This window comes from Chinchilla lanigera, unplaced genomic scaffold (genome assembly GCF_000276665.1).
Source record: "Chinchilla lanigera isolate Chin_1 unplaced genomic scaffold, ChiLan1.0 scaffold00093, whole genome shotgun sequence".
In the NCBI taxonomy this organism is placed as follows: Eukaryota; Metazoa; Chordata; class Mammalia; order Rodentia; family Chinchillidae; genus Chinchilla; species Chinchilla lanigera.
Window position 1 is genome coordinate 634,582 of NW_004955494.1, and position 135,596 is coordinate 770,177.

At 44.0% G+C, this 135,596-nt stretch overlaps 3 protein-coding genes across 7 annotated transcripts; 2 read left to right on the forward strand and 1 right to left on the reverse strand.

The window, feature by feature from the left end:
• Positions 1 to 33,606: 33,606 nt before the first annotated feature.
• Positions 33,607 to 53,455, forward strand: Kel (Kell blood group, metallo-endopeptidase). 4 transcript variants are annotated; one of them, XR_264099.2, is made up of 19 exons: positions 33,607 to 33,909; positions 34,217 to 34,290; positions 34,553 to 34,682; positions 34,963 to 35,139; positions 36,496 to 36,620; positions 36,931 to 37,077; positions 40,239 to 40,301; positions 40,387 to 40,575; positions 40,805 to 40,953; positions 42,025 to 42,154; positions 49,375 to 49,485; positions 50,582 to 50,680; positions 50,891 to 50,968; positions 51,067 to 51,167; positions 51,323 to 51,433; positions 51,559 to 51,601; positions 51,837 to 52,006; positions 52,359 to 52,454; positions 53,166 to 53,250. XR_264099.2 is itself a non-coding variant. In XM_005405376.2 (19 exons), exons 2-19 carry the CDS (start codon positions 34,270 to 34,272, stop codon positions 53,325 to 53,327), a joined length of 2,127 nt encoding a protein of 708 aa, XP_005405433.1. In that variant the 5' UTR covers positions 33,610 to 33,909; positions 34,217 to 34,269; the 3' UTR covers positions 53,328 to 53,455. The 4 variants fall into 4 exon arrangements, 3 of the variants coding, with proteins under 3 accessions (XP_005405433.1, XP_005405435.1, XP_005405434.1); XM_005405376.2 differs by having other exon boundaries at positions 33,610 to 33,909; positions 51,559 to 51,626; positions 53,166 to 53,455; XM_005405377.1 differs by lacking the exon at positions 33,607 to 33,909 and adding an exon at positions 34,022 to 34,112 and having other exon boundaries at positions 51,559 to 51,626; positions 53,166 to 53,455.
• Positions 53,456 to 53,630: 175 nt separating this feature from the next.
• On the reverse strand, positions 53,631 to 55,053 carry LOC102030644 (chromosome unknown open reading frame, human C7orf34). The gene is made up of 2 exons (XM_005405379.1): positions 54,702 to 55,053; positions 53,631 to 54,188 (listed from the first exon to the last, which is right to left on the reverse strand). Exons 1-2 carry the CDS (start codon positions 54,928 to 54,930, stop codon positions 54,010 to 54,012), a joined length of 408 nt encoding a protein of 135 aa, XP_005405436.1. The 5' UTR covers positions 54,931 to 55,053; the 3' UTR covers positions 53,631 to 54,009.
• A 4,019-nt stretch (positions 55,054 to 59,072) lies between these two features.
• LOC102003250 (transient receptor potential cation channel subfamily V member 5) lies at positions 59,073 to 86,690 on the forward strand. 2 transcript variants are annotated; one of them, XM_005405380.1, is made up of 15 exons: positions 59,073 to 59,185; positions 61,654 to 61,751; positions 61,918 to 62,040; positions 62,457 to 62,594; positions 62,883 to 62,981; positions 63,115 to 63,287; positions 63,648 to 63,794; positions 65,082 to 65,294; positions 72,653 to 72,739; positions 72,835 to 72,911; positions 73,140 to 73,305; positions 73,502 to 73,568; positions 75,305 to 75,573; positions 82,466 to 82,572; positions 83,203 to 86,690. In XM_005405380.1, the coding sequence occupies exons 1-15, from the start codon at positions 59,073 to 59,075 to the stop codon at positions 83,498 to 83,500; spliced, it is 2,175 nt and encodes a 724-aa protein (XP_005405437.1). In that variant the 3' UTR covers positions 83,501 to 86,690. The 2 variants fall into 2 exon arrangements, with proteins under 2 accessions (XP_005405437.1, XP_013360365.1); XM_013504911.1 differs by lacking the exons at positions 59,073 to 59,185; positions 61,654 to 61,751 and having other exon boundaries at positions 61,984 to 62,040; positions 62,462 to 62,594.
• The last annotated feature ends 48,906 nt before the right edge of the window (positions 86,691 to 135,596 follow it).

Below are 135,596 nucleotides of genomic sequence, written 5' to 3' on the forward strand. Positions count from 1 at the left end.
GAGAGAGAGAGAGAGAGAGAGAGAGAGAGAGAGAGAGAAAGAGAGAGAGAAACAAGTCTCTTTTAGCCCTTTTATTTTATCCAGGGATGTGCAAATTCAATCAGTGGACTGATGCAGCAGTCACCCATTCTTAATCCCAACACCCTTAATCCTAGAATTGAACCATGGATCAATCACAAACTTTAGATTCAGCTACCTCTGAAAAATCCCCATCTGAAAGTGCATGAGGCTTTGGGGACCCCCAGACATGAACCCTAACACATGCATACTTATGACCTGGTGCCATGCAGCGAGCTGCTGCTCTCAGCCCCTGCGAGAGGAAGCTGAATGGCGGACGCCCTACGGTGGGCTGCAGTGTCAATGTTATTTAGACATTGTGCTTCATGGTTTTGTGCCCCTCATGTCTACAAAACATCCATCCCTGTACGTGCTGGGTATGATAAAAAAACTGCAGTGAACATTGAAATTTTAGAAGTTGATTGCAGTAAAATAAATATTGCCATTCATTCCCACTTAAAATACTCTGCATCCCTTAAAACACCCTTATCCCATTGTTCTGAAGCAGACAGAGGTCCTTTTACGTGAGTGTCTTTACTTGTCCGATCATGGCTGTTTTGATGACCTGAACTGCTGCAAGATGTCCACTTTTAATGGTCATTTGGACTTTGGGGAGAACCATGAGTCACACAGTGCTACAGCTAATGAATGAGGTGAGTGAGGACACAATGTAGTGCTTTTATGAAGCTACATTTCCACTGGATGACACACAGCAGAAGTATTCAGCACATTTTTGATCACATCTCATTAAAACTCTCACAAAAGAGAATTTCCAGAACTGCTTCAAAAAGTGGGAAGAACAGCTGGGATGAGGGAAAGAAAAGAAGGAAGGGAAAAATATATATATATATATATATACAAGATAACTAAGATAATTATGCTACTAATTTCTGTTAGTTCCTTGAGAAGAAAGGTTTGTGCTTACATTGTTTGATCAATTTTGTGTGCCTATATCTTATAATCTGAGCAACTGCTTTGAAGATAACAGTATGCAATATATTAACCTTTGCTACTTTCCTACTATCTTGTTTTGAACTTCTGTATCATTGTTTTTATTGTTTTTATCTCTTTAAAATAAAAAAAAATTAAAAATGGCAAGAATGATGGAGTTTGCTTGAAGTGAGGGGAGTACTTTGAGGAGGGTTAATGGCAACATGTCTTTTATTGTAGTAAATTTTACAAAATGATTTAATCCCTTACCGTGTATTTTGATTGCACCACATACATAAGATATTCAATACTGGCTTATAAAATAGGTGTTGTGTTAGATGATTTTGCTTAACTATAGGCCAGTGTAAGTGTTATGGCCACGTTTAAGGTACTTGAGGATAAGCTAGGATGCTTAATACGTCAGGCACATTAAATGCATTTTTATATGACACTATTTTCAGTTTAGGATGGGCTGACGGGACAGACCCATCATAGTGTCCAGGAATATTCATAATTGTGCTTTTTCTTTTTTTCTTTTTTTTTTTTTTTGATACCGGGAATGGAACTCAGGACCTCATACTTGCCAGGTAGGCACTGTGCTTCTGAGCTGTATTCCCAGCCCCAGTATCCATAACTGCTATGAGAAAGGTCAGCTCCAGTTAGAACAGAGCTATAGAAGACTTGAGGAGGCTCAGGGCAGAATCACAGAGCCAAGCCAGGGAGTGAGGAGCAGGTGCTGAGGTGGGAGAGGAGAGAGAGTTCATCATACGAAATGCAGGAGGACCACCTTGGCTGGTTGGTCATAGGACAGAAATCTGGGGTCCAGTAGGAAAGGATGGGAGGGTACCACACACCACAGATATGGCAAAGCTGCTTCCGAGTGACACTTAGCGTATGATGCTCGAGATATTGCATACACCACTTCTAATACAGTGACCATGCTAAGGACAGGTCACTGTCTCCACTTTGCAGGAGAGGCGAGTGAGGCCCACAGAGGTTAAGAAACAGCTTGGAAGTGATAGGTGTTGACTTTCAACTTGGGTCTGGCTGGTGCTAAAGTGGCATCTTGGTGCTTCCCAACCATGGTAACTGAGAGTTGTCACAAACACGTGTGCACGTCCACGGATGGCCAACACGCAGCTCCGCAACATGGGGCTACTTTTAAATGTAGGTTGTTGACTTTCTGATGTAGAAGACCCACCATCAGAAGTACTGCTGACTTGGTGATTTTGTACTGTATGAATTTCCTCACTGAAGGAGAAATAAAGCAATCCATGCAATCACTTTTATGTCCAGCTGTGAGTCTCAGAATTTGTGGGCATTGGAAAGAAAGCCCTGACTGAAGGGGTTTGGTAGCCACCACATTCTGCCTCTCTAAGCCAGCCGCAATCTGCATTGTATCACCCAGGCAGTGTACAATCTGCACGGTGCACTTTTGCCAATGTGTGATCTACAGGTGAACGCATTGCAGAATGGCAAACAGATGAACGGGCTGAGCCCCGACGGATGATCTGGCATGTGTACAATAAGTGTCCCCTTTCTGCGGATGCTGCCAGCTACACTGTTTGAGATAGTTTCTGCTATTAGAATCATTGTCTCACCTTTCCAAGTTAATTGATGTTAATAGACAGTTACTTTTACTGCCTATCATTGATATAAAAAACCAGAGCATGCAAAAACTGATAACCTAGTCTGGGGCATGTACTATCTCGGAAGTGTGTCTCCACTCCCACCTAGTGGTCATCCCTAGTAATGCACTGGGGGTCCCCTAGGAGCGCTGAGGAGGCCCCGCTGGCAGCCATCCCCTACCAGGTAGTGAAGCTTCTGGACTACAGCAGGATCAAGTCCCGTAAATTCATTGTAAATTGAAGAAATCATAACCGGAAAATGCATCAAGCCTACTGACCATCAGAGGATAAAGAGAACTAGAGAAAATGTTTATTTCTGGTACGAGGTAAAGAATAATAATAATTTTAAAAAATAACAAATCTTGGGGACAAATTTTTTCAAACCTTGAGAAAAGGAAACAGGTCTGAAGCAAATCAAATTTCTAAAAAATTGGTCAAGAGAGGTCCGTGAGCAGAGATTGGTTTCCTGGGAGTAATAACAGTCTGATTTCCACAAATAGAAAAGTGCAGTTTAATGCTGAATGGAGCAAACTGAACATTAAGAAAGATAAATAGCGGAACAGGACTCGATATCCTGGTGATTTTCTCAGGAAGAGCTGAGGAGTCTGGGTGACAGTGGGTGAAAAGGTTAGAAATTAAAAGCAGTTGGTGAAAACTACGTTCCTAGGTGCATATTTAGCTATGACAGACATGTTTATTGTCCTTGTGGCATTATAAATGGTGTACATTGATCCATCTTTACTGAAGATTTTCCCACAGTCTAACAATAGCATAGGCAGCCCGAGCCCTAAACAGGTGAGTCACAGGGATTTTACCTGTCTCCTGCTCACCACTACCAACCACATCAGTAGAACATGATCAGCCCTCCATGTCCATAGTCCACACCAATGGCCCAAAATATATGAGTTCAGCCAAACATAGATGGGAAACATCCAAGAAAAAGTTCAAACTGTGTCTGAACACTTAAAGACTTTTTCTTGTTGTTATTCCCTCAACAATCCAGTATAACAACTGCTAACACAGCATTTACATTGTGTAGTTGTCGTAATCTAGAAAGGAGTTACAGGATATGGGATGTTGTGCCTAGGTTATGTGTAAATACTGCAGTACTTCTATAAGGGAGTTGTGAGTGTACAAGTTAGTATGCTTGGGAGCCCTGCAACCAATGCCCATAGGTACTGAGGGATGAGTGTATCCTCCACTAAAAGTAAGGAAAACAGGATTTCAGAGATGCTAGATACCATACTATGCCCAAGATCTTCTAGGTAATAAAGGTCAAGGTGGGATTCTGTTCTTTATATTATATCATATTGCTTTTCTTCAAACCACATCCATTTAAAATCATTTTTAGAGTTTATTAAGAATTGGATTTGTTTAATTATTAATTAATTCATATGGTAAAATGTTCAGAAGTTAGAAAAATCATAAGGCTAGATGAAAGCACTCTCATTTCTATTTCTTACTATCCAGTTCCCTTCCTGGAGGCAGCGGTCTGCTATGAATGTCATGAGGGGGATTAATGGCAACATGTCTTTTATTGTAGTAAATTTTACAAAGTGATTTAGTCACAGTATATTTTGATCACACCACATACAGAAGATATTCAGTACTAGATTGCAAAATAGGTTTTGTGTTAGACAATTTTGCTTAACTGCAGGCCAAAGTGAATATTGCATAGATCTTTCTATAGTACATGATCCACACTTATGATTCAGAAATGGTAATATGGGAATGCATCTCCGACATTGTAAGGAATCTCTTTGCTATAACTGAGGAGAAAGTTCAAAACAAGAAGTTAGTTAAGTAAACCTCAAAATTAAAAAAAGCACTTTACTTTAACAAAATTTTAAATTCAAGTAAAAGCTAAACATAGATGAATTTTCAAAATAAAATTTGCTAATTCATCATTCAGGCATTTGGATAATTTTGAGCTTCTACAAAAGTAAGACTTTAAAATGATTGATTAAATTTTCTCCAATGCTTATATGCATTCCCCAACCCCTATTAGAAATCTCCAGAGGTCTCCCCTCTTTCCTTCTATTAAAAATGTTCTTATTTCCAGATCCTTCTCTTTGTTATTAAACTGACTCTTCACTAAGCAAGTTAATTTGCCTAGAGATGTTCTCATCCAAAGAGTCTCAGCCCACAGTGCCGGTCTGGATTTTGTTTGTAGTCATATTATGGACAAGCTGGATGGTCATTTCTATAAACAAAATGTTTTGAAGTTTAAAAAATGTCCACAAATCCTTTCCTCGCATGCTGTTTTGTCAGCATGAGTCCAGTTTTCACATGTGAAGTGAATCAGCTCCATCTCACTCAGATCCAAGCACATTTTTTGTAAGAGGTCCCATTTTTAGCCAAGTCACAGCTGAGCTTCACTTCAGCTAATTAGTACTTGTTCTTAAATTGGGTAGTTCTAACCCAAGTGAGCTGATGAGATGCAATTTCCTTCCTCTTTTTTTTTTCCTAAAATTAACTGAGTTGTAAAATATGAACGTTCCTTTGTTCTTCCCTTGGTCTACCCCAGGGTTTGGTTCCATCCTAAAGAATTCAGCAGAATCACAATATGTCAACAAATCTCACTGCTTGGATTTAAACAGTAACAGAGTATTTTCTTCTAAAACCTCAGCTTTTTGGTTGCCAAGCAACCATTAATTTATTGTACCTAACTAGTTTTAAAAGTACATGTGACAGTTAATGATAACAATAGGTTTTGCATGCTTCTAAATGTACACAGCCTTGGCCAGATCAGAAGGTATGTGATAGTCTTAGCGTATCAAAAAACAAAGCAAAAGTTGCAAAGAATGCCCCTTGAGATAAGAGGAAACCTGTGTATTTCCTAATTTAAAAAACACAGGGATGTGTGAGGTTACACAGATGGCTAATTTGATGGTTACAAAACTGGATAGATCCCAGGTATTGGAACGTTCTGTCCCTAACAGAAGTGTGACATGATGTAGGAGCGAGACATGAGGGTCCCTTGAAGGATCCATTCATTTCCTTAGGCTGGTTCATTTCAATCCACATTTTATTAAATAAGGACATTTCATGTAAACCAACAAATTGGTCTGTAGCCACATTATTAAATATGCTCAGTTTAGTGGAACAGAAATATAAAATAGTTTTATTTTTTTCTTCAACCGTTGTCTCCAACATGCTCTGTACAATCTCCCTTCCTTTTCCCTATGACACATTTAATGTAGATCCTGTCCATAGGAAAAGGAGATTAGGGAATAGGGCTGGAGTATTTTTTCTTTCCTTGCCTGGAATTCTTCTTCCATTTTTAGCTTCTCATGCCTATTGTGTGGCAGGTCCTATTGGATTCAGTTAATATTTGTCCTATTGGATGCATTGTGGCTCCTTCAGACACCCTTAAGGGATACTGTACTTGCATTTCACCTTGCTCAACAATTACTTTCAGTTCCTGTGCTGGTTGTTCAACTGGGGTCTCCTCATCAGTGCAGGTGGCCCTCTTGGATGAAGGTCTTAAGATGGCACATACCTCTCATGGTATCCACTTAGCCCAGTCTGGTGTATCACAGGCAGGAGTGTAGCCTCCTTGTCATTCTCCCTATTGATGAGGTAATGGTACCCCTGGTCTTTTGACTCTGAAGACTGGAGTTCCTGCTTCCTAGAGCTCTCTCCTCCTGGGCACCAGGCTGGGTCAGTGTGGTTCTGAATCCAACAATTGTTGGGCTAAATAAAAGACCACACTTCTATGGAATATATGACCAACACTGTCTTTTCTTGTCTTGAGTGTGGGGGAGAAGTAGCTATGGAAATCACCTTTTATGAATTTCTTCTCTTTAGCGGATATACATAGACCTTTGTCTTTCAGGCTAGATGGAAGGTGATATGAAAGTTAATGGACACTCAGGCAAACAGAACCTTTGGAAACATCTGTGAGTGCTGTGAAGGAGAGAGGGAAGGTGGAAAGGTTGGTGGAAGATTCTGGGATTGTAGGGGAGTTCTGAGGGAGTTCAACGAGACCATCAAGGTGTTCTTGAAACTCTGTGAGCTGCTCCTTCCACCTACCACTGCCAGGTAGGAAGACCCTGTGGGAAGCATGTGAAGCTGCAGGAAGGATCTGGAGCACAGCAGCTGGCCCTGCCAGTCAACGGCACTCCTTGCCATGAAAAATATGAGAGGTACATTTCAATGGAACTGGTAAACACTGAATGAGTGAATGTGTTCTTCCCTGTGCTTGCTAGCCATCCTTACCTCTCCTTCCTTGCCAGGTTTCCTGAGATGCAATTACACACACTGTTTTACTTCCACAATTTCTATTCATTTCTTTGCTCAGAGCAAGATGGGTCCTCCTCCCACTACAAACTGTCACCTCTCTAACCACCATGATGAGTCCCTTCCCAGTCATCTTATGACGGAGGATAGCATGAGTTTGGAGCTTATAAATAAAGTCAACCACGGAAGACACTTGTGGATGCAAGACGTGTGGGCAGTCAAAAATCTGAGGGAGGGAAAGGGTAATAAAGATTTGAACATTTTATAAAAGAGGGGAGAAGATAGGGTAGAGGAGTTTAAGAACAGTGTGGACTTTTAAAAATAATTTCTGGGATTGGGATGTGGGAAAATCTCTTCAGACTTGCAGCCAGGGAGAGCCTGGGGGTTCCTGGCCATGTGTAAGTTGACGGGGAATAGCAGCCAATCAACTCTACCATCTTTGGGCTGACTTCAGACTTGCAATAGGATAGCAGAAGATATTTGCATCAGTCTTTGCTCCCCCCAGAGGCAATGAGTTGGTGAGGAAGGGAGTTTTTTTCTACTTCCTCTCTCACTGTTTATGCCAGGATTCTGGTACCCCAGAATCTGTGTTCCTCAGGTGCTTTCCTTAGAGTTGGGCAGCTGCCTGTTCTCCTGATGAGAAGATGGATCAAACCACAGGGAAGCATCACAGGTTAAGCATCTCATGAAATGATAGGTCTTCCAGTTCACTTTATATATTTGCATCTGAGTAAAATGGTTAAAATTTTAGGAAGGTAGACAATGTGATTAGAGAAGAGAAAAAAATGCAGTTGCAAGATACTGGAAAGAAGATAAAATTAACCTTGGTTTCCAATAATGTGCCCGTGAATGGGTACAAAATTTATATGTAAAATAAGAACTGTCTTGCATGTAAACAAAACTAATTAGAAAACATAATAGTGGGAAAAGACTTCCTTTACAAAAATAACAGTAAAGAAATGCAACATTTTTGGGAATACATTTAAAAAGAAAAGATTTACATGAAGGAAACTTCAGACTGCTCCTGAGAACCACAAAAGAAGATTGGCACAGATGGAAAGATGGACTAAAAAACAAAGAGGTCACTTCTTCCTTCATTGCAACCAAAAAATCATACAGCAAATATGTTTTTCTGGGTTTTTCTTAGCCTTTTTTATTTTTTATTTTAGAGAGAATAGAAAGTTTTAAAACACATTAAAATGATACAGAATTTCAAAGATGATAGGAAATGAACAATGGTTGTCATACTGCATATTGTTCTCTTCAAAGTAATTGTTTAGATTACCAGATAAAAGCATGCAAAATTGATCAAAAATTAAAAAAATTAAACATTACCTGTTCCTTTCAATAAACCAATAGCAATTAGTAGTACAATTATCTTAGCTATCTTGTGTATATATTTATTTTTTCTCTTCCTTCTTTTTTTTCCTCCTTTCCCTCATCCCAGTTGTTCTTTCCATTTGAGCACTTTCTTTCCCTTTCACAATATCTATTGTGCTTTTTGGTTTTTGTTTACTCTTTCAGATTCTTACACTAGGGAGACAATACGATGTTTACACATGTGGGTCTGATTTATTTCACTTATGAGTATGGTCTCTAGTTGCATCCATTTATCTATAAAAGCCTCGAGTATATGTTTCTATATAGCCAAGTAATACTCCATTGCACAAAAATACCACATCTTTTTTATCCATATGTGCACCCATGTTTATAGCAGCACAATTTGTCATAGCTGAATCTTGGGAGCAGATATTAAAAATATCTATAGTTTTTAAAATTAGATGAAAATTTTATATAGAAAAATAAACAAGCAAAATAGCCCAACTATGCTTACAGAGGAATTCTGTCTGTACAACATATTATATATATGCAATTGAAACACTCATATAGTGTTGCTGGGAAAGGGTAGAAAATTCAGTCAAGGGTGACACAAAGTAGGCGCCGACCTAGAAAAAGTTATGGTAAATCCACTACTGTCTGGGATAAATTTCAGATGGGTCAAAGATTTCAATGTGAAAAATGAAACACAAATTTAACATAAGAAGAGGCCCCACTGTCATAGCACCCTGACTGCGTGATGGAGACAGACTGGCAATCCGGAACACATGACATCGGATTCTTCCTGATTGGTGAGGAAGCAGTGAGAGAGGCACTGAAGACAGCATTCAAAGCAAATGCTGAGGAGCCTCTTCTGGCAGCAGCGCAATGCCCACAGAGGTAATAAGGAAGACGTCAACACTGCTAAGCTTTGAAATGCTCAAGGTGAAGCTGTGTGGACACCTGTTTGGCGGATTAAAACCATCTCACCTCCCGTGAAAATAAGTACCTGTCTTGTTGATACATTGACAATGCTGAAAGTTTGAAATATAGTTCACCCTTTAAAAAAAACAAAAGGATGTACATAGAATGGTGTTACAGTTTGCATCTGGATGTCCCCCCAAAGCCTCATGCAGTCATGGAGCCAGCTGAGTATGGACTGAAACCCCGACAAACTGTGAACTAAATTAACCTTGCCTTCCTTAAATTTGGGTGTTCGGTATTTTGTCTCAGCAAGGAGAGAAAAGTAACAAAGACAAATGGATACAATATTTCTAAGCAAAAAATACAACATAGAAGTAACAAAAGAGTGGTAAATCTGACCTTAATAAGAATGTCTTCAAAAATCACTATGGTTTTACCACATAAAACAAAATGAATATACCAATGAAAAAAAATCTCAGAAATATACTTGCAATCCATATTATAAAAGGTTGATTTGCCTAATGTATAAAGAACTTCTACAAACTAATAATAAAAAATATAATAGCCCAACAGGAAAATGGGCCAAAGCTCAGAATGTATGAGAATGTCTTCATCATTATTTACAAGGAGAATGATACAAATTAAACTACATTGAAATACCATTTTTATGTATTAAACTGGAAAATGTCAACAAGTTTTACAGCACACTGGAAAACAGGTAGTATAAAATGCGATAACCTACATGAAGAGCTATTTCACATCATCTGTCAAACTTGTACAGACTCATACTTTGGCCTATCAATTCCTCCTCTGAGGTGTGTCATTCAGAAATGTTGGTGTAGGGAAAAATGTAGTCATTTACTTTTCAAATGCATCATTGCTTGTACGATCAACAGATTTAAGACAGCTTAACTACTGATCAGTATGGAGAAGTAAAATAAATCAAGGAACATTCATATTGTAGGGAAAAAGAGAAATATATATAAATATATACACATGTATAATCTGAAAGGTGTGGAACATATATTTCAAAAACTATTTGCACAAAAAAGAAAAATATGTTTGTATTCTTTTGCTTTTACATGCTTAAAAGACTTCTCTATAAGAATACAAAAACTTCAAAAAATTGGTTATGCTGGGGGAAAAGAATTAGGTATCTGGTAGACAAATGAAAAGTATTTCAAAGTTTTTTTTAGCTATGTGTCTGTTATGCTTTGATGCTTTAATATTTGAGTCTAATTATATTTTCCTTTGATAGTCTAACACTTAGAAAAGAACACACGAGACTCATATTTAGACAGGGAACAATCAATGCAAAACATGACACACACACACACAAAGAATCCAAAGTTTCTGTTTCTCATTTAATATAAATGTTTCATTACTTACCCTTATAGAACTGACTGAAATAAAACTATCTTCAACCACTTTCACTCTTCATCCGAATTTGTTCAATGTGATAAAAGGTGCAATTGTTAAATCAGAAGAGAGTAACTAGCTTAGGAGGGGTAAAAGCAATTTCATAGAGTGCCTTTCAATCATAATTACTATCTCTCAAAAAATAGATTCCGCCTCTCAAAAAATTTTTATTCTACACTTAAAAGCAAAGCCAATTTAAATGTTTAAAAAATAAAAGGTGAGCAAAATTGCAAAATTTCAAACTAAAAATAATATTCAAAGTAGCAAAAGTAAATTCATAAAGTTTTAAGTATAATAGCGACAAATAATCTAAGGAAAAGACACAATTAAAAACACATTCTATAACTTTCTGGTCAGTCAGACAACATAACTCAAAACATATTAAAGAACACTTATTCAAAATGGGGAAACGTGGGCTGGGGATACACTCAGCGACGCAGCACCTGCCTGGCAAATGCGAGGTCCTGAGTTCAATTCCCGGTACCAATAAAATAAAATGAAATGAGGAAAGGTGGGTGGCCACCTGAAGTCACGTGGCAGAACTACACATGAAAGGGTTGACTGAGGAGCACTGCTGCAGACTTTGAAATCCATCCCCAAGGGAGGCTACACCACCCTTCTGCTGTGCCATGGGATCTAATGCACAATCCATTTCTGGAGACAAGGGGTCCTCTGACTATGATTTCAGCTTGATGCTCCTCATACTTCTCACAAGCCTTCTTATCTTTGTGTGAGACTTGCATCCTTGCTGGAGGACTCGTCCCAGTCTTCTCTGGCTTCTTCCCTATGTTCCTTCCCAGGTATTTCTCTAGTGAACACTTCCATAGTTAATCTGATTTCGACATCCACTTCTCTGAGTGGACTCATACCAAGAGAACGATGAAATAACACATTTGCAGGGATAGATCTGAGCTGCAGCATATTGGAGAATGGAACCTCAGCAAGTTCACATAGACGCAGGCTAGAACCTCGACATTTCTCCCTTCTGGGATCAGAGGAAGGTAGAAGTAGCTTTAACAACATAATGACTCCACGCTCTAATGCAAAGAGTGGATTTCATTTTTGGCAGAGTCAAGCATTCTGAGAAGATCCCAAGTGGTAGAGGGTGTCCAGTGTAGGAAACATCAGCACTAGGAAGTAGCTAGAAATGCATAGTTGTGGGTGATGTAGTTCTTCATCCAGCTGAAGAGAGATCAAGGAGCTGAGTCAAGCTCCTCAAGGGACAGTAATGGTCCAGGTGAAGCTGGACTTAGACCTAGAGAGATTACAACCAGACGTGGAGGCAGAAGTTGTATAATGAGTCAGCCTAGACGACATGGCAAGAAAGCAGCAACTCTGGAGGTTCACGCATCTACCACAACTATCCACTGGGAGCAACAAAACTCATTATGACTCCTTGTACTGTAGTAAGAAGCCTATTGATAGAATTCTTGTTGGTCAGGAAAAAAATGGTGATTCTCAGGAGTGGAAAAGACAGGAATTAATGCTTTAAGATGATGACACTAAGTAATGAAAATATTAAAGACTAGAGAAACCCAACTACTCAAGGAATTTTAACAAATCGTTGTGAAATTAGTAGAGAAAGATTTTAAAAATATATCTATGTATGTTACCCCCCCACACACACACACGAAAGAGCTATTAAAATATCATCCATCCGCATTAGCACGAATTCTGCCCAACACATGCTTTAACCATAACACATTTAATGAGGAAGTAATAGTAAAAATATTGACAAGTTGTTTAATTTCCTGAAATATTAAAAGATACTTTTATAAGTAAAAATTGGCTTAGGAAAGAAATTAGGAATGAAATAAAAATCTAAAGTAATAATAAGTGATATCTCTGCATATCAAAATGGAATGACACCAACACAGTGTTCAGAAGAGAATGTACTCATTTAAAGGTCTTTACTAAGAATGTAAGAAGAACTATTAATGAAAAATCTAATATAAAATTCTGGAACAAAATATTATATTAATCTAAAACAAAATAGAAAAATAATATGCAAGCATAACATAATAGCAGAAAATAAATGACATAAACATATAGAAAACTAAGACCTTTTGATAGAAGACAATTGATAAACCTCTGATAATTATAACTTTAAAAAGAGAATAAGTCAGGGCGGAAGGATATCGCTATGGCTACCTCAATGCGACATCTCTACCCCATCAGTGCACACTTGTGCACACATACAGCAATCCCAACATTCTCCAAGTTAATCTTCTTTCCAAAGTATGGCATATTGGAAATGGCCGGGCTCCAACCTCATCTCTGAGTTATCGGCCTTGAAGTGTTGAAACCCAAAGTTGCAAGTGGTCATTTCCAGCCTCCGCCTCTTTTTTGAGCTCTAGACATTTTATTCAGTTTCCTACTGAGCGTTTCTACTTCAGGGTCTGATAAGGACTCCTGACTCTAAACCTCAGCTACAAAACCAGCCTCTTCCACAGCATCACTCACGACTGGTTCTTCTCTCGGTTTCCTTTCTTTACAAGACCGTACCAACATTCATCCACTGTGCAGGCCCTGAACCTCTGCACTACGCTCGTTGACCACACCCCTACTTCAGCTCCCTTGAATCCATTTACTTAGTCCTAGTGCTGCTACACTTTTGGTGATGTAGACACACACAGGTATATGTATTCCAGCTGCTTTTCAGATTGCTATCACTTTACCCCATATCTTTATCAGTTCTTGTCTCCATCTTGCAATGGTTCCAATAGCCTCCTAGCCAGTCCCACAGCCTCCATTGAGTGCTGCCTCCCCAGCACCTGTGCAGTTCTTTACAAACATCTCATGACTTTCCAGGCTGAGTTCCTCTCTCCGGTTCAAATGCCAGGCTATCTCATCAAAAATGGCACCTTGTTATCACCCTCCCTCCATCTCTCTGTATCCCCTTGCCTACTTTGTTTTTCCTCACTGTAGTCATCAACACCTGGAGTTAATGTACCAATTGGTATAGTAGTGTATTGGCCCCCTCTCCCTAGAGCACTGCACGTATCCTTGCCTTGCTTTGATCTCGGGGCTTTTCTTCATTCAGAAACCTAGGCAAGAGGGTGCAGGAAAGCATAAGAAGAGTGATGCAGCATCTGAGGCTGCATGAGGGCCCCGTAGGTCATAAACAGAGGTAAGTACAACATAGCAAGCACAGTCCTTTCAGTTCATGCTGGGGATTAGAGTCTTACATAGGGCTGGGAGAAGCTGAGAACTGAGACCTTGATGCACACAAGGTCAGGAAGGAGTACCCATCACCTGTAGTGTGAGAATGGGGAGTCTCTTTCTGTCTTGGTGGAAGAACCAGAATGTGGTCTTTATTGCTCTGAGTGAATCTCAAGGTGAGGCTGGAAACTGCCAGCTTTAATCCCCCCTGCTCATAGAGGAGTATCTCAAGTAAAATAAGGAGCTAAAAGGTCATTGCCTGGTTTTCCCATCCTGCCTGCACAGTGTATATGGAAGTGCTTGGAGAGAAGTTATACAATCATGTCAAGAACCCGCAGGCCCTCAAGGACACTGGATGTTCCGAGATTCAACCTAGGGAGATACAGCACCTCTACATGGGCTTCAGCAGGCTCGATGTTAGTGATGTGGGCAGGGTGCACAACCCGTAGCTCCAGACATCTACGGACAAACAGCCTCTGGAACACCCTTGGGAGGAGGGGGTGAACAGAAAGTGTTTCTGACCCTTAAGGTAAGTGGTTAGGCATCTCAGACTCAAGTAACCCACCAGACTTTTAAATATAGACAGTACAATCCCAACAACACTCTTGCATTTCAACACAGCATTGGCATCAAAACTCTGACTGTTGTACTAAAACCAAGCTACATCTGCTGGTTCTATATTTATGGACCACAGGCTTTAAAAATTTCGAGACAGACTGGAGAGCAAAGTAAGAAATTTTCACTTCGACATAGGATTTGCTTGGGTGAGTTCTAGTTCTCTAAAGAAAATTTTCCCTAGTCAGCCACACGAATGTGTCTAGAGGCAAAATGCACATTTCCTTTTGTCCAGTGATGAGTCTGGACAAATCTTGTCTTGTTCAATGAAGTAGTGAAAACTACCTGGACTTGACCTCTGACAATCTGATATGAGGGACTCAGGATGGGAAGAGTACATGGTTTCCTTCTTTTTATTTTAGCTCGTCTATGGATACAGTGTACTTTCAGGTAGGATTGGAACAACTCTAGGGCTGAATGCTTCTCCTTTTTGTTAGTCAGGCCAGGGTGGGAGTAGGGAGGGGGGGGAAAGAGAGCTACTTTTCTCTTCTAACAATGTTAAGTCTTGACTTTCTTTAAACCTGGATCAACATAGGCCATGTGCTCACTTCTGAGCCAATGACCATAGTCAAGGTTGCCAGCGCTGATTGGCTAGCTATGACTGTACCTGAACTAATCATGTGGAATTAATCACACTGTCCTGGGAAACAAAACCCCTCTGGCTGGTTTACAGTAAATGAGGTCTACCCCAGATACGGTGGCAGAGAGAAGCCCACCTAAACTGCATCCTGTGCTCACCAGAGGTATCAGTACAGTGGGCATAACCGAGTTCATCACACATACTGTTAGGTTCTATGTTTCAAATGTTTTTTTTTTCATGTGTTTTAGGGATTTTCAAGGTAGCTATAATAATAAACTGTATTTTATAATAAAAGAAAATATAAAATAAGAAATAAAGAGACTATACAGCAAAGGAAAAGGATAAAACTAGTTAAGAAATGCTAGGCATGTTTATACATGAATCCAGTTGGAAAGAGAACTGAAATGCATGACTTTTTCTTTCAAAATACAGTGCAGCAATATCGAGGTATGAAATAGAGAATGACAAGAACTGAAGAGGAAAATAGATAAATTGTCAAAGAAACAAGCTCCTTTCCAGTACTGACCCTATTCACCAGAATTTTAAAATTCTTGCTAGATCTTCAAAAAGTAAACAGTCTCTTTCTTACAAAGCATCACATTCTATCGTTCTTTCAATGTCCTCCTATGTTTGGAGAATTTCCAGTGTATGCATCCCACTTCTCCAGTGATAGACACCAGACCTTGCTCTCCCAGGATCCTTTGTGGTCAGGTACAGGCTCTCATCTGGGCTTTTCCAATCAGGTGACCTGCCCTGACTCCAATTGCAAAGTGAAAAATCAGAGGAAGAATGTTAAGTGTCAACCATCCTCGTGATTGTTCTCCATCATCTCCACAGGGAGCCTCAGTGTCTGGGCAGTGGTGGCATCACCAAAGTTTTCCAGGGGCACCTTGGTGGGAGCATGGTGGGGTCCTAGCTCTTTGCTATGTAGACTCCAGTTTTGTCTCTCTGCCTTTCCCCTACACGAACTTCCAAACATCGTGCAGGGCGTTTTCTTTCTGAATAGACTATCTAGAATAGAATCCATGTTCAATAACATTTGGTCCATTACATGAGATCTTGCTATACACTTGAAGGTTCTCAGGCAGTTGTAAGGAATAACACAGAGAGACCACATGCCTTTTACCCACTTTCTGTCTTGTAAAACTGAAGTACAACTGCACCATCAAGACACTGACCTTGACATGATCAAGGTACAGAACAGTTCCACCATCTGAAGTATCTTGCAAGTTGCCCTTTCATAGACAAACCCCACTTGTATCCAACCCAATCCCCTCCTTGGCCCCTGGCAGCCACTAATTTGTTGTTCATTTCTATAATTTGTTATATAAATTGAATCAGGTAATATGTCACTTTTTGAGATTGGCTTTTCTCCCCTTTAGTGAAATTCTCTGGAGAGTCATCCAAGTTTTTGTGTATATTGGTAATCCATTCATTTTTATTGTTGAGTAATACTCCATAGTATGGATTTCTAGAGCTCACAGTAATCATTTGTTACTCAGAACACTTGAGCTCTTTCTAATTTGTCTATTGTGAATGAAGGTGTAGAAACATTTGTATGCAGGTCTTGTGTATGAGTTTTATATCTCTAAACTGTACCATTTTACATTCCCACTAACAGTGCATGAATGATCCAGTTTCAGTGCATGCTCTCTAGCATTTTGTTGTCACTGTTTATTGTAGCCATTCTCATATGTATGTGGTGATAACACATGTAACTTTGCACTCCTCTAACAACTCATAATTTATAGCTTTTTCAGCATACTTAATTGCCATGTTTGTACCCTCTGTGGTAAAATAGCTTTGTCTATTGACCGTTTTCTAATTGGAGTATTTGTTGTTCTAATGTTGAGTTTTGAGATTTTCATCTACTCTAGATAGTAGTGTTTTTTCAAATAAGTGTTTTGTAAATATTTCCTCCCAGCCCACCACCTGGCCTTTTATTCACCTCACACGGTTCATTGCAGAGGCAAAAAAGATTTGATAAAATCCAGTCAATCAATTCTTATTTTCATGGATTGTCCAAGTTTAAGACATTTTCTACCTGGTCCTAAGTAGTAAACATTTTCTCTTATGATTTTTTTGTATAAGGTTTGTATTTTTTTTTTTTTTTTTTTTTTTTTTTGGTTTTTCTCCGGTACCGGGAACCGAACTCACGACCTTGCGCTTGCCAGGCAGGCGCTTTGCCGCTGAGCTAAATCCCCAGCCCCTGTATTTTTATGTTTTATATTGAAGTTCTCGATCTATTTGGAGTCTGTTTTTGTGTGGAAGATGTGGATTTAGGTCAATATTTGTTTGTCTACAAATGTCCAATTGTTCTGTCATTATTTATTGAAAAGGCTCTTTCAGTGAATTTTTCTTGAACTTTGTCAGAACTCAGATGGGTATATTTATGTAAATCTATTTATGTCTTTGCTGTTCTATTCTATTTCATTGATCTTTACATCATGACTACTGTAAAGCTTACTTTTTTCTAACTACATAATAACTTCTGGTTACAGCTACACTCGATTCCTCTCACTTTGCTTTTAAAATTATTTGTATGTATTTTTGTTCTTTTGCATTTCCACATAAATTTATTTTAGAATGGCTGTCTACATCCACAAAAACTTATACATGTAGGTATCCTAGTGATTCTGTTTCTCTGAAGAATCCTAGTACATTTCTTTTAGGTTTTGCTGAGATGTTTTGATTGACTGCAGAAAAGCATTTTATTCTTAATTTTAAGTTCAAACATGCTATGGAAGTGTGGGCTACCACTCAGCCCCAACTCCCCTCTTAAATGACTCAAGGTAGCATGTTCTTTGCTACATGTTTCCTGTGCTTAATATTTACTGGAAAGTATATTTTATTTTCTATTGTTAGGCAGCATACTTTCTAAATGTTGTTAGGACTTACTTAGCAGTTATATTTTCCTTCACATACTTTTCAGCTCTTTCTTTTAGTACATGCATTTTTAGGGTGGCTATGTCTGTTTGGTGGATTGATTTATCATTACACAATATAAATTTTTGCTTCTAATAATTTTTTGCTCTGAAATCTATTTTATCTGATACTAGTAAGGCTACTCTTGCTTTCTTTTGGTCAATATATTTATAAATATATGTTTTCTATCATTTCACTTTTCATCTTCCATCATTACATTTGAATCATGTTTCTTATAGACAGTATATAGAAGCCTTTTTTAAAGAAAAGAAAAATAAACAATAAAAACAATCGTATAAAATTTCAAGACATGATGGTAGGAGAGTAGCAATGGTTAGTACATTGTGTATTGTTATCTTCAAAGTAGTTGCTCATATTACAAGATACTGTCATAAAAAATTGATCAGACAATATAGGCATATACCTTTCCATCCAATGAGCTAATAGCTGTTAGTAGTATAACTGTCTTAACTATCTTGTGTGTGTATATATGCATATATATATGTGTGTGTGTATGTTTATCTATTTTTCCTTTTCTTTTCCTTCTTTCCTCCTTTCCCTCATTCCAATTTCTTTTTCCTTTTGAGCACTTTATTCCCATAGAAGTTTTAAATTCATTGCACGACCTGTGTCTTTCACAGGGCTTATTAGATCATTTACATAATATATGACTATTGGTACATTAATACATAACATCTCATTTGTGTTTCTTTCATTTTTCTGTTTTATTTCATGGTTCTCTGTGGGTTAATTTAACGTTTTTAAATCCTATTTTGATTTCTCTGTAGGTGTATGGTATAGTTGGGATAGTTTTGGTGATTTCTGTTATAGTATATACACACAATTAGTGACAACTACTCTATGACCTTCTCTGTCTATAATGGTCTTAACATTCCTATGTATATATTTAGACTCATATCAGTCCTATTCAAACTTATGCTTCATCTATCAAACACAACTTCACAAACTCAAAAAAATTATAGCCTTGTATTTATTTGCATTTTTGCTGTGTTCTGTTTTTTTTTGACATTTAAGTTTCTCTTAAGTTGAAGATCTGTCATGAAAACAACAAGACAGCCAGCTGCAAGAAAATGTAAACTAGGAGGTTTATTGCCTTCAGCGGCCACATACCTGTGTCATGAGTCCAGGAGTCGGCCCCAGCCAGGACGTTTGAGCTTATACACAGGGCTTGGGGTTTAGGAGATGTGGGCAAGGGTGATTGGACAGAAAGGGACAAAGCAAATAGGTGGTAGGTTGAGTTAAGTTCTGTTTTTTTAAGCAAGTTCTGTTTCTACTTTTTTTTTTTTTTTGAAATGGCATCATCTGGTCAAAGGTCAAGTTAAATTTTACTTTTCTAAATTATGTTTTTGTGTCTCACAAATTATATGGCTTGTTTGCCTAGAAGGGTGTGCTGCATTCTCTCTGCACCCTTCTTTCTCTCATTTCTTTCATTTCCACCATTTCTTTCATCATTTCTGTTGGGAGAGCTTCCTTAGCCAGTGCGGTGGATTGACAGTTGGTGGTCAACTTATAACACTCAGCATGGTGCTGGGTGTGGGAGGCCCGCCTATGGATTGATACCAGCAGCATAAGAGGCAGAACTGGAGAAGAAGAAGAAAAGCTGTTGGGAAGCTGTAAGGAGTTGTTGGTTTTCCTGGAAGAGCTTGTCATGCTGGCTTTCCTGATGAACTTGGCTGTCTAATTGTCGAAGGAGCTCAGGACCTTGTTGCTGAGAATGCCTGTGGTTCACTTTAGAGAAGCTCTGGTCCTCACTTTGAGCGTTGCTTCCTGGCTTTGGAGGGGAAGACACTCCGTCTCCTGAGAAGCTTTTCACTTTGGCTTTCCCATTGGGAACTCAGTTGTCCTCTTCGTTAGAGGAGCTTAGGACCTCACTGTTGCTGAAAATAGCTGTGGTACTTTTTGGGGGAGCTCTTACTTAGAGCGTCACTTCCTGGCTCCAGTGCAGATCCCTCAGCCTACTGGCACGGGTCCTTCATCTGCTTGGCACAGACTTTCTAGCTTCCACCACTGACCTTGGGCCTTCCCAGAATAGATCTGTGAAACAGGCCTGCATGAGACATCGTCATGGGCTCTAGGCCTCCAGTTGGACTCATAGGAGGCATTGTTATGGGCACCTGGACTCATGCAGAACATTACTGTGGGATCCAGGCCCTCAGCTGGATTCTTTGGTCTCTAGTGTGTGGACATATTTCCTGCACTCTTTGTATATAATAATCACTCTTTGGGTGATTATTATAAAATAATTCTATCAACTATGTGTCTTGTATTAAATTGTTCTGCCTTGTAAAACCCCAAACAACAGCCAGTCATTTATAGTAGTTCTACTGATGACAAATGCTCTCAGTTTTCTTGTGTCTGAGATTCACAACTTTCCCTTCATTCCTGAAGTATATTTTTTCTGCATATAGTATTCTGGGTGAGAGTTATTTTCTTTCAGCACTAGAAAAGTCTTATGCAACTGTTTTCTATGTTTCATAGTTTCTGATGAAACTTTCACTGTCACCTGAGTTATTTTTCCCTCTTAGACGTAGTTTCTCTTTATTGCTTTTAAGGTCTTTCTTTGTGTCTAGTTTTCAGAAGTTTGACTATGACTCAGTATGGATTTTTTCCTTTTATTTTTCTAGGATTTGCTTAGCTTCTTAATTCTATAGGTGTATAACTCTTGCCAACTTTCAGAAATTGTTATCATTTCTTTCAAGCTGCTTTTTTATTACATTCCCACAGGTCTCTGAGGCTCTGTACAATTTTTTTTTTTTTTTTTGGGTTTTCCTCCGGTACCAGGAACCGAACTCACGACCTTGCGCTTGCCAGGCAGGCACTTTTGCCGCTGAGCTAAATCCCCAGCCCCGGCTCTGTACAATTTTTGTAGTGTATATTCTCTCTGTTGCTCAGAGTAATTTCTGTCGCTTTATCTTCTAGTACATTGCATTTTTTTCTGTTTCCTATTGATTCAATCCATTGAACTTTTAATTTTGGTTATTATTTATTTTTTAGTTTTGCTTTTATACTTTTTAATTTCTAAAATATCAATATGGTTCTTCTTTATATCCTTTTCTTCTTTCTGAGAGTTTCTTTTGAATTTATTTCAGTTTGTCCATAATGAGTCACTTAAGAAATTTTATCATAGCTACTTTAAAGTCTTTGTCAGGTAATTGCAATATTTCTGTCATCTCTGTACTGATATCTATTGATTATTTTGTTTTTTTTTCTTTTAGGTTTCAAATTTTCCAGGTTGTTGATATAATAAGTGATTTTTACTGAAACCTGGACATCTTCATTTTTTGGCTTCTATTGCTGCTTCACTGGAATTATTAGGAGAATCTTAACCCTGCTCTGCACCTGACCTCTAATGTCACTGTGGCTGGAGAGAGGGTTTGCCCTTCTTATTGGTACAGTAAGTCCCTGGCTTATTAACATTCAATTTGCAAACTTTCACAGGTACGAACAGACTTCACATTGTGAACATTCATAGATGAGGGCAAATTGCAAAAGTAGCTCACATATCTGCCTGACCGTGCCACAGTAGTGCTGCTGGGTGCTTTCTGTATAGTGCCATAGTGTGCAGCAGTACAGTGCTCAGTCAGAGCCTAGGGTATCTGGAAGCAAAAGGACAAGCAGTGGTGATGTGGCAGGAACTGCTAATAAGCACAAAGCAATAGCCATGGAAGCAAAAGTGAAGATAATTGAGAGATTGGACCTAGATGAAAAGATGGTAGACATAGCTAGTTCTTATAAAATGAATCAGTCAACCACTGACACAGTTGTAAAGGACAAGGACAAGATCATGGAACATGTGAAGTCTCCTGTGCCAATGAATTCAACAATAATATCCACAGAGCTTGGTAGAGTGATAGAAGAGATGGAGAAACTTCTCAGTGTGTGCACTGACAGCAGAGTCACTCAGCTGAACGCTTGTTCATGAAAAAACTAAAATCTTGTTTGAAGACTTGAAGAAAAAAAACAGGATGCATCTGTTACCGCTGCTACAGATGGTTCAAAAGAGTCAAGGACAGAGCCATTCTTCAACATAAAAGTGGAAAGGCTGTGAATATAGGAACCATAGTTGCTCAAGACTTTCCAGCAACTTAGAGAAATTATTGATGAAAATGCTTATTTACCACAACAGATCTTTTAATGTCAACAAGCAAGACTGTACTGAAAGAGGATGCCGGAACAAAGTTACATTAATAAACAAGGAAAGTTGATGCCAGAGTTTACAGCAGCAAAGGACAGATTTACTCCATTGTTTGGTGGCAGAGCTTCTGGTGATATGAAACTAAAGCCTTTCTTAGTTTCCCATTCAGAGAACCCAAGAGCCCTCAAAAACATAGCCAAGGGCTCTCTACCTGCTGTGTGGAAGAGTAACTCCAAAGGCTGATTTACACAGGCCATTTTTCAGCACTGGTTTTTCCACCACTTTATCCCACAGATAAAAAAAAGTATTGTTTGGAGAAAGATATCCCATTCAATGCTCTTTTGGTGCTTTACAGCGCACTAGGTCACTCTCAGTTCAGGGATGGCTTTCATCTCACATCTAAATAGTGCCTCTGTCACCAAACACTACAGCGTGCATCCAACCTACGGGCCAAGGAGTTACTCTGAGTTTCAAGAAATACTATTTGCATCACAGTTTTTGTCAGTGAAGTCAACTGATGAAACAGGACCAACCTTGTGGCAATTTTGGGAGGACTATAACATCCACAGTGCCATAAAAAAGTGAACTTTGCATGGAGTGAGGTTTTGGCTGCCTCCATGAATGGGGTTTGGAAGAACTTTGCCCACAATTTGTTTATGAAGTTCATGGACTTGAGAAGACGATAGGGAGTCCGAAGGGATCATTAACAACTTAGTGATCCTTAGTCAGAAGCTGGAGCTCGATCTGAAATAGGATGACTTTATTGACCTCCTCGCTGTGCAACATGGAGAGCTTACTAATGAGGACCTGATGGAATTGGAGGCCAAGGGAAACAACCAAGAGAGCCAAGAGGAAGATAGAACTGAGGGAGAAAAGAGCTCACAACACAGGAAAGGGCAAGGGGGTTCTCTTTTTCCTTTTCTTTAATTTTAAGAGCATTAAAAAAAACAATGACAAAATAACAAGGACAAAAACTAAATAGCACAAAACAAAAACAATATAGGATTTCAAGACAAGATGATAGGAATTAACAAGTTGTTATATTACATATTATTATTTTCAATGAAGTTGCTCAGATTACCAGAGGTAAGAATGTAAGATTGATCAAACCATTAAAGAGAATAAAAAGTAATAAAAAAAGAACATTAGAAATGATACAACGCTTCCCTAGACAAGATGGTAGGAATTCACCAGTGGTTGTTATGTTGCATATTGTTGTCTTCACATTAGTTGTTCAGATTACCAGGTATAAGCATGCAACATTGATCAAGAAAAAAAATTGAAGCATCAACTGTTCCCATCAGTAAACCAATAGACATCAGCAGTACACTTACCCTAGCTATGCTTGTATGTACACATATATATATTTTTCCCTTCTATCTCTCTTTTCTCCTTTCCCTCACCCTAGTTGTTCCTTCAGCAAGAGGTTTATCTTTACCTGAAGAGGCACTGTTAGTTATTGAGGCCCCAGACTCCAGTGTGGAACAACACACAAGGGTTTCAGCAGCAATTTAGAATGTCACCCAGTACTACAGTGTCCTCTATGCTGAGAAAAAGAGAGCCGCTTCTCAGACACCACTGGGCCAGTTCTTCAAAAGGGTGGACGGAGCTGTATCCATCAAAAACCCTGTGCCATCAACATCAAGTGTGAGTGAAGCTCCACCTTGCCCTCCATCCCCTGTTGCTGATGATCCTTCAGCTCCATCTCCCAGCTGCTCTCCCTCCTCCAGTTGGGAGAGCTCCGCTCGTCAGTTCACTCCATGCAACCCCCTGTATGCCAGTCATACTGCACTCTACCACCATTGTAAGGAAAAAATAAAAATACTTGGTTTATTTACAGTATTTGTCGGTGAATGTGTGTATATTTTTATGCTTTACATTGTATATTTATGTCAAAGGTGAATAAGACTCACTTTGTTGGACTTATGAACAAATCAGATTTACTAATGTTTTCCCAGAAGAGAACTTGTTGGTAAATGAGGGACTTACTGTAACTGATAGTGCAATTCCTCACACCCCACTAATACTCTTCAGATGGTTGTGGGTTTCTCTACTTTGCACTGGGGATGAGAACCCTTGGCCTCCTATGACTCCCCCCGTGTGGGTGTGATGGGCTGTTCCATTACTGCCTGCTGGCTTTGACAAGGAGTCTAGGCTCCCCATGTGGCCTTTGCTGGCATGGGTAGGAGTGAAGATACAGCTATGTCTGTGCGTGTTGTTCTGTATAAAGTCACGATGGTAAATGTTCATGTCTTGCTAAACTACCCCTTTCCTGGCCCCCTGGCTTGACAGAAAAGTCTTTCCTTGAGAAAGACCACCTCATTGTCTGCTTCCAGTATGCTTCTTGGTGTCTGAATTCTTCAGCTCCATGTCTCAGCTGAAAAAGAATTAACAGAGCACAGAGAAGTCATCAAGGTTTTATTCCTTCAGTCCAGTGTTATTGCCTTCTCTCCATCTTTAAGAATCCAGAGGTTTTAGCTGTACAACTAATTATATATTCTTAAAAATCTTGAGCCATTTTTATTTATTACCATGGGCCATACTCGTAAAAGAAATAACCATCAAGTTCAAACATTTTCTGCATGTGTGGCAGCCTGTGGATATATGCAGTATCATAAGAATATAAAGAACTCAAATCACACTTCAAGTGTTTTTGGAATTTGGCAAAGGAGATATTTTTCCAGGTAAGAAAACTTGACAGTTGTCTATGATTACCATGAAGTGCTGATCCCCCATGTGTCCCTCCTTTTTCTTATTTCTCAGAGTTGATGTCTGTTATGTACAGAAATGTTTGCAGGAATCCTATCATCATCACTGCTGCTGCAGAGCATCATAAAAATAACAATGTCTATCCTGTGGATGCTCTTTCTAAATGATGGAAACATATTTGTCAAGTTTCTGAGGAGCTATGCTTAAGAGAATGTAAAGCTGTCTGCTAGACCTACAGCTATCCTTGGAGACCTGGGCTTGAAGCAGTACTACATGTACCAAAGCTTTACAAATGAGTCAAACACTCTTACAAACATTCCATCTTATCATTTTCCTGTCTGCAGACCAATTTTCTGACCTCTTCTCCCAGGCTGTGTTCCTAGGAGCTATATTTTGTTATAATCAGCTTTCCCTTGCTATAACAAAATTCCTGAGATAATTGCCTTAAAAAGAGGAGTCACAGTTTAAAGATTTCATTCCATGGTCTGTTGGTGCCATTGCTTTAGGCCTGTGGTGAGGAAGGGCATCATAATGACACCACATGGCAGAGTAACTGCTTCACCTCACATCAGCTGAGGAATGGGAGAAAAGGGAAGGAGAGGGCCCGTAGTTCCAATATCCTCTTCCGGGTCATGCCACCATATGATCAGAGGGCTTCCAATTAGGTCCCACCTCTTAAAGGTTCCCCCATCTCCTAATAGTGCCATGAACTGGGGATGAAGGGCTTTAAGGCAAAGGATTTGGGGGACACTTGGCAAAAGTGTAGCAGTTATCTAGGCTGGGATAAGCGATTCGGCCTAGGGTAAGACTGGAGGAGTAGAGATGAAGGCAGGGTGTCTCTCCTCTTTCTGCTTCAGATGACACTTCCTAAGGCAGGTATTTATCCTTGGAGGCTCCAGCTGCCTCTAGCAAGCTCTTTCTTCTAAGGTCCCAGATTGCCGAGCAGATTGAATATGATTGTTTTTCTCCTGCGTGGGCCCAGCTGCTGGGCTCCACTGAAACCCCCTCCTCTTTATTCCTCTCATCGTAACTATTCTAGTATTTTTTGTCATTGATAATTTTGAGGCTGTCTCCTTCCTTCCCAAATTTGCTTCTTTATTCTTCACCACCTGTGTATCCAGTTACATGTGTTAAGTTTTCTCTGAAATACCGGTAGCTATATCTGTGTTCTTGGCAGACTTAAAGAGATTGATCAAAAACATCTAGGTCTCTGAACCAGTAAACCATAAAGTAACTACATATCAGTATAGGATCAATTTGCTCTTTCTAACATTAGGCTATTTATTAAGTACAAGGTTCCCATGTGACCCAACCCCATAAAAAACATGTACATCTTAGTCCATCTATTGGAGTTGTAGAATTGTGCGGTATACAATATGATTATTTGAACCTAACGACCCTGAGTGGATGGGCCAGTGGTGGTGAACCTATGGCCCCCATGCCACAGTGGGCTATTTGTATCATTGCAAGCTCTAAAATGGTCACCATCACTGAGGCAGACATTGTCCAAATCTCAGTTCTATTTGGTAGTAGTATGTGTATATTAGTAGGACCAGAGCAAAGTGAGAGATAGGAAGAAACTACAGTCACCTAATTTAATGAATAGTTCTTCACATGTAAATGTCAGTTGAGATGAAATCCAGAGCTGGCATGATTGCTCTTCTCCAAAGAGTCCAGAGACTTCCAAAAACTGGATTTCTTCTGAAGCAGAAATCCTGACCTAAATGCAGCCATTCTGTTAAATAAAGCTGCAGTCATCCTGTTCTCCACCACTGAACTCCGCTAAATCACGTGGTTTGTCATCAAACTGGAACCTCTGTGAATGTGCTAAGAACAACTTTGCTACAACAACTACGCTCACTGCACAAGATACCCACTGTACCGTAACCTTCAGGAAAAGTTTATCTTGTTCTTGTAACTTCTGTTTACCATACTATGAATAAGACAAGCTCTCTGTAATCACCACCTCAGACTTTGGAGATTATTCTTGTGAGGTCCACTGGTGTCTATAAAATTTCCTTTGTTCTCCTGAGCTCCTGGCTACTGTTGATTCAATTTTTCCTGAAACGCTTCCGGCTCACCAGTATGCTATCCTTCCAATATGTACTTCATTCCCATCATCCATGGATGCCTCCAGGCAGTAGAATAAAAGGAACCAAAAACCAACAACAAAAGAAAAATACTAAACAAACCAAGTAAACACACCATGCACCATGCAGAGGCTATGAGAAGTGCCAGATATCTCTTAAGGAAGACTCCAATAGCCACTATGACACACTGCTTACATTGAGGAGTCGGGGTAGTGGTGTATGTTGTTCTTTGTCTGATCTATGATTATCTATAAGGGAGAGAGAGGGAATCAGTTCTCACAATTTGAGACTCTGGCCTTAAAGCTGTAGAGACTTGTAAGGAAAAAAAAAGAGACTAAATTAGAAATCTAGGAAGATAAGCATTCAGTGCTCGATTTTGTTGAAATAGAGAATTAGTTAAAAATTATTCAGCTATCGTTTATCAGAAATGTAGGGCAGAAAACCAGGTATATGCCTCCCAAGAACAGTTGTCTTTCTCATTATGGTACATTAAACATGAATAAACATGACCACAATTTTTTTATAGTTCCTTCCCTCAAGTGGAGTTCATTTTCAACTCCTTTAACATCAGCTGGTTATAAGACTTGTACTCAGCAACAGACTATGGAAGTAGTGATGTTGTATGACTTCCAAGCCTAGGTCTCCAGAGCCTGGCAGTTTCCATTCTTACACTCTTAGGATCTAGTTGCCATGGAAACTAACCCAGTTAGCCTGCTATAGGGGCTGCATGGGAGGAGGTCCCAGGCACCTGTGGCCAGCAGACGCAGCCAACCATTAAACGTGGGGCCCATCCTGGACTGGGCCACTCTGACCTGGCCTGTCATGCAAAACCAAGCACATAAAATAACAAGCTGAAACTGCACTGAAACTGCTAATCCACAGACTGGAGAATTCTTTATTTGGAGAGGAGGCACTGTTTGGGGAGCTATTATAGACCAATAAAAAACTGATGCACTGTTTTATTATTTGATCAAACTTACATGCCTATATCTGATTATCTGAGTGACCAATCCGGGGATAACAATATGTAATACAACAGCCATTGTTAATTTCCCACCGCCTTATTGAAATTCTGTATCCTTTTTATTGTTTTTGTGCTGTTTTGTTTATGTTTTTGTATTTGTAAATTCTCTTTGTTCTTTTCTCTTTAAAATTAAAATAAATAAATAAATAAATAAAATTTCACTCTTTCCAAAAAAATCCCCTGATGCACTATTCAGTTCCTCAATCATTTTTCTTGTCTTCCTTAAGGCCTTTAGAGAGACAACAAACTTGTCCTGTTTATTTGTTTTCTGTTGTTCAAAAGGGGGAAATTACTGTCATTAATGCTTCATACAAGGCAGAATGCCTACTGAACATTGAACGAAATCAGGCAGTGTTAAATGTTTTATGTTATTTGTGTGAAGAGATTTAACTGATGCAATGCTTAAGTACAATTCTCTCATCTTTCACATACTAAACAAAGGAATGAAGTTCTTTGTCCTTGGTCACACAGGTAATGTGACTGGTATCCTAAGGGCACTCTACTCAGCAGGGTGCACACAGAATTGACTTTATTCTTTCTTGTGGCTATTCCTGCAAAACCTGCTCTATCAGCTTGTTCATCACCTCTGGTAAACCTTTAGGCAAGTCTAGTAGTTTTCCCAGGTACTCTGGGTAATAAGACATCCTCCAGTCATTTATGGGTAATTTTAGACAGCAGTCTAATCTACTCCAAAGCTCTGGGTTATTGTCTCTGAAATGTTTTCTCCTTTTCCAGCTTGCACTTGTCTCAGACTTGCAGACAGAAACGGAGTCATGGTCAGTACCTCCTTTTGTTCCTTACCTCCTTTCTAACTTGAACCAACTTTTTTTATTTCTTCTAAGTTGGAGCTTGGGAGAAAGAAGTATGAGATGGACTAGCTTTTATTTTTAATCTGATTCTGGATCCTACAGAAGAAGAATGATGTCTTAGATTTTGTGTCTCTGCTGGGACACTCAGGGGCTTCAGAGAGTTAATCTTCCTAGCAGTATTTGACTAAAGCCTTCTGAATTGGACCATGTTTCCCTGGCTTGCTGTTCATAATCTTCCTTCTTCTTTTCAACCAGGAGCGTATGTCCAGCCTCATCCTGCAGGGGAGTCTTTCTCCTGTAGGAAGCACCCCAGCGTATGTATTTCAATGCAGGTCATGGCTAGCCATCCTACAAGGACCCCCCAAGAAAACCTGGAAAGTGCACATCTGATGTGGGGTCCCTGCTGTGCCACATAAGCGAGGCTACCTGGCAGTCACAACTTTACAGTTTTCAGAAATGACTCATGTGTTCTTTCCTATATGGGACATGATCCAAATTAATTTCTTGAACTTTCTTATTCAGCTGGAGGTGAGAGGTAAATTGGATTCATGATGAAGGAAAGAAAAACCACAGTATCTCAAAGCTCTTTGAAAAGAAGTCCGACTTCTCCTCTTTCTTCAACCTTTCAGTGACTTCTTAGCCCTTGTATTCCACTGACATGTCAGACAAACTCAGAGCAGAAAAGCCAGGTAGGTTCACCATCTCTGATCTTCACTGCATAAATAGTCTGACATTATAGTGCTGTGCTCAGGAACTCTGAAACAACATAAGTAAACACACACAAGTGATGACAACCATCATTAGTTATTTGCCTATAATATGCAGAACAATGAACAAATCACACATTATTTTTTTATTTGGTCCTTACATCAGTCTTGTCAAAGGAGGTGGAATTGTTTTACAGACAAGACAATTAAGGATACAGACAGATTTTCTATAAGTTCATATGAATATAAACTATTAGTAATCACATTTAAGCCAATTCGGGGCCATCCAGGCCTTAAATTTCTGCTTTTTAAACTAGATTACGCCACATCTATCTGAGAAATCCACTGGACATATTTACTGGGTGTGTCTACTTTATATCAGCTGAAGAATCGCAGAGTCGAGGGTGACAGAAGAGGGCTGGAGGAGGTCACACCTTAGGGAGTATGTGGGCCAGAGATCCGAAGAGGGGAGAGGGCGAGCACATCAGAAGGTCTTTTGAAGAATTCCAGGGAAAGGTAAAATTTAGATAGTAAAGGAGACAGAAAGTCATGGACCAGGATATAACCTTTAAGAGACGTGTGTGTGTGTGTGTGTGTGTGTGTCTTTAGGGAGAGTTAAAGAACTAAATTGCAGGGAAAAAAGAATAAGAAAGAGTAAGCGAAAGAGCTTTCAGGGTTGGTGATTGGTCTATAATTGTTAATTTCATTTAATAATTTTTTTTTAAAAAAATGTAGTTGTGGTAAAATATACGTAGCATAAAATTTACAATTTTAACTTTAAACTGTAAAATTCAGTGGCATTGAATATATTCCCAGTGCTATGCAGCCATCACTACAATCCATCTCCAGAAGTTTCTCCAAACTGCAGTGCTGCCCCAGTAAATACCAAATTCCGTCTCCCCTCCCTTGGCCTGGAAATGACCATTCTACTTTTGACTCTGCATTTCAGTTATATTTGATATTCATTTGCACATATTTAATTGTATAGAAATGTTTAGACCCACCATTTAACTATGTCTGTGTGGTGGGACAATTAGGAGCTTATATTTTTAAAAAATAGTTATGAACAACATTCTAGTTATTATAGCTTTAGGTATGTCTATTGTCAGTTCTTTTTCACTTAGAGTAAAATGCTCCTGTTCTGTGCCAACAAACTCAGTGAGCAGCTAACAAACAGTGGCAGAGATTCAAACTTGAGGGTCAAGGAATCAGATCAAGTATTGTGGGTACTTGGACATACAGGAGACCAGAAACAGCTGATAGTTTTTGCCAAGAAATATGGTTATTTCACCACTGTTTAAATCCCGCATTGCAGTTGAGTGATGAGTCTATAGTAGAACATTAACCTATACACAAGAACTACACATATATCACTAGTGGATCTAACTTGTCATACCTTAAAGAATATGAATTCTTCCCCAGTCAAATATAAATCAAAAGTCGCCTTCAAATGCAAACATATATATTTTGTTCCGACACTCTTGAGCACTAATTTTAGTTAATCTTTACATATCTGTTGATTAGAACTCTTTGTAGCAATGCTAAGAGCACTGAACCCCAACGACAATGGTGGGGGCTGGGGATTTAGCCCAGCAGCAAAGCGCCTGCCTGGCAAGCGCAAGGTCATGAGTTCGGTTCCCGGTACCGGAGAAAAACCAAAAAAAACCAAAAAAACAGCTGTCCAAAGACAATGGTGTTCAAGCACCATCTCCACTCTCACATCCACCACAGCACTCTTCACAATGGTCAGGACAGGGAATCGACATAGGAGTCCACTAACAGATGAACTGGCATAGGAAATCTGGTACTGACACACGATGGAGTACTAGTCAGTCTTTTAAAAGAAGGAAACCCTGTCATTAGGAATGCCACGGATGAATCTGCAGGATATTATGTTAAGTAAAATAAGCCAGGCACAGGAAGACAAACACTGTTGGTCTCAGTAACATGTGGACTGTGAAAAGTTGAGATCACACAAGTGGAGTATAAAATGGCTGTTACCCAAGGATAGGGTTGGGAGCGGCCCGCTGAGGACTTGCTGATCAAAGATACAAAATTTGAGTTAAGAAGAAACAAGTTCAAGAGATTTACTGTGTAACACTGACTACACGTAATAGCAATGTACTATATTCATGAAAATTGCAAAGAGGATAGATTAAGGGTCTTCACTGCAAAAAATATATTAATTAGCTTGAGTTAAACATTTCACATATGTACATATTTTAGAAAACATACTATACACAAGTAATATAAATAAATTTTATTTGCTATTAAAATAAGATAATTTTTACAATTTGTAATGAAACTAAAAGGATTTATGGCTATTAAAATGGATAATAGGCTGGACGTGGTGGTGCCCACCTGTAATTCCAGCATTCAGGAGACTGAAGCAGGAGGGTCATTGTGAGTTCGAGGCCAGCCTGGGCTACAAAGTGCACTCAAGTTCAGCCTGAACTGCATAGTGAGACCCTGTCTCAAAAAGACAAAAAAAAAAAAGATAATAAGATTTTACCTGAGTCTTCCAGGTGAGAAAGACCCAAGGTGCATATTTAAGCCAAAATCCCTATAGTGTCCCCACTCTGTGTAGGAGCTCAGCCTTCAAGTCTGACAGACAGGTAGGCTGAAAAGAAAGGGCAGAGCAAAGAGTCAGAAGAAGAAGTATATTGAAATGATTAGAGTCTTACAAATTTTTATTTTCTGCATACAAGATAAGATGGCATTTTGCCCATGTTGTGAGCAGGTAAGTTATTCAAAAGTCCATAGATGAGGAAGTGCCACACTGTCATAGGGCCTGAGATGTCTTGTGAGGCTGCAAGCCACTTGGAGGATCACATCCATGTAATAGAGTATTATTAGGTACCTTCTTTTCAAAAAGCAATTTTAGTATCCCCACACCCGTGTCCTGTGGTCCGTGTCTTCTTGGCAAAGTCGTTAATACTATTGTGATATCAAGAATTACTGTGGTTCCCTCAGAATCAGGTAAATTACTCATGGTAGACAGTTTCCTAGTTGCTCTCACTGTGATCAAATGATCTTGGAAGTAAATTCCCTCAGGTATACATACACAGCTGGGTGTCACACTATGCAGTTCAATGTCTTTCTTTCTTTTTTTTGTTTGTTGTTGTTGTTGTTTATGAGACAGGGTCTTGCTATGTAGTTTAGACTGACCTTGAACTTGCTATGTAGCCCAGGCTGGCCTCATACTGCAGTGATCCTCCTTCCTCAGCCTCCTTACGGCTGGGATTATAGACCTAGGCTACCACTCTTATCTTATGTAGTTAAATGTCTTGTCCTTCATTATCATACCTTAAGCACCATAGACAGTAAATGATTATGTAGGATATCATAGGATAAAACTGTATGTTTGACAATTTTGAGTATAATGGCCACTAAAACCATCACAGAAAAAGTCGAAGCCATGAAAGAAAAGGCAAGTTAAACAGAGCAAGACTTTGATTATAAAGAAATCCCCCCCAAAGGTATGAAGCTTAATGCCTGGGAGGCTCAATTATGAAGGCATTGTTTTAATTCCTAGTTCTCATAATTATTGATTTTATAACTTTGAATAAACACTGCATTTCCACATAGCACAGCTCTCTCGCTGTAACATAGAGAAAATAATAACTTGCCTCCTTCATACAACTGCTGTGAGGATCAAAGAAAAAAATACGCACCAAGCATTTCATACATTCTTGGCTCATAAGGGCTCATAAGGGCTCAAAAGTTGATGCTGTTGTTATTATTACTATTGATATTTTGATGTTCTTGTGCATTAAGCAAAAGATCTGGGGATTCGAATAGATGGAAGAGAAGAATTAAGGACAGCAGGAAGCAGCGTCTGCAAAGGCACATTTGAGCCCTGGCCTTCGGTGCACCATTCCTCACCACCCAGCTCCAAGTGGCGTCTGCAGGCCTTCCAAGGTTGGGCCTGGCTGGGTGGGGACAGGGAACAGAAGGAGAAGCTGTGCTCTGGAGGCAGCTGTCAGAGCAGAGGTTGTAGGAAGGCAGTCAGATACGAGCAGAGGGGGCATCACTCGAGGAAGGCCGAGCCAGCACAAGCTGTCACTTCTGATAATGGGAGTGGAGCAAGGGTGTGAATGGCCTCAACCAATTAAAAAAAGGCCCTAAGTGGAGAAGGGATACCAACTAACCACAAAGAGGGACTAGGGACTTTCCACTATGGCGGGTAAGATGACATTTGACCTGGGAATGAAAGAAACCATGAGATTTCAGGCAGAGAAGAAAGGAGAGAGGGGGAAGAATATTCTGGAAATAACGGAATTTAGTGAACCAAGTCACAGAGCAGGGTAAGAGGAGCGAACCAAGCTCAAGTCTGCTCACCCAGTGAAGATGACTCCATCTTCTCTCCTGACAAGCTGAGATAAGCAGGAAGGAGAGGCCTGCGTGTCTCCCACAGATAAACGGGCTCCACCCAGCGCCAACAGTGCCTGTTTGGGGACAGAGTGGTAGAGGGACAGAAGTTGCTCCTTCTCCGGGAACACGGAACTGGGCCTGAGGAGAAGGGAAGCCATTTCCTCAATCCCAGTCCTGAGCACCAGCACCTAGAGCAGCACCAGGAAGGCTCCTGGGAGCCCGAGCACAGGACAGACTGATGGTGAGTGCGCGGGAGAAACGGTCTCTGGTGGAGCGGGCTGCCTAGGGTGGGGGAGGGGGTGTGAGAGCCCTGCCCCCACTGGAGGCTTCCAGAACAGACAGGGCCAGGCCAGGACAGGGAAGGAGAGGGAGGGAAGCTGGTTTGACCAGGGGAGAGCTTCATTCTGGGGCCCATCTGGAGACACTGCCTGGACGCAAGCACATGTGAATGTGGGGAGGTGGGCGGGGAGGGGCGTTGGAACGTTCTGTTAGGACCGTCCTTAATGCACCCCCTTCCTAACCAGCTTCTCCTTCTTTTTTCACTTCAGGTTGCGGGGACAAAAGCAGGCAAGAGCCAAGCAGACGGAGTCTGGCCAGTGGAATGGAGCCTCCCTCCCGGCAGGTCAGTGGGCTCCTGTGCAGCCTTGGGCTTCTCCCCTCCAGCTCTGTACAGACACCCTTGCTTTATCCTCACCCAAGGAAGGTGCCTTCTCCTCTCCCAGGGGTCTGAAGGCTGTGCTTCCCAGAGGCTGAGCAGAGTTCCCTCTGTGCAGAGGGGCCCTGGCTCTAACTTATTTGTCCCCTGTCCCCTCCCTGCGTCTCCCCTCTGTCCTTCTCTCCCAACCCTCTCTGTCTGTGTTTCCACCTCCTGGTTGCTCCCACAGAGCTCTCCAGAAGACGGGCTGCCCTCTAAGTGGGCACTGACCAGGCGGGCACTGCTGACTGTCCTGCTTTCTGGCCTGCTCCTTGGTTCCGCTGTGCTTTGGTTCTACATCTTCACGAGCTGCGGACCTCGTAAGCAAGACCCCGGGATACCCCCACCTAGGCTGCCTCTTTTGGTCCTGGTCCCAGGTCCATGCTCCCGAGCTCCTGACCTCTCACTAGCTGCTCACCCTGACCCTTGAATTCCCCAGGGATTCCAACTGCCACCTCCCTGAATCCCGGGCCAAGCCTCTAGCCAGACCTTTTGCCCAAGGGGTCACTCTTTTGTTTCTCACTGGCCATTCCAGTGCCAGCCCCTTGGGGGAGCCCTTGTCCCTTTCGCATTTCACTAGCTGTGCGTTGTTGCCCGCAGCCTCCTGTGAGACACCTGTGTGTTTGGATCTCCTGGACTATTACCTGGCCTCTGGGAACAATAGCACAGCCCCCTGCACCAACTTCTTCAGCTTTGTCTGTGGAGAACCTGGAGAGATCACTAATTCTTTTCAGGCTCTTGAAGATGAAAACAAAAACCTACTGCGGAGACTCCTGGGTAGGAAAGCAGGGGGACAGATTCACTGGGCAAGTAGGTGATGGTCTAGCACCATCATGATGCCCCTACGCTCTGAATAACTAGCAAGCAACTGGTGTGCACCGTCCTCTGTGGACCTGTCTGGGTTGGCTTCTTCGTCAGTTTCCTGTTGCCTCAAAATCTTGCTTTCTTCCATCTCTGCCGGTCTTTGTACACATCTTTTCCTCTTTTAATCTCCATCCTCCTTTCTTTTCCATGTACCCTTGATTCCTCCATTTCCTTCAACATCTCCTTTTCAACAAGTCTCATCTCTGTTGTTTTCTATGAATTTTCAATTTCCATCCTATGCTCGTCTTCCTCCACCTCCTTCTCATCATTGCAGCCTGAACTTTGTTTTCTCCAAACTCTCCTTCTCCAGCTTCCAAATGCGCTCTTCCAGGGCCTCCACATCAGCATCACCTTCTTCTCCCTCCACTTCCCAAGTTCCCTTCATCCCATTGACCTCTTAGTTCCTTCCTGAAACCTTGGGCTGTGGCCAGCAAGTTGACCTGGAGCAAATGGAATCATAGGGATAAGGGATTGGGAACTGTGGTGGGAGAAAACAGGGAAGAGAGTAGGGCGAGGAGGAGCAGAGGTTCATTACTGGTGGTGCATAGAAACAAAGGATATGCCAGAGTAAGACGAGAGCCAAGGTAAATGGAGGTATAGAGTGATTCCACCGATAAAATGTGAGAAGAAGGAACAGCAACTGCTCGAGAAGAACCAAGAGATGGCCTTGAGGTCATGTAAGAGGTTGGATGTGGAAGGAGGATTGAGCGGGTAGTGTTAGACACTAGCAGGTGGATTGTTTAGATGGATGGGTTCAGTGACTGTAGTGTGTTGGTTTGTTTCTTGGGATCAAGTGATAAGAAGAGTTTGAACTAAGTGAATCTTTCATTTGTTCTCATCACTAGACTTCCCCCATGAGTTTTCTTTCCTGAAATCCCTCAAAACCTTCTGATTTCCTAAATTTTTCTAATTGTTTCACTCATCTCTCCCCTGACTTCCATTTATAGCCTTTGTCCTTCACTCATATCTTACTTTTTCCTATCCTTTTCCTTTATTCTGTGACTTTTCATTCTTGATTTTCTGTCCTTGTTTCCTTTGATTTCCTCGTCATCCTGTCTGCACTTCTTTTCTCTGCTTTTACATTTCTATCCTGTCAGTTCATTCCAAATTGAGTAGGCTTCTATTTTCCTCAAGTTGGTTTCTCCTCTGTCTTGCACATTCTTACGGGAAGCTTCCCTTTCTTTCCTACAAGTTCCCTACCCGCTACTTTTCTCTGTTTGTCTCCACACCAGCCTCCACTCCTTTTACTGTGCTATATTTCCTTTCTAGAGGCTCAAAGGTCCTGGCATCCTGGCTCTGGGGAAGAGAAAGCCTTCCAATTCTATAGCTCCTGCATGGACACAGATGCCATTGAAGCTGCAGGAACTGGTCCCCTCAAACAAGTTATTGAGGAGGTGAGGAAATGTTGGGACATCATCTTTTTAGGAGAAGTAACCCATAGGACTGATGTAAGCTTGAAGTTGCTAGGTATTTGTTCTTATACTGTTGACTTGTGTCCTAGGATTCTCTAAGTTCTAGGAGGGAGATGGTAATGGTAATGCCCAGTGGAGCATCATAACCTCCTGGGAAGGTAGAGAAAGAAGAATAGATGTGAAGTCCTAAGTACTAACTCCAAAAATCAGGAGATAGAAGCTGTAAGAGGAAGGAAAGACCCAGATAATGTGGGATAAGTCTCACAGATCCCATGCTCAACCTTCTTCTCAGCTTGGAGGCTGGAACATCTCTGGAAAATGGACTTTCTCTGACTTCAACCAAACTCTGGCACTTCTGATGAGTCAGTATGACTACTTCCCATTCTTCAGAGCCTATTTGAGGACTCATCCTTCCCCTCCGCATGCACCAGTCATCCAGGTGAGAGACCCACTGGCAAAGACATTTGGACCTCGTCCTGCCTCTACCTTAAGGGTGTCTTCTCTTAGAGGAATATAGTACACTGGAGAGATAAGGCACATGGGAAGAAGATGAAGAGCAGTCTTATCTTTAGAGGAAATTATTGCTATGAGATCCAAGGACGTTAAGTAGGGAATGAGAGAAGGAGTGACAGGGCCAGTTCTGGGAAGACTGGAGTAGTTCCAGCCTTCCTTGTGGCTGCTCTGGATTTCTCCCAGACCTCTTAACTAGTTCTCTCATCCTCATGACTGCCCTCTTCTTACTTCCTTTTCATTTTTGCCAGTAATCCCTCTCTAACTCCAGAGTTGTGATGTTCTCTGTTTAAATAGTCTCAAATTTTATGGATCACCAGGTCATCATGCTATGGTCCCCATCTTTTTGGATTTTGTGATCTAATCCCTGTATACTTCTCCAGTCTTATCTCCTTCCTCCTCCCTCACTCTGCTGACTCACACGTCACTCCTAGAATATTCCTCCATTATTCTCACACGCTGTCCTCTTTGCTTACAGCAACCCCTCACACTCAGCCTAGAAAATTCTGACATGTTTTCCATTGTTGCTTAGAGCATCACTTCCAGAAAATCTTCACCTGTCTACAGCTATGAGTAGGTGAAGCCTGTCCATCCTCCCAGTTCCTCTTGTTCTCAGCATTAAGACTATGGGCCTCCTCGGAACAGGCAACTAAAGTCCTTCCTCCTCGGACAGCTGGGGGCCCTCCTCCTCTAGCACCTAGAGATCCTCCTTAGGCAGATATAGGTCTTTCTCCTCAGGCAGCTAGGGGGTCCTTCTCATTAGGAACTTAGAGTCCTCCTCTTCAGGTAGCTGGAGTTCCTCTAGCCTCTAGTATCTTCCTCCCAGGAAGCTAAGTGATTTTCTTCCCCAGGAAGATAAGTGATCTTCTTCCTCAGGTAGCTGCTGTTTCTTCTCCTTAGGCCCCTAGGGTTTGTTGAACAAATAAACAGGTGTTTTTTGAGTAAATAAATAGTGGAACCACCACTCAATGTATGGCTATCCATTTGACCCATATTGTCAAAAATTCCACATTATGAGTGGATAAATATTTAAAAATACCTGGTTATCATCAGTTTGAGACTACTCTGTAAGAGTAGTCTAAAATTCCATTTTAAAGTGTGTTTAGGAGTTTAGTGGATACAGCCTCTGGGTTTGGGTTAACATCTGGGCTGGTTAAGGAAAAGCTCAGAGGGAAGAATGTGGTCTGAGTCTTGAAGCATGGTTGATTTTCTCATTAAAAGCACTTAGGGAGAATTCAGAGCTAAGAGAAGCATTTGTAATGCTATGATTCATCTGTCAGTGATGCAGTAGGAGAAAAAATAAGGCTGGAGCTATGAGGTTAGGCCTGATTAATACTGGCCTGAGAAGCCGGATAGAAATGATAGTTATTGATATACTAAAAATAAAGAGCTACTGAGGCCTTTTAAATATTGTGATCTGGTAGTGTATGCAGCGCTTAGGGCGCGCTCAGCAGCCGGGCAGCCAATCCAAAGATGATGTGGATTCTAGATGAGCATTTTAAGGTCCTAGAATAGAAGCAGAAAGGGGGAGGAAGAGCCAAGTGTGAGGATTTAGGCAACTTCAATCCGGCGGTAGAGGTTCCAGGTGTTTCCAGAGGATGTGGGGACTGAGCATAAATAAAAGAGAAGGAAGATTCCCCAAAGGACTCCATAGCTTTGATTTGGTGTGAAAAACAGACTGGTTATAACCAAGCAGGGTCTGGATGTGCTCTTTGGGAAGCGTATAGACAGTGAGCTGCAGTGTAGGGGCTGGGAAAGAAGGGGAGAAACAGAAGAGTAAGAACAGTCAGGAGGTGGGAATTGGACCAGAATGGGTGGGACTGAAAAGGGAAAGGGAGGAATCTCAAGAGGGAGGGGCCATGTTGCTTCCAGAGATGACCCCGCTTAGAGAGCAAGGAATGAGGAGACACCACTGGAAACCCGGATGTAGTAGAAAAACGATTACAGCAATGGACACAGTGTGCATAGTGTTTAGGGGATGGACATAGATGCCTTTCACTCTCAGAAATTTGGAAACTAAATGTCACAAAAGGATCAAGTGAAGATTTTTTTATTTTATTTTAAAGACAAAAGAACCAAAATATATGATTTTGAGTGGTAAAGGGAAAGCATATAACTCAAGTTTGGAGTGAGATACTGATATTGAGGGAAACAGCTCGGTGACTCAAAGATTTTCAGAATTCAGAGCACACTGGGGCTAGAACCAAGTGAAGTGTGTGGGATTCTTGCCTGGGGAAAAACTGAAGAAGGTCCCCAACACTGAGTATCAGGGTAAATAGTATTTTAATAAATATTCTTAAAAACCAAAGCCAATAAAATTCCAGATGAGCAAATAGCAAATTGTTGTCAATTCTGAATGTTTTGGAAGATAAATTTTTTTCTTCAGAATGTAGAAAAACTATTGTGGACCTTTGAAAAATATACTTATTATTTTTTAAATAGATTAAAAATACACTGTGAGGCAGAGTATGGTGGCTTACTCTGGAGGCTGAGGGAAGAGCATTAGAAGTTTGAGGCCATCAGGAGCAATGTAGTGAAATCTTGTCTCAAAATTAGATAAAAATTGCTGGGGATGGAGCCCAGTGTTAAAGCACTTATCTAGGATGTGTGAGGCCCTGGGTTCAATTCTCAGGGTGAAACTGATGGGGAAAATAATGATAAAGAGACCTTTGATATTTTATTCACCGTGGAATTTTTGTATTAATTTTGATTTTAAATAGTGTATTAAAATATGCATCCTTTTTACAACATACAATTACAACTCTTAATTATTGTACCTGAGATGGAAATTGCACCCTTAGACCCGACCCAAGAATGAGCCATGAGTTCCTCCACGACATCAAACAATACGCTACTCTTGTTCTGAGCACCCCCAAACTGACTGTCAGAACACCGCCCCTTCTCCTTTCCATGACTGGGCCTTTTTCCCTGGCCCCTCGCCAGCAGCCTCTCCCTGCCTTGCTTTGTACCCTTCTCCCTCGCCAGCAGCTCCACTCCCTTCTCCCTAGGCCATCTTCCTTCCCCACCTTCGCTTGACCCCCTCCCCACCTCCCATGCTCCACACTTCTTTCCAGTCTCTCTTGTGTCTAGATAGATCGGCCAGAGTTTGAAGTTCCCGTCAAGCAGGAGCAGGAGCAGAAGATCTATGCCCAGGTAAGATGACGCTTTGACAACACCTTCTGGAACCAGGAGGAAAGCAGAGCATCTGGCTCCTGTGACCAAAATTACCCTCTTCCAGATCATTCGGGAGTACCTGGCTTACCTACAGCAGCTGGGAACATTGCTGGGAGGTGACCCAGGGAAGGTGCAGGAACACGCCTTCCTATCCATCTCCATTACCTCGCGGCTGTTTGAGTATCTGCGGCTCCTGGAGCAGCGGCAGTCACAGGACAAGCTCTTCCATGTTCTCACTATTGAACAACTGCAGGTGCTTGGAGCTCAAGCTCCCAGCCCTGTGGGCAACATATCTCCTGAACTTCTTTTTACCTTACCCCCTTCTTCCTGGACCCTTAAATTCATTCCAGTCCCTACTTTCTCTGGCTCTGGCCCCTTTCCTAACAATCCCTCATCCCATTCTTTCTCAGGCCCAAGAACCTATTCCTTTTCTTTGTCTCTACCTCCCCTTCTCTCTATCAGTTTTGTGTCCTTCTTCTAAGGAAATGGCCCCCGCCATCGACTGGTTGTCCTGCTTGCAAGAGACCTTCAAACCGATGTCCCTGAGCCCCTCCCAGGCCCTTGTGGTCCATGACCTGGACTATTTGAGAAATATGTCACAACTGGTACAAGAAGAGATGCTGAAGCACAGGTTTGCCCCAAGTGACATTGGGTGGCCATGGGATGGAGAGAGACTCTGGGGTTCCATAAGTCTCAGGGACCATGGACACCCTTGGCCAAGGGACCTGGTGCACATGTGTGCAGAGAGGGTGGTTGGTAGGAACAGATGTAGGTAAGACTAGGGAGCTTGGGGAGAGGATAACATCTGACATGAGGAATACAGGGGTGGGACAAGACTGAGGTATACTGGAAGGAGAACATCAGTCTGTAAAGAGATTCTGTGTTGTAGAACGGGCCAGAAAACCCAGTTAGTGAGGTAGCTGAAGGCTGCAGACAAGTCTAAGAGGCCTTTGAGATGAGGAGATGAAAGAGGTGGGGGCAGGGCATGCTCTGATGGAAGACAGCTAGGAAAGGCCATTTTTTGGCTGTGGTGAGGGGTCACTGGACCCCTGTGGGAAAGAATTTCTAAGGTCAGTTCCTCTGTTATCAGGAAGTCAGAGAGAGTGGGACACGCGGAAGTCAGTTTCTGTGGTAGTTCTCTGAGTTCCCTGACGGCTGGGGCACCATCACTTGGAGGCAGTAGCTTCCTGCTTGGTTCTTAGCTTAAGGCCCTTCATCAGAGTAACTGAGTAGCAGCAACATCTGGATGTCCTATGTGAAGGAAGAAGGAACACATCCGTGGGCATGGGCAGGTTGGCATGAGGGCAGTTGGGCAGAGAGCTGCCGACAAGAAAGCGGGGAATCACAGAGCCCAGCTTCGTGCTGCTTAGGGGATACGTCCTCACATGAGCAGAGGCTTCTTGGTTGTGGAAATAGCTTGATCTGTGGTGTTTAATCTGAGTCCAGCATTCTTCTAGCCCAGGTCCTTTTCTCCCTGTGACATGAGAAGGCCACCTCGTCATCCAGCTCCCTCCTCTTGCATTACCCAATCCACACTAAGAAAGGCTCTTCATGATTGTTTGTCATGACAGTAATTCCTTATAGATACAGAAAAGGATTTGCTCCCAGCAATATCATGGTGGTTTACTTGCACAAGAGGAGTCTTTAGGAAGGGCATCCTCAGAAGCCTGGGACTTATGTGGACTGTCTTTTGTCTCCTTAGAGATGTTCTGCAGAGTCACATGATCTTGGGATTGGTGGAGACCCTTACTCCAGCCCTGGACAATAAATTCCGGGAGGCACGCATGGAACTGACCCAGAAATTGCAGAAACTGATGAAGCAACCACTCACGGTGAGAAGAGATATATTTTCAAGATTGCAGCAAATACAGGCGTGCTTCTATCAGGGAACAGGCAGGGAAGTGGAAGCCCCTCTATGCCTAGGCTTTGCATAGTGGCAGGCAGGAGGGGCCACAGAGTTTGACCTAAAAACTGAACTAGTGGATACCAAACCTTTAGAAATGTATCTCCTGGTCACCTCTCTCACTTTTACTATAAACCTGAAACTATCAAGGGATGCTCTTGCTGTCGCATCAGTCTGAAACTATTTGCTCCATGGTTTGAAGACCTGGACCAAGAGTTAAGTGTTCTCTGGATGGGGGATGGATTCTTTTTGTTAGTACATGTTTGCAGTTCATAATGATTACATTCATCGTGGGGAGTTGGTACAAACAGCACATCTTACTACTTTTTTCATCCCCTTCCCCTGCCTTTCCCATGGATATGCCTGTAGTGCTGTAATATGATGTCTTTACCTCTTTTAAGAAGATAGAAGTAGATCTAGAAGATCTAGAAGTAGAATAGTTGGGAATTTCTACTTTTAGTTTTTTTATAAATCTCCATACTGATTTCCATAGTGGTTATACTGTTTTACATTCCAACCGACAATGTAGAAGGGTTCCTTTTTCTCCACAGCTTCACCCACATTTGTTATCAGATTTCTTGGTGATGGCCATTCTCTCTGGAGTGACATGAATCCTCAGTAATGGCCAGTGATGGTGGACATTATTTCATGTATTTGTTGACTAAATTTCTTCTTCTGAGTAGTTTCTATTCATTTCAGTTTCCCAGTTTTTGATTACTTTGTGTGGTGACTAGTTTTTTGAGTTCTTTTTGTATTCTACATATTAACCCTCTGTCCTAACGATAGCTGGCAAAATTTATGTCCTTATCTGTATGGCATCTCCCTACTCTGTTGTTTGCTTCTTTTCCTGGGTAGAAGGTTTTTCATTGGATATTGTCCCATTTGCTGATTCTTGGTACTATGTCTTATGCCATTGGGATTCTGTTCAGAAAGTTCTTGCCTACGCCTATGTCTTCAATAGTTTCACCTATTTTATCTTCCAGCAGATTAAGTGTTTCTGTTTTAACATTTAGATTTTTGATCCAGTTTGATTTAACTGTCGTACATGATGAAAGGTATTTGTCTAGGTTCAATCATTTGCATGTACATAGCCAGTTTCCCCAGTACCGTTTGTTAAAGAGGCTATATTCCCTGCAGTGCATGTTTTTGGCCCTTTTGTCAGAGATCTGATGGCTGAATTGGATTGTTTCTGCCTCCTCTATTCTGTTTCATTGATCCACATGCCTGCTTTTGTATATGTACCACGCCGTTATTATCACTGTATCTTTGTAGTATATCTTGAAATGTGGGATTGTGGTGCCTTCTGCTTTGCTCTTGTTAACCAAGACTGCTTCTGCTTCCCCCGTTACACATGAACCTTAGGATTATTCTATTTCTGAGAGGGATGTGTTGGTATTTCTATTATAATTGCATTAAAATCATTTATCAGTTTGGGGAGTATGGCATGTTGACAATATTCATTCTGCCTATCCAGGAACAGGGGCAGTCTATTTTCTAATGCCCTCTTTGCCTCCTTTTTAAAACTACTGTTGTTTTCATTGTAGAGGTCTTCCTACTTTCTTGGTTAGATGAAGTCAGAGGCACTCAGCTCTTTCTCCTTGGGTTCATTGTTGGTGTGCAAGAATACCATTGGTTTTGTGTATTGATTTTGTACCCTGCTCCAATGCTAAGCTCAGTTATTAACTTTAGGAGTCTTTCAGTGGAATCTTTTGGGTCTCCAATATAGAGGATCATGTCATCAGCAAATAATTTGACTTTTTCCTTTCTTCTACATAATCTTTTATTTCTTTCTCCTTCCTGATTACTGTAATGTTTTAAGTACTGCATTGAACAGGAGCAGTGGTAATGAACATCCTTGTCTTGTTCCTGACTTTAGAGGAAAAGCTTTCAGCTGTTTTTCATTTAATATGATGGTGGTGGTAGTTTTGCCATAAATGATTTTTAGTGGATTGAGATAAGGAGCTTCTATATATATATTTTTATGTATTATATATATATATGAATGGATGTTGGATTTTGTCAAAGATTTCTCTGTGAGAGACAGACATGTTAAAGAGTGATTCCAAGTTTAACATTCAAACGTGCTTTACAAGAAGTTCAACTCTAATCTGATGCAATCAATTGAGTAATATGGGGGTTTCATGGCTCAGATCCTAATATACTGGAGGAAGGGGCTGTGTAGGAAAATCACTTCACAAATCAGAGGCTATTCCACTACCCAACAGGCAGAGATACTGCTTTACTGAGAACCTTGAAGTCGTAGGTCAAGTATATCCAAATATGAGTGGAGATGAGGAATAGTTTGGATACATTCCCAACCTCAGGCAGGGGCAGCCTTAGATTAGTCTTGAAAATCATTTTATAAAATATCAATTTGGGAACCATTTTTCTGCCTCGAAGAAACTTTAAATATCTATGGAATTCTGAGAGGGGAATGTATTCTCAGAGACTGGAATATAGTTATTGCTTATCGAGGGCTCAAAATGTGCTAGATATTTTCCTGAAACAGTTCATCTGCTATTTGGTAAAATCCTGCAAATTCCATGAGGTACCACACATGTGATTTTATCTTTCTTTAAAAGATAAGAAATGAATGTAGAACAATTAAGAATTTTGACCCTGATAATATAGCAGGTAAGTTGTTAGAATAACACTTGAATCCTGGCCATCTGGGTGAAGAGTCTGTGTGTTTATTCACTGTGCTACAGAGGACTCCTCAGGAAGCTCTTAGGGGTACTCAGGAAGCTCTTGCCTAGCCTGTCTCTTGATTCAGATGTAGGAGAACAGAATCTCCTCTTTGTGGGGTTCCTTCAAATGTCCTGGCACCAAACAACTTCCTGTAAATTCCTGCACCATGGCCTGACATCATGTCTTGGAGGATGTTAGATGCCAGTACTGTGATTCATGCTTCAAGAATGTAGAAGGCTTACAGGTACTGAAATCACCATCCTTTCCAATGGGGAGCATAATTGACCTTGGGTGTAAAAACTGAATCAAGCTCTGGCAACAAACAGAGATGTGACCTTGGGAAGGTCACTTTACCTTTCTGCAACAACAACCCAAAATATATAATGGTGGTGTGGCTGATATACAGTGAATTTTTGTCATCAGACCCTGTGTGTAGCATTTAGCATAGATTGTTGTAATCAGTTCTTCCATAAACTCTCTAAAGATTTTATCCCTAGTTTAGCAGATGCAAAAATTAGCACAGAATGGCCAAATAATATCCCCAAGACAAATTGCTCATCTGGGAAGGAATGAACTCTAGGATAGTTCTGTTTTGCTCAGGAGGCCGTGTTCTTAACCACGCATTATAGAGGACTGAGAAATATGTGAGTGCTATAACACTGGGTTAGCGTGCCTTCCTATGAAGGGTAAGAGAGGAAAACTTTTGGCTTGGTGTTTCATACTGTTTGTGTTACCACTACTGGAATTCAGTCTTACAGCCAAGAGCATAGCGATGTTCCTGATGAGTTCTGGTTTAGACATTGCATAATTTTGGGGTCCCCAAGAGAAGGTAGGAAGGGAGGGGTCAAGTATCAGTGGAATCTCTTTGCAGGAGGTAGAATAGCGTTAAAGTCTGGAATAAGGAAGGAGTTTTTGTGTTTCTGTTTTTATTTATTTTTGCTTTTTGGGGGGTGGTAAAGCCAGAGGTCTGATCTCTCCTATTCAATGGGCATTAATCGCCAACTTCTGATCACACTCTCCTGAAGGAATTCTAATTGACAGTGTCACCGAAAGACTGCCAACTCTCATCATCTGACCATCGTTGTCTGTTACTTTTGAACACACAGGCAATGAACCAGGCTGGTAAATCAGGCCTTTCTTTTATGAAACTTCAGAAACCAAGTTTGGGGACATTAAAGTAAGATTTTGCATGTATCCTTGTCCAAAATGAGGTATTTATATTAATCCCCACTCAGCAATTTATTCAGCAAGTTTAAATCTTTGTTCCAACTATCCTTTCTTGTACAATTTGGACGGGGGCATTTGCAATTTTATCTAGACTTCTGCTCCTATGATCCTGAAGTGGAAGGGCCTTGGGTCAGGTAACTGACAACTTATGCAATTGTCCCATTCATCCATTCATTTATGCAGTAAATAGTTTTTGAGCACCTACTACCTGCCAGGACTTCTGTAAGCACTTGGGAGTCTCCAGTGGATAAAATAGGCAAGTAGCCCTGCCTACAGTCATCTGTACTCATTTATACTCCCTCCAGCGCAGGAAGAAAGAAAATTTTAAAGAAAAAACATGTTGAGTGGTGCTAGGGAGTCCAGCAAAGGAAGAAAGGGAAAGCAGGGGTGGAGCCGTTCGAGTCTCAGTGGGAAGCTCTTACTCTGCATCATTCATCCTTGATAACCAATGGTGTTCAGCCAGATGAGAGTCCACTCATATCTGTCTTTCAACCTTGATTTCTCTACCTGGTTCACTAGGACTTAATCTAGGGTTCTACCAGGTGCCTTCCCGAAATTTAGATAACATCGACAGACTGCCATTAGGGTAAGCAGAGTAATGCTAATGGAATTCCAGTGGAATTGAGAATAGACACAGTGCTTTCAAGGTTATTATTTCACCTGATGAGCAAATCTGTGAGGAAGGCATAACAGGCATTTTTCTCCTTTTCACTGCAGTAGTAGCTGCAGCAGAGTGGCATAAGGAAATAACCTTCAAGTGGTAAATGCTGAGTACTTTTCTCAGCTGGAGTATTGGTGGCCCTTGTAGGTCAAAAGGTTATAGATGGGTTTTTTGGTGCTTTTAATTTACAAACTCTGAGTTAATTACCAAAATTCAAATATTAGGAGACGACATGCCCATATCAGAATTTCCAGCCTGTGTATGTGTGTGTGCGTGTGTGTGTGTGTGTGTGTGTGTGTGTGTACATGTGTCTGCATACAGAGTTCTTTCATACTGGGCAGCCTCCACCAGTGACAACTGGTGCTGTACTTAAGTTCGTACCTCAGTTCGGGTGGGTGAGCTATGGAGCTGGCTGTGGCCCTGACGCCCTGGGCTTCTTGTGTTGGATGTTGCTCTCAGTTATGTTCCTGTATCATTTCAGTTTCAGTGTGTGGCTTTTACTCTGTCTTATACCACACTGTGGTGAGCATTTTAACCAGAGGTATTTGTACTCTTTGGGCATTATTTGTCCTCAGGAATCCCACCCTGGCCCTTAAAAATTACACATTACTTTCCAAGTGTTAAAAAAAATTCTTTTAATAATTCATTCTACAGTTTTGCTTAGGCTTTGACATTAATGATTTCTGACTATCCTATCATCTCAAATTCTATTTCACTCCTACCGAAGACTGGCCAAATTTTTGCTTCCAACCAGATTCTTGGATTTTTTTCCTGATTGCTCTCTTTTCCTAAATTATCTTATTCATTGATGTGTGCATTTTTGAACTTAAACCAATGAGTTTCATTGTCTTGCATTTGAAATATTCCATCCATCCCTTGTATTTTGGAAAATTTCCCCCCTCTAGCCCTATTTCTTCTTCTGTGTTTCCAGTCAGCATGGTGTAGTCTGTCATTCCCTGTTACAAGAGATAGTTATGGCAGTCTTCTGTCTGAGAGGTGTCTTTATTTTTGAGCAAAGGTTGTTGGAGAAATGGTCAGGTGCTGGCAAAGGGAATCATGAAGCAAGAACCAGGAGAAGTGAAAGAGCAGACAGATCCACAGATTCAAGATCAAGTGGGCTTTGGCTCATACAAGTTGCTGCTGTCACAGGCAGAGCAATAGTTTAGTGTGGAGCGTTCCTGGAGCCAACCCTGTCTGGAGCAGGAAGGATGCTGAATGCAGCCAGCTGAGCCTGAACGTGACAGAGTCATTGCAGTCAGACCCTGATTTCCTTCCAGTTCTCTTCACACACTGAGGTCGCGTAGCTCCAGCTAGTGCACCACAGAGTCTGAACCTTGCTTGTAGGAAGGGACGTGAGCAGACATTTTGGGCATGGGAAATAGAACACTGAACATAGGCCACCAGGACGGGAGCAATCTTGAAAATGATAAATTCCCCAACAGGTGGACTTAGAAGTTTCCTACTCACTCACCACTGTAATGGCCCATCTTTCAGTTCCCTCTAATGGGACCCCCCATAGCCCAGGTCCAATTTTAAAACAAGCCCAGACATGTTGTCAGAAGTAGTGGCAGCCTTTTTACCTACAAGCAGATCCTTGGGAAGTAAATAAATTAGAGCAATGGGGTCTTTGGCTTCATCTCTAACCCAAATTAGCACAGGAGTTGTTTTTCATGAGTTCCAGCTCAGCCTCCCTCCTCCAGGCCAACTGCCTGAATCCTTTCCCCCAGCTCCTAAATTTGTTTCTGGGTCCCCTCTGTGTCATGTCTGGACTTATTCCTCTGTCAACTCTTTGAAGTCATCCAAGACCACTCCAGAAACCACCTCCAGCCTGTTTTTATTGTCTCTTGTTTTTATTCTTTGCATCCTGCTGCTACAGAAGCACATCAGTGCTTCTCTCAAGCTGCTGTCTAACAGCTCTGCACTTCTGAAGCTAAAGTTCTTCATCTTTTAAATCTATTTGCTTTCCTTGATTTGACTGAAAGTTTTCCAGCTCTCTGGATTATACATTTGGTATTTTTTTGGCCTTGTCTCCTACTAAGCAATATGGCACCAGAAATCCCCTTTTCATCATGATTTTCTTCTCTGGAAGGAAAGACCCTACAATATTATGCACGAACCTGCTGAGGCAGGGCATAGGTGATGGCATTGAAAGGAAGTGATGGTCTTCGATGTCCATTCTGAGCAGGAGTTGTGGGGGTGGAGTCACTGCAGGGCCTGTGTGTGCTGAATGGCTGGGTAATAGACCTGCTATGGAGAGAAGTTTAGTTTCTTGCTTTCTCTTGCCAAGAAACCTTTATTCTTCCAGAGTGATTCTTTCTGGGGGCTTGCCTTCAAATCAGTAGGCAACAAACGGTTGTTTCCCTCAGCCAAGCGCCCACAACTAGTTCTGGAGGACAGAGGTCCCTTCTGCTGAGCAGCAGTGTGTGTCACTGGAGAGGCCAATCAAGGGAGATTAGACAGGAAGTTCAGGAAGTGAAGGCCTTCTGGGGTAAAGGTCTAGACAGGATTGGCCTGGGAAAGTGGTGAAGAAGTGGCCTTGGACAGAGCCACTCAATCGAGCCTTTTCTCTACAGCCAGCCCATCCGCGATGGAAGAAGTGTGTGGAAAACACTGGATCCTTCTTCAAGCCCACCCTGGCAGCCTTGTATGTCAAGCAGGCCTTTGGCCCATGGACACAACGTGCTGTATGAGACCTACCCTGTGCCCGTATCCCTATGCCCTTCCCGCCCTGCTCACCCTGCCCTGCTTGGTGGTTCACATGGATGGAAGTCAGGAGAGACAGGAAGAGACCATGAATCTCTAGGCCTGTTTCATCTCTCAGTGGGCACAGCTCAGTTACGGAACACAAAGTATCCACAACAGGCTGTAATTCGGACAAGTCACCTTGTTCTTTTTTTTTTTTCTCTTGTGTTTCTTCAACCATAAAATGAGAAAATTGTACTTCATGACCCCAAGGCTCCTCCTTGTTTATCTGAAATGTTGAAACAACACCGGATATGACATGACCATAGCATGACATAATCTTAAGGAGGCCAAATCAATAATCCTGAATCCTTACTGCCTGCCTCATGCTGGAGATTCTTGTAAGCACGTCGCAAAAACTGCTCTGGTTCATTTCCATTAGCATCGCTTTAATTCTGTAAGAGACAGAACTGAGGCACAGAGAAGTTAAATGACTTGTTCAAAGTCAGGTAGCCACCAAATAGTAGTCAGGTTTGAACTGAGGCAGTCTAAGGCCAGAGCCCAGCCCTCTGATATTTTCATTCGTTTTGTCCACCAAGAAATGATAGGCATGAGGTGGTGAATGGAAGAGAAGACAGGAACCACACACTCAGAAACTGGGGACACTCCAACTTGTTGGGAAGCCTTAGGAAGTAGGGTGTGAGGACAAGAACCCTGAGCTCAAGGAAGAGAATGATCTGCTTCCTCTGCTTTCTGTGCAGTTTGCCTCTCCCTATGTGTAAGAACTCATCAGACTGAGATCTCCCCATGTTAGGGACCGTCTTTCTGGTCAACCTCAGGATAGAGATTTTCCTCATGCCTTCCCCATACCTGGTGCTGCTACCTTCCAACTTCAGAGATCTTTGGACCCTGAAGGTGGTGGCACCCCGGGAAATAGCCCTTCCCACTGTCTTTCTGAGATCTCCCCCTTCTCTGACAGCTCTTCCTGCTGGGCATGTCTCAGGGCTGAAGTCCCTTTCCAGGGCTAGGTGCTGAAGCAGGGCCGGGGCTGAGGCAGGTCTTGATCCTGTGTTCCCACCCCTGACCCTCACCCCACAGGCCATGCAACTATTCACTGAGATCAAGAATGCTCTCTTCACGCGCCTCGAGAAGCTTCCCTGGATAAGTGAGAAAAGCCGGAAAGAAGTACAGGACAGGGTAAGCTCTGAATGCAGGTCTGGATGGGAACAATTAGATGGTGGAATTGACCATTGGAGCAGAGATAGTGATGGAGAGCCAGACACAAGCACACACAGTAAGTTCAGAAGTCACAGTGTTGCTCAGGCACCCCAGGGGTGATAGCAGCGAAGGCTCTGCAACACACAGAGGGAAATCCAGGTTATCACCATCTTGTGTGTCTTTCCATAGGTCACTCAACTACAGGTGAAAATGGGGCCACTGGACTGGGTCCTGAAGCCAGAGCTGGCCAGGCAGAAGTACCAAGATGTAGGTGACTCCCCTTTCTTAGCTCCCCTTCAGTCCTTCTCTTCAATTCTCTGTTTTCCCTGGGTGATTCTAACCAACATCCTCTGCATCCTCTTTAGATACAACTTGGACCCAACTTCCTGCAGTCTTTCCTGAGCTGTGTCCAATCTCTCCGGGCAAGAAATGTCCAGAGCTTCTTGCAACCTTTGTCCTATCACAGGTAGGAGAGCAGGGGAGACACATATTCCACCTCTAAAATGCCCTAATACCCATAGGAAAGGAAGCTAGGGCAACAATAATAGTTGAGATGGATTGTGTATGCCTTGCAGGGGACAATAAATGATAAGGCCACGTTCATATGTGGTTTTCCTACAGATGGCCAGTGTCCCCCTGGGGAGTCAAAGCTTACTATTCCATACCTGACCATGTGGTGGTCTTCCCAGCTGGACTCCTTCAACCTCCATTCTTCCACCCTGGCTACCCCAGGTATGGACCTTTCTAAAAGAGTGAGCAGAGAATTTCCAAAAGGCTTATGATGGAACTTTTGGTTGGAGAATTGCAGTCAAAATGTTGAAGGATTCTGGGCCTAAGTCAAGCCCTTGTTTTCCTAGAGCTGTGAATTTTGGTGCCGCTGGCAGCATCATGGCCCGTGAGGTGTTGCACATCTTCTACCAGCTCTGTGGGTAACAGGGGCCACTGGGAGGTGGGGCCACAGGGAGCCCAAGAGAAGACCTCAAAGGAGGCCTGGAGGGGAAAGGAAAGTAATTCAAAGGCTCCAGGTGGGACAGTGCTGGACACTTTCAATGTTCCTGGATGCCAAAGCAGTGTACAGTACTTCCAGGTCTCCAGCACACTTTAACACTTGATTCTCTTGCTCCATTTTCAACAGTGCTCCCAGGGGGTTGTCCAGCCTGTGACACACACGCCCTGCAGGAGGCACTCCTGTGTCTGGAGCACCATTATGCTGCCCTCCTGTTGCCCAATAGAACCTCTGTCAATGGCTCCCAAACATCCCTGGAGAATGCTGCAGATGTTGGGGGACTGGCCATCGCATTGCAGGTATGCCAAAGCCACGTCTCTTCTCACCATCAGGCTAGAAGCCTTGTTCCCAAGTGTTCCTCCACCATCCCTCCTGCAAGCACAGTTGCATAGCTCTCTCCCTTTTCACATCCCTATCAAACAGATGGTAGTGTGGGGGATTCTCGCTCCAGTGCCATTGATCCTCCACCTTCTAGGACAGCTCTAGGTCTTCTGGAAAGTGGGCTTGCCTCTGGCCCAGGCCAGTATGTCTGTGCAGAACTGGTGACAAAGGCCATGAACTTGTTTGGGTGGCTGTGCAGAGGACATTTAGACTTCCAAGTGACCATGACCAAGAGTGTGAAGCCTAAAGGCAGCCTCGCATTCTACGCAGGCATACAGCAGGAGGATAGTGGAGTACCGTGGGGAGACCACGCTGCCCAACCAGCACCTCAGCCCCCACCAGCTCTTCTTCCGAAGCTACGCTCAGGTAAGCAGCTGCCCCCTCCTTCCACAGTTTGCTTCTCAGAGAAGAACCCCATGACTAACGCTCAAAGAACTTTCCGCCCGGATACACATTCCCTCCAAATCTCCAGCCCACTAACATAGATATCCTCATTGTGATCTATTTTCAATTTATTTCCCTGAAATCACCCTTCAGATTACTTAAGGTTCTTTAACTAAATTCAACACCTTCACTCAAAAGAAGGAAAAACTGCTTCTAGGTCCCACCATGAAATGAACCCAGCCATTTTTTCTCCCATGCCCCAGAAATCCAGATCCCTTAAAAATAAGCCTTTGTGAGATTGACTGTATATCTCCTTGCTCCTCAGAGACTTTATACTTAGGGCTGGCCCCACCTGGACATTTCCCTTTCTGTACCTGTGGTCCCTCAACACGCATGACACTCAGTTCTTCAACAGACTTGGAGACATTGTTGGAGTGTTCTATCAGACCCACCTCTTTCCCTTACAACTGCTGTTATACAGGAGTCCAGCCCCTCCTCCACACTCCCAATGCTAGATTTTTTTATTAATGCTAGATTAAATGACTGCAAATGACACATGCTGCTTTGCATGGGCCGTGAGCATTCTAGTCATGCTCCCCTTTGTCTGCTCCTCTTGGTGGTCCCCTGTCCCTGTGTGTGACCTATCATCACCTGCTTTGCTCCTTACCCTTCCCTGGCCTCTATTCCTCTCAGATGATGTGTAGAGAGTCCAATCCCCAGGACTCTCGGGACATTCACAGACCCCCGAGCCTGCAAGTCAATGGACCCCTCAGCAGCATCCCAGCCTTTGCCAGATATTTCGGCTGTCCACATGGTACCCTCATGAACCCCTCCAGACGCTGCCAGCTCTGGTAACTCAGCCACCAAAAGATTCCAAAGCAAGTGTATCAACAGCCCCAAATCTCCTCAAGGGCATCAAGGCATCATCTCTTTTCCTTTCAGAAATAAAACCCAGCACTTGGCTTTTGCCATTTCTTGATGAATTTCATCGTATGTTCTGTTCCTAGAAATCAAAAAAGATAAGAAGGAGAAATGCCAAGATGGGTCCCCTGGACACTGGAATAGGGCAGAACCAGGGACGGGTCAGCTGGGCTGTCTGAAGGTCAGTCAGTGGGCCCGGTGCTGTGCAGTTAAACAGAAAAGTTAGAGACACAAAGGTTTGGTTAAGCTTCAGAAAGGTGCTTCCAACTGTTTTATTGTCCATGTTCCTCCCACCAATTTGCTACATTAGACAGAATCAGGGGAAGTACAGGAGGGAGAATGGTATGAAGTCTCTGGACCTGGAACACAAAGCTTCAGGCCTGGGGTGGCATCAGGCAGAAGCCATGGCGGTAAAGCATCTAAAGCTGCACCCTAAGGACAGGTGCCTCTGAAAGAGCAGGGAGCAGTGTGCAGGGAGCAGCGTGGGCATCTTTCTGGGGAGCTGTGGCCTGGAGCCCAGTGGAGAGAGGAGGTCAGTATGCGATCAAGAAGCGAAGGTAAATGTCCAGGTCTTCCTCTTCCAGGATCCAGGCCACCGCCTCGGCCTCAATGTCCCTCATAAAAAAACCACGAGGCTGGCCAGGTTAAAGCAGAGAGCGACATTGAAAAGGTGATCTTGGACAGCTGCTGTCTCCGAGGTGAAGTCCTCCTCTTGCTGGACCATGTCCATCACCTGCTGCCCCTCACCCACCGAAGAGGCCATGAAGTGCTCTTCGTACTCCTCCTGGCCCTGCTCTGGAATAGGAGAGAAGGGCAGAGAAGGGCAGGCCTGACCTGAGCTGCTCCTAACCCGAACCAGAACAGGGAGAAGTCAGGACGTGGGAGGGCCAAGGGCATTCAGCCCACTCGCCACATCCTTGGCTTTGGCCAGAGAGGTGGTGCTCTATCCACAGGTCATTTCTGACCTGGTTCAAGCACAGCCCCGACTCAAACACCCTCCACACACACAGTGTGACCCCATCTTCCAGTGTGGCAGAAACCACAGCCCTCTTCCTGGACACACACGCGTGCTCACCCACACAGAAGCCACACGTGCCTGCAGCTGGCCCGTGCTGTCCCTCAGTGATGAACTCCTGCTCCCGACCTTTTCACATGGCACCTAGTGTCACCCTATGGCTACAGGGACCTGGCGTTGTCTGCCATAGCCCAAACCCACCTGAGAGTCACCCTGCCCCCTCGGCTGCCTAGGGCCTGACTCAAGCAGGTCGAGCCCCTTCCTCCACACTTGCCTGCCACTTCCCCACCTACCCGCAGGGGGCGTCTTCTCTTCCAGGCTGCCCTGCTCTGGGCCTGGGCTGTCCTGCTCTGGGCCTGGGCTGCCCTGCTCTGGGCCTGGGCTGCCCTGCTCTGGGCCTGGGCTGCCCTGCTCTGGGCCTGGGCTGCCCTGCTGAGACTCCTCCGCCCTCACTTGCAGCAGCAGCAGTAGGATGGCAGCCAGGAGTGCTGCCCTGCTGTGCTGGGAGCCCAGGGAAGTCATGGGGCTGCCCACCCACCACGGCCTCTGGCCCCTGCTCCCACTGCCCAGCAGGCTCCTGCCCTCTTTGTGTCCCAGCTCTTATCCCTGCCCAGTGCTGCTTTTTGTCTCTTCTTTTGCATTAGACTTCTGACTTCATGTGCTCTGTGACATCACAGCCACAAGTCTGACCCTCATTCCAGCTGGCTAAAGCATTCCATGGCCAGGCAGAAGGGTGGAGGGGCCAGCAGGGGATGGCAGAGGGTCCTAGGATGGCCAGAGTGGGTCATCTGATGGCACTGTCACAGGTACTCCAGGGCCACCAGTCCTCCAAAGTAACAGCACTCCATACCCATTATACAGATGAGGAAGCTGAGGTTCACAGAAGAGTGACTCTCCCTGAAAGTCACAGCACTGCCCACAGGCACAGCGGGACCTGCAATTTGGACTTTTGTACAAAGAGACGGCAGCTTCCTAGTATTCCGTGCAGCCTTTCTCTAAAGAGAGGGGCTTGCAGGGAGCAATCTCAGACCCAACGCACTGGGCTTGCCTGGTGCTTGGCATGAACCTTGGGTTTGTTGGAAGCAGAGGATGAGGTGGAACTGAGGGAGGTGAGAGAGCTGTGCGTGTGTGCATGAGAGAGACAGAGACACAGCACGGAGGTAGAGACACAGAGACAAGGAGCGAAAGGGGCAGAGAGAGAGAAGGACACACACAGAGACAAAGCCAGGAGACGCATGCGCAGTGAGTGCAGAGACAGAGGGAGGTGGGTGTCCGCCCCCCGGCAGAGGCCATCCTTTCTCCTCACCACCCCTGTTTTTCTCCTTCCCTACCCTCTGCCCTCTGGCACCTCCAGGCTGAAACAGCGCCTTCCCTCGGTTGACACGTTCTGCGCTCAGCCATGAGCGCTGCAGGGTCCCCTCCAAGCTCCCTGGTGGCGGAGCGGCGAGTTAGAGTTTGAGGAGAGGCAGGGAGACGAGGCTCCCAAGCCCTGGGTCTGGGAAAGCCTGCCTCAGCGCCCAGTGTCTGCCTGGGAGAGCGGGGGACCTTTTGGCTTCCAGGCGGCACAGTGTGGAGGACTGTGGGAGGGTGCACAGGGTGACTAACCTTCCCTGGGAAACCAGAGCAAGAGTCCCAGTCTGCTCAAGGTGGAACAACCAGAAAGGAACTGTCACACGCTGCTCGCACCTCTCCTGCTGTCTGTGAAACACACGCATGCATGGCCGAGGGTGTGCAGAAACACACGCTCTCCCTGCAAGAGGGAGCTGCGGAAAGGAAAGTACACAGTGGTAAGGACTCCTTGGAGGGGTGTTACCCACACTCACAAACATGCCTGCAGTACAGCAGGCACCACCCTGTGTGTACTTCTGCTGATCAGAGTAGGTGGCAGAGCACTGGAAGTTGGTACAGAAGGGCACTTGACAGGGAGGAAAGTTTCACCTAGGCACTGACCGTGTTCACCCCTGTCTTGCACCCATTGACCTGCAGATCCGGGGAACGATGCATGAATGGAAAAACTAAAATCCTTAATCTCCTCTTAGCTATTTTGTAGGAGGAGCCTCTCATTTCCCTGGCACGAAGAGCAGCCACCTTGAGCTCTGGAGATATGAATGGAGAGGGCAGCTGCAGGCAGGGCAGCTGAAGTGGACAGAACTGGGCTGTACTGACCGCTGTTACTTTCATTTCCCTGCCTGGCACCTTTCTGAATCTCAGGGACCAAAGATGTAAATTCTTGCAGAAAACCAGTAATCCCTTAAAATTTTCGGCTTATCACAAAAGTACAAAATAGAGAAAAGTAGTTTTAAATGGCTAAAAATTCATGATGCAAAGAAAATCACCATCATTGCTTGGACTTTTCTAGATATCCATGGGTCGTAGGGGTGACAGTGTATTCCCTAAAAATTGAAATCCAAGTCCATTTTCTGTTCCTCCTTACCAGGTAGGAATGCGGAGGTCAGGCTGCTTTGTTGTGCTGGTCCTGGGACCTGACAGTAGAGCGAGGAGCTCTCAGCTCTGCTCCGGAAAGACGTGCCGGCTGCACTCTGCTCGAAGGCCTCCTCTGGTAGCTGCTACTGGGGAAGAGCGTAGCAGGCAGACGGGCTTTAGTAAGAGAGCACTGGCTAGAAGGAGAGTGGGAAAATGGCAAACAGGACGGCAGTGCAGTGCAGAATGTCACCAAGATGGAGTGGAGGAGAGGAAAGCTGAGCAGGGAGGAGGGGAGATGCGAACCCCTGGTCTACCAGCTGGGACCAGTGGGGCCGCCTCCGCCCCACCCAGGCTACTTGTCCATGCCCCTCCCATTGTAGAGGACACTTTGAGTGGAGACAGACAAGGGAGAGCCCGAAGACCCACAGATGGGAGCTAGAAGAATGGGTCCGCCATTCCTCCAGCTCAGACTTGTGGCCAATGCCCTTGATGGCGACCCCCTGCACACCTGCTGCATGCAGCTGTGACCAGGCTGTTTCCTTCTGCCACCCCTCCCCGCCCCCACACCCTGGAGGATTAGCTTTATGGGCCCAGTGCTCCTTTCCTGGCCTGCCCCCTACTTATCAGCACATCTACAACCCCCATCTCAACCTTATCGCTCCTACATCTCCTTAGACTGGAAGTCCCTAGGCTTCAGGGACCATTACCACCCACACAGCCCCAACCCCCTGGGAGGCAGAACTAGTTCCCACAAGGTGACCCCTCCCCACCGGCTGGGTGAGAACCCGAGTCCTCCCTGTCCCAGACATCTCCTCTTCCTTGCCTTGTTTATTTCCCTTTCAGTTCTTCTCCTTCTCTAAAGGTTGTTTTGCTCAGTCCCCAATCTCTGGAGCAAAGCTTTCTTTCTGACAGCAGCAGAAGGGAGCAGGCTCCAGTTCCCAAAGACCTCTTGCCCAAGAGGAAGATCCCAAGAAAAACCTTACCCAAGTCTCTCACAGCCTTATGGCCGGAAGTTTCCCAAGAAGCAAGATCTGGAGAGGGACTTACTAGAGGCTGGGAACTCAACTTTAAAGCGAGTTTCAATCTTGCCTCCAGCCCTGGAGCGCTGGTCAATCACACGCACACCCTTTCTGTGCCCTTTCATTCACAGAGAATGCTTGCCCTGTTCCCACTGACCTCACAGATTCACCAAGTAACTATAATTCAATTACATTGATATGCCTTTCTGAAAACAATCAAAATAATAGGTTATTATACAATAAAATGACAATGCTGTGTTATCTGTGCTCATTTCTCCTCTTATCTCATCCCTGTAAAGAATCTCAAGATTCCTTTGTCCTCCACTTCTGTTCAATTCCTGCTGTGCAACCTCAAGGAAGTTCAGGGCTCTCTGGGGTTTCCTAGGAGCTGCATTACCAGCACCTGACCGTGGGCTCTGCTTGGATTCAGAAACTGGCAGTGGGTGAGGTGTTCTCACAGAGAGTGTGGCCTGGGAAGGGGAGAACCAGACCCCCTCCTTTGAGTTAGGTTCTGCGACGGGCTACAGGGTTGCAGACAGAGGTCACTGGAAGGCTGAGGTCAAATTGTGGGGCTCAGAGAAGCAACCACTGGGGGATCCTGAGTCAGTCTATGGCAGGAGAATCTACAGTGGGTAAGTTCTTGAAACAGGTGACACTTTATATGCGCTACCATGGAACAGTGTCATTAGTACTCCTATTTTTGAGGAGAGTGGGGTCCACAGCTCTCACCTGATTTTGTAAGGGGAAGCAACCAGGGTTAAACCAGGATGGGCCTGGTCCCTGAGCTGGAGGCCTGGACTTCCTACTCTCCTGCATCCTGCCCCCTGCACTTCTTGTGTGAGGGACCTACTTCTGTCCTTGCTCCCTCTCCACATTCCTCTGCCCACCCTCAGCCTTCCCTGGTCAATCACAGGCTACTCAGCCCAGTACCAGGAACCCAGCTGGTCCCTCCCTCGCCCCTTCCCTGCTCCTGAAGCACCGTGCCCCCAGGCTGTGCTCTATAAAAGCACCTCCCCCTCCAGGGAAAGTCTCCCCCCTGCTGGGTGGCCAGTCCCTCAACACATGCACAATCACACTGCATAACCCACACTGCACACACGTCGCAGGAGAGAGGTACTCACCCGGGTCCCGACCCAGCAGACCCGGCTTCCTCTGAGCTGCTGCCTCCTTCACCCGCTCTTTTCACTGGCTCCCAGTCACCTCTCAGCTCGTGCAAGAGACATGGGGGCTAAAGGACCTTGGATCCAGCTCCAGAAACTCCTAAGCTCCTGGGTGGTCAGAGAGCAAGACAGGGACCAGAAACTGGATGAGGCCCACATGCTGCAGCAGAAGAGGTAGGCTGCTAAGGACAGGCCCATGTGCCGTCCCTAACCTGCTGACCCACAGGCTGGTTCCCTGACATAGCACCTTGGACCTCAGAGCTGGGCTCCCAGATCTCCTCCTCTGTTTCTTCCCACCTGCTGCAATGTTCCCCCACCCCACCCAGTCACTTTTAGTGGTTTGGGATTGGAAAACAAAGGGAGATCTTGAGCACCTACGAAAAGACAGAGGATGGGGGGATGGGATGACAGCCCAGGCTGGAAGTTGTCTTCCTGTTAGAAGAAAACAGAAGGAGGATCCAAAGAAAGAAGCCAGCTGTGCAGAGTGTGGAGGGAGGGCAAGATCAGGTTGCTGGAGAGCAGGTTGCTGGGGAAGGGAACAGACCCTCCAGGGTTTGAAGGGCCCTTTCTTCAGGAGACTCGGTGGAAGAAAGAGCAAGGAGTTGCCATGAGCATGAAGTTGCCTGGAAAAGGGGAGGAGAAGTTTGTTTGTATAACACCTGGAGGTGACCAGCTGGGGAGGGCAACCTGGCTAACACGGGAGAATCCTGAGCTCAGTTTTGTCTGTTCATTTCTTTAAAACTGATTTTATCATTTTGCACTACCAACAGTGGAATCCAGAACCTCATGCATGTCCGCCTGCTGTTCTATCAGTGAGCTACATTACCAAGGCTATATTTTACTTTGAGACAGGGTCTCTCCAAGGTTCCAAGATTGGGCTTGAACTTATTATAACCATCCTACCTCAGTCTCTCAAGTAGCTGAGATTGTGGGCACAGTTCTTTCTCCTATTGTTGGTACTATTGTGAGTGTCAGGCACTGAGGATGTGGGACTCCAGGGGCCATGTTAGTTCAGGTGTGGTTTCTCCAATGAATGTCCGCCGTATCATGGCTCAGGCCTGAGGTCCAGACCCAGGGCCCTGCAGGCAGGGGCAGCCTCTGTGGTGGAATGCTGGGGACTTGCCTCCCACCAGAGCTGGACAGACAGCCACAAGGATGCCAGGAACTTTCCACAGTCCCTCAGGGAAGGGGCGCCTGGCTGCAAAGCCAGCCACACCTGACTTGAGCACCTGTGCCTGAGAGTGCTGTGTGCGAGGTTGTGTCCAGCTCTTCCTATCTTGCAGTGCATAATAAACCTGAGCAGAGTCCTGCATTTGTGTTTTGCACTGTGCCCACCTCCTGGCAGGTGCCGTGCTTGCTCAGCTGCCTCCACCCTGACCTGCAATGGGGCTTTGACCTCACCACCCTGCATTAGAGTGGGGCCAGGGTGGTCTCTGAAAGACCTGGTTTCTAGACCTCCCCTCTGCAGAGGGTCAGTAAGATAAAGGGGTAAGAGAGACAAGAGCTTTGGCCAATGGCCTCAAAACAGGATGAACTCTGGAATCCAGTGCTGGCCACTCTGGGCTGGTCAGGGGTACAAGGTTCAGTGGGACTGGGGGCTGAAAGATTGATCACCCTGCAGGTCTCTCCTAGAGGAATTACTTACCACACAGACCTGCTTCCTCACGTGAAAACTGCTCACTGGCCTCTGCTCGCTGAAGTGAGAAATGTGGGGGTACCAGACATCAGGGATACCACTCACTATCAGTCTACCTGTCCGTTCAGCAGTGTCCCATGACCCTCAATTCGCCAAACCCTGTGTTTACTTTGGGGCCAACACTGTCTGTTTAGCAAGACAGACTTCAGCTTTATCTCCTACTCTGTTAGGATCTCATCCGAGGCAGAGGCAAAGATTAACCTACAGAGAAACTGCAGGATGACCACCTTAACTCTCAGACACCCGCTGCCAATCTTCCTCAGTTATAAACAATGCTCACAGCCTTACAGCTGAGGGTAAAGTCCAGGAGAGACGTGGAGCCCATAGCACACCCGACACTCTTCAGACCCAGCAGGGATGTGTAGCTAAACAGCCCCACAGAGCACATAGAGCTTTAGTAGCTCAGGAGATCCTAAATTCCGTCAGCCAGCTTAGGCTACCTCCACTTCTGTGATCTCTAAACTCTCCTTGGACACACAGAGCAGGCTTTAATGGCCTGGGAGGTAGAGATGCCAATAATGTCCTCTCCTTCCCCATGATCCCCTCCCCAAGATCCTGAAACACTCAGCTCACATAAAGTGGGCCACAATGAGGACTTCCTTGCAGGGACCTTGTCACCACCTGTCCAGACCACAACACTTTTCAATCAGGAATGGAGATTGCTATTAAGCCGCTCACCCATCAGAGTCACAGGGCCACCAGGCTGACTCTGCTCGGGAGAAATTAGCATGATAAAAATCAGAGGGAACCCCAGGGAATCCCTGAGAGCTACCCAGGCCCAGGTTCCCATGAGACCCTGGAGCCTTGGCACTAAAGAGTGACACAGAGAGTTTCCTTCTACACGCTTTGTGGGAGTCTTGTCACTCTTAGCCTGATGCCTCCAGTCCCCTCTGCTCACAGCCGCTCTGTGACAGCCTCTGCCTGACTCCTGTTTACCCTTCCCCAGGATACTGGAGTCTCCACTGCTTCGGGCAGCCAAGGAAAATGACCTCTGCACCCTTAAGAGACTTCTGCTGGACCAAAGCTGTGACTTTCGACAAAGAGGTGAAAGCAGAGTGTAATGGGATAGAGGTGGGGCAGGAGGACCCGTTCTCCCCACCAAGGACCAGGGGGTTTCTGAAAGGGGACTTGGAGGTGTCTTTGCCGCCAGGCACCCCTTCCCTGAAGGACTATGGAAAGTGCCTGGCATCCTTGTCCTACCCCACTCCAGGAGCCCTAGGGGAGACGGCGTTGCATGTAGCAGCCCTCTACGACAACCTGGAGGCTGCCACGCTGCTGATGGAGGCCGCCCCTGACCTGGTCACGGAGCCCACTCTGTGTGAGCCATTTGTAGGTGAGGTCGCTGCACGGGAGCTCTCAGTGGAAGCGGGGGATGGCTGTCATTTCTGCACCGGGGCCTGGGAGTTGAGTTGAGAGTCCTGCTCTACACATTGAGCATCCATGATTTCCTGGCTGTATTTTCTTCCAATCTTCACATGGTCCCCGAGGACCTACCTCCATGCCTTTCCCTCATAGGGACAGGGAGTGACTGGTAGCAAGACCCCTGGTACCCAACAGCAGAGGTGTAGGGACAATGAGCTGGGCAGGGAGCAGTGGTCCTCTGTCCCTGGCCACTCTGCAGAGCCTTCGGCAGAAATCTGCCTGAGGACCTGTTAGGGAGCCTGCCAGGGGGTCAGGGTGTGAGATTGCTCTGCCCTTGCAGAAACTGGGCAGGTGTCAGACCCGGGACTTACAACTCTCTCTGCCCAGGTCAGACTGCCCTGCACGTCGCTGTCATGAACCAGAACGTGAACCTTGTGCGTGCCCTGCTCTCCCATGGGGCTAGTGCCTCCGCCAGGGCTACAGGCCTCGCCTTCCAGCACAGCCCCCATAACCTGATCTACTATGGTGAGCATCAGGGCCAGGCTGGGAAGGCAGAGGAAGAGGAGGAGAGCAGAATGGTGACCTGGAGGTGGGTTCAAGTGGGCTGTCTTGGAATGGAGCAGCCCTTGCAGAACTGAAGGCCAGAGGCCACGTCTACCCCCAATCTCTGCACTGTCCTCTCCTCTGGTTCTGCTGGACAAGTGTCCCCAACTCCCAGCCTGGGTGTAGGGAGGAGGAGGCAGTCACCTGGGAGACACTGTCCCTCATCTTGTGACCGTACTGTCTCCTGCCATTGATCCCTTTGTGTCCCAGGGGAGCACCCTCTTTCCTTTGCAGCCTGCGTGGGCAGCGAGGAGATCGTGCGACTGCTCATAGAACACGGAGCTGACATCCGGGCCCAGGACTCACTGGGTAGGAACTGGATGGGCATGGATACTGGGAAGCTGCAAGGGGTGTTGGGGGAGGGGGACAGGCCATCCCAGGGTGGGAATGGGGCCATCAGGGACATTGGCCCTGTGACTACACGAGACCCTGTTTTCCCCAGGGAACACTGTGCTGCACATCCTCGTCCTGCAGCCCAACAAAACCTTCGCCTGCCAGATGTACAACTTGGTGCTGTCCTATGATGGAGGGGTCCACCTGCAGTCCCTGGAGCTCGTGCCCAACCACCATGGCCTCACACCCTTCAAGCTGGCTGGCGTGGAGGGCAACACTGTGGTGAGGGGCTCCCCCAGCCCTGAGGAGTCTCCCTAAGGACCTTTCTGTCCACATTCCTCAAGAGGAGGTGGCCCTTACTTCCCACTCCATCCCAAATGAGCCCTGAGACCTTCACCTTAGATATCTACCACCCGGACCCAAAGTCCTAGTCCTTTCAGCTGTTCCCTTCCTTCAGAGCTTAATGGGGTTTGTGTCTGGGAAAGATGACAGTCAAAGGAAGAAAACAGTTCAAGTAAGGGGAAGATCGCAATTCCCCACTGTCTTGGTCCCGGTGAGTGGGCTCCTGGCCTGGTCCACAGTGTGGTTCTCCTGGACCAGCTTCCCACACGGTGACTCCCTTTCTCTCCTATACCCTCTTAGATGTTCCAACACCTGATGCAGAAGCGGAAGCACATTCAGTGGTCGTGTGGGCCCCTGACCTCCACTCTCTACGATCTCACAGAGATCGACTCCTGGGGAGAGGAGCTGTCCTTCTTAGAGCTCGTGGTCTCTTCTAAGAAGCGGGAGGTATGGATGTCAAGGAGTCATGAACCCATGGGTGAGCAAGGCAGGGTCTGCCGAGAGCCCAATTTCCAGCTGATATCCTGGGCCCCAGAATCTTCCCAGCCTTAGATTAGGTGGAGACGAGACCAGCCTCAAGGAGCTGTGGGGAAAATCCCAGTCTGCTCTCATCTCCTAACCACACTCTCCCTCTGTGAAACTCAGTCCTTTCCACTTATCTTTCTTATTCTAAACATTCAGAAAAGTAATTCTCCTAATAGAAGTTTCTTTCTTTTCTTCCTTCCTCCCTTCCTTCCTTCCTCCCTCCCTTCCTTCCTTCCCTCCTTTCCTCTTCCCTCCCTTCCTTTCTTCCTTCCTTCCTTTCTTCCTTCCTTCCATATATTGAAGACCTGACTGTCACACTGCCTGCCACACAAACACAATACTTATCAGCTCTCTTCCTACATCTATGGTCCCAGTCCTCAGTGATTTCAGTACAATACAAAGTGGATGATAATAGAGATGTGTGAGCTGTGTGCAGAGACAGCCAGATGAAGGTGAGGTGCCTTTGCCTTGGATGGGCCAGAAATATTTTTAAACTGTCTTTTCTTAATTCCTCAGATGCATAATCCCACCCACCATTTTCTTTTTACCTGAACTTCTTAGTAACTATTTGTATCAGAGCTAAATCATGCTCTTGATCTACTTACTACCTGCTCTACTGATTTTCCTTCCATCAAACAGGACGTCTAGAGTAAACTGGATTTTTCTGCTTGGATTTCCTAATTGCTTTACATTTCGTTCAGGAAAAACAAATTCAAACTCCCTACCTTGGCATCCTTGAGGCGTAAATGGTCCGGCTCTTATTTACTCTGCGCATCACGACTTGGGTCCACAAACCCCAACAGATTCTCACACATTCCGAACCACACCTCACTTGCAAGTGGTCAACGGCTTCTCATACCTTCCTGCCCTGGCAACTGCTGGTTCTTCATGGAATGATCTTTGCTAATTCTCCCTTCATCCAACTAATTACTACTTATCTGTTGAAACACAGTGATTTAGTTTCAAAAAAAAAAAAAAAAAAAAAAAAAACAAAACAAAAACAAAAAACCACACAGTGGCACTATGGTATCTTACATTTACTTCTGTATAGTTTACCTGTGGTGCTAGCATAGAGTTTGAATTGCCTAGTTGTTGCCAAGGAATGTCTAATGAGAGTGATGGCTACTGGCCTCCTCCCTTGGGACCCGGTGGGAAATCCACCTCCTTACCACGTGAATCACCCCAAGCTGCACTCTTCCCATGTGGCAGGCTCGCCAGATCCTCGAACAGACCCCAGTGAAGGAGCTGGTGACCTTGAAGTGGAGGAAATACGGGCGGCCCTACTTCTGCATCCTGGGTGCCTTGTACATTCTCTACATGATCTGCTTCACCGCATGCTGTGTCTACCGCCCCCTCAAGTTCCGTGGTGACAACCGTACACATTCTCGAGATAATGCCATCCTCCAGCAGAAACCACTAGAGGTAACTCCTCTTCCATTCTGGAAGGGAATAGTACTGCGGGGTTGTGGTGCTGCAGACCAGCAGATGCTGTCACCCCTGGGCTCCAGAAGTGCCGGGCTCCCGGTGTCCAGGTACAGACCTAGACTTGAGGTAAGGGAGCTGGAGACAGAGCTTAGTCAATAAAACAGCATCTACCCAGGTAGCTACAGATTTTTTTCATAGAAATTTTGATACAGTGCTTGGTATCAGTAGGCACATATGTTTGTGAAATGTCTTATAATTTACAAGGAATACCAACTGTTCATAGCGATTATGCAAGGAAATCCTATTGTTCTAAGAGAGAAGATTCTATTCCCAGTCCATATCTGGTCTGCTAGGGCACAGCCCTTCAGGCCTGTCAGTGTGAGTGCTTTGCTAATAATGCATCATCTGTCTGACTCTTGGAAACCATATAGAAGGGTGCTTGGGCTGGTAGCGGGATATATTAACTAATCTCTAATATCTTCTTACTGTTGTGGGCCTGCCAACCTGGAGAGATAAAGATGGCTAATTAGAGGTGTGCAGTGATGTAAAACCCTATTGGTGGTGAAAGCAAGTCCTCCTTTGTATGTATTATATACAAAGTCCTCCTTTGTCAATAACAAAATACACTTTTGAGTAGTTTTGAACATATGAATTTAACAGGTTTAGCAATGGGGGATTGATGCATGAATTACCAAAATGTTGTCCTTGTGTGGTGAAAAATAGCCCAAAAAGAATAAAAGGCATATGGACAGAAAGGAAAAGACTGGGGAAGAGAGCTGGATGACCGCAGATGTACGTTCTTCGTGGGGTAGATGAGTGATAGGAAGAGCTCAGCATGGAGCAGGAAAAGGGGAAGTTGGATCCAAAGGAAAAGATAAACTTCCTACAGTCAAGAAGCAAACCCCTGAATTGAATTAGACCAAAGATGGTAGTGTGAACAGAGAAAGAGCAAAGCAAAGAATTTGAAGCTGGGTAAACACACAAAGATACATCCTCTCTCCCGCTCCCCCACCATGTATGTATGTCTTTGTACTCTATAGCACAAAGTACATGAAAGCTGATTTATGTAAGGGTGGAATAACTTTGGCTCATGCGAAAATATCTTAACTCTAAGATGCCCCATATTCAGCCATAAAATTATGTTTCAGAGATAGAGACACATAGAGAGAGAAAGAGACAGAGACAGAGGGAGACAGAGATAGAGACAGAGACAGAGAGACAGAGACAGACAGAGAGGCAGAGAAAGACAAAAACAGACAGAAAAAGACAGAGACAGAGAGAGAGCTAGAGTTTGTCAAAGTATAGTGAGCAATTCTGGATAACAAGTGGGGTTGACTGCCCAGGTAAGATGGTATGAGTGTGCTAGAGGCAGACATAGGGTACTTTGCTGGAGCTACATTCCTAAATACATGTCTAAGTGTGCAGGTTGTGTGGAGACCATATGAGGACATTTAGAAGATGGCCAAGTAGGACAAAAAGTGACTAGAAATGGAGAAATGTACGTCCATGAACTAGTTGAGAATGTCTGGATTTTCCCAACAGCTCTGGCTGCATTGATGTGTCCTCAGATGTGTCCTTTCCCAGCATTGCTTTGCTCACACCTCCTTGGAGACTGTGTGCCTATACAGTGCAGAGAGTATTCTGATCCTGAGCAGTTAATGACCCGAAGTCTCCTTCTGAGTGCCCCTTTCTCTTTGGGAGAGGAATGATTATGTACTCACTTGTTCCTTTGGCACAGATAGTCAAATTATATGTAAAAGACTCCCGCCTTTGCCTAAGCACTAGGGCAGTGATGGCAAACAGTGTAGAGCTTTCACTGATACAAACAGCCAGCTGCGGCACAAGTGCCATAGGTTTGCCACCGCTGGACAAAGGGAAGCACAATTATACCTAAGTGTCCCTGCCCATCTCTCTCTCTCTCTTGCTCTCTCTCACTGCTTCTTTCTTCTTCCTTGCCATTTTCCTATTTTATTTTTGCTTAAATGAAAGCCACTTTTACCCACTACCCAAATAAGAGTCCTTTGACTTAAATATTCTTTTCTTGGAGGAGAAAGAGTGAAGGCTGAAGAACCCAGCTGCAAGAGGTTTAAACAGCAAAGAACATTGTTGAAAGGTCCCTGCTCTTTGGTCATGTCTCTTGATGCTTGACCCCAAGTTTAGGAAAGATCTGTGACCCTTTCACACAGTAGTAAGTCAATCTTCATTAGATCAAGGGCTTACAAACTTATCACCATGATTTGAAAGATTGCACCAAATTTGTTAATTAATAGGAAGTTTTCTTTCCTTCTACTATTTTATAACTTAAAAGTGTTAGTAATATAAAAATGTGCAAATATAGTGCTTGGATTTACTGGATGCAGTTGTCATCCAGTTAACCTGTGGAGCTGTTGCTTAGATAAATGAATTCTTCACTAGCCAGCTGTATTAGTAAACCCAGAAGCACTGGCTTTTGGGAATTCTAGGGTTTTCCTCTGCAATCTTTTAGAATCTGCAGAATCACTGGCCTTAAATCTGACACTGCAGATCCCTGCTATTCACCACTGAATGGAGTTCTGAGAGAAGCTTGTCAGCAACATTTCAGATCACTTGAAATTAGTAAAAACAAATACCTTTATTTATACGAGACAGCACAAATACCTCAAAGCCTGAACTATGTAAGTATGGAGTCAGTTTATCCAACTTTAGAGATATTTTAATGACTCTAAAATGAGTCACCCTTCAGCCATAAAAGGTATACTTTTCTAGGATTTTCCAAGAACTCTATTCACTATAATTAATTTGCTCTGCCGTTCCATTTCTGCTTGGTGTAGGCAGAGCAGGTGCTCTAGGGTGCCAGTTGCCTTAGGTTCCCTGATGACTGGAAGGTTCAATGTCTAAGACCCAAGTGACTTGGATTTTAGTCATAACCCTGAAATGAACTAGTTGTGTGATCTCAGGCAAATTTTACCTTCTGCGAGATCTATGGTTTTTGAGCAAGACTGCATGTTAGAAATCTGGGAAACTGATAAAAAAGAGTAGCTTCTATATTATATCCCAGGCCTTATGAATCAGGCTGTCTGAAACCAAGGCCCTGGCCTTGGTATTTTTAAGAAAGTCTTTGGGTGATGAATGTTTGTCAAGATTGAGAACTACCCAGCTCTGCCTTGAGATTTGTTCAGCCTAGATTTTTCTAGTTCAGTGCCTACACTCTGGTCATTTAGATTTCTGGCATGAGGGTATTAATCTTCTACCATCACATATCCTTTTCGTTTCTAAGAAAAAAATCCCTCAAGCTCTCCACTGACCCTTTTTTTCTTAGAAAAATTTCACCAACTCATTAATTTAGCAAAGAAAGAACAGCTACCACCACTGATTCTAGGTGTTAGAAATTCGAAATAGGTGTTAGAGTAAAACACCAGGTAGATAGGGCTCTGGCTTCAGAATTTACAGACCATTTACATTAATCAAGATGAGCATATAAATAGATACTTTAGTGTAAATTTTCTAATCATTAGCACGATCTTTCCCCATGGTAAGAAAAAGGACGAGGTGTTAATTGAGCTTATAATAGGGTTGAAGTTCCTCTGGGAAACCAAGAAAACTTCTGAGGAAGGCTGGTTTGCAGAGTTGTTTTAGAAATGCAAACAATTGATCCAATCCAACCCCGGGGTGGCTCTGAGCATGTGTACTGTGACAAGAACTTGTTTGTTAATAATGGTGGGCAGCCCTGCTTTGGAAAGGGTGGACTAAATCTTCAGTAAGTTTCCACAGAGTCCTTCCTTATGGCTTCATTCTTTTGCAAAGTTGGGGTTTGGGGGAGACAAAGAAAGTCTGGACTGTGTTTGGCAACTGGTTCTGGTGCCATCTACTCCCTAGCCAGGGTGGTCCACACCCTCACTCTTCCTGCAGGGTGGCTCCACCAAGCTAGTAGTGCCCCAGTCCTTGGGGAAGTTCCTTAGAGAGCACAGCCCACTGGTGGGTACGTGAAGTAATCTCATTAGTGCAGCTGTCAATAAAGTATGAACGCTCAGCCTCTGCGGGAGATCTGGTTATTGACAACTCCTTAGATTCCGAGCCACATGGTAATGTAAAAAGTACCTGTGACTGTTGGAAGAAGTTTATTATTAAAGGAGTCAGAGGAGTATTTTCTAAGTACAGTATTACCCAGGCCTGAACTAGGAATCTGGAAATCTCAGAAAAGCCCAATTAGTTGTCACCTTTTGCTCCTTTGGTTTCCAAATAGTTTTTCCTATGGGCTTCTCGATTCTCTCTTTATCTCCCTTTTATAGCTCTCAGATCATGCTCAGCTCAAGCCTGCTGTCTTCCCGCTCTTTCCTTCTTTCCTTACCACTTGGATACACACCACTGTGTTGTGCATTATGAATAAAAAGTAGAAGTGCGATGTCCCTGTCAGGGAGCTGTAAGATTGCTGGTAAGATGTGGGGTACCCATACACTTTCAGTACGCTGAGTGAGGAGCACCAGGAGCTACAAGAGAGACTCCTGAGCTGGGTGCAGAGGAACAGGCCAGGACACCCAGCAGAAATGCTGGCCTGACCTGAGTCTTGAAGCATAAGCAAGGGGGAGAGCCAGACAGATGGGATGCCAGAAGATGATCTAAGGACAGGGCTGATCCTGCCTGCAGGTTGAGCTCAATAGCTGCCACCCCTAAGCTCGGTGCAGACACTGCTCACACAGCGTGAGACAGAGGTCTAAGCAGTGAGGGTTTTGTGCATCAAATTTGACATCTGGGCTACATTTCCTTCTTATCTCACAAGGAACATTTCTAATGAAAGCAATATCTGCAAACCACTTAAAAGTCAAATGACAGATCTGAGGAGGAACAGCCATATCCTGGACTGCGGCTCCTCCCGACCCGTGTCTCATTCCTGGAGACAGCCAGTTTGTACTTCCCGCAGCTTTCCAAATGTGTTCTCGCCTCCACACTGTTAAAATCCCATGCTTCTATCTCTATTGGCTAATCAAGGTTGGATGCTATAGAGTGAATTTGTGCTATGATAAGAGTTTAGAGAACTTCCTCCACTGCCTTGTCAGCTGCATTTTTGCCCTGTGGGCTTTAGGCAGCTACAAAGGCATAAAATAGAGAAATTCTGGGGGGAATACGTGTGTTATCACTCCAGAAGTTTGGTGGGGGAATGGATTCAAAGAGGGGTTTACCTGAAGGTATTAGGTCTGTGAATCGAGAGAAAATAAACACTTAAGACAGCATTACAAGGTTACAAAAACAGGACTTGAAGATGGGCATCATAGACGATTCCCTTTTCTGAATACATACAACTGTTCATGATTACCAAACCTTTGAGTAAGAGCTACAGCTCTCGAGAGTTATGGACTAGCCTCTTGATGTACACAGAACAACCATGAATACTTTCCCAAAATAATGCAAGTCTAAAAATCCATTACTTGTGTGGGTTTAGGGTTCAATTCTAGGGGTGATTCATTAAAGCAGAATCATTATAACCACTTTCAGAATATCAAAAAAGCAATCAATGAGATTCAGTGTCACGTTTCATTTTTAAAACATTAAAAAAATTTTAACGGCACAAAGAGTATCTATTCTCAACTAAGAGGTAACATGATATAGCAACGTGACACATTAGGGTTCTCCTTACAATCACAACAAACCCCAGGTTACTTAAAAACCCTAATTTGATATTTTTATGGCACATCTTTCACACCCACAATATTTTGTTTTGTTTTTCCAGAATAGCAGTTTTTTTAAAAGTCAAATAAAAATGCTACCTAAAGGTCCAAGCCCTGGCCTAGCAGAGCAGCAGGAAGGGGCCTCTCAGGAGACCCCACACCCTCCAGCCTGGTTTGAGGCAGGACCCCAGGTACAGGGCTGCAGGCAGCTACTCCAGGGCACTCAGAGCCAGGCAGAGCTGAGGCAAAAGCTTGCGGTGTTTGCAAGCCTCCACTGGAGAGCTTGTGCAGGGGACGCCTCAGTGTGAATGGATCCGTGAAGCGAGCGAAGAGTGGCTGGGGCAGGGAAGCCATAAAGAGTCCGGGCACCTGCCCTGTTCCCGTCTATATCACCTGCTTTTACTTTGCTGGCCTGTAGGGGCGCTTTGGTCTTCGCTGGTTTCCTGGACGCACTTCCCTGGTATCCTGGCCACAGTTCATTTTCTTGCTTGAGCTAATTACAGCTCTTCCAGACACACACAACCAAGATAAAAAGTTGTTAAAATAATTCAACTTTTTTGTACAGACACATATATGACATAGATGCAGTTATTTTCAGATTTAAGGTTATTCTAAAACTCATGTATTTATTATTTATTCTCACAGTATGTGAGTCTAAAAAGGAGATGGCATGTTTTATCATAAATGGCAGATGCTATAGAAAGACTAAAATAAAGAAAAAGGGCACAGTTCATGAACTCAATTTCAGGACAGGGGAGAGGCGGTTCGAAGATATTTGCCGAGGCTGGGAATAAAACAAACAAAGGAACAAATAACAAATTCGCAAGCAGCATAGCTGCCTAAATGTTGGAACTGCTTAGACATAAGGATCGTTAATGTAGAATTTGATCACTACATCTAGTGTTGTGGTGTTGCAGAGCATGCCTCAGGGGGTAATATGCACTGCAGTGGGACATCTTCACCTCACCTTGACCCTGGAACTATACCCTCTCCATCCACTGCTCAGGATAGGCAGGGAAGCTTCCAGAGAACTAGTTTCCACACAGCTTTTCTAGCCCAATTCTACTTGAGTCTATATTGCCAAGTCATGATAAAACCAAAATGAGTGTGCCTATGGCATGTTATGGATTATAAAGTTCAATCAAATACATCACCAAGTTGCTCCTCACAGCAACCCTGGGAGGTAGTGTTAAATCTTCATTGTACAGATGACAAGTCTTGGGCTCAGAAACCTTTAGTGGTGGACTCATGGTCTCACTAGGTATGTTACATTCTGGGTCCATACTGGAACCTGAATTCTGAGATACATTTATAGAGTATTCTGCCCACTGCAAGCTATAGTGAGATTGGAACAGTGGGTTTTCCCCATAGCTGAAACCATCCCAAGACACTAAAAGTTTTTATTCATTTGGCCTTCTTAAATTGGTGCTCTGAAATGCATTCATGGCTGCTCAGTACAAGCAAGTCCCTAATTAATGCTCACAGCGCATACAGAGTAAGTGACATTGCTAGACAGCTGTTGACACCTAACCTTAATTAAATTTGGTCACATGCAAGTTGTGATCAGAGTTAGGACAATGACAACTGTGATGTGGATGATGGTGATGATGGTGGCTGGGGGGTTCCTTATTGTGTAGATGTTGACAGCTTTAGACCACAGGATCTGACTCTTCATCCATCAGGAAGATTCTTGTCCTGAATTTCCCTCTGTAGGAGGCGTATGTCACTTTCCAGGATTACATCCGGCTGGCAGGGGAGTTGGTGTCTGTCACTGGGGCTGTGATTATTCTGATCATAGAGGTGAGAGGCGGGGATTCCAGGCTAAGGCTATCATGGGAGGACTTTAGATGAAGTGCAGTTCACATTGTGTATGTGTTATACTGGCCTCTCCCCAGATCACAGACATTTTCAGAGTCGGTGCGTCTCGCTATTTTGGACAGACTATCCTCGGGGGCCCATTCCATGTCATCATGTGAGTATCTCCTCCTTCAAACCTCCAGTTCTTCTCAGACATCTAGAGTTCAGGTAGCCCTCACTCCAGGATTTCTCTCCAGTAGGCTTGTGTCCATGACTGTATGTGTGATTTAGGTGTTAAGACCAAGTCCGAGTGTGTGGGTACCACTCAAGTCAATACCCAGCTCTACAGGACCTAGAATATTCCCAGCCCACCTCTCACTCTTTGCTTCCTGCTTCCCCTCAGCATCAGCTATGCCTCCTTTGTGCTTGTGACCATGGCGATGCGGCTCACCAATGTGAATGGGGAGGTGGTGCCCCTGTCCTTGGCCCTGGTACTGGGTTGGTGCAGTGTCATGTACTTTTCTCGAGGACTCCAGATGCTGGGCCCCTTCACCATCATGATCCAGAAGGTCAGTGCTTTCCCAAACCTCCCTCTGATCAGCCCCTGACCTTCCAGGTGGAGGATGGGCACAAGTGCAAAGAGGGGCGGCTGCTCGGAACGGAGCTGGTGGAGCTATGAGGACCTCCTGATCTGTTAGCAATAGCTGCTTAGACAGTGGAGAAAATAATGGTCCCATCCTTCTTCTCCTCCTGTGTTTTCTGTAGATGATTTTTGGGGACCTAATGCGTTTCTGTTGGCTGATGGCTATGGTCATCCTGGGATTTGCCTCAGGTAAGAGCACTATAAATTCATCCAGCATATTGGATCCAGGTCTTAGGGAGGCTTATTTATATTATTTTCTCAGCTCTCATCTATACTCTATTTTGCTGTTGTTTCCTGCTCAAAAATAATCCCTATCCTTGGGCTCAGAACTATCCAGGTTGGCCTAGAAAATAGCCTCGTGTGTTCCGAGCCAATAGCATTCTCTGGTCAGCCTCCCTGGAAGTCCTTTAATTACCTGAGATAGAGATAAAGCTCTGGGGAGATGGAGAATGTGAACAAGAAATGCTGGCCAGCTGTAGAGGTCATGAAATTATGTGGGCAAAGAAGAACAATTCAGGGTTTAATAGTTCAAGTTTTCCTCTGTTTATAGTTTGGAAGAAGAAGCATACAGAAGTTAATAAGATAGAATGTGCTTTTTTTCTGTATGTGTTCATTTAAAGCTGAGGAAAAAAATGAAAATATCAGAAAAAAATGTATAGAAAAAGAATTTGAAGAGTGTGAGCACGACAGGAAAACAGAAGATGAAGAATGGGAAAGAGAGACCAAAACAGCTGGGACAGTCAGTGACTCAGTCAAGATGTAGCAGAGCAGCAGTGAATAAGAAAGAGCAACACACGAAAGGACAGGCAGAGAGAGCGTGCGCTGAGAGGACACAGAAGAGTAGAGCAGTGTTCTGGGAGGTGGAAGGGGAAGGTGATGTTTCTCACCCTGTCCTCTGGGTCTGAAACTGCTCATCCACTAGGTGTGAGCTTTGAAGATGCTAGTTCTAAAGGAACTTGATTTATTACACTATCTCCAGAAATCTCCCTATTCAGTGCCAGATCTAACACATGAAAGTGTAAAACTATAGCAGTCTGTCTGGAATATTCTGTTCTCCTGAAACCCCTGTGCCCTTCCTCCCCATCTCTGCTCCAACTGCTTCTGCACATATGCAGACCACAAGACAGAGCAGTGACAACAGCATGATTTCCTGTTCATGTTTGTACCTGGTCCCCTAAAGGATCACTTCTTGATTAGTCTCCTTAATTTTTCCTTAAACAAGGAAGCAGTTCTTTGTAGTACAGCCTATTTCTACTCTTAAAATCTTGTTGCTATTTCAGTTCCCCATGAAAAGAGAAGCCATGGAAAGGGTCTAGTGATGTCCTCAGTTTTCAGAGTACCAGCAAGCATCTAATAGGCTACACAGTGAGCAAGGGTAATTTATCAGGGATGGTGATGATCCAGGCTCCCCTTGGAAAGCTCAGACTGATGAATGGCTATCTAGAGGTCATCAAGATGAAGGTGGTAACATTCTTTTACCCTTTACATGTGCTCTGTTCTTTAAAAATTTGGAGGCTCCATGCTTATTTTAATAACTTATCTTTCAAAAATTCAGTTTCCAGAAGTGTAAGAACCTGTTAGGTGACTTCTTATGCATATACATTATGCACACATAATTTTTTCATAAAAATTCATGGCTGAATATTAACTATCATTACTCATATAATCAAATTAGTCATAAGACATCTTAGTGTTGGTTCTACAAGTAACTCCCTTTGTGGATGTGTAATTATGTAGACATGTGTGTAAATGCACAGAGAGAGAGCAAGAGAGAGAGAGAGAGAGAGAGAGAGAGAGAGAGAGACAGAGACAGAGACAGAGAGAGAGAGAGGATGCAAACCAGGTAGAATGAATGCTAACCAGGCCCATGCTTATGGTGATATTTCTATTTCCTCATCTCCACGCCCTTTTCCTGGGCGGAGCAGCATTCTTTATCATCTTCCAGACAGAGGACCCATCCAGTCTGGGGGAGTTCTCTAACTACCCCACAGCACTCTTCAGCACCTTTGAGTTGTTCCTCACCATCATCGACGGCCCTGCCAACTACGATGTGGATCTGCCCTTCATGTACAGCATCACCTACGCTGCCTTCGCCATCATCGCCACGCTGCTCATGCTCAACCTGTTCATCGCCATGATGGGCGACACCCACTGGAGAGTGGCCCAGGAGCGGGATGAGCTCTGGAGGGCCCAGGTGAGTTGATTAGTCTCAGCCTTGTTAAGCATCAGGGCTTGGAGAGAAAAGTCAAAGTGAGGTATGTTCTGATGGGCCACTCTTAGGAAAGTCACAGAATAATTTGGTGGGTCTATCAGCTCTGTAAGGTTTATATAATCCTCAAGTACACATAGATGGGTGGAAGGGGCAGAAGCAGATCAAAGGGAAGATAGACAGAAATGGTACTATTAGTCACAGGTGAAAAGTAGATCCACTATTGTTCCTTGAATCCCTTGGAGACTAGAAATTATTCTATTCTTGTATATTCTATCCTTTAACTTTGGACCTTATCTTTTATTTGATTCGAGAAAACTCTAGTTCTCCATGATCTTTTCTTTGTATCATCATAAAATAGAAGTTAAAAGTTACACTTAGAAGAACTCTAACTACTCAACAGAATCATTTACTGGTCAGAGGGACGGTTATTGTCTTCTTTTTTTTTTTTTTTTTTTGGTTTTTCTCTGGTACCGGGAACCGAACTCACGACCTTGTGCTTGCCAGGCAGGCGCTTTTGCTATTGTCTTCTTTAATGCTAATTAAGACCTTGTTATCTTGCATGTGTGAACAGGAGCTGAGGAAGGGAAATTTTTCTACTTTGAAAGTTTTTGTTGTTGGATAGATTCACGTTTGTTACGGCTTATACCTAGATGTCCCCCTGAATCCTCATGTGCTCATAGGTGGGGCTTCTTGGAGGTGGCTGGATCTAGGGTATGTGAATATATATTAAGGATGTGTGAAGATCGTTAGAGGTGTGATAACTAAATTAGTCCACTGATTAGTTTAGCAGAGTTCTGGGTGTGGGTAATGAGAAGCCCCACTCTGGATATAGTTGACACCACCCAAAAGGCTTAAAGCCTGGATGGGATAAAAGGGAAAGGGAGGCTTGCTGCTGCTGCTTGCAGCTTCTTGCCTGCTCTGCCATGAACTGTTTCTCATCTGCCATTCCCTTCTACCATGCTACCTTGCTTTGGAGCCAGGCAACTATGGACTATAAGCCGAAATAAACTTTCACTCCTTTAACTTGTGGGTATCTAGTATTTTGTCTTAGCAGTGACAAAGTAACTAAGATAATGTTTATTAAACTGAGACCTACCTTCCTATAATTCCATTCTTTGGCCCCAGAACATTTTCCCTCCCTTTCCATAAAGCACATCCTTCTGTGTGTGCATTACCACTCTGACTTCCTTGTCATATAGCGATATCCTTCAGAGAATGCTGTGGGTTGTGGAATGTCCAGGAGCCTGATGGTGAGCCACTTAGAGACCAGCGCCCAAAATGCAACCCAAAACCCACTTACTTATTGGAAAGTGCCAACGCTGCAATTAAAATCAAATACAAAGTTTTAGTTTAAAAAAAAAACTCGTATGTTAACATCTTTTATCTTAAAATAGAAACAACACACATGCCATAGGTTCACCACCGATGGGGAGTAGTGGCACAACCCACATTTTCATGGAAAGACAGACACAAAGTAAATGACTCCATAAAAGGCTGCACTATTGTAGTGGTAAAAGTGCCCAGAGAAGGACAAGCAGCTAAGAGGAGGATGCAAAGCCTGAGTTTAACTGGAATGATAGGTAATGGCAGTTAACATTAAACTCGTCAAAATGGGTAAGAGTTAGCTGACTGGGAAGGATAGAGGTCAGAGTTTATAGCAATGAAGACTCATGACTACAGGGATGGAAAACCAAACTCAAACAGACTTTTTCTTTTAGTAATAGAAAGAGGAATAATTGATTTTCATAAGAGGAAAGTTTAGAGAATTAAACCACCTTTAAGGAGGTCTGGCCAGAACCAGATCTCCATCTCACACATTCTGTGGGTTTCCCTGTCCTGTTCTCTTTCCTCATGACTCCTTTTTCTAAGAAAAGCTCTGCCCTCATGCTGCCAGGCTAATTTATAGAAGCTCCAAACTCCAGAAGGAATGAATAGATGCTCAGTATTGCACAATCCCAAGGGCCTCATTGGTATTGCATCCACTGAATCTCCCAAGGCGGTGCAATGCTGTAAGCTTTCAAGGGGCATCTTAAACACCAGAAAGTTCTGCCTCAGTCTGATGTCCTGGCAGTGAGGTTGGATCCTAGATCCATCTTTGAATTTCAGGTAAAACCAAAGACTAGAGTGGTACTGGCAGCAGCAATGACAGTGAGGTCTCCTTTCCTCAGTCTACTGAAGAGAACAGATTAACATACAATGACCGGATTCAGCCCCGTCTTCAGCCCCATCTGCTCTAACCAGCAAACTCCCAGTGGAAAAGGAAAGGTGGATTCTGATAGGCAAATGGTCACAACTAGAGACCATACTCATAAGCGAAATAAATCAAACATACATGTGCAAGCACCGCATTGTTTCTCTAGTGTAAAGCCTGAAAGAGTTAATACAATCTAGGAGATATGATAGACATTGAGAATTGAAAGGAAAGCACTCATAGGTAAAGGATAACTGGGATATGGGAAAAGAGAAGGGAAAGAAGGAGAAAGTTTGTATATATGTATATGCAGGATAGTTAACACGGGTGTTCTACTGTCCTGTATTTCCTTGCTGAAAGAAACTGTCAGTGAGGCATTGGTTGATTAGCTTTGTGTGTCTATATGTGTTTTCATGAGAAACTACATTGAAGATATCAATATGTAATACAATAAGCATTGTTAATTCCCTATCACTCTGTTTGTAACTCTGTAATGTCTATACTGATCCTATGCTATTTTGTAAAATGTTGTCGGTCTGTTAGTATTTTCCTTCTTTTATTTCTAAAATTAAGAAAAAAAAAACAAGAAAGGTGGATTCTGATACCCAAAGGAAAGGGAGGCTGAATCATGACAGAAGAACCATAAAAATCCTGTTTGAGGAAAAGAGGAGCTATCCAGAAAAGAGAAGCTATCCAGAAAAGAGAAGAGTATGACTGGAAGTCTGGAGGAAGGAGGGAACCTGTAGCAACTAAAAAAACTGAGCGTGAAGTAATGAGACAGCCAGAGAGTGGAAGAACGTAACAGGGAAATGGCTATTTTGAGAACTGTCAGCTAATGTGTTTTGGTGTGGATTTGAAAATAACATAGTACATCGAATCTATGATTGCTCTTCTATTCTTAGCATTGAGGCTAAAATAAAAGTCTCATAAAATGTTCAACCCATAAAAAAAAAAGAAAAAGAACTGTCAGTTCCTTCAGTCAATACAACTTTGTGGCCTCATCCCATCCTGACTATACTCTGTCCCTGTGCCAGTAGGTCATGGTCCTTTGGAAACTAAAATGTCCCTGATGTGATAGAAACAATATAGCCCACACAGAGCTCATATTTTTCCTCACTTTACCACTGTTCATAACTTCTAAAATTAAGTCTTTCTTTGATCCATTCTGACTTTAGTTTAGTGCATGGTGATAGACATGGGTCTAGTTTTAGTCTTTGGCATGTGGAAAGCCAGTTTCTCCAGCACCATTTATTAAAGAGGCTATCTTTCTTCCAGTAAACATGTTTGGCCCCTTTATCAAAGATAAGGTGGCAGAGTGTGTTTGTAGTTGTGTCTGCATCTTCTAATCTGTTTCACTGATCCTCAAGTCTGTTTTTTGCCAATACCATGCTGATTTTATCACAGTAGCTTTGTAGTGTAATTTCAAGTCAGGGACTGTGATGCCTCCTACCTTTCCTTTGTTGCTCAGGATTGCTTTTGCTTTTCTAGGTCTCTTGTGGCTCAGGATGAACTTTAGGAATGTTTTCTCTAGATCTGTGAGGTATACTAGTGGTATTTGGATCAGGATTGCTATGAGTCTGTATAACAATTTTGGGAGTATGGCCATTTTCGCAATGCTGGTTCTTCCTCTCCATGAGCAAGGAGCATCTTTCCATTTTGTGAAGTCCTCTTCTATCTCTTTTTTTAGAGTAGTGTAATTTTCACTGTATAGATCTTTTACTTCCTTTGTTAGATTGGTTCCTAAGTATTTGATTTTTTTGGATGCTACTATGAAAGGTGTGGTTTGCCTAATTTGTCTCTCAGTGTGTTTGTTGCTTGTGTACAGGAATGTTATTGATTTTTGAGTGTTGACTTTGTATCCAGCTACACTAATGAATTTGGTTATTAGATCTACAAGTCTTTTGGTGGAGTTTTTGCAGTCTTCTATGTAGAGTATCATGTCATCTGCAAATAATGATAATTTCACTTCTTTCCTATCATATTCCTTTTATTTCTCTCTCTTGTTTAATTGCTCCAGCTAATATTTCCAGAAATATATAAAATAGGAGTAGTGACAGGGAACATCCTTGTCTTGCTCCTGACTTGATTTTATTTTATTTTATTTTATTTTTGTCTTTTTGAGACAGGGTCTCCCTATGCAGTTCAGGCTGAACTTGAGCTTACTTTGTAGACCAGGCTGACCTTGAACTCGCAAGAATCCCCCTACCTCAGCCTCCTGAGTGCTGGGATTACAGGCATGTGCCACCACACCCAGCTTTGTTCCTGATTTTATTTTATTTTATTTTATTTTATTTTATTTTTTGGTATAGGAATCAAACTCAGGACATTGCACTTGCCAAGCAAGGCGCTCTGCCACTGAGCTATATCCTTAGCCCTAGTACCTGATTTTAAAGTGAAAGCTTTCAATTTTTGTCCATGTTGGCTGTTGTTTTGTCATAGATAGCTTTTTATCAGAATGAGGTCTAAATATTAAACCAAAAACACTAAATCTACTGGAACAGAAAGTGGGTAGAAATCTTGAAGACACAGGGTAGGCAGAGAGTTCATAAACAAAAACCAAACTGCACATAGGAAATACTTCAAAGAATCAACAACTGGGATCTTATCTTATTGAAAAGTTTCTGCACATCTAAAGAAATCACCAACAGAGTAAAAAGAAAACCCATGAATTGGGAAAAAGTTTTAGCTAAGTGTCCCTAAGATAAAGGACTTCTATCTAGAACATTTTGAAGAACTTTTAAAAATCAGGCACCCAAAATTCAAAGACCCAATCAAAAATGGGCATCTGAGATGAATGCACACTTCTCACATGATGAAATACAAATGACAAACAAATATATGAAAAAATATTCAACATCATTTGTCATTCAAGAAATGTAAATTAAGACAATACTGAGACTCCATCTCACCCCAGAAACAATGGCTATCATCAAGAAGTCAACCAATAACAAATGTTGGAGGGGCTGTAGGGAAAAAGGAATGCTTATCTACTGTTGGTGGGAGTGTAGATTGGTGAAACCACTGTGGATATCAGTGTAGAGATTCCTCAGAAAACTAGGATTAGAGTTCCCATTCAACACAGCTATTCCCTTTCTGGGTATTTTTCCAGAAGAACTGAAAACATCATACCACAGTGATATATGTGCACCCATGTTTATAGCAGTGCAATTTGTCAAAGCTAAATCTTGGAAACAACTCAAATGCCCATCTACTGAGGAATGGATAAAAAAGTTGTACTTTTTTACAGTGGAGTATTACTCAGCTATCAAGAAAGATAAACTCGAGGCTTTCATAGGTAAATGGATGCAACTAGAGACCATACTCACATGTGAAATAAATCAGTCTTGCATGTATAAACATCATATTGCCTCCCTAAGAACCTGAAAGAGTAAATAAAATCTGAAAGGTACAATAGATATTGTGAAAGGTACAATAGATATCGCTCAAAAGGAAAGAACAACTAGGATAAGGGAAAGGAGAAAAGAAAGAAAGAAGGAAGGGAAAAAAATATATATATATATATATATGCACAAGATAGTTAAAATAATTGTACTACTAATTTCTAAAAGGAACAGTTAATGCTTAATTTTTGCCCAATTTTCCATGCTTGTATGTGGTGATCTGAACAACTACTTCCAAGACAACAGTATGCACTATAACCACCATTGTCAAATTCCTATCGTCTTGTTTTTTGAAATTCTGCGTTGTTTCTAATGTTTTTTTATTTTTATTTTCTTTAAAATAAAAAAGAATAAAAAACATAAAATAAAATTAAGTCTTTCACCAAATATGTAATTGCTTCTCTCCATGCTTACAATTAACTAAAATTTTTAAAATACAATTTATTTAAGTCAGCGTCATAAATGTAAATAAAATACTTTCGTATTTGCAATTTCTTAAATTTCATACCATTGGTTTGAAAACGTTGTACCATTGTTTGAAAACATTGTTTGAAAATTTCATAACATTGGTTTGAAAATTCTGGTTTGGGGAGATCAGATCTTACTGCTTTTTTCACCCCACACGTTATTTCCCTTCCCAGTCGTATGGCCACAGGGACGTTAGATAAGCTGTGCTTCATCTAGCTGGTTAATGAGGGCCAGGCAAAGAGCAGAACATAGCCACGGTGCTAGAAATTTCCCTGCCAAGTATGCAGCCACTGATTGACAATTTTCCATTCTAACATGTAGATGTCTACATTACTGCAAATTTCCTGAACTGGAGTAGCACCATTTCATCCCTGAGATCATACTGGTTTCTTTAATCATTTTATTTAAATCAAGATCATTGGGGGCTGGGGATTTAGCTCAGCGGCAAAGCGCCTGCCTGGCAAGCGCAAGGTCGTGAGTTCGGTTCCCGGTACCGGAGAAAAAAAAAAAAAAAAAAAAAAAAAAAGATCATTGCTCCGTGGCTTTCCTATGAGGAAGAAAAAGAGATCAGTTTGAAATGACTCATTTTCCACGAATCTGAATGATAATGGGGGAGTCATTCTTCAGTTTAATGCATGAAAGGTCATCCTTTTTCTGATGAGAAAAGCAGGGTAGAGGTGCACAGATAGTGACCCTCACTACTGGTCTCTGGGGTCTGCATTTCACGGGTTGCTTTAGGTTCCCTTTTTTTCCCCCTGTCTCTGAACTTCATGATTGTTTCTAAGCTTTTTCTCTACCTGTCACCTCCCTCCAGGTCGTGGCCACCACGGTGCTGCTGGAAAGGAAGATGCCCCGCTTTCTGTGGCCCCGCTCGGGCATCTGTGGGTGCGATTATGGCCTGGGGGACCGATGGTTCTTGAGGTGAATGACCATGGATACATGTGACCTGCAGGTGTCTTCGGCAGTGGTAGTGTGGGCAATCTGTATGCCCCTGTCTTAGAAAAAGCGGACCTGAAATTAAGGAATTACTAGGAATGCACCTCAGGACAGCCATGTGTGCAAGGTTATGTGTATGTGACTGCACTCAGTAAGAGCTCAAGTTCAGGGGTATACAGCGTTGTTCAGTCTTCTTGCCTCCTGGCCCCCATTTCCAGTATTGCTTGGCCTTGAATCTAACTCCGCCCTTCATACTTCTTGTCTTTTGACCTGGCTCTCTGTCCTCCTCACATGCGTTTCCTGAATTACATCCTCTCAAACTTGTGTTACTCATATATCTTGGTTGTCCTTATTTTCTCTACACTTTCACGTATTGGGCAGCAGACTTTCCCCTCCAAATCCTGCCTGTTCAGCCTATTTCATTCATCTCATCCCCATCGTTGTCTCTGCTCTAATACTCTTCACCTTACCTGCCCCAGTTCCTCTTCCTGCTAAATCTGCTCCTGTCTTTCACTTTACTCACGATCCTGTTTCCTCCACACTCATCTCTGTGTCTACCTGTGGTCCGTCATCCCTCCCCACGTTAACTGAGTTCTTTCTACTTTCCCCTACCAGGGTTGAAAACCACCAGGATCAGAATCCTTTGCGAGTGCTTCGCTATGTGGAAGCGTTTAAAAGCTCAGACAAGGAGGAGGAACAAGAGCAGCTTTCTGAGAAACAGCCCTCTGTGAATGAGAGTGAGACCCTGACCAGAGCCTCCCTGGTCCTCCAGAGCCCCTCCCTGTCCAGGAACACATCCCAGAGCAGCAGCAGTCACTGGGGCTGGGAGATCCTTCGTCGAAACACACTGGGACACTTGAATCTTGGATTGGACTTTGGTGAGGGGGATGGAGAGGAGGTGTACAATTTCTGATTAGGATTCCTGTTATTCATGACCTGTGGTGGGACAGAGAAGGAGATGTCTACTTATGCAGTTACCTAACTTTCATGCCTGGTAATCACACAGCAGTATAAACAGAGTAATTCCTAGAAGGTCTTATCTCATCCATCCCATCAGCATCTCTGGAGATGGGAAATGGTCGTGTATTGAAGCATACATCTTACAAGTACCTGAAAATCTCATACCTTGAGAAAAGCAGGTATCTTTTTGAACAAACTTGAACTTGGTGATTAAACCCATGAGGAAGGGAGGGTAATCAATGCCTGAGCATTTCTCTTCTGACCAGACAGCTACCAGAAGGTAGCAAGCTGTGGGGCCTGTCTGACTGCCAAGGACCTAATATGGGAAGAGTCAAGCATTGCATAGAGGTTGTGGCCTTTCTTATTTTACTAAACCCATTGGGACCCTATCTCTCTCTAGCAATCAAACCAACTAGAAAATTGCAAGAAGAAAGGTCCTTTATCCTTGCTTTCTTTAAATTTTCTCTTTTGTAGTAAAATATGTAAATATAAAATTTACCATTTTAGTCTTTTATAGATGTACAATTCAGTGGCATGAAATACATTCACATTATTATACAACTATACCATTCTTCACGTACAGAACTTTTCATTATCACAAACTAAGTTACACTCATGAAGCAATAATTCTCCACTGTTATGCCCTCAAGTCTCTGATAATCAACATTGTTCTGTCTATGAATTGGATTTTTCTATGTACTCCACGGAAGTACAACCAAGCAATGTCGGTCCTATTGTGTCTAGCTTATTTGTTTAATATTATCAAGGTTTTGATCTACTGTAGCAGGTATCAGAATTTCATTTCTTTTTAGCACAGATGATGTTTCTTTCTGTACACACCACAAACACGCACACACAAACACACACGTCTTGTTTATTCATTCATTTACCAATGTACACCTGGGTTCTTTACTTTCACTTTTTTGTATAGTGAATACGGTTGCTATAAAAATGGGACTTTACCTATTGAAGTTCCTGCTTTCAATATGTTCAGTAATAAACCTGCAAATGGAATCACTGGATCACTGGGCAATTCTATGTCTGAGAAATTGCAATAGTTTTTTCCACATTTCACCACTGTGTATTCTCTTATAATCTCATTATAGGTTTGAGTTGCTCATCCCTAAAGAGTAAAGATTTTGAGCATAATTTCTCATCCTTATTTATGAGACTTTTATAAAGTTTTAGACAATGTTTATTCAAGTTTGTTGCCTTATATTGAATTTTTTTACTGTCGTGGAGTTGCCTGATCATGGCTTTTTGAGGGTCGCAGTTGGAAGGTTTTGCATCTCATTTTCATCCTGGTGTGCTTTTAATATGGGTGGTGAACTATGCCTTTGTGTGTTCCAGTGGTCCAATGGTTTCTTCTAGAAGACCTTCCCTACTCTAGCCTTCAGGTGTCTGTATTGCAGGTGACCATTGCAGAGCCTGAAGGCAAAATCTCTGGCCTTGTACTCTGAGGTTGTCATGCTCCATACACACTCTTTGCCTCTATGCTGAGCTGTGAACTATGCAACAATAATAAAGGACTGAACGTCTCTGTTAGGAAGAAAATTTGGAACCAAGATGCCCATTTTGAGGCCTCATACACAGCCTCCCTATTGTCCTTAGCTCCTATGCCTTATCTCAGCCCTATCATCACCTCCAACAAAAGCCACAACTACTTTTAAGAAGACTGTTGTGCTGACTGACAAGGAGGTCAAGGGGATTTGTGAAACCACAAAAAATTTCATTCAGATACGTAAACTCAGAGCTGCATGCCCAAGAGCAAGGGACCACACACATTCACACACACAAAAAGACAATATACTGGTGCACACATTAGTGGCACTGTGTTTTGTTCATTGCCTGGGCTGTCACACCTGCTTTCATAGGGTACCACATATAAGCTTGTGATTTTCAAGCACCTCTCACTAGTTTAGATCTGTCTCCTGAGCCCCAGGCATGATCAGCGTGGACACCCATCTATTGGTCTGCTCTGCCTGGATTATGTGTAGGCATCTCCAACTCAATATGTCATGAACTGAACACCAAACCTGCTCTTCCTCACCAAACCTGTTCCTTCACTGGTGTTCCTGACCAAATAAGCGAGTGACACCATGACAGACAAAGTTGACTGAACCAAAATCCTCGTATCAGCCCTCAGTACTTCTGCCTGTGTTCTCATACCAAGGAACTACAAGTCTTATGGATATTTATCTCAAAAACATCTTTTCTGAAAAAATACCTAATTTTGATTAGACAGAAATGAAGCTCTCCTACTTCTGCTCCAGCCCCTCAGGAATTTTCCTCAGGGAACATGTATGAATAAAATCCACTGTTTATCTCTGTAAAAATTTATCTGTGTACCTAATGACATGTGTGCAGATAGAATTTTTCATCATAGTATCATAGGATATAGAACAATAGTTCTTGCTTGTCTCACTTAATGTATTTTAAAGCTTGTTTGACAGTATAACATTTTCAAAACATCCTATTTGCTTCTGTCTGTCCATGCTCTGCTGCTGTTCCTCTAAAATGGGCCACACATTGTCCTCCTGCTTTATAGGACTATGTTCCCACCTGTTACTCTCCGTGTATGCAGTTGTGATCTTCTCCAATTCAGAGTCTACCCTGCACCCAGAAGCAACTATGATCTTTCGGGAGCCCCACCCTTGAACTCACCCCAGATAACTTCTTCTTTTTCTCTCTTCTCCAGTACATTATTCTCCAAGATGAATTAGTTCTAATTCCTCATAGTTATCCTCCTTCTCTTTGACATTGTGGCTTACCAACCTTACTAGATCCCTGCAATAATTCCCTTTTTATCTTTGTAAGTTTTATTCACTTTATTGGTGTCAGTCTGAAGATCAGATATTTGTGTGTGTGTGTGTGTGAGCTTGCATGGAGGGTACTCCTTGATTGCAGAGCTAGGTTCAGGAATATCTGCTTTATGTTTCTAGATCATTTATATCTTTTTTTTATTACATGCTCTGCACTTTAATGCAGTTATTTATTTAAATATTTGTTTTCCTTAGCAGACTTTAACCACCACAAAAGCAAAGATGGTGCCAAACTTATTCACTATTGTATTCCCAGACATAATGTTGTGTATTCCCTGTCACAATACTGATGCAATGTGTTGTGAAATAAACTATCGTTAATGGAAACTATGAATAATGGGCTTATTTTTAGTTTAAATTCTCCCACTGACACACACACACACACACACACACACACACGCACGCACACACTCACATACTTGCTTTTCAGTGGGGGTGGAGAAGTTCAAAATGAATGCATAATAACACTTGACCAAGGAGAGAATTAATGAAAATGATATAAGTGCCAAATTTTTTCAGCTAAAATATATGTGCTTGTGTCTGTGTAAGAGAGATAGAGACACAGAAAGACAGAAGGAAGAAGAAAGTGGAAAAAGAGCAAAGGCCGGAAGAAGAGATGGAGAAGTAGGGGCAAAAGAGTAGAGAAAGGGAGAAGAGGAAGAACGAATAAAGATGAAGGATGAGAAGGGAGGGAGGGAGGAAGAGCTCCGCAGCCGAGCTCTGACACAGAGCTCCCTGAGCCTGCAGGCACGTAGTGCCCTCTGGAAGGGGCGTTAAGACGACCTACAAGGCGCTCATCTGCCCTGCAGAGCCCAGGGAGTGGGTGGATGGAGCAGGCACAGACGCCCAGACATCGCCATAGTGCAGGGCAGATGGGGGAGGAGCCACAGGCTGAAGGGGTCAGCCACACAGCTCAGGCTCTCACCTTGCCAGGCTGCCTCAGCCTCTTCGTGGGGCTCCAGGCTCAGGCCCAGGAAAGAGTCAGAGAAATGCCACTGCTCAGCCCCAGGAGTTCTTCAGTTCCCCAAATGATTACACTGCTCCCTCCTCTCTCCTTTTCCCTAGTGACTTCAGAAAAGAGTGCAGAAAACTCTTGATCCCTCACGCTTCAGACAAGATAAGGGGCCAGAGACAAGGAAGTGATGGTATCAGGGAACTTGAGAAGATGTCTGCTCAGGTGTTTGCAGTCTGTCACTGCTGGGTTCTGCGTTCTGGGTTGTGGATTCTGGGTTCTAGGTTCTGGTTTCTGGAGGAGGGTTGGTATCCCCTGTTGAATGGCTCTGCCTCAACCTTGGGGAAGAAGGGCAGAGGCCAGGGCCTCCCCCATGTTGTTTCTGAAGAAATGCAAGGTAAGGTCTGGGCTACTGGAGTTGGGAGAGAGGCAGAGAAACAGGGAGGAAGATAAGGAAGGAAGGTGGCTTGGCAGGACCTGAGGACAAGGGATTTGGCCAAGATGGCCGGGAAAAGGAGTTGCAGAAATAGGGCAAAGCATGGCTCCTGAGCACGACCAAGATCTCTCAGTGAAAAGCTGAGAAAACACCTTGATGAGGGGGTCAAAGATTATTCACATCTCTGAGCTAAGCCTGCTTGTTTCTTCAAGGTTAATGAGGAAAAGGTGAGAAATGCACAGGAGAAGGAAAACTTTGACCAGGCAGCCCCATGACATCACACTGATAGCAGAGGCTGAGCAGGCGGTGTGACATTAAATGTATCTGCTGAATAATTCCCAGGTACCTTCACATAGCTCATGCTTCCACTGACCTAGTTCAATATATTCTTTAGGCCAGGGCTTCCAGTGGGGAGGAAGAACTTGATATGGTCCAGCCTCATCCTTGGAGACTCTCCATGTGAGGAGTCAGCAAGTGAAGGAAGCTATTCCCACTGCAGGTCCTTGTGCACTCCAGGCAGAAGGTGGCATCACAAGGTGGCAAGGACCTGCCTGAGGGGTGGGACTGGACAGGGAGGAAAAAAAGAGAACATGGCATCTGCATTGCAAGGAGCTGGAGTGTATAAACAGGGTCCTATGGGGTGACTTTCTGACCTGATACAGGGTTGGCCTGGTTAGAGAGTCTGGTATCTGGGACCAGGCAAGTGTCCCAGACCCTATGTATTTCCTCCTTAAGTCAACAGTGAGCAAGGGAGAGATTTAAGCAGGGATGTTGTGGGAGATCCTATGGGATGGACAGTGTAGAAAGTTATCCCGAGCAGATGGCAACTGTGTGAACTGCTCCACTCCCATCCCACCCAGGAGGAGGGAAGTCTTGCTCATGGAAAGCTAAATTGCTCGTGGAAAGCTAAACTGCTCCCTGAAAGTCCAAGATAGGAAGGGAGCAGAAGCAAGAATGGAGCAATAAGAACAGAGACTGCTACTGTACATTGACCACAGGACAGGTGCCCTGCACACCTGCCTCACCTCGGGCCCACAAACCTGCCTGTTAGCCCTTGTTATGCTCCTCTGATAGACAGGCAAGCAAGGGGCAGAAGTGTGAGTTTCTCTCCCAAGGTCAAGTGACCATTGCAGTGCTTGTTTCACGGACAAGGAAGCTGAGGCTCAGCACAGTGCTCTCATTTACCCACGATCTCTCAACTAGGAATCAGCAGAGTCTGACTGGAACCCCAAGTGCATCTGACTCCAAAGTCTGTGATTCTACTACGAGACGCAGAGACCCTGAGACAAGATACCTCTCCGGTACTGACAGGGTTCAATTTCAAATAGTCCTGCCTTTTATGGTTTGTGTCTAGATGTCCTCCCAAAGCCAAATGCACTCATAGGTGGGGGTTTTTCAGAGGTGGCTAGATTTAGAGTGGTGTGATGCTGGGATTAAGTGCATGTGATTACTAAATCAGCACACTGATTAGTTGGGTACTGCCCTAAACCCAGTAGCCTAGGTAGAATATAACAGAGGCAGAAAAAAGCTCCTAAGGTCACTTGAACTTGCTGCCTTCTTGCCTGCCTGCTTGTTGTGGACTCTTTCTCCTCTGCAATGTCCCTCTGCCCAGCCACCCTATCTTGGAGCCAGGCAGCTATGGACTGAACCGTCTATAAACTGTGAACCAAATAAAAGATCCTCCTTTAACTGTGGGTATCGGATACTCTCTCAACAACAAGATAAATAACTAAGACACAACCCAAGTAACAATGACAAAATAAATGGCTTTCATTCTTATAACAGTTCATAGTATGTAATATTTTTTTTAGGTCCATAAATATATTAATCCTTACAACCAACAATATTAACAGAAAAAGATGTGTGTGCTCATTTTATGGAAAGGAAGTCGATGATAACTCCGGGCTTTGGGGCTCTAAAAGAGATGTGTCTTCCCCTTCACCATGGATAGATGGACAAATATAGAGCTGGTATTGGGGGTACTACCCTCTCTACAGAGTCTGGAACATGGTTTGGTATAGAAAATGAAACCCAGAGAGGCGTTGGCTCAAAGCTAAGCTCACAGACACTAACAAACCTCTGAAAACAAATATACTTCAATAGATTGCACTCAATTGCATCCCATCACCTTCAGAGGTGACTAACAGGCAGCCCTATGTGCTGGCAGTTCCCTTTCCCCATCTGCTGGGTGTGCAGGGACTTTAAGCCTGGCCCTGACTGAAAAGTGGTTCCTAGACTTTCCAGCATCTTAACGACTCTTGGGTCCCTTGGATATTCCTGAGTCAACCAGAAGAAGGAGGTCAAAGAGGACAAATGGGGGCCATAGCAGGAGAATTTCCCCAGGGCACAGCGGGTACCTCTGTAACAGGGATGACTGAGCGAACAGACTCCTATCCAAAGATCACTACCTACTGCCAAAATGGTCCACGTTCATCATACCCTCACTCCCCACCCCCAACACCCCTCACATGCCCATGGGCTTATGCTGAATGAGTCTGACACATTCTAACACACACACACTCCATGTGCCTGGAACCTACACCAAGTCCCTCGTCCTAGAATGGTGTGTGGTGGTGGTAGAGGAGGTAAGACAATTGCAAAGCAGATAAGATTTTTTAAAAATCATTTCCTAGTTCCTGTAATTGTAGTGTACAGTAAAGAAGTTCATGCTTCTGGTGTCTACATTGATCCAGAATTGCCCAATAACCACCCAAAGAATGTGCCATTTAGCTCCCGTCCCTCCCTCGTCTCTGGGTGGGACACCTCCTGCTGGGCCCCTTCGCTTCTGTTTCCACACCCTGCTCTCAGCCCCACCACACCCTGAGCAGGCATCTGCTTCAGAATCTGTCCAGCCTCTCATGGCCCAGCCTGGACTGACTTGTGTCTGGGGAACTCAGATGCTGGGCCTGGATGCTGCTCCATCCTGAAAGAAGGGGTTTGCACTCAGCCTCCTGGTGCCTTCACCACTTGGAAGTTTCCTCCTCCTCTGTTCTGTCCTTCTGCCCCCAGGTCTCTCTGCCCTGGACTCTTCCCATACAAACCCTCAGGAGGAAGCACTCTATATTGTTCCCTGTGTGTCCCCTCCCACTGACTGCCTTGGGTCTCCATCTGAAACAAGTCTGGCATCTGCGTGGTATGTAAGACAGAGGTGGTGTTTGGGTGAGAACTTGCCCTTGGTAAGAGTTCTCAGAGAGAGTTCTTTTCCCTCAAAAAGAGTGGCTTCCACCCTTTGCTTTCTCAGTGAATTTATTGAGGTGGGCAGAGGAAAAACTAAAAACAGGCGAGGGTAAACTGGGGAAAGATCAAGGCTAAATTCTACCCCAATAAGGGTGCTGCTGGGAGAAACCACAGGGACCTGACTTAATGTATGCTTCCAGGAAAGGGTCTGACTTTCCATTTGGAGTTTTAATAGCCACAATGACATTTGGGATGATTAGCATCCACATCCTGAGCCCAACCTGTGTTATTTGCTATAGCTCCATGGCCCCATGGCCTCCTCTCCCCGTGGCAAGAGGCCATTGTTTTTTGCAGAATAGAAACATTGGTGGTATACAGCCTAGCCCTAGAGTCTGGGGACACTCGGTGCCTGGAGTGCAGGGCCAGCCTCTTCTGACCTAATCAGAGAGGCCACACACCTGTCCTTGTCTGGGGGTTTCCGGGGCCCTGGGACTCACCATGGTTGGGGAGCTTCACCGTCTTCCTGTTCAGCATTAGAGGGTGACCCATGTGCCCAGGTCTGCTGCTGCCATCTCTCTTTCTTCTATGCCAGCTGCAGGCCCTGCCAGTGGCACCCAGATAGTGGCATTCAAAGATGGTGCTTGTATTAGAAATAATCTGCTATACTTCCGGGTTAAAAAAAATTGATAAATGGATTTATTCTGTTTTATTTCTTTTTCAGATTATACAAATGAGTAGAAGGATATTAGAAGTTAGATTTTTAAAATGGCAGATAGGGAAACAATAACAGGAGTATTATACCTCAGTCTCTGAATTAGTTCTTAGAGAGACAACTTCTGTCAATGAGAAACAACCATGAATGACTTTACATGAGCACGAAATAAAGTTCCATCTCACTTGGCCCATTATGGAGCATGGGGTTTGCTTGTCACAGGAGTCAGCGTTACCCTGAAGAATATCCTCTGTGTGTCCATCAGTGTTTGTGTAAAGGCAGGAGTACACACATCAGGAGACGCTGATATCTAAGCTGGTTTGGGAAACTGGTAGATTAAACAGGTTTATTTTGAATCCACCTGAAACCTAAAATACTCATCTTTAACCCTGATATGTTCTGCTAATATGTATAGTGATGTTATGGTTTGTCTGTGTGTCCCCTCAAAGCCTCATTCGGCCATGGGGCAGGCTTTTAAAGTCTGATTGATTAGGGGTGTGAGAGCTGCACCCGCCCTGGGGTGGATAGTTTGCATATGTAAGGGAGAGGAAAAGGGTGCTTGAGGCGATTCCTCCCCCATTCCTTCCTGGTGTGTGGTTGTGTCTTTTGCTGTTGTCTGCCACCATGAGCTGTAGCTCTCTGCCATGTGCCAGTCTGCCTTGTAATCTGCCAAGTATGGACTGAAACCTCCACAAACTGTAAGCAAAATAAACCTTTCTTTCCTTAATTTTGAGCGTCAGGTATTTTGTGCCAGCAGCAAAAAAAAAAAAAAAAAAAAAGTAACCAAGACAAGTGAGTAATGGAAGACAGGGAGGAAAAGAAGCATTAAATAACACAAAACCTGGTCTGGAGGTCTAAAGCAACAGTCATAACCACCTCCTTCCACCACCCATTCCACTTTCCATCTCTTCTACCAGCTCCTCATATAGGCAGAGTTCTTTGTTGGTACAATGAATGATACCTTCATTTCCAGAAAATCTGAGCCCTTCCTCCTTGGGCTTTTGGTTTCACTAGGTTGAGGCAACTTTCATTATGGGAAAACACTGGACAGGTGACAGCTAGAGGTATCTTGGGGGACGTTCTGCTTGTTGCCATTTTGTACCAGCCAGAAAATTTTCATTTATTCCAGGCAATGATCATTTTTGTTCTCTTATTTTTTGATAACATGAGAATTGACAAACATCATAGGGCTATCTCACCTTCCAGTTTAACAAAACTATAACATTATTTATCAGTGGAAACCAAGTCAGCCTCTGGTCTTGTAGCCTTATTTTCCCCAAGCCTCTTTTGCTGACTCCTTCTTTGTCTCTCTTTTTCACCAAACACTGAGATCTTCACCCCATCCTCTGTCCCCATGTGCAGGCCCCATATCTACCCTCATGTGAACCAAAGTCAACCAGGAGGACAGGCTGCAGAAGTGCACACATCCTGGGAAGCTGGACAAGGGCACCAATGTGCTAAGGTGGGTTGGTTTCCTGAGGGAAGAAAGCAGGAAGAACAATTGAGTTGTAATAGGACAGCTGCATTCTCAGAAGTCACTTGCTTGACTCTGGCCAAGCACTGATTGTTTGGTTTCTTGATCTGCAAAAGACCAGGGTCCATGTTTTATGACCTGCTTCTCCTCTCTCCCTTCTCTACTCCCCCAGAGTCCCCTCTGCTCCCAGTGGAAGGAAGGGAGGGGTTGGAAGGATCACGTCAGGTAGGTTGCATCTTTCTCATGGTAGGTCTGGGAGAACTGGAGAAAAAATTCTGTCTATCTGTCTGTCTGTCTCCCCCACCACAGCTTCCATGTATGTTGTCTATTATTCCATACCCTCCTTCTTCCATATAAGAGTCCTCACAAGATCAAGAGATCCTCCATGCAAACCTATATGGTGAGTTTAAAAAGCTCTGTCTGTTTATTTGACTCTTAGGAAGAAAAACAGAGGGATATAATTATGAATGTTTATGATCAATGATGACCGTAATCTAAAGAAAGAGCTGGGATCACTGAAGTCTTCCTTAAAGACACAGGCCTGTCTATCCTGAGGGAAAAACGAGGCAGATTCATCAAGACTCAACACCATCGAGTTCAGCAATCCTGTTTATATACACTTTTGTTTCATTAATAGATCCAGAGAAAGCTGTCCTTTAGAGCTCAAAGAAGGCAAAAGTAATTACTAGTGGATTTTGCTGCAAGACCCCATGGAAGCATATGACAGGCTATCACTGTGGATGAATGAACATGGTATGCATTCTTTTTTGACCCAGCTCTAAGATCACAATGTCCTCTGTGATGGTCACCATGCACAACACCCCTCTACCAGAGCCCATGATAAAGCCTGGAGACCTGTGGAATAATGACTGATATCTGGGTCTCCGTGATAAGCACCTTTCATTGAGAAGAAAGTGTGATTTCCCTTGACTGTGCTGTCTTTGATTTCTTTTTTTATGTATGGTTACACCAAAGTCTCTATCTAAATGATGCTTAAAAAAACACAAAGCCTTAAATATTCACAAAGTTAATAGATAAAGCATTTCACTTACATCTAAGGTCCTATACTCAAACTGACATTATACACATGCTATATTCTGCCAAAAAATTTTAAAAGATGACAGCTGACATTACTTAACCATTGCACTTGAAGGATACTTTGAGAGAATCCTGCAGGATTTAGCTATGCACTTGCCTATCTGCTTTGACCCTAATTTCTTACCCATGTATTTCCTTCAAACAAAACAAAGTAGAACAGAAAAGTACCTTTGCCCAAGTAGAATTTTCAAACCAGTTTATGAAGGAAATAACATTCTCTATTACACTGTACTGTTTTCTAATGCTTGGATATTTCACAAATGGCTCCTTTCTCTGCAACCTACTTCTCAGTAGCCTTTTTTTGAACATTATTCAGTGGCATTTAGTGGTTGAAAATACCCTAAATCATAGAGAAAGACGGCCATCAGAAATAGACTCAAATTTATTTGACTGCCTACAAAAATGGTCTTAAATGCTCTAACTCTTTCTATACAAAGACTTAAAATTACTTTCATTTGAAAAAAAGACTTTTTTAAATGACACAATTGGAAAATACATTTATTTCTAATAAAGCAGATTAAGCGAGAGTAGATATCTGACAAACACTAAAATAATTTCAATATAATTCATTTAAATCACAGAAATTCCCCTTTTGAAAACATCATCGGTATCCCCATTACCATCCTTAAGAAGAGAAAAGCACTGGACTGAAGGAGACTTGTATTAAATGTTAATCACATAAAAATTGTCACCATTCTTCTGAGTGTTCACAGTTAAAAGAATTTACCAAAGAAACTTCTAAGGTCTTAAATTTTCTAGTCTGATACGAGAAAACAAAGAGAAAAATAAGAGGAAATCTTTCTGTTGTTGATGTTCACACCCTAGACAATGAACAGTTACATAATAAATTATTCCAAATTGTACAATGGAAAAATTCACAATTGTTCTACTCTGTCAGCTTATTTGAAGCACATTTCAAAATACACAAATTCTCAGAGACAACTTAGTTAACTTACTGTTCTTATGAATGTTTAGAATGAATTGCCTAACATCAGAATGTGTGGCTGTGCCCCTTCTGTAATCATCTACCTCACTCAGTTCCTACCAGCATGGAAATTCAAACACAAATGGCTCTTGGAGACCAATAAGAATAACTAAGCATCCCTTCTCCACTCTATAATTTGATTAAGGAGCATTCTGTGGTGTAATGATAGGATAATTAGTCTTCTATCTCTATCTGTTTGTGTGGGGCTTATTGATTGACATTTGTTAAATCATATTTTTAAATGACCTGTTAAAATTGGAAAACTCCATCAGGGTCATGGATAGAAAAGATTTAGATAATTATAATGTCTTTGCTATTAAAGATGTATTTTTCTTCCTTAATACTAGAAAAGTAAATTTGATTTAAAAATTTATGGCAGATTCTCTCAATGGGCAGACACTGTTAGGAGCACCATCAGCAAATCTAAAGTAGAAATAATTATGGACTATCAGCCTTGAGGAAGAGAGAGAATGTTTACAAGTCACACAAATAAATAAAAATTTATTATGATAAATAGGAAACTAGAAAAGCTATAGTCTCCTTTGCATATATGGTTTCAGAAAATCTCTGTGAAATGACAACTGTGAACTAAAATACTTTTCATTATGCAGAAATAATTCTTGACAATATTTATCATTTTCACCACAATTAAGTGTCACCAAATACATTTAAAATGTTGTATGGCCAATGTTGCCAATCAGTTGAGAACTATTTTGTTCCATGCAGATTGAAATCAAAAAAATGTGGCAGATTCAAAGGACCACGGCAGCAGTGCCTTATTTTAACAGAATCTACGTGGTAGAACAGGGGCTTCAGTAGGCCTCAGGGAGTCCTCTTAGACCAACAGATGTGTGAGGAAAGTGCTGCTCCTAGAGCAGCTGCAGGCCTGTGATTGTCTCAATTTTGGGCCTGTTGTTTGGGGCAAGTACAGGCCTACGATTGGTTCAAGCACTCATTTGTCATGTTGGTGGTAAGAAACTTTAGGAAAGACGCAAGATGTTTGATCACCAGGAGATCTGTTGCTGCAAAAAATGACTGGTTCAAGCTAGGGAATCTTCTGAAGGGCTAGTTGTGCTCATCACAATTTATTGGGGAGTGAGGTTAGGGCTGTTAGTGATGGGCCTGGATCTCTGTCACCTTAGGGGTGATTGACTTCCACTTCTTTCAGGGTGCAGCATTTCCAGGGCCCTGGGGTGCTGGGAGTGGTGTCATGGCTGACATAGGAGCTGAATCCTATCAGAGTGTCCTAGAGAGTGACCACCGTGTAATTCGGGAGGACGCCCAGGTGAGCTGTCCAGTCTCCCCCTGGGGGAGGGAAGTGGAGGAGATGGGAAACAAGCAGAGGAGCATGACAGCCCTTGGTCAAACCACATCTGGCCTTCCCAAGAAAATAAAGAGGAGAGGCAGACCCCTCTGTCCCACCATCACTACTATCTATGTCCAACTCCTTTCCTTCCCATCAACAGAATTTGCACTGCTTGAGCAATAATCCCTTCTCCTGACACAGTCTGAGACTCTATAGGGACAGAAAACAAACCCCTGGGCCTCTAACCTGTTACTCATTCAAAGTATAATTTGTATTTTGTTCTAAGAAAGACAGGAATTGAGAAGTGGCTTTTGCTAAAACCATGACCTTCACTAGGGCCTATAGATGTCTGATAAGTATCTAAAAGTAGAACAAATTTTGGCCACCATTTTGTAAAACTGGGTCAAATCCTTCTCAATGCTGCATATAAGCAAATTAGTCATATAGAGTCTCTCAAACAAAGCTCATTATCCTTAAAATTGAAGAAATTAGCTAAACAAAGTTCATTATCCCTGAATATATTGAGCCTATTTTATTGCTCACAAGACTCATAGCACCTGTGCTTTGAAGCATTTAGTTCCTACAGGAGGAATCCTTGTGATGACTTGATGTTGAGGCTCTGATGGGATCCAAGGTAATCCCAGTCATGTGAGGCTCCTGGATTCCAGCAGAGCCATGAATGATTGAGATTACACCGCTGTGTTGCAAGAGTTACTCCTATGTGCCCCAAAATGCTCCTCAAATCAGCAGAATTCTTCCTGACCTGCAGAACCAAGACTGAGCTAATGATCAACCAAACCCCAAACCACTACAGGCACCCCATGAAACTGACTCTTCACCTTTGCTTCACTAATAGGACAATATGATCTTCTTCATCAGAATTCCCCACTCCAGCTTCTCAAGGCACAATACTTTCACTACCATCTTTCTGATTTTCCAATTAAAACATTTTTCCTATATACTCATAGTTTCAATTTAGTTTTAACTTGCATTTCCACCGAAGTGAGCGGCTAATCAGTGACACAGCCCCCACCTGCAACACATGATATTCTCTTCTGTTTTCCATGTCTATGAGTTTGCTTATTCTTGGTATCTGATTTCTACGGTATAAATGTTTGGTTTTTCCTAAATTTCATGTTAAGATGTTAACACAAGGGGCTGATATTAGGAGGTAAGTTCTTTGGGAGACAGAACCATCCTTAATTGGGGATAGTGCCCTTATAAAAGAGTCCTAAAAAAGACCCATACCTCTTCTATCATTTGAAGACACAGCAAAAAGGTCCCATCTCTCTCATTATTTACCAAACTAAAATCAAAATGGATCAAAGACCAAATATTACAACAGAAACACTTAACCTGCTGGAGGGTAAAGTAAACAAAACTCTTGATTTTATTGATGTAGTCAAGAACTTTCTTAACTGAATGTTAATTGCATAAGAAGTAACATAACAAATCAAGAAATGCAATCTTATTAAATTAAAAGCCTTCTGCCAAGCAAAAGAAAAAAACTAAATTGGTGAAGGGACTACAGTATGGGAAAAATTTTCATGAGAGATGACTCAAACAGAGGGAAAATATCTAAAATATACAAAGAACTCAAAAAGTAAAAGATCTAATAAAAAAATGAGCAACTTTAATTAATGGACACTTCTCAGAAGAAATAAAAATGGCCAATAAATGCAGGAAAAAATGTTCAACACTGATTGCCAATAGAGAAATTCAAATTAAAACAACTCTGAGATTTCATCTTACTTCAGAAAGAAGGGCAATCATCAATAGATCAAATAATAACTAAAGCTGGCAAGGCTATAATGAAAAACCTTCTACACAGCTGGTGGGATTATAAACTAGTACAACCATTATGGAAATCAGTGTGAAGGGTCCTCAAAAGATCAAAAATAGAAACTCCATTCCATCCAGCTAGTCCCTTTTTAGGCATCTTCCTGAAAGTGTTAAAGGCATCATATTACACTGATATATATGTGCCAATATTTATAGCAGCACAATTCATAATAGCTAAATCTTGGAAATAGCCTATATGTCCACTGATGAATAGCCAAAGAGAATGTGGCATCTATACAGAATAGAATAGTACCCTGCTATAAAGGATGATAAATTTAAATCATTTGGAGGAAAATGAATGTACCTGGAGACATAATATTAAGTGAAATAAATCAGACACACAAGATTAAATGTCATATAATTTCTCTTATATGAGAAACTCAAATTATAAATAAAAAGCAAAATGAAAAGTAAATAATAGGACACAGGGAGATACATCATTTTTATATGAGAATAGGATCAAGAGATGGGGGGAGAAGGGATGAAGCAGTGAAAGTATATGAAAAAAGAATTAAGATGTGATATGTATATGTATATGTACCAACTCTATACAAGGAATGTAAACATATATATTACAAACAAATACTAATATAAAAGAGAATCCCAAGAAAAAGTGAATACTCTACAGTAAAAAAGACAGAAATCATAGATCAGGAGGTCCTTTGTAGATGAGGTCGTGCTTGTGTGTGTGTGTGTGTGTGTGTGTGTGTGTTTAGTGGGAGTGAAAGAACTGAGATTTGGGTGAAAAAAGAAGATGAGAAAAGGTAATAATTTTCAGGGTTGTAGACACGACTATGATTCTAAATTTCATTAACTTTTTTTTAATTTAGTTGTAATAACAATACATAACATAGTTTACCATCTAACTATTTTCAGGTGTACAGCTCTCACATCGATATAGTCACCTTGCCAAGCAATCATCACCGTCATCTATCTCAACTTTTCCTTTGTCCAAACTGAAATGTGGTGCCCATTAAATATGAAACCCTCATCTCCCCTTCCTCATGTCCTGGAAACCACCATTCTACTTCCATCTCTATGCATTTCACTGCTCCTGTAGTTATCTCACATAGGGCTGTCTTCTTTTGCTTATATCTGATGTTTATTTATGTGTATTAAACTCTATGTGGGAATTTTTGGATCCACCATTATTTATCATTTAAACATTTCTGTGCTGACTCGAGCAGCGCAGGCATCTGGGAAGCGGGCTGCCTGCACCCGAGAAGCTGCTCGTGAGGAGCACTGGCCTTAGGGCCACCATCTGGCTGTGCAGGTGCCTGGAAGGTGGACCACCTGTGCCCAGAAAGCCCCTTGGTGGGGCGCGCCAGCCTTAGGGCCTGCCCCTAGATGCACAGACCCCCGGAAAGCTGCGTGGTGGCCCTCAAACCAGCCACTGCCCCACACTTTAGAACTATCATGGCACAGAGAAGCAATGACACAATTGGCCCGCCACACGCCGGCCGCCGGGGGACGTGCGTGAATCATCCAGACATGGACAAACCCCTAGGAATACATGCACACAACAGGTCGCCCTTGCCCCTGCCATTGAGAACCAGAAAGGTCCAGAGTCAGCGGAGGAGCAGCTGCTGAACAAGGACTCAGAAAACACGAGAATACAGGCTAAGCTGGAAGACTCAGAGGTCTAGTTCCAGGGTCATGAGAGCCTTTCGGAAGCTGGAAACCAGGAGGACCTTGTGCAATACCTGGGGAGACCCCCTGGAAGCCATTCTTCCCCTGACAGTACAGGCTGTGGTGGAGGAGTGCATGGAGCTCAGGAGAGGTCTGCACCGAGCTTCCTGCTGCCTGTGCCGATGGCTGGGGAGAGGACACTAAGTGGTTGCAGGGTCCCAGTGCGCTGGGAGGCTGGAAAGAAAAAGCCACAAAAATGGCTTTCACCGCAGATGGCTCACTTGAGATGTTAGTAAGAACTGCCTCCTCAGTATTCTATAGCCGTGATGAGGAGGAGGCCAAGGAGAGAAAACAAAGAGACCAAGAAAAAGCAGCTGCTTTGGCTGCAGCACTAAGAGAAACAGACCCTAAGTCTGATTTTTGGGGTCCCAAGAACTCGATGACAGCATTCACCTGCTACCACTGTTAAAAGCCAGGCCACCTCAAGAGGAACTGCCCTAAGAGGCCCCATGGGCCATGCCCTGAATGCAAAGGTGACCACTGACAATCAGTCTGCTCTCTGAAGCAGAGGCCTCAGAGCTCAGACCCATCCTACCAGTTAGTCCTACAGGCATGAGGGGGCAGAGTACAGACATACTCTGCCTTCTCCCTCTGGCTACACTGTCATCTCCATGGAGGAGCCCTGGGTAATCATGACTATAGAGGGAAAAGTAAACAGCCTGTTGCTAGACACAGGTGCAAATCTCTCGGTCCTTTTTTCAGTCCTGGCCTTCCTTCTAGCCATCACACCTCAGTGAAAGGAGTCACTGGTGAGGAGGTAATACACTATTTTTCACAACCATTAGGCTGTAACTACTTGTTAGATCTTTCTTGCATATCTCTGTCTTCCTGAGAAATCGCTTTGAAGATACCACCATGTATTACAGCAGCCACTGATATTTTCCTACTAATCTATCCATAACTCTGTAATGTTTGTATTGTTCGTATGCTATTCTGTAAATGAATGTATGTTTATTACTATGTGTTTCCTACAACAACCATTGAGAATACTCAATGAGTATTCAATTGGTCACTCATGTATAGCTCTACTTATTTTCTTTAGAAACCACTTTGAAGATATCAAAATATGGTACAGCAACCATTGATAACAACCTACCACTTTTGTTTGTAACTCACTATTATTTGTCTATTTGTTTTCCTGAGAAATTATCTTATAGATAACAATATGTAAGACAACAACCGTTGATAATTTCCTACCACTTTGTCTGTAATTCGGTAAGCCCCCCTATTACTATGTTATCCTTCTTTTACTCTTTAAAATAATAAAAAAAGTTTTAAAATTTTCTGTGTTATGGGACAGTTAAGAGCTTGTTTTTTTTTCTTCTTTGAGATTTACCAGGATCAAACAGTGCACACAAAGTGAAGGATTAGTAGCGTAATATTTTAAAAATTCAATCAGCTTAGAGCAGGTTTTTGACTCTATAATTTTATTTGGAAACAATCTTTTCTCCTGTTCCATTTTTCCTCTCCCTCCTTTTATCTGAGCCCTCTTTCAGAAGGAAAAATAGAGCCAATTTGATCATTGAGGACAGGGTTAAAAATATTTTCCAAATATTGAGACTTTTGTACTTGTGACTTTATACTGATATATGTTGTATATCAGTGTAACAGGTATGTGTGAATTAGTTGAGATATAAAGCAAATATTTTTGTATTGAATAGTGCACATTTTAACCTGCCCTCTGCAATTACACGTTCTTCTTATAGATAGGGAGTGGGTAGCTGAATGAATTGCCTCATTAGCTTCCATCATCTTCATTTTGATCATTACCAGACAATATTTATTGAATTTTTAATAATTTATTATTTATTAGTACATTAGCAATATAGAAAGAATGCACTGATCATGGGGAGTTGGTACATGTACAGGGATTTATGTCTTGAAAAAAACACTATAAATAGCACTGCAGTTATTATTTTTATGCTAAAGCATCAGATGTTCTAATTTAAAAACCAAGAAATCAAGTCAAGTATTGGTGTGAGTTTTGGACATACGGGAATGTTTTTTATGCAAATTTCCCCTCACTCCAAGATTAAATAACTTATTCTTAAGATTTATATCCTTGCCAATCCCTGTATTTGATTTCTAATTCTTGAACTCAAGCACATCTTGCTGCTGTCTTAGGATCTAAATTCAGCCTTGATTCTCAGTTTTTCTACTTGTGTTGTCCAAATAATCCCCATGAAAAATCCACTTGGTGTCTGAGCCTGCCAGTGAGGGAGATTACAAATAACAATCTGTGGGTCTATTTGGACACTAAGCCAAAAACACAGGCAACATCAGCAAAAATAGACAAATGAGATTACATGAAACCAAAAAGTTTCAGAACAGCATGAAAATCATCCACAGTGAAGAAACTAGCAACTGAATAGGAGACTTTTGCAAGTCATATATTCAGTAAAGGGGTTAATTTAGAAAATTTTAGAAAATTTAGAAAATTTAGAAAATTTAGAAAACATATAAGGAAATCAAAGAACTCTACAGTATCAAATAAAATACATTAATTTAAAACTGAACAGAAGTGCTAGGCATGGTGGCCCATGCCTGTAATCTCAGCACTCTGGGACATTGAGGCGGGAGGATTGCAAGTTGAATCTGGCCTAGGCCTCTTAGCTAGTTAGCAAAACCCCATCTTAAAACAAAAAACTAATAGAGTCAGGAGATGTAACTCAGTGTGAAGGCCCTGGGTTCAATCTTGAGCAGTGAAAAAAAGACAAAGTATTCAATGAGATGTTGATAAAAATAAGGCACCCAAAGGACCAACAGATACATGAAAATGGTTTGCTCAAACTCAATAAATATCAGAGAAATAAAAATCAAAACTATAAAGAGATGTCATCTCACACCCATTAGACTGACTATCAAAAAGTTGAAAGACGAAAAGTAGTGAGGGAATTTCAGAACTCCTGGTACATTGTGGGTGAGAATGTAAATCAGTACAGTCCTTATGGAAAATAGTTTAGTACATCCTTAAAAAAATTAAAAATAGAAATATGACAGAATCCAGCAATCCCACTGCCGAGCGTATATCCAAAGAAAATGAAATCAGGGAGCTCAAGTGCCAGCTCTATGCCCACACTCCCTGCAGCATTCTTCACAATGGTCAGGACAGGGAATTGACCTAGGAGTCCACTAATGGATCAATGGATATAGAAAATTTGGAATTGACACACAATGGAGTATTATTCAGTTTTTTAAAAGAAGGAAACACTGTCATTTGACATGATATGGATGAACCTAAAATATATCATGTTAAGTAAAATAACCCAGGAACTGGAAGGCAAGCAGTGTATGATTTAGCTTACATGTGAACTGTAAAAAGTCATGACAATGGAGCATAAAATATTGGTTACCAAGGGGACAGGGTTGGGAGTGGGAAGTTGGGGTGATGTTCATGAAGGAACATAAAATTTGAATTAAAAAAAAAGTTTAAAAGGTTTACTGTGCAACATATTGACTGTAGTTTATAATAGTTCTTTAAAAAAATTAAATAGAAAAAAGTAAGAAAGACCAGTGAAACAGTTTCATAACAGGCCACTAGGAGAGTAACAATAATCAACACTTTGCATATTGTTATAATCACAGTTCTTATTCAGAGTACAAGACATAGGCCAAACATCATCCAGAAAATTACTAGCACAAAACTTTCTCCTCCATGAACCAAAAGTAACCAGCTGTATAACTATCTTAACTGTCTTGTATTTATATATATTTTTCTTTTCCCTTCCTTTCTTTCCTTTTTCTCCCATCATAGTTTTTCTTTTCTTTTGAATAGTTTCTTTCCTATTCACAATTTCTATGATAATCAGAAGAGACCTAGAATAGCAAAAGCAATTCTGGGCAACAAAGGCAAGTCACAATCCCTGACCTGAAATTATACTACAAAGCTACTGTGATAAAATCAGCATGGTACTGGCAAAAAAAACCAACCTGAGGATCAGTGGAACAGAATAGAAGAAGCAGGTACAACTTCAAACACACCAAACCACTTTATCTTTGACAAAGGAGCTGAACATGTTCGCTGGAAGAAAGATAGTCTCTTTAATAAATGGTGCTGGAAAAACTAGCTTTCCACATGCTGAAAACAATTCCTGAAAATTGCTGAGAGACTAGTTTCTGTTCTCACAAGAAAGGATGTATCATAATATGGATGCCAGTCAGCTTGGTTTAGTCATCTGACACTATGTTCATATTTCAAAATAACCTGTTATACACATAGATATATACATTTTTATTTGTCAATTAAAAATAGAGAGCTTTTGTAATTTCTAAAGAAACTATATAATCCTATGAATGTGGATATAGGTCATAAGATCTAACCTGAGTCTCCCGGGGGTCAAGATCTAGAGTGTGAGTTTGAGGAAAATCCCTAGAGTGCACACACACACATATTTATTCTATGCATTCACTCAGGCTTCAGCCTGAAGGACAGGTGCTCACCCAAAAACAGAGGACGGAGCAAAGAGAAAGCAGAACTAGAAAGAAGTAGAGTCATCAAGTTCAATACTAAAATGATTAGAGTCTTAGAAGAAACATGTTGGGCATAAAAGCTAAGCTGGCAATTTGACAAGCTGTGTGAGTAGGTGAGCTGGTTTAAAGGCCCAGAAGTGAGGGGCTGCTACACTGCTGTGTAGCCTGAGTACCCCGCAGTGTATCCTACTAGTTCCAAACAACTCCCTGCAGTTTCATTTCTATACAGCCAGAAAGAGGTGTGAGGTGTCTTAGTCATTTTCATTTTTTGTCAGTGAGACAAAATACTCAGCACCTACAACTTAAAGGAAGAGAGATTTATTGCGGCTTTTGGTTCAAGTCCCTGAATGACTGGTTCCAAGGCAGAAAGGCCAGTAGTACAGAGGAGGAAATTGGCTCACATCATGGAAGTCAGAACTCAGAGCAAAGGGGAGTTGGGAAGGGAGATTCACTTTTCCAGGTTATATCCCAGCTACCTGCCTCTTCAGACCAGCTCCGACTCCCTAATATCACAATCAGCAGCTGAATTCATCAGCAGGTGAATGTACTGATGAATATAGCACCTCTAAGACCCAATCACCAAAATCCCTGCCTATGAGCACATAGGCTTTGGGGAAACATTCTTGGTACAAGCCATACATAAGGTTTTTAACAAAGTAGGTTTGTCATGGTTTGGTTTTACCAATTAAAGACTATTCACTAACCTTCCCTTCTTGCTTTAAGCAAATCTCAGCTCCAAGCATGCTCCATGAGTTTGGTTTTGTGACTTACTTTGGTCAGTGTAATGGTGAGCAGTCATAACAACATAAATCTTAACATTTCTTACATGCTTTGGTTTATATCTTATAATCTGGTGATCTATTGTAGGAAAATATGACTCGCTTAGTCTCTGCCCCTGAGGCTGGACCCCAGAATAATCACAGTAGACAAGACCTGTTCAAATTTGTACCCCGGATTCAAGAACATCCACAAGCAATCCAGAGCACAAATAAATATAACCTAGATCAGCCAAGTAACATGCAGCTGACACATAGATAAGAAAAACTAAAATTAAATGTTTTTTTGTGACAATAAAGTTTTGAGTGGTTGTTATAGATCATAATAATGGCAATGGTTGACCCAAATGGTGTGGTTGGCAAGATGTTTTGCAAATAATTCTGAGAAAACTTCCCTTGCATTCACACAGTTTACCAGTCTCCTGTGTCTGGAATGCTGCCTTGGACACTTGCTGGATTATGAAAGAAAGAGTAATGCCATGGATAAAATACTAAGAACCACTGTAAATTTCTATCATTTTGTCTTGAGGTCATGTTTTATTTTTGTTGTTTCTGTGTTGTTTTGATTTTTTCTTCATTGCTGTTTTGTCAGTTTTTTAATTTTTAAAATAAAAAAATAAAATACTAAGAAAAAGGGTAAGGATCTTCCTTTGGGGATATGTCTACCTGTACATGTTTCAAATTTCAAGGTTTTGTGGCTTTAGCATAACCAAGTGCTATCAAGTTTTTGCCATAATCAAGGGCCAACTCATCTATTATCTGTTCAGTATATTGTTAGTTGATGCACTCATTTAATTAAATGGGGATTTTGTATTCTGATACTGCTCTAGTCATGTATCTATTACAGGATATTGTATATGGAAATTAAAATATTAGAAGAGGTTTATCCTTTCTACTTCTTCACTGGAAAGAAAGAACATCTTCTATCTGAAATGCTATATCCAGTTCTCAAGAATAATTTCCTTTGAAAGAGCAATCAGAATTCTTAAAAATTTAAGCCCTGTCTGTGATCCTTGTCTCTTTGTCTTCAGAAGTACTCTGATTCCATCAATAGCAAGCAAGTTACTCCCTCACAAGAAGAGCTGCTCTTGTTCTCACTGTAATCAGGTGATCCTAGACATAAATCACTACTGGTGTACATGCCTGAGCCTTATGTAGATAAATGTCTCGTCCTTCATTTTTGTACCTTAAGTGCCATAGAGAGTAACGGTTTAAGGGTGACATAAAAAAGCCACAGTCTTTAGAAGTTATTATGGTCTAAATTTAGGGGTTGCCCAAAGCCTCACACACTTTAAAGGGGGCTTTTGGAAGGTATGGGGTGCTGTAGTTGACTTGCTGTTAAAAGTTGGGGTTTGGTCAGAAGAGGTGAGTCACCGGAGCTATGACCTGGAAGGTGTATCTCCCATTCCCTATGCTCCCTAACTGCAATGAGGTAAGTAGCTTTTCCTCTGTGACTCCTCTAGGCTTTGGAGTCAGTCAGCTATGGACTGAAACCTCCACACACTGTGACCTAAACAGCATCTTAGGGATCTCAGGGATGGGTGGTTGGAGATTATGGGAGAATGGAGGTAGGAGAACAGAGCAAGAAAGGGAAGACAGTTGTGCTTCCCTATTGATGCAGTAAGGGAAAGAATATGAGAAGACAAAGAGGAAATGCCGGGAGAAGAGGAGAGAGAGGTTTAATGGAGGTAAAGAACATTCTAGAAGATGAAGGCTCTAAAGAAGGAAAAACCTGCTGAGACTGAGAGGAAAACCAACAGAAAAATCTGAGGTTATACGTGAGGTTGGGCATGGGTCCCAGTGAGTTGGTGGGCAGTGGTGAAAGAATTGAAAATAAGAATATGTAAAATAGGCTAGCACTTCTATTGCAAGAAAACCCAGAGAATGTGTTGACATCCTCGTCTCTATCATATCCTTTCTCCCCCTTAGACCCTGTTCTGCTGACTCACATATAGCTCTAAGAATATTCTTCTTTTCTTTGCATATGCTCTTCTCCTTGCCTACAGCAATCCCCCACACTCAGACTGAAAATCTCTCATACGTTTTCAAATGATACTTTGTGGTACTTGAGGGGTATACCTTTACATGACCAGAGAGTTTTTTGGTTGTGAAACTAGAATAATCTGTTATTGGAGATCTGAATATATTCAAGGAGGGGACTGTTTGGAAAATATACTTCACAAGCCAGAGTCTAGATGCAGAGATACTATTTTACCAAGGATCTTGAAATCCTGGATCCAAAATTCCAAGGGCAAGTGAAGATTTCTGGTATATCGGATCCATCCCAAACTCAAGGATGGTCTCAGTTTAGTCTTGAAAATCCTTTTTGTTTCTTATTAACTTGTGAGCCATCACTTTGCCTTGGAAGAAACTTTATCTGTAGAATTCAGAGTGGGCAAATATATTCACAGAGACTGGAATATAGTTATTAAGTGTTGAAATCTTATAATGTTCTAGGTATTTTTCTAAAACCCTGCTTCACTGAACTGCTTGAATTTTCAAAATTCTATGAAATACCAAAGATATCATTTCATGTTTGTTCTACAGATATGGAAATGGACATGTAATGCTAAGAAACTTAACCATAGTAATGTAGCTAGTAAAATATTAGAGTAAGACTTGAATACTAGCAGTCTGGCTGCAGGGCCTGTGAGCTTAATCACTGTACTGCAGAGAACTCCTGAGGACCTCCACTCTGTGGTGTGCTTTCCCAGAAGGTCCTGGCTTGGCCTATCCTTGACTCAGATGAAGAAGAACAGAACCCCTGCTCTTCCTCATGTGATTGCTGCAAAACTGGCAGTGAATAGCTTCCTGTAAATCAAAGTAACATGGCCTGATGTCATGTGTTTGAGGAGGTCTTATGCCCACAGTGAGACTCATCCTTCAAGAGTGTAGAGGGCTTCAGAATACTGAAATCACTGTCCTTTGCAACAGGGAATATGATTGGCCTTGGGCATAAAAGTTGACCTGAGCTATGGCAAAAAAAAAAATAGTGGTGCAACTTTGGGGAGATCACTTTACTTTTCTGCGCCAGTACTAAGTATAATATACCATAATGATGATGGTAGCTGATATACAACTGAATACATGCTCTCAGGCCCTGTGGGTAGAATTTAGCACAGATTATTTAATGAATTCTCCCATAACAACTCTGAGGTCTTTATCCCATTTTTTCCAGATTCATAACTAGGCACAGGAAGAGAATTCAGCTCAATGGGACCGTGCATGGGGCTAAGTGACTAGAATGTGGTGCCATATGGGGGCCCCTCCCGGTGGCTCTGGCTGAGAAAAGATGACAAAGCTTTCATGCAAGGCAATGCCCAGCAGTGCTGCTGCAGTTTGCCCTGGGTGCCCAAGAACTACCAACCGGGCAGGGCTTCTGAACAGAGTGAACTGCCCAACAGGGAGGGCGGCCTGAGCAGAAGGGAGGACCACTCAGTGTCGGGTGGATCACCGGGAGGACTTCCACTTCGCACTGTAGGAAACTGGGATGTGCAGAAGAACTCACCTGTTTTATGTTTTAAAAGAACATATTTTAAATTTAGCAGTGCGATTTCCTGACTCATGTGAGGATGGAGTTAAAGACAACACCAAGATTTTGGCTTTCAGTAAAAATTTTGGTTCCACGCAGTGGTCATTAATTCAGACTTCAGAGCACATTCTTCAGGAGACGTTGTACTTTATACTGTCTTCTTCTAAGAGACTAGCTTATGAGACCATCTTTGGTGCTTCATTTCAACACATAGTGGATGAAAGTGGCTGTTAAGTCAGGCCTTTCTTTTATGAAATTTCAAAAGCTGAGTTTGGGAAAATAAGAGTAAAGTTTCTCATTTGTGCCAGGCAAATATGAAGTATACGTATTAAGCCCCATACCCCTATTTATTCAGTGAATTTAAGTCTTTGATTCAACAATGCTGTTACCTTTCTAATACCTTTCCTTGTTCCACCTTAGGGCATTTGCAACTTTATTCTGTGTTGCTTCATCTGGACTACCCTTGATCCTGAAGGGGAAGGGCACTACGTCAGGAAATCGACAACTTAGCTACAGATTCTCCCATGCATTTCTGTGATAATTATTTATTGATCACCTACTGTGTTGGTCTGTGGTGGCTTATTTTTGCAAGGGGAACAACATAATATAGGACACATACTTTATATGATTATTTATAAGTCACCCAAGAACAGTATACAAAAGAGTACAGGGAATCTGTCCACACACTAAGACCGAGGAATCCAGCTGAGGGCCTGGATCCCACAACAGTGTCCTACATGAGCTGAGCTGAATATCCAGAGCTCATAACAATGCCTCCCACAAATCCAACTGGAGGCCCAGAGCCTATGACAATGTCTCATATAGACCTGTTTCACGTATCTGCTGGGAAGGCCCAAAGGTCAGTGGTGGAATCTACAAAGTGTGTACCAGTAGGAAGAAGGATCTGTGCTAGTAGGCTGAGGGATCTGCACTGGAGCCAGGAAGTGATGCTCAGAAGAACCAGAGCTCCCCCAAAAGGCACCATGGCCATCCTCGGCAACTGTGAGGTCCCGAGCTCCTCCCATGATCAGGATGGCCGAGTTCCCATGAGGGAAACCAACGCAGCAAGCTTTTCCTGGAGACCAGCAGTGCACCATCTTCCCCTCTGGAACCAGGAAGCTATGCTCAAGTGAGGACCAGAGCTCCCCAAAGTGAACCAAAGCCATTCTCAGTGCTAGTGAGGTCCCGAGCTCCTCGGAGGATGAAAACAGCCAAGTTCATTGGAAAGCCAGCTCCCCAAAGTCTCTCTCAGCTCCCAACAGCCTTTCTCAGCTCCCAACAGCCTTCTTCTTCTTCTCCAGGTCTGCCTCTTGTGCTGTTGGTAACAGTCCTCAGGTGGGCCTCCCACACTCAGCACCACAGTTACTCAGTTCAGCTGGGGATTATAAGTTGACCACCAGTTATCAATCCACTACACCTACTATGTGCCAGATACTTCTCTAGACATTTGAGGTTCTGCAGTCAACAAAACAGGCGAATATTTATACTTGCCTATTAATAATTTTATGCTTTAGTGCAGGAAAAAAGATAAAGAAAACATGTTGCGTGGTGCTAGGGAGAAAAGCAGTGAAAAAAGGGAAAGCAAGGGTGGAGCAGTTCGAGTCTCAGTGGGAAGCTCTGAACTCTGTGTCATTCATCATTGATGGTGGTTCAGCCAGATGAGAGTCTACTCACTGACTGCTCTGTTGTTTAATCTGGTTTCTCCGTCTGGTTCACTAGGACTTGTACCAGATGCTGTCCTGAAATGTAGATAATGTGTGCAGAGTAACACAAATGGGGTTCCAGGGGAATTTAGAATAGACACCGTGCTTTAAGGTTTCATTTCACCTCACGCTCCAATCTGTGAGGAAGGCAGAACAGGTATTATTCTTGTTTTCACAGGTGGAGTACGCTGATCACAGTTGCCTAAGGGAACAACTCAAACATGGTTAACGCTGGCTACTACGCTTGGGGGAGCATTGGTGTTTCCTGAGGATGATGATGATAGATGTTTCATTTGCTTGTAGAGTAATTTCCAAATTTTGAATTAATTGCCAACAGCCTGAAGTTGGGAAGTGACATGCCAGTATCAGATTGTGCAGGCTGTGAGTGTGTCATGTGTGCCTGCATGCGGAGTTCTGTCACACTGGGCAGCCTCCTCCAGTGACAGTGCGTGCTCTGTCTAAGCAGCACCGCTCAGGTTACCTGGGTGAGCTTTGCAATTGGCTATGCCTCCCACAGTCCCTGGGATGCCGGTGTTGGACACTCCTCTCAGTTGTTCTCCTACAGCATTGCCATTTGAATGCATGGCTTGAACCCTGTCCCACACCCCAGTTTGATAAGCGTTTTAACCAGAGACATTTTTATTATTTTGGCATCAACAATCCCACCCGGGACCTTATTCGCGCATTATTTTCCAAGTGTTCAACGACCATTCCTTTAGGGACTCATTCTAGAATTTGGTCAAGCATTTAACAATTCCTATTAAACTGAACCAAATGGAAGTGGGGTGGTGTTTGGTCCAAATGCAACAGCGTTGTGTTACTCCATGTTGCAGGAACCTGCTGTAGCCCAAATCCACCTGAGAGTCTCCCTGCCTAGCCAGCTGCCTAGGGCCTGACCTCAAGCAGGCCCAGCCCTTTCCTCCAGACTTGGCTCTTACTTCCCCACCTACCTGCAGGGGGCGTCTTCTCTTTTTTTTTTTTTTTTTTTTTTTTCAGTACCAGGAGTCATACTCAGGACCTTGCTCTTGCCAGGCAGGCACTTGTGCCGCTGAGCTATATCCCCGGCCCAGGGGGCGGCTTCTCTTCCAGGTTCCTCTCCCCTAGGCCTGGGCTGCACTGCTAAGTCTTCACCCGCTTCACCACCAGCACCAGCCGCAGGATGGCAGCCAAGAACGTTGTGGGAGCCCACGGAAGTCATGGGGCTGCCCACCCACCGCGGCCTCTGGCCCCTGCTCCTACTGCCCAGCAGGCTCCTGCCCCCCACCATGTCCTAGCTCTTACCCCTGCCCAGTGCCGTTTTCTGCTGCTTTCTTTCCCCATAAACCTCTAACTTTCTATCCTCCATAATATCACAACAAAATACCCCTACTTCAGAGGTTTGAAGTCTGAGGTCCAGAGCTCTCACCTGATTTTGTAAGGGGAGACAACCAGAGCTGAACCAGGATGGGCCTGGTCCCTGAGCTGGAGGCCTGGACTTCCTACTCTCCTGCATCGTGCCCCCTATACTTCTTGTATGAGGGACACACTTCTGTCCTTGCTCCCTCTCCAAATCCCTCTGCCCACCTTCAGCCTTCCCTGGTCAATCACAGACTCCTCAGCCCAGTACCAGGAAGCCAGCAGGTCCTTCCCCTGCCCCTTCCCTGCTCCTGAAGTGCTGTGCCCCCAGGCTGTGCTGTATAGAGGGCAGCCCCCCCTCCAGAGAAAGTGCCTCTCTTGCCTCTATGTAGCCAGTGCCCAGCACATGTGCACACTCGCACTGCACCACCTAGGCTACATGCATGCATCACACAAAATATATACTCATCCCTGGTACTGATATATACATATCCCCAATATATGATATATACATTATATATACATGGTATATAATATATACACCCCCAGTATATAATATATACATATCCCTGGCCCAGCAGGCACTGCCTCCTCTCAGTTGCTGCCTCCTCCACTTGCTCCTCTGACCAGCTTCCAGTCACCTGCCGGTCTGCACCAGAACACACGGGGGCTAAAGACACTTGGATCCATCTCCAGAAATTTCTAAGCCCCAGAGTGATCAAATATTAAGCCTGGGACCGTGAACTGAATGTGGCCTGTGTACAGCAGGATGAGAGGTAGGCTGCTCAGCACAAGCCCAAGAGCCAGTCCCAATCCCTTTGATCCACAGGCTGGTTCCCTGATGCAGCACCCTGGACCTCAAGGCCAGGCTCCTGGCTCCTGCCGCCTGCTGCAGTGCCCCAGCTGGTACCTCTTCGTGTTGGTGGCACTGCACAAAAGGAGACATTGAGTACCCTATGAAAAGACAAGGGGCAGAATGAAAACCCAGGCTGGACCCTGCCTATGTCCTGGAAGAACATGGGAAGGGAACTCAGTGAGAACAGAAAGAAGAAGCCACGGTGCATGGTGAGAGGGAGGAAAGAGCAGGCTGCTGGAGAGCAGGTGACTGGAAAAGGAAAAGATCCTCTGGGGTCTGAAGGGTCTTTTGCTTAGGAGATGCAGTGGAAGACGAGAACAGAGTTACTTACCACGGGCGTGAATGAAAGCTGATTGCCTGGCAAAGAAGGAGGAGATATTTGTTTGTGTAACACCTGGAGGTGACCAGCAGAGGACAACCTAGGTGACATGGGAGAGTCCTGAGTTCAGTGTTGCCTTTTCTTTTTAAATGTTTTTAGCAGTAATAAGGATGCAGTCCAGGGCTTGAGACAGGCAGGGTTGCTAATCCTGAGCTACATATCCAAGCCTTTGTTATATTTTGAGAGGAGGTCTTGCGAAGTTCCCAGGCTGGACTAGAATGTATGACCCTCCCGCCTCAGCCTCTAGAGTAGCTGAGACCATGGCACACTTTTCCCATTTACTGCAGTTACCATGTGAGTGTCAGCTACTGAGTGCAAGAAGAGTGAATGAGGTTGTGATGCTCCTGGGCCTTTAGTTCAGGTCTTGTTGCTCTACCTGGTGTTGGTCCTGCCGTGGCTCAGGCCTGAGGTCCAGGCCCAGGGAAAGCAGCGTGGGTAGGGGCAGCCTCTGTGGTGGAATGCTGGGGACCTGCCCCCAGCCAGAGCTGCTGGGATGGGAGGAACAGACAGCCACACCTGACTTGAGCACCTGTGCCTCAGAGTGCTGTGTGCGAGGTCGAGTGTCCTGCTCTTCTTATCTTGCAGTGCATAATAACCCTGAGCAGGGTCCTGCGTTTGTGATTTGCACTGAGCCCTCCTCCTGACAGGTGCCGTGCTTGCTCAGCTGCCTCCACCCTGACCTGCAATGGGACTTTGACCTCCCCATCCTGCATTAGAGTGGGACCAAGGTGGTCTATGCCAGAACTGGTTTCTGGACCTCCCCTCTGCAGAGGGTCAGCAAGGCCAAGGAGGGAGACAAGGGTTTTATCCAGTGGCCTCAGGACAGGGGCCAACTCTGAAATCCAGTGCTGCCTGCTCTGGGCTGGTCAGGGATGCAGACTTCAGTGGGTCTGAGGGTGTGGGTGAGCTGGGGTAAGGTGGACCCCTCACTGAGCAGCTCTCTGCTGGGGCCATTATCAGAGCTACAAATGAGCTTCCTCAACTAGAAAACATCTCACTGGTCCCTGATGCCATCGGAGCAGACAGATTTGGGGCTGGAGGACATCAGCAGTACCGCTCCTCAGTCTGTCTATCTGTTCTGCATTTCCCCGTGATCCTCAAGCTGCAAAACACTCAGTTAGCTTTGGGGTCGCCCCTGCCTCATCTACCAGGCCAGGCTCTAGCTTTATCTCTGACTCTTAGAATCACCACAGAAGCCAGAGCAAAACGTAACCTACAGGGGACCTGTGGGATACACAGAGCAAGCTTTGCAAGCCTGGGGACACAAAGAAATGCCCATTCCTTTCCCCTGCTTGCGTACATGAGGGTGCTGAAACACTGAACTCAGAAAACGTGGTCCACAATAAGCACATCCTTGCAGGGACTCCCTCATCACCCATCCACACCTGGGCACTCTTCAATCAGAAATGGAGTCTCCTATTAAACCCCTCACCCACTGTCTATTGTTTCCAAAGAGTGAGTTCCTGGCCCAGTACACAGTGCAGTTCTCCTCAACCAACTTCTCACACAGTGACCTGCCATTCTCCTCGTGTTGTCTCAAATGTTGCAACACCTCATACAGAGGCGAAAGCACATCCAGAGTTCACCTGGATTAGTGACATCCACACTGTATGATATCATAGAGATCAACTCCTGGGGATAGAAGCCATCTTTTCTAGAGCTTATGGTAGAGCTAGAGCTAGAGCTAGAGCGCATCCATACCTCTAAGAAGCCAGAGGAAAGGATGCCAAGGAGGGTCAGCGACTGTAGGGCAAGAAACTTGGGGTCTGCAAAGAGTACATTTTCCAGCTGGTATCCTGCGCCCCAGAAACTTCCGAGCCTTGTATTAGTGGAGCTGAGACCAGTCTTGGGAGCTGTGGGGGGAAAGTCTAGTCTACAAGCAACTCTCCGTCTGCACAGCTCAGTCCCTTTCATTTACCTTTTTCACTGCAGTCCTTCAGATGGGGATTTTACACATAGGTGTAATTACCTTTCCTGTCCTCTCCCCTTCCTCCCTTTCTTCTTTCTTTCTTCTCATCTTCCCTACATTCCACCTTCCCTTCTTTCTGTTTTTCCTTCCTTCTTTCTTCATACTGAGAATCTATTCTATCCCTGATATTACACATGGAACTGAGGATATAGAATGGAAAACCTACACTTCTGTCAGTAAGCTTCCTCATTGTCTTGTCTCTGTCTTCCATAAGGGCAGTGACACAACCTGAACTGTTACAGGGATGTGTGAAATGCTTAGGGACAGGAACATGGAGGTGGGGTCACCTTAGTTTGGCTGGGCCTGAGAGAACATTACAGAGCAAGGGCTCCCACTGAGGCTCCAAGGAAGAGTTGGGGTCACCTGGAAAGTGAGAGAGCTTTCCAGAAAGGGAAGAGCCTATTGACCATTCAGGAAGCATAGTAGTGAATGATATGAAGGAATATAAAATCTGTGTAGACCTAGTAGACAGGAGAAAATGCCTCTGACTTTGAGGAATTGTCAAGATGTATGAAAGATATAATTTCTGTTGTTTATCTGCTCCATGACAAGGAACACTTAGAGAACCTAGGAACACTTAGGGAGCCATAAATCACGGTAGTTATTATGATGAATAAATAGAAGTAAGGATGAGTGACCACCTTGTGTGAACTTCCTCAGAGAATAATTCTGGATTCAAGCTGAGAGCAGGTTTTCTCAGGAATTAGAAGCCAAACCCCTCAGAGTGGATTTTGTCAGCACACTTCCTTGGTCTTTTATGTCAGCTAGTCATTAACATTCTCCTGTGGATTTTATCCACATCTGTGTCAGCTGCTTCTGTCCTCCTTATCACTTCCTCTAGTCCTCCTTTTGTGTTCCTTGCCATCGTTATCCTTGTTTCCATCAAAAGAGCCAGACTTCCAGCTTACAGGAAATGAGTCTCTCTGGAAGGAGTTCCCTCAACTTCCTGCCTTGATTGCCAGTCTGGAAACAACCTACTGTCTCTTCCTTCTAGCTTTAATGGAAAATGTATGTATATCCATTATTTTGGCTATTGGTTAATCTCTCCAACTTTGTTTAGAATCAGTGATACCTCGGGTTATGAACTTCCTTTGTTTTCTGATTTGGAGGAAGACGGCTGCATTTGTGTTTGTGAGGGGAAGATGGCTGTGGTCATGTTTTTCACTCTATCTGGATTTTGTGAAAGGGGGCAAAATTTTGTTAAATGTTTTTGTTTGTGAAACAAATTGCTTGCAAACAGAAGCATTTGTGTACCAAGGCATTATTATACCTCTTCCTCATTTCTCGGATGCCTTTTCTCACCCACCATTCTCTTCACATTGGTTTCTTGCTGTCTACTTATATCAGAGCTAGATTGTTCCCGCATCTTACTACCAGCTCTACTGATTCTCTTTAGTTGAACTTTACTGCAGGGGCAAATTTTCCTTTCACTCGATTAATTACTACTCATTTCGTAAAGCCACAACAGTGCTATGATGCTTTGAATTTAGGAATTGCTTAGTTGTCTTTCAAACAAAATAACTAACTAAATGATTGAGGAGAGTGACAGTTACTGCTCTGCCCCTCTGGGACCCAGTGGGAAACTCAATGGTCTTTGCCATGTGTGTCATCCCAAGCTGCACCCCTCTCTTTCCGTGGCAGGATTACACGATCCTACAACAGTGAAGGAGCTGGTAAAGGAGCTGGTGAGCTTGAAGTGGAAGACTTATGGGTGGTCCCACTTCTGCATCCTATTTGGCTTGTAGAGTTTCTATGGGATTGGCTTCACCACGTACTACATCTACCACCCTCTCAAGTTCCGTGATGACAACTGCACAAATCCCGGAAGTGACATCGTACTCCAACAGAAACTGCTACAGGTGATTCTTCTCAGAAAGCCTGGAAAGAAATAGTACCATGGGGTGATAGTGCTTCGGACCATGCAGATGCTGCCCACCCAGGGGATCCAGAAATGACAGGCTGCTAGTCACCAGGGTACAAGATAAGGGGGCAAAAAATAAGGTGGCCAGAAACAGAACTTAATGAATGAATAAACAGCACCTGTCCAGAGAGCTCTGGATTTCTCACAGAAACTTTGAAAGAGTGCTTGATATTAGTTACCCTGATATAAGAGAAAGATAATTCCCAAAATGCTAGCTGTCAGATGTGCTGAGTTTTTGTTCCCTGAAATTAAAAGATGAGTTCCAATGGACAAAGGAAGTAAGAGTAGGGAAGTCTTATTTGGGACCCAAAATAGGTCTTGAGAGACAGGAAGCATCCTGAATGCGTTGTCAGCAAGGCCCTTTGTCAGTAGAGTCACAATGTGGGCACAGTGTAGATCAAAGTACAATCAACCTACAGGATTACACCCAGGTGTGGTGGTGCATGCATTAATACAAGCACTTGGGAGGCTTAGGAAGGAGGATGAACATGAGTTTGAGGTCAGCCTGGGCTACACAGTGAGTTCAAGCCCAGGTTGAACTACATAGCAAGACCCCGTCTTAAGAAAGAGAGAGATTCTAACGTACAGTATTCTAAGTATAGCTGCTTAGCTAATATTGATCCAGTGGGGAAGCAGGGTGTATGGCTGACATTATTAACCTTGGCTTATTTATCTATGACTTTTAAAACAGGAACATTTTAGGCAAGAATGGGTCCAGGTGTTCTTATTACTCACCTGGGTGTCTAATGCATATCTGGGTGGTACCAATTACAGAATAATATCAAGTTTCCACTCGTCCCTTAGGGAAGTACACAATTCTGGCCATTGTGACTTTATCCCCAGTCTTTGCCTTCTTCGGATGTACCTCCAACCATAGTTTTAATGTGTCCTCATCTTTCCACTGACTTCCTCAAGGGTCTGACCCTGTCTGGCTACCTATTAATTTCTACCTAACTTAGCAGCCTATCATAACCCCATACTTCTGTGAAATTTTAAATAATTTAAAGTAGCACCAGCTCATTGTAGTGGGATGTTTATGTGAGGAAAGTTGTACTCACAGTCCATCTCTGAGCCTGTTTCTGGTCTAGTAGGGCAACATGGACACCCCTTCCAGGCAGCGTCTTCCTCTGTGCATTGTCCATATGAGTGCAAGGGCAGTCATAGGTCAGCTGCCTGACTGCCTGCTAGAGACCTTGCAGAAGGTTGCTTGGGTTGGATAGCAAGATGAAGTAAATCACCTCTGAGGTCTTCTTACTGCTGTGGGACTGCCCTGGTGTGGTGCCCTGACACCTGGATGATGAAGAAAGCTGATTAGAGGTGTGTAGTGCATGTAAAACTCTGCTGCTGGAGAAAGCAAACCCTCCTTTGAACACAATAGAGTAGATTCAAGACAGTACTTTTGAACATATATATTTAACCAGCATTATTGCATACGTGACCTACATTATGGACTATTAGAATTTTTGTTCTAGTGAGCTAAAAACAGCCAAAAAGGGGTGCAAGTATATGGACAGAAAGGAAAAGACAGGGAAAAAATTTTGCAAGACAATTAAGAACTGGGTGACTGGAGATTCATGCTCTATACACGATAGACAAGTAATAGGAAAAGCTTAGCGTAGAGTAGGAAATAGGGTGTTTTGTTCAGAAACAGAAAATAAATTTCCTACAGGCAAATTGTGAGTTGGATGGCACAAAGAAAGTTACATGCACAGAAGAAGAGCGAGCCAAAGAGCTTGAAGCTGGGTAGCAACAGTACACATCTCTTCCCTACATCAAACAGCAGAGTCAGGATTTAAATAGTCTTTACTTTAAAAAATTAATTTTATTTGCACTTGTGTGCAGTTGATGTAGTTTGCAATCATCTTGGTGAGTGGTTACATGTACATATTTCAACATTTGCTGTTTTTTTCTCTTAACCTCCTTCCCCTTGTCTCTTCCTCCCTCCCTCCTCCTCCAATTCCTCTATCCCATTTTTCATCCTTGTTAATACTATTTGTTTTGGCCCATGCTATGGCATATGTTTACATTAATTGGGGTTATTAGGTTGCTGTACAAGGCACATCTTTATTCTTCTTATTTCCCCTTTTCCTCCTCTTTACCCCTCATCCTTGTTCCCTTGGACCACTTCATTAATGCAAGAAATCCATCTTTCTTTTGTCCCTTTCTACTCATCATTTATAATTTTCTTTTTTTTTATTTTAAAGATTAAAGAATGATAACATATTAACACACAGACATACCTTGCCTCCCACAAATGTGAGATACCATACATTATTTAAGGTTAGGTGTCTGGTTTATTTCACTCAACATTATGTTTCTCATATACATCCATTTTCTTATGAATTTCTCAAATTTGTCATTTTTTATAGCCAAGTAGTATTATATTGTATATAGGTATTGCATTTTCTTTACCCAAACATCCATTGATGGATATACAGACTGCTCCCAGGATTTAGCTGTTACAAATTGTGCTGTTATAAACATTGGTATGCATGTATTGCTGTAGTATGATAATTTAAGATTTTGGGGGAAGATATCTAGTAGTGAGATAACTGGGTCATATGGAATTTCTTATTTTGGTTCTTTGAGAAATCTCCATACTGATTTCTGTAATGGTTGCACTGGTTTGCATCCCCACCAACAATGAAGGAGGGTTCCTTTCTCACAACAGCCATGCCAGCATTTGATTTCTTAATGACTGCCATTCTTTCCAGAGTAAGATGAAATCTTAGGGTTGTCTTAATTTGGATTTCCATAATGGCCAGAGATGTTGCACATTTTCTCATATACTTGTTGACAATTTGTATTTTTTCTCTGTAAAGTGTTCATTTCTCTTGCCTATTTCTTGACTTAGTTTTTAATTTTAGGTGGTTTAATTTTTTAGTTCTTTGTGTGTTCTAGACATACTCCTCTGTCTGAGGATTAGCTGATGGAAGTTTTTTTCCCCATTTTTTAGGTTGTGTCTTCACTCTACTGATCATTGCATTTGCTGGACAGAAGCTTCTTAGTCTGATACAATATCATTTGTTGACTCTTGCTTCTATTTCTTATGAGATGGAGGTTCTCTTTATGAAGTCCTTTCTTATCCCTATGTCTTCAAGTAGGTTTAATGTTTCTGTATCAATATTTAGATCTTTGATCCCCTTTTATTTTAATTTAATACATGGTGAGCAATAAGGGTCCAGTTTCAGTCTTCTGCAAGCAGATATCCAGTTTTGACCAGTGGTGACTTGTTAAATAGGCTATCCTTCCTCCTACATATGCTTTTGGCCCCTAGTAAAAGATCAGATAGTTGAATATGTCTGAGGAGGTTTCTGTACCCTCATTTCTGTTCCATTGATCCACATATCTGTTTTTCATTCCAGAACCATGCCATTTTTATCACTATTGCTTTGTAGATAGCTTGAAGTTAGGTATTGCTATGCCTCCTACTTTCTCTCACTGTCTAACATTGCTTTTGCTTTTCTGGGTCTCTTCTGACTCTACATGAATTTTATGATTCTTTTCTCTAGATGTGTAAAGCATGCTGTTTGCATTTCAATTGGTACTGCACTGACTCTGCATGAGTTTTGGAAATATGTCTATTTTGATGATATTAGTTCTGTCTATTCAGGAACAGGGAACTTTTTTTTTTTTCTAATGTCCTTTTCAATCTCCTTCTTCAGAGTACTGTAGTTTTCTTTGTAGAGGTCTTTTACTTTCTTGGTTAGGTTTACTCCTAGGTATTTCATTTTTCTTGAAGATACTGTGACTGGTATTGTTTTCACAATTTCCTTCTCATTCTGTTCATTGTTGGTGTACACAAATGCTAATGAGTTTTTTGGTGGAGTTCTTTGGGTCTTCTATGTACAGTATTATGTTATCTTCCAATAATGATAATTTGAGTTCTTCCTTTTCTACGTGAATCCATTTTATTTTTTTTTTCTTGCTCAATTGCTCTGTCTTGTGTTTCAAGTACTATGTTGAAGAGAAGAGGTGATAATGGACATTCTTTTCTTGTTCCTGATTTTAGGGGGAATACTTTAAATTTTTTCCCATTTGGTATGATGCAAGTTATTGATTTGCTATATATACATTTGATGACTTTCAGGTGTGGTCCGTCTACACCTGTTTTATTCAGGGTTTTTATCATGAAATGGTGCTGGATTTTGTGGAAAGCCTTTTCTGCATCTATGGATATGATTATATCTTTTCTGAGCTTTCTCCTGTTTTGTGATGTATTACATTTACTGCCTTACATATGTTGAACCATCCTTGCATCTCTGGGATGAAACCTACTTGATCACAGCTGCTCTGTTTGGTTTGGGTTCCCTTTGTTAATGTCTTCAGTGTCTCTCTGAACCTCAGTGGCTCCTTCTGAGCTCTTTCTCGACCTGTCACCTCCCTCCAGGTCATGGCCACCATAGTGCTGCTGGAAAAGGAGATGCCCTACTTCCTGTGGCCCCAGTTGGAGTTTCTCGGGCACCAATTGTGGCCTTGGCAAACACTCGTAGCTGTAGTGAGTGTCCTAGAGATTTCTTCAGCAGTGGTAGCTGAGGGCACCCGGGAGACTGCACAAGCCTATCTTGAGGGAGACAGAACTGGAGGGATTGGAAAGAATTCACCTTACAGCAGTGCTGTGTCAGGTTATATATATGGACATCTTTTCAGTCTTGTTCTTAACTGACCCCACTTCCAGTACTCTCTGTCCTTGAATCTAGCTTCCCCTTCACCCTCTATGCTTATCTTAGGACGTGGCTCTCTTCCCTCCCTTCTCACAGGTATTTCTGAATTCCATCTGCTCCAGCCTCATGCTTCTTGTATCTCTTACCTGGCTGTTTTCTGCTTCACATTCCCGTACTGAGCACCACGGACAAATCCGGACTACTCAGCCTCTGATCTCACTCCCAGGTTTCTCTGCACTCACTTTTCTCCTTAGTTGATCCTAGTTGCTCTTCATCTTCTGTTCTCTTCCTTGTCTTACTCCTGATTCTGTTTCCTCCCATCCCCCATGCCTCTTTCCATGCCCAGCTCTCCTCACCTTGACTGAGTCCTTTCCATTTTCCCTCATCAGGATCCACAAGCACCAGAGCACCAGAAGCGACCAGCATTCCTGCAAGCCTTCAAATCCTTAGACAAGGAGGAACAAAGGCAGCTTTCTGAGAATCAGCCCTCTGGGAATGAGAGAAGGCCTCTGGCCTGAGCCTCCCTGGCCCTCCAGATGCCCTCCCTGTCCGGGAACACATCCCAGAGCAGCAGCAGTCACTAGGGCTGGGATGTCCTTTGTCAAAACACACTTTGACACTGAGCCTTGGATTGGGTGTTGGTCAGGGTAAGGGAGAGCAGGAGTCCCCTCTCTGATGGGATCTGCATTATTCTTGAGCGGACTCCAGGTAAGCCTGTGTTGGGGCCAGAGAGGGAGATGCCTGCTTATGTAAGTGTCTAAATTTCATGACTGTTAATCATGGGGCAGTAAAGACTAAGTAATTCCTAAAGGCTCTTATCCTACCATCCACATTTGCATCTCTGTAGAAAGGAAATGGTCATACATTGCCATATATCTCTTCCAGCTTCTGGAACATTTCAGATCTTCAGAAAAGCAGGTATCTTTCTGCACAAGTCAAACTTGGCAACATGAGAAATGAAGGCTAATGTCTGGGCCATTTCTCATTTACTTCATTCAGGCACCAGAATGTAGTAACTTGTGAAGCCTGCTTTATGTCCCAGGACTTAATGCCAGAAGAGTTGGGCTTGGCATAAAGTTTGTGGCCTTTTGTTCCCTCTTAATCCCCTGTAAGACTCTGTGTGTACCCAGCAACAATATCCCAACTAGAAAACTACAGAAGGAAAAGTTCCTGATCCTTGCTGTCTTTAAATTCTTTCCTTATTTGGGCAAAATACATATACATAAAATGTTTGACTTTAACCACTGTTGGATGTACAGTACAGTGGCATGAAATAAATTCACATTGTTAAACAATGATCATCCTTATTCATCTACAGAATTTTTTATCTTCACAAACTGATACTCATTAAATGAGAACTCCCAACTATTCCATCCCCCAATCCCTGATACACAATACTGTATTTGGTTTTCTGAATTAGATTACTCTTATATCTTGGATAAGTGCAATTGTGCAATGTTAGCCCTGTTGTCTCTAGCTCATCTCAGTGAGCATAATGTTATCAAGGTTTCAATCTTATAGCAGGTGTCAGAGTTTCATTCATAAGACCAAATGTTTTCTGTGTTCATATGTCCACACAAAAATATACACATAAAACACATTTTTGTTCCTTATTTATCATAAGATATTTGAGATATTTACTTGTAACTTTTGGCCATTGTGATTAACACTGCTACAAAAATGAGAACATAAATACCTGTTTAAAACCCTGCTTTTAATTTTTTAAGTTATTTACCTAGAAATGGAATTACTGGGTCATAGGGCAACTCTATGTTTGAGAAAATTACCATAGTATTTTCCACAGCTGGCTTCACCATTTCTTATTTACTTCTAATCACAATGTAGTTAGAATTACCTTTTCCTAAAGATTAAGGATACTATTATAGTCAGGATTTACACGGAAAAAGGCTGCCTCAGCCTCTTCATAGGGCTCCAGGCTCAGGACCAGGAAATTGAGTCAAAGAAACACCAGTGCTCAGCCCCAGGAGTTCTTCGGGTCCCCAGATGGTTACACTTCTCCCTCCTGTCCCCTCTCTCCTAATGAATTTAGACAAGAGTGCAGAAAATTCTTGGTCCTGCACGCCTCATGATCCACAGACAAGGAAGTGATGACATCACTGGACTTTAGATGATGTCTGCACCAGATGTTTGCAGTTTGTCACTGCTGGGTCCTGGATTCTGGGTTCTGGAGAAGGGCTCGGCTCCCCTGATGAATGGCTCTGCTTCAGCCTTGGGGAAGAAGGGCAGAGGCCAAGGCCCTCCACCATGTTATTCCTGAAGAAATACAAGGTAAGGTCTGGGCTACTGGAGCTGAGGGAGAGGCAGAGAGACAAGGAGGAGGACAGGGAAGGAAGGTGGCTTTGCAGAGTCTCAGGACAGGGGGCTTGGCCAGATGGCCAGGAAAAGGAGTTGGAGAAAGAGGGCAAAGCATGACCCTAGAGCCTTGCCAAGATCTCTCAGTGAAAAGCTGAGAAAACACCTTGATGAGGGGGTCAAGGATCATACACGTGTCTGAGCTGAGCCCACATGTCTCTTCAAGGAAGAGGTGAGGAAAAGGTGAGAAATCTGCAGGGGAAGAAAAACTTTGACCAGGAAGCCCCATGGCATCACACTGATAGCAGAGGCTGAGCAGGAAGTGACTCCTCGACCCACAATGACAGCCAGGCAGGAGCCACCTGGGCAAGGGCTGGACCCAGCTCTGCATGTTTCCTGGACCTCTTTGTCATCCCTTTGATTGAAGAGGCGGCAGTGAGGCCCAACTCAGCCTGGGGCAGCAGGCCTTGTGCAAGGCCTGGATGCAGCTGGAGAACAAGTGTGTGCTGCTTTTCTTGGTGCGGCGTCACATACCCACTAGAGGACTTCTGCTTAGCCGTCCGTTCCCAAGGGCTGATGCTTTGTCAACCTCATTGTGTGAGCAGCTTTGCTAACTCCTCCCGACCAAGCTACAGGCTCAGCTCAGGAGTTAGCACCACTTCTGTCTCCCACTCCATCCTGATCACCTCTGGGCTCTTTGTCCAGGAATCGTCTCGGGTTCCTGGCTTCCTGAGGTCTGCTCAGGTAGCAGCTGCCCCTTCCTTGTCCCCAGGAGCAGAGCCCTCAGGAAAGCTGTGCCCTCTGCAACCTAGCTACTTGCTCCAGCTTTGCCCACAGGGCTAGCTGAGGGAGGCTGGACACGGCACGGACAGGAGGGAGGTTCTGACATGTCTCCCTGGCACGGTTGTGACCACCACGTATGTGGAAGCACACTGTGACTCCACTGTTCCAGCGTGAGGAGTTCCTGCGCTGCAGGCCTTGCCCCCGGCACCCTCTCCGCGCTCATGCCCTCTGCATTCCATCAGCCTGTCGGGCTCTGCCTTCCACTTCACAATAACAAGGTCAGGACAGCGATAGAAGCATCAAAGGCTATCGAAGGTGACCCTGGCCTAGTGCAAACCCCGCCCTAGGGCTGCTGAGTCAGAGAGGGTGATCTCGGTTGAGAGCAAGGTCAGTCCCCAGGGTCTCTCAGACCCCCAGCCCTCTTCTCTTTAAGCCTCACTTTCCCTCTCTTCTCCACTTCCAGAGAGAGCAGCTGCATAGGACACTGGTGCCAGTTGCTCCTCCTTCCTCCACCACACATCTGTCTCTTCCCCTCTCTGTGTCCACGGCAAACCCAGGAAAGAGGGGACATCTGGGCCCATGCCCACTCCCTGACCCCTTCAGGTCACAGACGGGTCCCTAGACTTTCAAGCAGTTTGGAGACTCAAAGACGCTGTGATTATTTCCAAGTCAACCAGAAGGATGAGGTTGAGCAGGGCGAATGGGAGCCGTGGTAGAATTCCCCAGCTTACAGCGTGTGACTCTGTAACAGTGATAATTTCTACCCACATATCACTGCCTAACCACCCGCCTCACACCCCATCTCTGACCCCCAGGTGTGCCCTGCATATTCTCTTGGATATCTGCTGAATAAATCCAGGCAGCACATCCTGACACCCACACTCTCAGGTGCCGGGGAGCTACATGCAGGTGAGCACCACGTCCTCATCCAGGAATCGTGTGTGGTGGGGTCACAGCAGGTGAAAGGAGTTTGCCAAGTAGCTAAGATTTTTTTCTTTATTATTTCCTAGTTCCTGTTATTGCACTGTCTGACAGAAACCGCACGCCTCTGGTGACTGTGTTCAACCAGAATTGCCTAATAGCACCTAGAGAATGCGCCATTTGGCTCCAGTCCCTCCCTTGTACCTGTCTGGGACACCGCCTGCTGGTCCTCTTGGTCTTGTGTCTCCCTCCCCCCCCCCGCCTCCTCTCAGCCCCCTCCACACCCTGATCAGGTGTCTGCTTCAGAATCCACACAACTCCTCAGGGCCTAGCCTGGTTCTGACCGAGGCCCAGGGAAGGTGGATGCGGGGTCTGGCTGCTGCTCTATCCCGGGTAGCAGAGGACTGCAGCCTCCCAACCCCGGCACCCTGGAGCATTCTCTCCTTCTCTGCTCTTTTCTGTCCAGAGGTGACTGAACTGGAGTCCTCCAGTACAGACCCTCAGGAGGACACACTCTATCTTGCTCGCTTTGTGTCCCTTCCAAATGACTGCATGTCATCACACACGCCAAACACTTATCCCTGCTCTTAAACAAGTCTGGCATTTGGCGTGCTTTTTATGACAGAGCTGGCATGGTGTTTGGATGAGAATTTGCTCTAAATTAATAGAAATGGAAAGAATTCTTATCACCTGCTGCCCTTTCACTGAGTTTGTTGGGGTGGAGAAAGAAAAACTAAAAAGTATAGGTGGGGATAACTGGGGAAAGATGACTGGGGAAAGATCACTGGGAAATATGGCCACATTTCCCAGCTAATGTGACTGGCCAACTTGACTGGACCGAATGCAGATTGCAGGAGGTGGTCTGGATTTTGGATGTTTCACGGCCACGCTGGGATTTGGAATAATGGTTAAAACCACGTCCTGATCCCCCACCATAGAATTTATTATACCTACATGTTCCCATGTGCCACTCCTATGCCCATGGTGAGAGGCCACTCCATTTTGCACCTTAGAAATATTTGGTGGTGTGGGGCCTTGAGTCTGAGAACACTGCCTCAAATACAGAGCCAGACTCCCCTGACTTAGTCAGAAGGGTCAAACACTTCATGCCCTGCCAGTGTGGAGCTTTCCAAGCCCTGGTATTCACCGTGGTTGGGGAGCTTCACTGTCTCCCGCCTCAGCGTTAGCGGGTGACCTGTGTGCCCAGGCTGTGCCTGCGGCCTTCGCTTTTGTCTCTTTGGGTGGTGCAGCACCTCCAGTGACATTCAGACACAGAGGCAGCCAGACCTCCCCTGAGAAAGACACTAACCCAGGCCACTTGCTGCTGCTTGACGCCATTTCCTCCCTTCATCGGGAAGTGCAGAGGACTCCTTGGGAGAGCAGAGAATGGAGAGAGGGACACGGGGCACAAAACATGAAGTCTGTTCTTCGCACATCAGCAAACCAAGTAACCGGTGCTTGGTCAGGCACAAGCAAGTGACTCCTGGCCGCCCTGTATTTGGAATGCAGTTGGCCCATTACAAATCAATTGTTCTACCCGTTTCCTCGCTCAGGAAGCCAACCCACCTTGGCATTGACGACCTTGTACAGCTTGCCCGGCTGTGTGCACTGCTGCGGCCTGTCCTCCTAGTTGCCCTTGGAGCAGGCACGAGCAGAGATGGGGCCTGCACAAGGAGTAGGGGGACAGAGGGTGGGGTGAAGACCTCTGTATTTGGTGAAGGAGAAAGACGGAGAAGGACTCAGCAAAAGGCCTGGGGAAAACAAGGCCACAGGACCAGAGGCTGCCTCGGGGGCAGGCTGTGGACTTTGACACCCTCCTCCACACACCATATCTCCAGGGGGCCCTGCTGGGGCGTAAGCCCTGTCTCCAGCCTAGGACAGGGTGGCTCAGGTCTGAGTTGCTGGAATCCCTGGCACTCACAGACTCTCGCTAAAGCGCTAAGTCCCCGTCATAAGCCTAGGAGACCTGGCATCCATTCTCCCAGACCAGAGCTCAGTCCCTCTCCTGGTCTCTTCCGGTAGAGGGACCTAGGAACAAGGTGCTCAGACTCTCTGACAGGGTGAGGGTGGCGCCAGCACTGCCGAAGGCTCTCTGGCCAGAGGCAGTCTTGCATGTGAGGGCAGTTGGAAGGGAAAGGGGGAAATGGAGCTGTCTGTGTGGAAACGGCCGAGAGGAGGAGAGATGTTCCCATACACAAGGCCTTGTGCACCTTTAGGGCTTATCCCACACTGAAGTCAGGCCCTGAGGACCGATGGCCTGGAGATTTTGGAATTTACAGACTCCAAGCCTGAACACACACACATATGCATATACATGTGCACACAGTCCTTGGAAGTCATGCTGCAGTACATTGATTCACTGTAACATGAATGACACTGAAGCAATTCACCTGGAACAGCGGGCATGTGCCTAAGAAGGTGCAGCTGGCTACCTGTGGCATCTGCCATGGCCTCTCCTCCTCCCACCCCCTGTGCTTCACCAGCTCGGCCTTCCCAGCATCCTCCTGTGGGCCCTTCCCCAGACGCATGTAGCGTCTGTGCTCCGCAAGGTCCCTGCTGCTGTGAGGCCCAGAGGAGCCTGGACAGAGGGAGGACATGCACTTGGGGCAGAGGGTGACCTGTGGTTGCTCCTGGGATGAGTAGGGATCAGAGCCACATTTGGGGGACAAATGCATGCTGGTTCTGCAACAAGTTAGGCCTCCTCTGGGGAAGGCTGGAGGGTCATCGTGTACATAGGCAGCCCACACGACTCCCATTTGCTCAGAATCACAGAGTGCTTGAGCGGGAAGGACCTTGAGGAGTCAGGAGAGCACCTTGTGAGCACAGATGGGGAGTGGCAGGGTGTGCGGGAGCCAGCCCGGCTCCCAGGCTCTGTGGCACAGCCTTGGTTGAGCCTCCCCTGCTGACTGTGGCTCCTCCTCAGGCTTTGTGAGCTGGCACCCGGGCTGCTGAACCCAGTGACTAGGACAAACTCCACGCTGAGTGATCACGGGCTCTGCCCTAATCGCTTCCATCTTTGTGGCCCCTTGGCCTCCTGGCTGCCATTGCCTGGCCACAGAGGCAGGGGGACAACACCAGGAGGGCCACCAGGCTGAGGGACAAGGAAGGGCCGCCTCCAACCACAGGCAGAGGAAGAGACAGACCTGAGGGAAAGAGGAAGCAAGAAATCCAAGCCTCCCGAGAGCCCTCGGAGTCCTAGACACAGGTGCCTGCAATACACAGCTCACACAGACCACACACATCTATGCATGCATGATGCAGCACATACATGACACAGCACTGTGCACACCACACATACATACCCATGTGCTACACAGTGTGGCACACACAGCATGATACCAAATATACACGTGCACTCCATGGCCCATATGCCTCATGCACAACTCATGTACTATACACCACAATACAACACAGGCCGCACATTCATATGTCCTACAGCACTAGAAAAATGCACAAAATATGTGCATGACACAGCAAGCATTCATATACCAGAACTCCAGTGACACTATGCATGTATGTGGAAACCATAGACTAAAATACACCACATGCAAAGTACATGAAATACACCATACAAATGGTGTACGTACCACACAACACCCAGAGAACACACATATACCACCACCACGCACACACGTCACACTACCACGTACAGCATCCGCAGGCACAAAACGTGATACAACACTTCCACAGACCATACACACAACACACACTGCACGTGCTACCCACGCAGGCACAGTACACGAGCCACACACATGCCCTACGGCCCACATGCACTTCCTGTCTCCACATGTACACATTTCACATGCTACGAAGTACACAGTACTCATCCACAAGAGCACATCATACATACTGCATGCATACTTATCACATAGCATAAGAAATATATTCCTCCAGCATTCACATACCAAGTACACACACACACACACACACACACACACACACACTCACATAGACCAAGATGACAGAAGGACCATTGCTGATCGATGAAAGCAGTGAGATACAAGGGAAGTGTGGAGACACAGAAGAGACAGAAAAAGCCAGAACAAAAATGTGTGTCTAGTTTTCCTGACCCAATTCAGAAGTTCTCAGTGGAGGATGGTTTGACCACTGGAGACACTGGACAGTACCATAGGACAGTTTTCACTGTCGCAGCTGAGGGGAGAGAGCGGCTACTGTCACCGAGTCATGCTTGGATGGTGCTAAGTACCTGAGGATGCCAATGCTACACCCAGTAGAAGAGAACGGTTTGTTCCATATCAGTAGTGTCCAGGTTCAGAAACTCTGCCCCACATGCAGAAATCAGTGTCCCTCGCCTCCTGTACCCGGCACCAAGGCTGCGGCCCCATCATTCCGGCTCACACTGGCTCAGCCCCGCACTAACATCTTGCCCACTGTCACCAGCTCACCGGCTGGCCCCTCAGTTGACTCCTGAGGGCCTCATGGGTGCTGAAGTCCAGGCTCAGCCCCAGCAGAAGAACCAGCTGGAAGGGGTTGCTCCTGCGCATGTCTGCCTGCGCTCATCCCTCCAGGTGAATCCCTCCAGAACCATCCTCCCCCTGAGTCCTGACCCTTCCAGGTCTCTCCAAAGCCTGACAGACACTGCCGTGCAGCCAGGTCATGGAAGATGTCAGCCACTCCAAGTGCACACCGTCCCCTTTACAGTGCGGAGCAGAGAGGGTTGGTGACTTCCACGCATCCCAGAGGACTTCTCAGATTTGAGTCCAGGAAGGGGGCCTGGAGGGGCTGTGTGGCATCTCACGAGCTGAGGCCAGCCCTGGGACAGGCTGCCGTGGGACCCAGCCCGACAGCCTCCTGGGTATGGGCGCTCCCCAGCTCTGCACTGCACGCCCAACCCCTCCCGTGCACATGGCGGGGTGGGGTGGGCTCCTTTCTCAGGGTCTCCTCTCTCCTGGGAACCAGCAGCTCTGGAGGCGTGGGAGACAGAGCCTTCAGGTGTGAGACCAGCAGGGAATGTGGTGCCCTCGTTAGCCCGAGGGCAGTGCCACCACTCCGGCTACTCTCCCATCTGTCCCAAGTGCATGCCGTGGGGCCCAAGGACACAGGCAACGGAGGTGTCAGAAACCTGAGTCCGGCAGACCAGCTGTCCCCTTCCAGGCCTCCACGCCATGTCGTCTTCTCAGGTCTCCATCGCAGCTGGCCTGGGCAAAGGCAGCTGCAGGTGGGGAAAGTTGAGGAAGGGAAAGAAAATGCCTTCCCCCTGTGCTCCTGTAGCTCCCTCCCCAGCGTGACACATACCACATTGCCTCATCCCCTCCCGGGCGGGGGATTAGACTGGGGTCTTTCCCTGGGGCTGAACAGCACAGAGCAGGTGGGGTGGGTCAGCAGGCAAACAGTTGGCTTAATGAGCACAAAGGTCCTGGGTTCAAGGTTTGGATTCTAGTGCCTTCCCCCCACCCAGGCTGAACCCAGTGACCCCTGGGAGGGTGGGGAAGGCAGCTAATCGAATGCACTGTTTGCTCAGGGCTCTGGGGCCTGGCCCTGGGCTCAGTACACAAGCTCAAGTAGCTTTCCACAGAAAGGCAGCACTTCCGTCCTGGTCAGAACATGGCCCTGGGTGTTTCAGTGTGAGTTTGGAGTTCTCTAATCACTTTGAATGCCTCCACTCTTGTGATAGGCCTGGGGTAAGGAGAGATTCCCCGGGAAGAGAGGAGAGAAATCCACCTGATCTGGAGGGCACCCTGTATGCATTCTCCACTCCCAGGTCATTAATGGATTTCCCCATATCCTTGGTTCTAAGCTAGAAGGAAGTCCTGACTTTTGGGGCTTTCCCTGAGCCCCTGTGGAGGGAGATAATACATCTATTCATACAGAAAAGCCTGAAGATTCTTGCCTCAGCCTCACCAAAATGCTGCCTGGGGTCTCCTCCTCTTTTACTCAAGGGTTATGAGCTAGACCTGTGCCCACTCACTGAGCTGGGGCTTCCTGTCTCTCACCCCAACCACCCACCTCTCTCCCCCCAGGCCTGGGAGACTGGGGGCAGGGCACATGTCTGGCTGCTGACGTCCTAGGGAACAGAATGGCACTGTTGTTGGAGAATAGGTCCTCACTGCATCCACTCATCCCCTTCCCACTCCAAGCACGCTGGGGCTGGGGGCACCAGGCACAAGCACAGAAAGGCCTGGGGCTGGGAGTGAAGGTGAGGCTTTGTGTGCGCCCCTGCTGTGAGGTGAGGACCCAGGGAAGACTCAGGCCCCGGAACACAGCCGGCTGAGAACAGGCTGTTGCACTGTCTGCCTCGATTCTTCTTGGGACTATCTGGTGAGCTTCTGCAGCCCTGGGCCAGGAGACTTGATGTCACCAGCTAGGGGACCTCCCTTCTGTTCCTGATCTTCTCTTCTACTTTGGTGGCCCTCTTCTTCCCTGACATCAGCCACCCACAGTTTTGGCTCCTCTTGGGGTGGGTCCTCCCCAGAGGGAGCTGCAAGTGCCTGGAAGGGGCATTTCTGTCTATGCAGTCAGTTCTCTAGACACACACGGGATGGCTGTGTGAGGAAGGACAACATGGACAGGTGAAGGTGCTGGCGGGAGAAAGGAACGCACAAGATACTGAGAACTCTGTGCTAGTTGCCATTAGCAACACAGTCTCAGGATCCCAAACACAGACCAGGCAGGTAGGGCTGTCATCCCCACATCAATGAGGCAGGTAAGAGCCCCAGAGAGAGTTAAGAGGGGAGTCAGAAGGCCTGGCAAGGGGGACAGATGCAGAGGGGAGCTTTGGGTGGGTCAGTGGATTCCATGGAACAGAGGATGGCCAGGGGCGAGGGAAGGCTTTGGGGTCTGTGCCAGGTGATGAGGGACTCAACCTCCCTCTGCATATACAGCAGACATTCCCTGGGTTGCGATCATGCAGTCCCGTCCTCCAATCCACAGTGTTGGGGTCAGTTCTGAACTCTCCTCTTTCTCTCACTCCTACTTCACCTCTCCCTCTGTCTTGAATTTCTTCATTTCCTGATATTCAATGTCTGAAATGTTTATTGAGTATAAGGTGCTCCACTAAGTTTGTGGGAGTGAGTATAACACATATCCTGCTCTCCAGGAGCCTGCGTTCTGATGGGCAGAACAGAACAATATGCATTTACAGGTGGCCCTCCTTTTGTGCTGACTCAACCAACCTCAGAGGAATAATATTCAATACTCAAAACAAGAAAGACTTCATTGTATAGAAATACCACATTTGCTTTATTCCCTCATCTGTGATGGGCATGTGGGCTGTTTCCAAGAGATTTAGCTATTATAAATTGTGCTGGTATAAAGATGGATATACATGTGGTATGACAACTATAACTCTTTCGGGCAGATAACTAAAATGGAAATAGCTGGGTCAAATGGAAATTCTAGTTTTAGTTTTCTGAGGAATCTCCATACTGATTTCTAATTTCTATTCTCACCAACCATGGAGAAGGGTTCTTTTTTTTCTATAGCTCTGCCAGCATTTGTTATTGGTTGATTTCTTTATAACAGCCATTTTCTTTTGAGTGAAATGGAATCTCAATTCTTGAGTGAAATGGAATCCAACACTGTAGATTTAAGGAGGGGGCTGCATGATTCTGACCGAAGGAAATTTGCAGAGATACTGAACATGTTTTCATTTATTTGGCCATAATGAAAGATCAATTTGAGACATTTTTAGGTGAATGGATGCATTTTGAGACTGTAATTTTAAGTAAAATAAATCAAATAAGATTTGATTTATCAAGTAAAATTTATCAATAAAAAATTTATCAAGTAAAATAAATCAAATAAGTATAAATATGGAGCAAAATGAAGTATGGTCATTAATAAATAAAACTTGATCAAATAGGAAGGGAAACTAGAGATGGGGAGGGGAGGGAAAGAAAGGAAAAGGGATTAAAAAGAGAAGAATTGCAGGAAAAAATGGAGATGGAGCTTTTGTAAGTGAGGAGGGGAAGAAAGCTTGAAAGGAGGGGAGGAGGGTGGGAAACAAAGGGTTAAGATACATCGTGTATGTACAAATTCTCCATGATTAATGAGATCATTATGTAAGGCAATCATGTACTGATAAAAAAATAGAAAAGATATGTTATTGTGGGCACAGGTTACGCAGTTAGGCTCAAGATGGTTATATCTGTGCTATGTATGTACAGAATTTTGACCTTGTCAGTATTCCATAAAAAATAAGATATAACAACTACTTGCACAGCATTGACATTGCATCGGGTATCAGAAGTCATCTAGAAATGATTTAAAGCACACAGGAGGGTGTGAAAGATTATATGCAAATATTATGCCACTGTTCATTAGGGGCTTTAGCGCCTGTGCGTTCCGGCATCCAAGGAGTGTCTGGAAGCAATCCTCTTCTTTTATGGGAGGAATAACTGTAGCTGGGTTAAAGGTGAGCTCGGTGGACGTCACAGTAAGCTGTAAACAAGTGTGAAGGAGCAGAAGAGGGAAGTGCAATATTTGCTTTTAGCTGGCATGGGGTGTGCTGGAACGTCACAGAGCCTGCCTGCTCCGACTGCCCGCCCCTCCTCTACCCGCACCGTCTCTCCCCAGGACGAAAGGCAGGGGCGCTGAGGGTTTCCTTCCGGGTACTTCGATAGCTATATGAATTCTTGTGGTTGAATCATCTGTGAAGACTAAGCCCTGGGTTTCTTCCCATTTCTGTGCAGTCCTCCTTCGGTAAACACATGCCTGCATGCGTGCACGTCTACTTACGTGCAGAAAATAGTCCAGGCAGTTTAAAGATGGCCCGCCTCCAACTCTCGAATTATCTGCGTTCTTTGGAATCGGGTTCCTCCTCCCCTCACGAGGAGTCTCAGCTGGAGGGAGGTGGACACAATGGGCTGGCAGATGACACCTCCCCACACATGACTGCTCTTTCAGTCACCTGTGGTCACTGCTTCAGACTTGCCTCCTGACTTCCAAGGGAAATCAAAAGGAACCAGAGAAAACTAGAAGGATGACGTAATTTAGTGGGAAGAGCTGGGGGTTACGTTCTTAGCCAAGCATTCTTCCTTTAGACCCTGCACGATCTGGCAATAGTTTGACCCTGTTGCCTCAGTTTATTTTTCTGAAGAAAAAAAAAAAAGAAAGAATTACTCAGCCCAAGATACAGGGTTTCAAAAGGTAAAAGTGATAGTGAGTGAGGTGTTTCTTTGGAAACGAGAAGCACATTTAGCAAATGGGATGATTGTGATTAAAAAAATAGCAGTGAAAAGTCAACTCAAATGACAGCAGGAGTCAGCAGGGCCGTGAACGTTATTCAACAGAGCTGAATCTATGACACATCCTCAGAGCCACCACACCGTGTCCCACTTCCGGCTCCGTGCATGGGCACGGTGTTCTGAGAGGATGCTGGCTGAGGGACCAGTGGGACCCACGTCTGTGCACACAGCCCCTCTGTGTTCTCTGCACTCTCTTCCAGCTCCGAATTACCATGGAGAGCAAGGACAGAGAACTGTCTAACCGAGCCCTCCTTCCACCCCTGCTTCTGAGTTGCATGAACAAATCACTTCAGAGCTCCAGGCTTCTCTGTTGCATGGACTGGTGAACAAAGAAGACTGAATTTCTATATCTAAACTTGTTTTTTTATGATTACGTGTTTGCTGTATGCAGTGATGGCACTCATTATGAGGAGCTGCTACACTTATACAGCGCATCTTGATTCTTTTCTCCTCCTCTTCCCCTCTCCTCCCTTCCGCTTTTCTCCATCTCTTGGTTCCCTTCTTTTTTTCAAAAGATCTATCTCCCTATTTCTCTAGCCCTAAATTTAGACTCTCTGCATCCTCTCTTATGTATTAGCACAAAAATTAAAGCTGACTCAGACCCATGCTGCACACAGGTGCATGAGAAGGAAGAGCCGATGGTGGTGTCATGCAGGGGGCAGGAAGATGGAGTGAGCAGCCCTCACTGGTGGCCATTCGTGGCCCTGATTGAAGCTCAGTCTTTGTTC

Bases quoted from the DNA above. Each gene is read 5' to 3' on its own strand.
- Kel (XM_005405376.2), top strand. From the start codon at position 34,270: ATGGAGCCTCCCTCCCGGCAG. The intron at 36,621-36,930 runs GTGAGGAAATGT...CCTTCTTCTCAG, and splicing joins TCAAACAAGTTATTGAGGAG to CTTGGAGGCTGGAACATCTC. The intron at 52,455-53,165 runs GTAAGCAGCTGC...TATTCCTCTCAG, and splicing joins TCTTCCGAAGCTACGCTCAG to ATGATGTGTAGAGAGTCCAA.
- LOC102030644 (XM_005405379.1), bottom strand. From the start codon at position 54,930: ATGACTTCCCTGGGCTCCCAGCACAGCAGGGCAGCACTCCTGGCTGCC. The intron at 54,189-54,701 runs GTAGGTGGGGAA...CTCCTATTCCAG, and splicing joins AGAGAAGACGCCCCCTGCGG to AGCAGGGCCAGGAGGAGTAC.
- LOC102003250 (XM_005405380.1), top strand. From the start codon at position 59,073: ATGGGGGCTAAAGGACCTTGGATCCAGCTCCAGAAACTCCTAAGCTCC. The intron at 59,186-61,653 runs GTAGGCTGCTAA...ACCCTTCCCCAG, and splicing joins CACATGCTGCAGCAGAAGAG to GATACTGGAGTCTCCACTGC. The intron at 62,041-62,456 runs GTGAGGTCGCTG...CTCTCTGCCCAG, and splicing joins TCTGTGTGAGCCATTTGTAG to GTCAGACTGCCCTGCACGTC.